The sequence below is a fragment of the Microtus pennsylvanicus genome, chromosome 9 (genome assembly GCF_037038515.1).
Source record: "Microtus pennsylvanicus isolate mMicPen1 chromosome 9, mMicPen1.hap1, whole genome shotgun sequence".
Taxonomy (NCBI): domain Eukaryota; kingdom Metazoa; phylum Chordata; class Mammalia; order Rodentia; family Cricetidae; genus Microtus; species Microtus pennsylvanicus.
Window position 1 is genome coordinate 37,807,891 of NC_134587.1, and position 144,179 is coordinate 37,952,069.

A 144,179-nucleotide genomic window follows, 5' to 3' on the forward strand; every position below is an offset into this window, starting at 1 on the left:
AAAGTCACCAAAAGTCAATCATGGCCATACCACCCTAATTAGTGAAGAAGAGGTCTTGTTGCTCAAAACCTTCACATTGCTCCCTGAATAGAAAGAAAAGCAATATAATGCAAGACTGGAAGCAGAAACAACAACTTCTTTCAAACCGTAGTCTACTTTCATTTTACTCCCTAGATAGAATAAAGATAGGACAGAATAAAGGCACATCAATCTGGCTGTTAGAGTATTTTGGAAGCAATAAAAGGTACTTGGAGAGTAAATAGAAAATACAGGATAAGGTCATTCTGGTAGAAAAAGTCTCAAGGACTGGGCAAAACATGATTGTGGTATTTGGCATATTGTTTTCTTAGGGATAATGTAAGCATGCAGTGCAAACTGGATGGCTTAAAATAACAGAAATTTGCTTGTTTTGTGTTCTGGAATCTAAAAGTGGAAGATTGACTAAGTATTGTTCCTCTAGAGTCTGTAAAGAAAACTCTTTTCCTATTCTCCAACTTTTGGCAATCCCTAATATTCTTTTGCCAGGAGCAGCATAATTCCCATCTCTCTCTCTCTCCATCTTCACATGTTCTTTTTCCCATGTGCCCTTGTGTATGTGATAGTTTTCTTATAAGGGTGTCAATGGATAATTTTATACTTATCTTCATCTTAATTTAGTTCTACCTACAAATACCCTATTTCCAAATAAGCAATTTTGTCAAAGTGAATGAAAAATATTTTTACTTAGCCATTTGTGGGATAAAATAGAACTTTGAAATTATCAAACTCATACATTATGATCTCTCCTTGATTCTTATCCCAAGCCCTGAAAATGTAGGCTTATTTTGGATAGAATGTGGAGTAAGGGGAACATTACTTCATTACTGGTGGAAATACAAACTTGTTCAGCCACCTTGGAAATCATTATGGTGGTTTCTCAGAAAATTGAGAACCAATCTACCTCAAGACCCAGCTATACCACTCTTGGGCATATACACAAGGAATATACACTTGCTCATATAGTTCATAACAGCATTATTTGTTATAGTTAGAACCTGGAAACAACCCAGATGCACTTAAACCAAAGAATGAATGAAGAAAATGTGTTCCATTTACATAATGGAATATTATTCAGCTTTAAAAGAATAATGGCATCATGCAATTTGTAGGTAAATGAATGGAACTAGAAAAAAATCATCCAGAGTGATGTTACCCAAACCCAGAAAGACAAACACAGTATGTTCTCACTTATAAGTGAATATTAGATGTAAAGCAAAAGATAGCAAGGCTACAATCAACAGCTCCAAAAAAGATAGGTAACAAGGAGAACCCTAACAGAGACACATGGATCACCATAAGAAGGGGAAATGGATGAGATCTCCTGGGTAAACTAGGGGGCTGAGGGTATAGTAGAGGGGATGGAGGATGAGAACATGAGGGAATGGGATGTAAAGTTGTGGGAGGGATGGAGAGAGAGAGCAATGAAGGAGTTATCTTGATAGAGGGGGCCATTAAGGAGTAGGGAGAAAACTGGTGCTAGAGAAATTACCAGGGATGACACCAGCTCAGACTCCTAGCAATATTGTAGAGGTTGTGTGAACTGGCCTTTTCCTGGAATCAGATTGGTTAGTACCCTAATTGCCATCATAGAACCTCCATCCTGTAATTAATAGAAGCAGATGCAGAGATCCATAGACAAGCACTAGGCCAACCAACAGGAGTCCAGTCAAAGAGAGAGAGGAGGGACTACATGACCAAATGAGGTCAAGATCATGATGAAGAAACCTACAGAGAAAGCTGACCGGAGCTTTTAGGACCTCGTAGACTCTGAACCTATAGCTGGGGAGCCAGCATGGGACCCAAATAGGTATTCTGCATATGGATGACAGTTATGGGACATGGGACCCTTGTACATTAACTGTCCTTTTGGAGCCTATTCTCTGTGGTGGGAAGCCTTGCTCAGCCTTGATGTGTGTGTGGGGAGCTTGGTCCTTCCTCAACTTGACTTTGTTGACCTTCTATGGGAGGCCTTACCCTTTATGTGGAGTCTATGGGGTTGGGGTAAGGGGAGATGGGGTGATCAAGTTAACAGAAGGAAAAGGAAACTGGGGTTGATATATAAAATGAATAAAAAATTAAACAAAAACATATAGCATCTGCAAATAATGAAAGTTTAATTTCTTCCTTTCCGATTCGAATCCTCTTGATCCCCTTATGCTGTCTTATTGCTAAAACTTCAAGCACTATATTGAAGAGGTATGGAAAGAGTGGACAGCCTTGTCGTGTTCCTGATTTTAGTGGGATGGCGTTGAGTTTCTCTCCGTTTAATTTGATGTTAGCTGTCGGCTTGCTGTAAATAGCTTTAATTATATTTAGGTATGACCCTTGTATCCCTAATCTCTCCAAGACTTTTATCATAAAGGGATGTTGAATTTTGTCAAAAGCTTTTTCAGCATCTAATGAAATGATCATATGGTTTTTTTTCTTTCAGTTTATTTATATGATGGATTACATTGATAGATTTTAGTATGTTGAACTAGCCCTGCATCTCTGGGATGAAGCCTACTTGATCATAATGGATAATTTTTCTAATGTGTTCTTGGATTCGGTTTGCCAGTATTTTGTTGAGGATTTTTGCCTATCCTATAGCCATACTGATGAATATCTTGCATATCACCATAGAACCTTCATCTGGCGATGGGTGAGAATAGAGACAGAGACCCACACTGGAGCATCAGACTAAGCTCCCAAAGTCCCAGTGAGGAGCAGAAGGAGGGAGAACATGAGCATGGAAGTCAGGACCACGAGAGGTGCACCCACCCACGGAGACAGTGGGGCTGATCTATTGGGAGCTCACCAAGGCCAGCTGGACTGTGACTGAAAAAGCATGGGATAAAACCGTACTCTCTGAACATGGAGAACAATGAGGGCTGATGAGAAGCCAAGGACAATGGCATGGGTTTTTTTTCCTACTTCATGTTCTGGCTTGGTGGGAGCCTAGCCAGTTTGGATGTTCACCTTCCTAGACCTGGATGGAGGGGGGAGGACCTTGGACTTTCCACAGGGCAGGGAACCCTGACTGCTCTTTGGACTGGAGAGGGAGGGAGAGAGGAGTGGAGGGAGGGGGAGAGGGGGGCGGGAGGAGGGGGAGGGAAATGGGAGGCTGGGAGGAGGCAGAATTTTTTTTTCAATAAAAAAAAAGAAAACAAAACAAAAAAACAAAAAAAAAACATATAGCAATGAAAACTCCAGGGAATGCATTAGGTTGATCATAGCTAAGATTCTTAGGAATTGGGGGATAAGGATATAGAACCAGCCATTTTCTGTAACCAAGAAAGATATCCAGTGTAAGTTCTGGGACCCAATGTTGTCTATAAGATGTGTTGGGCAAAAGATGGTGCAGAAATTGTGGGAGTGATCATCTGAAGAGTGGCACAACTGGAAACCCATACCCTGAGAGGAATCAAGGACAATGTAATCATCAGCATAAATGATGGTCATGGAAAAAATAGAAAAATAATAAAAAACAAATACATAAAAATTTTAATAAGCGGAATATTTTATGGCCTATTGATCACATAATATAGTTTAAACTGTTACAGATTCCTTTCCTAGTGACAAACTTGAATCCCATTATCCTTCATTTAGTTATTATTCATTTTTCCTGAGTATAGTTAGTCTGTACATTCTACCTTCTCCTGTTTAGTAATCACTATTTTTCCATAAATCCTCATACCACTTTCTTTTTCTAGTGTGGGTCCCTTCCTTATTCCATTCCACTTGATGACCTTTGTATTATATGTTAGGGAAGAAGTAAGGGCATAAAAGTAAAAATTGGTATTTAAAATATTTTATTAGGGCTGGAGAGGTGGCTCAGGAGTTAAAAGTTGTTTTTGTATGAACCTAGGTTTGGTTCCCAGCGTACACATGGAAACTCTTATGTCATTCTTGACATTTACAAACAGAAAAAAATGTAGCATCACATTACAGTTAGAAGACGTAGAAAATACCACCTAAATGAAACAGAGTGAATATGATGCCAAGGAGAGTGAGCTTTAGCAAATAGGATACAGGACATACACTCATGTCTCATGTTCTTGCCCAGTCAATCCTATGTATAGCTTAGTCACGGGGCAGGGGTTCTGGGATTTAGATCTAACCATGCTGAAAAACTTTTTACAAAGTATTTGGTAATCATTCTTCAAAGTATTAAGGTCATAAAGTCTAAGAAAAAGAAACCAAATAAACATTAGAACAAAGTATAACACATGAAGGCAAACTAATTCTTTCCCATAAATAACAGTAAGGCAATTTTTGAATTGTGAATGGTGGCCCAGATTATATAGTGTGATAGTTTATGTGTCAAATCAACTGGGCAAAGGAATGTCCACAATCTGGTCAAACATTTTTTTGGGTTTTTTGATTTCTGATAGTTTGTTCACACCAAATTCGTGTGTTGGGAGCTTAGTGCCAAGGGCTGTACCAGTGGGAACTGGTGAGAGAAAATTAAATAGAGAGGGCCTAGTAAAAGGTTGTCAGGCAACTAGGGGCATGCACTCAAAAAGAATTCAGTTCTTTCTTATGGGATCCTGGTCCTTTCCCAGTGGATTGTTACAAAGGCCTCAATATGTCTTCACTAAGTCTGTCTGGTGATGTGATCATATGCTGCCCCAAGTGTTCCTGCCTGTGCCCTGTGCCATAATGTGTATGCCACAGTGAGACCTCACCAGACATGAGATTACCCCAAACCTTGCCTCGTATTTTGTTAGGATAATGAAACCCTGTTTTATTCACTTTGTGTATCTAGGAGGGTGCTTTCCGAACTGGAGAACTGAAGGAAGCAGATGGGCTCTCCCAAATAGGTAGGATTACCAATCTGTTGAGGACTTAAATGGAACAGAGAGAAGATAGAATTTATTTTACATCTGACTGCTTGAACTAGAATCTTCTCCTTTTTGTTCTCTTGGTTCTCAGACCTTACAACTAAACGAAGAAACAGGAGAGCAAATTAACAGCTCTGTAGCTCCAACAATCAGGAATCTGAATGATGCCACTCAGTTTCCAGCTTGCAGATGATTGACCATAATAATCTTAGATGATATTTTTCAAAAAACTTCATGTTTGTGTATAAAATACTTATCATATTGCTATGACCTAATACAGATAACCTTAGTAATTGAATTTGATTACCCGATTTAGATGATTCTATTGGATGATATGTCTAAAGGTAGAAAGATCACAATGTCATAGAGTTCTATTGCTGAGAAGAAATGCCAAGACCATGGAAACTCTTATAAAAGAAACCATATAATTAGAACTAATTTACAGTTCAGGGGTTTAGTCCGTTGTCCTCATGGCAGAAGGCACAGTGGTGCACAGGCATACATGGTGTTGAAGAGAAGCTGAGAGTTCTACCTCCAGATCGGCAGGCAGCAGGTGGAGAGGCACAATGGGCCTAGTGTGAACATTTGAAACCCCAAAGTTCACCCCAGTAATTTACTTCCTCCAGTATGGCCATATCTGCTCCAATAAGCCCACACCTCCTAATCTCTGTTAAGTAATACCATTCCCTAATGACCAAATCCATGGGCCTATTGGAGGCATCCCTATGCAAACCACAGTACTCACTAAAGTACTCGGGATTAAAGAATAATAGGTTACTAAGTTATTCTCAAACAGTTCAGGAAATAAGGTGTTTTGCGGCACAAACTTCTCAAAGCTTGAGGCTTTCAAAATGTTCTAATGACAACTATGTAAAATTATTTATAGAATATTCCAATATAAATTTAGAAAACATTTTGAATTTTCATATATGCATAAGAAAACATGAGAATTTAACTTTAAATATACTTCAGTGTTACTTCTTAAATTGACAAAGGTGCAAAATTATATATTTTAATGGCTCATCATATATCTTAACACAGACAAATACACATATATACATTTATATATGTATAATGTTTATATTGAGCACAAAGTATTTTATACATATAATGTTTTCCAGAAGGGTAAACACCATGTGTTCTCTCTCATATGCATGTCTTAACTTTGAAGTTTTAATTTTGTATGCTTAAGAATTTCAGTGGAGTCCAGGAACCTAGAAAAGGGCCATGGGGGTTAAGCCATTAACATGGGTCTGGAGGATAGTGGAACACATGTGAAATGAAAGTATACGGAGAGAATACTGGGGAAGCCTTTTAAGTGGGGACAAGAGAAAGGACAGGAGGAGTATAAGGTCAAGCAAAATACATTGTATGGAAAACTAATCCTTTGAGAGTAAATCATATAAAATTTAAAAAAGAAATAAGAGCATCTGAATGAAAGTTAACATGCTGGCTAGTTTTTATGTCAGCTTGACATTTGGGAAGAGAACCTCAACTGAGAAAATGTTCAACCAGACTGTGGGTAAGCCCATAGGATATTTTCTTAATCAGCAATTGATATGGAAGGGTGCAGGTACCTATGAGTGATGTGACCTCTGGGCAGGTAGTCCTGGATTGTAAATGAAAGCAGACTGAACAAACCATAGAAAGCACACAAATAATAGCACTCCTCCATGGCCTCTTTATCAGTTCCTGGCTCCAGGCTCCTGCCTTGAATTTCTCCAGACTTCCTTCATCAATGAAGTAGGACCTTAAGTGTAAGCTGAAATAAGCTTTTTGTTATGGTGTTTTGTCACAGCAACAAAAACTTGAACTATGGAAATTATCTTTGATGTCTGGGTAATACTCTCTCAAAAGTAAGAGCATTTATTTATTTATTTATTTTATTTATTTATTTATTTTTAAGGAGAATAGGTGAGTCTTGGGCTCGGGCACATTTTAATTTATTTATTTATTTATGACATATACAACATTCTGCTTCCATGTATCCCTGTAGGCCAGAAGAGGGCACCAGATCTCGTTATAGATGGCTATGAAACTCCATCATGTGGGTGCTGGGAATTGAACTCAGGAACTCTGGAAGAGCAGTGAGTGGTCTTAACCTCTGAGCCATCCCTCCCGCCTGCAAGAGCTTTTTAAATGAAAACCCAAGCGCCATATGTGGGTAACTTTGAGTTATTTATCAGAGAGGACTCAGAATCTCCCAAAACAACAGAAGCTGATGCTGTTGCTCTTGAAAATACAGAGTTTCAGATAATCAGTGGTTCCTTTTTGGAAAAATGAGCAATGAAATTGGGAGTACTTATGATTCAAAATATGTCTCTATTGTTAGAAATTTCTAAATGCTGACAATATATTCATATATGCCATACATAAAAAGGAGATAAAACTAGTATATTCTCAAATGATAAACTTTAACACCAAGAAAAATAATAAAAAATCAAGTCATTCTTTTTAAAGATGTACTTATTGAGTAAATTTTTAAAGGAATTTAAATGTAATATATTTCTTTATGCATTACATAATATTAATATTTAATATATCTTCACTGTCATGGTGTACTTCCATTTTTTTATGTTTTGGTTGTAAGCCTAGCCTTGAAGGGTAGGCTTTCCATCCCCCATTTTTAGTTTTTAGTCTCAGAAATAAAATAGGGGTCGGGGTGAGGTTGGGGGAAGGAGAGAGGGGGAGAGGGAAGGGAGAAGGGAAAGACTGGCAAGAGCTTGGGAGAGTGGGAGGGTGGAGATGGAGGAAGGGCGGATATAGGAGCAGGGAAGAAGATATCTACATTAAGGGAGCCATTTTAGGGTTGGCAAGAGAATTGGCTCTAGAGAGGATCCCAGGTGTCCACGAGGATGTCCCCAGCTAGGTCCTTGGGAAACAGAGAGGGTGCCTGAACTGTCCTTGCCCCACTATTACACTGATGATTATCTCAAATATCACCATAGAATCTTCGTCTGGCGATGGATGGAGATAGAGACAGAGACCCTCATCAGAGCGATGGACTGTGCTCCCAAGGTCCAGTTGAAGGACAGAAGGAGGGAGAAGACTAACAAGGAAGTCAGGACCGCGAGGGGTTGGTCCACCAACTGAGGCAGTGTGCCTGTTCTAATGGGCGCTCACAAAATCCAGCTGGACCGGGTCTGAACAAGCATGTGATCAAACCGGACTCTCTGATTGTGGCTGACAATGGGGGCTGACTGAGAACCCATTGATAAAGGCACTGGGACTTGGTTTTTACGGCATGTTCTGGCTTTTTGGGACCCTAGTCTATATGGATACACAGTTTCCTAGGCCTGGATGTAGCAGGGAGGGCATTGGACTTCCCACAGGGCAGGGTTCCCTTCCCTCTCTCAAGCAGGGAGGGGAGGAAGAAGGGAGAGTGGGGGAGCGGGAGGGGATTGGGAGGAGCGGAGGAAGTTAAAATTTTGAATGAAAAACTAAGAAAATAAATAACAAAATAATAAATAAATAAATAAATCCAAGTTCCTACTCCCTTCCCTTTTCCCATTCCCTCCACATACCCTCCCACCCCACCCCCATCCACGCCTCAGAGACGGTAAGGCACATTGCTTTGTGGAAGGTCCAAGGCTCTCCCTATTATATATAGACTGAGCAAGATATACATCCAAAGAGAACAGGATCCCCAAAAGCCAGTACATGCAGTAGGGATGAATCCTGGTGTCACTGCCAGTGGTCCCTTGGTCTGCCCCAGCCATGGAACTGCCAACTACATACAGAGGAACTAGTTTGGTCCTATGCTTATTCCTTCCCAGTACAGCTATAGTTGGTGAATTCAGGTAAACTGTTTCAGTAGGTAAACCCATCATGGTCTTGACCTCTTTGATCATATTCTTATTTCTTCCACTTGTCAACTGGACTTCGGGAGCACAGTCCAGTGCTCCGATGTGGGTCTCTGCCTTTGCTTCCATCACTTGCTGAAAGAAGGTTCTATAATGATACTTAAGATATTCATCAGTCTGATTACAGGGCAAGTCAAGATCAGGCCCCATCTTCCCTATTGCTTAGGGTCTTAGTTGGGTCATCCTTGTGGATTCCTAAGAATTTCTCTAGAGAGGTTTCTGCAAACTCTATAATGGCTCCCTCAATCAAAATATCTCTTTCTTTGCTCTTGTCTCTGTCCTTCCTCCATCTTGACTATCCCATTCCCTCAAGTTCTCCTCAATCCTCCCTTTTTCCTATCATCTTCACCTTCTACCCTCCCTTTCACCCCCACCCCCACCCCCATGCTTCCAATTTTATCAGGTGACCTTGTCTGTTTCCAATTTCCAGGTGGATCTCTATATGTTTTTCTTTGGGTTAACCTTATTACTTAGCTTCTCTAGGATCATGAACTATAGGCTCAATGTCCTTTTTTATATCTAATATCCATTTGTGAGTAGTCCATACCATATTCATCTTTTTGGGTCTGGGTTACCTCACTCAGGATCTATAGAACATTCCACCCAAACACAAAGACTATACCTTCTTTTCAGCACCTCATGGAACCTTCTCTAAAATTGATCACATACCCAGTAACAAAGCAGACCTCCTGTGTCTTATTAAATCACCATAGTTTAAAGTTAGAATTTAACAACAATACTACTCTCAGGAAGCCTACAAGCTCATGGAAATTGAAGAGTGAAATACTGAACCATCCCTGGGTCAAGGAAGAAATTAAGAAAGACAATAGACTTCCTTGAGTTCAGTGAAAATGAAGGCACAACATATCTAAACCTATGGGACACAATGAAAGCAAGGCTAAGAGGAAATTTTATAGCACTAAGTGCCCACATAAAGAAAATGGAGAAAGTTCACACTAGTAACTTAACAACACACCTGAAAGCTCTAGAACAAAAAGAAGCAGACTCACCCAGAAGGAGCAGAAGACAGGATTTTCTACAGATCCTGTTATAAAGTTGATTTAGGCTTTATAAAGAACAGAAGGAGAGCACATCTTTGAAAGTCTACAAATATCTTTTCAGGGGGTAAATGAGACTGCAGAAAGAAAACATGAAAGGAATTTCAGATATAAATATAAATGAAATATAAAACATTAAGTATTGACTGAAGTTTCTGTCCTTTCCAGTCTCATAGTTGTCCAGCCCCAAAGAAACACACAAAGGTCTACATTAATTATAAACTGATTGGCCTATTAGCTCAGGCTTCACACTAACTCTTATAACTTATATTAGCCCATAATTCTTTAGCCATGTGGCTTGGTCACATTTTTCTTGCTCTGTGTCTGGCTTCCTCTGTGCCTGGGTGATGACTGCAGACTGAATCTTTCTCTTCCTAGAATTCTCTTGTTCTCATTGTCCCACCTCTACTTCTTGCCTGGTCACCATGCCTATACTTCCCGCCTGGCTACTGGCCAATCACCATTTATTTAAAATACAAGTGAGAGGGTACAGACCATTGTCCCACAGCACTTTCCAACAAATTGGTGCCCATGTTGCCAACTAAAATCCACTTAAAACCTTAGAGAGGTTGGGAAGGAATTTTAGACACTAAGAAACAAAGTTTAGCCACATTTTTTTTTCCCCGAATGGGCTTTGCTTGCTGGCAGCATGCTGCAGTTCCTTTAAGAGAGGTTTTCCTGATTCATTAGCAGCAGAAAAAAAGCCACAGTTTTAAAATGCCTGCTTTCTGGGCCATGGTGCTAACTCTGACTCTTTGTGGAGGTCTGGCTATGAAGCATTTAAATTGGGTTTGTGAACAGAGTGCTACAACTTGCTTAATGGCAACATAGACTGGCTATGTGCCTAAAAATGGGGATATGAGCATGGCTCTCAGAGGCAGTGAACAGGTCCATCATGTCAGACTGGGCAGGGCAAGCAGGTATTGCCATATTTCCCTTAGCAATGGCACCACTTAAATTCACAAGAAGAGCTTAGCTTTTTAAGAAGCACTTCTGGTCAGAAAATAATTACAGATACAAAATAAAGACAAATTCAGATAAAAAAGACCTCTAAATGGGTCACAGTGATGGATAAATGTACGTAGACTTGAGAGAGAAAAGAAAATGAATATAGACAGTTAAAAAAGAAGTAAATGATTTTAAAACATAAAACAAAGTCTTAAAGAGACAGAGTATAATCATATATTAAAAGAAATAAAAAATAATAAGCCATGTAAAGATGGAATATATACAGAGAGTCTGTATTATTATGAATTATTATTGTATTTTCTTTGAATTTTTGACTATGAAGAAGCTAAGTAACTAACATATATACTTTAAAGGTATCTTGTCTTTAGAATTTGAGTTTAAGGATATGTAATGTTGGGGGAAAAAAAAAGGTTCTTCTTTTGTTTCCACAAAGGATAAGAACCTGTGGAAATTTTCCAGACGAAAGTGGTTTGATGGACCAAGATCCCCTGAAAAGTTGTCTTGCACATCCCTCAAAAAATTACTTTGCCCAATAAACAGAAAGAAGTTTGGAGAGAATTACGCCCATCCTCCCAAATATTTTTTATAAATATTTGCATACATATAAAGGGGATATGCTATACAGAATTGCATTGGTATGGATCTTGGTCTATTAATATAAATTTATGGTCAATTCTGTTATATTTTATATATGAATTTCTGATCTTGATTAAGGTATTTGTGATTGTACAGCTCATTTAAACATATAATGGATAATTAAAATATAGGTAGAGAATCATCTATAATAGTCAAGCTTCTATTTTAGTTAGATAAGTATTATTCAAATCTTTCAGAGACCTTCAGAATAAGGCCTTTAAAATGTTTTTATAACTTGGGACTTTCCATGACAATGAGACACATCTGCTCTTGGTGGCACCAATTACTTCAAGAGGAAGATGGGCATCAAAAAGGCTGCTATGGAGTTGTTAGCAATTTGGGCAAGAAACTGCTTTTTCCTGGACTGCTTAATGAACTGGACATGCAGGATCCACAGAGAAATGACTGCTGAACTTGCCTAAAGGTGAGACAATCCTTCAGGGTTCCTGCTTCATGAAAGAGTCTGCTAGACGTGCTGCTCTCCCGTCTGGTCCTGGGCTTTTTTTTTTGGGGGGGGGGGTAGGGAGGTTTTTGATTACAGCTTCTAATTCCTCGCGACTTATAGGTCTATTTAAATTGTTCACCTGGTCTTGATTTAATTTTGGTATATGGTACTTATCTAAAAAAATGTCCATTTCTTTCACATTTTCTAATTTTGTGGCATACAGGCTTTTATAGTAAGAACCAATGATTCTCCAGATTTCCTCTGAGTCTGTGGTTATGTCCCCCTTTTCATTTCTGATCTTGTTAATTTGTGTGTTCTCTCTCTGCCATTTGATTAGTTTGGATAGGAGTTTGTCAATCTTGTTGATTTTCTCCAAGAACCTGCTTTTTGTTTCATTGATTCTTTGGATTGTTTTCTGTGTTTCTATTTTGTTGGTTTCAGCCCTCAGTTTGATTATTTCCAGTCTTCTACTCCTCCTGAGTGAGTCTTCTTCTTCTTCTTCTTCTTCTTCTTCTTCTTCTTCTTCTTCTTCTTCTTCTTCTTCTTCTTCTTCTTCTTCTTCTTCTTCTTCTTCTTCTTTTTCTAGAGCTTTCAGGCGTGCTGCTAAGTCTTTAATGTGATTATTTTCCCTCATCCACACTAATATCTAGTTTGGTCTTTTCATGGTATCTCACATTCCACCCCCAGAAAGCCTACAAACTCATGGAAACTGAACAGTCAACTACTGAACTGCTTCTGGTCACAGCATCAGAAAGATGGAAAATTACTAGCCAAAAGTCAGGGTTATTATGGGAATGGAAGTCAATCTTTATGAACAATCATTAGCAGAAGCTTTTCCTCATCTTCAGTTATGGTACATTTTTTTCTCCTTTACATTTGAACAAGCTTGGTTAATATACTACTTATCTTCCCGTCATACTGGAGGCGGTGCTCCTTTCTGTAACTTAGTATACCTTAAGCAAGTTTGTAGCATGGGTTCTAATTGTTCTTAATAATAAAAACTTGGAGTCAGATATTAAGAAGGTGAAAGCTGAGAGATCAGAATGCAACTAGAAAGACCTATACCAAATCCTTAGACTGAAGGGGCAATCCTGTCTCTACAAATTCTCAAGACTGCATGCTCAAACTGAATCCTGACTGCATCTGAGCTCCTGTCTTCTCCCACCTTATATTCTTCTCTCTGTCCAGCCATATCACTTCCTGTCTCCACCTCCCTGGTGCTGGGATTAAAGTTGTGAGCCACCACCACTTTCTCTTTGAGACTGGATTAATCTTTCATAGCCAAAGGTATCCTTGAATTCAGAGATTCATCCGCCTTTGTCTCCTGAGTGCTGGGATTAAAGGTATGCTACCACTGTCTGGCCATCATGGCTATCTAGTGGCTTAGCTCTGCACTTTGATCTTCAGACAAGCTATGTTTGTTAGATTGTAAACAAAGTATTACTGCACATGTTTATTACTAAATCCTTTATAGCAGCACATTTATTACTTCATTTCCCTCTCCATCACTATTTCAATTACTTCTTTGGAAACAGAAGATCTCATCATCTGCAAACTCTTAGCCTCCAAATTCAATGAGTCCACTCACATTTTATTCTCCACTATCAGTTACTTCAAAGTTGACTAAAATCTTCCAACTTAGCAAAATGTGGTAGAGTCAATCTTTTCCACTATCAGCTTTTATTAATATTGTTATGGAACATGATGGCCAAAGTCAATTGTTCATGTATTGGCTACAGCTGTACTCACACTACCATGACATGGTTAAGCATAAGAGTCATCAAGCTTTGAAATATTTACTGTCTTATCCTTTACAAAATAAATTTGTTAACTTCTGTTACAAACTAATCACCTGTCTTTTGTCCCTGAATATACATTAGCACAAGAGATATGTACATGATTCAGAGTCTAAATTCAACTTTGGTACAAAAAAAAAAAATAAAAACAACTCTGATGCTCCAGTTATTTATTTATTTTTTTCAAGACAGGGTTTCTCTGTATTTTTAGTCTGTCCTGGAATGGCTGGCCTCGAACTCTCAGAGATCTGCCTGCCTCTGTCTACCAAATGTTGGGATTAAAAGCATGCACTACCACTGCCCGGGGTTTTTGTGTTTGTTTTCGGTTTTTCATCTATTTCTTTTTTTTTTTTTAACATTCTACAGAGCAATTTTTTCTGAGACCTAACTCCATTCTTCTTTTCTGACCACAACCTCAGTAATCCCATCTGCATTTTGTTCTTTGATTCCCCTGAAGAATTCATTTTCCTGTCTCCATATGATTCTTTTCCTCCCCCTCTCCAAAAATGAAGTGGACAGAGAACAACGGGCGAACAAATGAAAAGAACTTTATTAACCCAGAATTAAGCATTCAAATGGGGAAACAGGTTGCCCCAGGTGAGTGCTTACTCAAATGAACAGTGGTATTTGAACTCTTTGTAGCAGGGGATGTTATCCAAGAGCTTATCAACAAGTGGGATACCAGAAGTGCAACAGTTCTGGCAGTATCTTGGAGAAGGTCTGAAAGGTGAAAGTTACAGGTCATAGGACCAGTGGATATGGAGAGCAGCAGGACCTAGTGCCCACGTGAAGGCAGAGTATGGAGACTTCTAGATTGTGGCAGGACCACAGGGGTCAAATCTTGTAGACTAGAATAGTAGGTATCTGTTTGGAGATTGCATATAAGAACATTCTGGTGGCATTTTGAAGGTAGTCTTTCTTTCTTCCCATCTCTGATGAGCTATGAAAAGAGTGTAACTATCTGAAAACCACATACCTTGTTATATGGATCCAGGGGGGCTCTGACTGGTCAGGTCTATGTGTATTTACATGCGGTATAAAATTCAAACGATCAAGAAAGAGCTGCCAAATCGAAGGGGTGAGGGTCGAGAAAAACTTCTCTTCTTGCCGTGGTGGTGGTGGTAGAGAAGCAGGGAAGCAGGCTGGCAGCTGTCAGATGGACACACGGGTCTGTGGGCGGTGCGTGCTGGTTACCAGCTGCTAACGTGATGTTCTTACCTCTTTCTCAACAGGAGCTATTATTACAAAGTGCTCTTTGATAGGAGCCGTCCCGCTGCTGCCATGGCCCATCCCAACGGACAATCTTTAATCATCATTGTAGCTGTTAAATGCAGCTTGTTTCTGCCCCAACTGTACTCAGAATCTGTGACATTGTCAGTTCACACTAGAGTTTTGTGGTTCATTCCAGGCTCTGTTGTGATGACCAGTGCCCCTCCTATCCCAATTAATGTCATCTGTATCTTCCTGACATTGTGTGCTATCATTCTCAAACTTCATTGAAATTTCCAAGCAGAATGCTCTACAGGAATATCAAATTGGGATGAGGGATCTTTCGAAACTGCTTTAACGTTTGTTTGTGATTCTGTCAACAGTGATATCCTCCATCTGATTATCTACTGCAAGCCTGAGAGTCACCCTCTTCTCTCCCACCTACCATACCCAACTAACCGTTATGCTTTATTACTGTATCTTCCCAAACCTCCTTCTCTGCTACAATGTTCCTAAGGCTTGCATTGACCACTAACATCATTTACATCTTAAGAGGGACTCTCTACTCTCAATTCCAGATCTCTCTCCTATGGCAAGGAAGGAAAAATTGCTGATCACCATAATGCTTCTGTTCTGCCTAATTTTAAACCACTCAGCACTCATGGGTGAAGTATAACTTCTAAAATGAAGTGTACAAAAAAATTAAACCCTGGGTTTGTACATTATTCTTCCCTCTATACTAGAAAAGTGACAGGTCAAGTTCTATGAATGTTCCCTATGGGCTTTGGTTAGCAATTCAACTTCACATGACAAATAAGAAGAAACCCCTATTAAGCAGCCTAATTTATATATAACCAATCTCAATTGAGAAGTCATTTCCGTAGGAAGGATGCATGGGTCTTCTACTTCCTGCACTAGTAAATACAACTATCAGCAATTTTCTCAGAAATAAAGTTGTATTTTCTTTAATAAGATTTCAGAAAACTTGAACCACGTCTACTTTATTACCATACACAAAGTAGCACAGTACTAGACAGTGCACTTAACGTACTGATAAATGAAGTCAAAGGGCATCATTGTTTCTTTCCACCCCCACTCTTGCTCTTGTAGTATGAGGCCGTATGCTTGTATCCTCTGTTGATTCATATACTTGTCCTTAAGTTTAATACATCTAACTTTATACTCTTGGCCAAGTGTACACCATTTTCCTTTTTTCATCTTGTCTGGTTAACTTTCAAGAACCTCATGCTTTTTAGCACGTTGAAAAGTATATACTCTCAAAACTCTGCTTAGGGAACTGGACCTTTTTGTGTATAGGCTGTAATTGCTCTTATATGACACAAGTTTTTCTCTTGGTTATATCTATTAAGTCCTGGCTTGAGTTTGAGGAAAAGGGTAAGATTGGGTAATATAAGGAATTGTTTGGGTGCTATAACACAGACTAGTACAAGACTACATCCGACTCCTTGGAAGAGAGGAAAAGAAATGAACAGAAATAGGTCTAGGAAGCCCCACAGAAACATAAATCTTATTATCCACGGCAAATGTGTAAAAACCTCCCTGGTGACGGGGATGTGAGGGTCACCCTTCTTGGCGCATCATCTCCCAAGGGCTTAGCTTCCCTTAGGGTAACTGGCCGCTGCCACGTTGCAAATGAGAAGGAAATGAATGAACCACCATTAGGAAACCATCCTCGGACCTTCCTCCTTTCTAGCTTGTGACTAACCTTCCCACTCCCTCTTGCCGGGTGGAGTCACCTCTATCCTGTAAGCCAGATTTGGCCGTTTTGGACGCCTGGTTACCAGGGCTGCCTTCACTTCTGGCAAAGTGGACGTTGTTGCCATCAATGACCCTTTCATCGACCTCAACTACATGGTCTACATGTTCCAGTATGACTCCACCCATGGCAAGTTCAAAGGCACAGTTAAGGCTGAGAATGGGAAGCTTGTCATCAATGGGAAGGCCATCACCATCTTCCAGGAGCGAGATCCCGCCAACATCAAATGGGGGGATGCCGGCGCCGAGTATGTTGTGGAGTCTACCGGTGTCTCCACCACCATGGAGAAGGCTGGGGCCCACTTGAAGGGTGGGGCCAAGAGGGTCATCATCTCCGCCCCTTCTGCCGATGCCCCCATGTTTGTGATGGGTGTGAACCATGACAAGTATGACAATTCCCTCAAGATTGTCAGCAACGCTTCCTGCACCACCAACTGCTTAGCCCCCTTGGCCAAGGTCATCCATGACAACTTTGGCATCATGGAAGGACTCATGACAACAGTCCATGCCATCACGGCCACCCAGAAGACTGTGGATGGCCCCTCTGGGAAGCTGTGGCGAGATGGCCATGGTGCTGCTCAGAACATCATCTCTGCGTCCACTGGCGCTGCCAAGGCTGTGGGCAAAGTCATCCCAGAGCTGAACGGGAAGCTCACGGGCATGGCCTTCCACGTTCCTACCCCCAATGTGTCCGTCGTCGATCTGACATGCTGCCTGGAGAAAGCTGCCAAGTATGATGACATCAAGAAGGTGGTGAAGCAGGCATCCGAGGGCTCACTAAAGGGCATCCTGGGCTACATTGAGGACCAGGTCGTCTCCTGTGACTTTAACAGTGACTCCCACTCTTCCCACCTTCGATGCTGGGGCTGGCATTGCTCTCAATGACAACTTTGTAAAGCTCATTTCCTGGTACGACAATGAATTCAGCTACAGCAACAGAGTGGTGGACCTCATGGCCTACATGGCCTCCAAGGAGTAAGAAGCCCGCCCTGGACCACCCATCCCAGCAAGGACACAGCAAGAGAGAGGTCCTCGGCTGCTGAGCAGTCCCTGTCCTAACTAACCCTTAACACTGAGCATCTCCCTCACAGTTTCCATCCCAGACCCCCAGAATAGCAGGAGGGGGCTTAGGGAGCCCTACTCTCTTGAATACCATCAATAAAGTTCATTGCACCCCTCTTAAACAAAACAAACAAAACAAAACAAAACAAAAACCTCCCTGGTGCCAAGAAAAGAGAAACTGTATGCTTTGTGAATGAGTTTTACTAATGTCTTTCATTTAAAAAGAATGATTAAACCTCTTCACTTATATACTACACGCCCTTCCTTAGAGGCACAGAGGTCTTTGTCCTTATCACAGATAAGCACTAGGGCAGTACTTCTCAACCTGTAGGTCATGACCTTTGGTGGCTAAATGGCCCTTTCACAGGGGTTGCCTAAGAACATCAAAAAACAAAGATATTTATATTACAATTCACAACAGAAGCAAAATTACAGTTATAAAGTAGCAATGAAAATAATTTTAAGGTTGGCGATCACCATAACATAAAGAATTGTATTAATGGCGTTGCAACATTAGGAAGTTGAGAGCCACTGCACTAGAGGAACCTGGAATGTTAAACACATAGGATTATTTCTTCAAAGGAAGGATGTGTAACCTTTTAGCAACACAGAAGGCTGGGAGAAAAGTAGGTAAGAGCCTCTGTGTGGTAGGAGACCATACCAGATCTACCTCCAGTAAGTAATCTTACCTTATTATAAGCTTCTTTTTCTCAATCTATATAGTCCATCTCTATGGAAGGTATAACAACTTTACATAGGGGTTTGATGTAATCATATCTGATCTTTATATAGCTTACTTTGTGCCTTATTGTGCATATGGGATTGAGTTGACTCTGACCAAAACAGTTTTTGCCAAGTTGCGCTATGCTTAAATAAACGACTTGGGGTCGGACTCACAGAGTTTGAATCAACTCCAGCTACTGAGTGGTGTTGAACTGAACTGCCTTCCAGCCTCCCACACTTCATTACTCTGCTGGCTGTGGTAGTGGCAGAGATGCCTGCACCCAGGATCTCTTCCTGAGGGTCATTCCATCCTCTGTCACACACACTCCTCAACCTGCCAGATCTAGCCCCAATCCCACATCCAGTATACCAGCAGTGCTTGGCCACCCCTGACTGTTTCACAAACAAAATCAACATTTCTACCAGGACCTCCCCTGTTTGCTCCCCAGCCTAAAGGGATCTAATGTGTCACAGCTAACCTCTCATCCCACAGAGATCCACCTCTACACTCAACATCTGGACTAGTAAAAATATCTTGCACACCAGCCTAGTCTCTTCTATCTACTTGACTTCACCCTACTTAAGACATTAACAACGCCTAGGCCAAACCAGCAGCACATCCTCTCTTCTGCTCCAGCATGTTCTGTACATATCAAAACCGACTAACAAAAGAAGTCCAAATGTCCACATCTTATCCTAAAAATATAAACACGATGAAAAGTCAAGCCAGTAGCTCCCCTCCAAAACCTACCAGACTTGTAGAAATGTTTGTTAACAGACTTACCTAGATGAATCCAAGTACACAGAATTAAAAGAAAAGCCATTAAATTCATCAAACAATTTAAAGAGTTTAAAGAAACAGCTCAATAAAACCAAGGAGAAAGAACTTAAGGAGAATTTAATGCCTGAGTAATGAACAAAAAAATTATCAACAGAGGACTGATCAAAATGATAAAGTTCAACCAGGACTTGAAAAATAAATTCAACAAAGAAAAACACTTTAGAGGACTCAACCTAAAATGAAGATAGAAGTGAAAAACCCAATAGCACAACTGAAAAATCAAAGAGCCTTACAACAGAAGACAGAGTGTCAGCACTTTAAGAAAATTAGAAGATCAAGGCCAAAGAGACAAAGAATATGAAAAATCAGATAAATCAAACCCAGGAAAGAAACATAAAGGAAATGTAGGACACTATGAAAAGCCGAAACCCATCAAATTATAAGCATAGATGAGGGATAAAAATCCCGTAAATGGCATATACAAAATCTTTACCAAGATCTTAAAAAAAAAAAAAACCCTGACTAAGGAAAGGCATTGGTACATTCATATGTAAGAAGCACATATAACACCAAATAAACAAAAACTAAAGAGAAAAATCTCCATGGCATATTATTGCTAAAATACTAAGTATACAAAACAGGGAAAAGGTATATCGAAAGCTTCAAAAAAACAAAACAACAAAACAAAACACAAGTCATGTGTAAAAGAAAACACATTAGATAACAGCTGATTTCTCAATGATAACTTTGAAGGAAGATTCTGCAGCAAAGCATTCCAAAGCTGTGAGATCGTGTCTTCTAGAAATATCATAAGCTAGGCCCTTCAAATCTCATCAACAAGATTGCTTAGGCAAAAGCTGAACAAGAACAAGAGACATGATAATATGACTGATGGTGGGTGGGGTAGGAGTAGAGCCCTGAAGCCCTCAACCCCAACACAAAATACTACGGAAACTACGGAATGTTGAGAGCAGAACTGTCTTCTACCAGCAAGAGTACTCCAATGGGTTATTTAATACCAAATAGCCCTAAAAGCGTATATAGTACATAGAAGTAACATCAAACAGATTAAGTAGGCTGTATTTATGTATTCATGAAACACCCCCACTCCAATCGCCCATACAAATATGCATAAACAATTCATGGCAAAGAAGGTTATGGATTTGAAAACCAGAAAGGAGAGCTCTGAGTGACTAAAGGGAAGGGATAAATGTATAATACTATAGTCTGAAAAATAAAAGAAACATTTTTTTTAAAAGTATGAATAAAGGAGATACAATTCCTGGCCTTTTAGGACTCCTCTGAGGTAGGAGAAAACAGAATATTCATCTCAACATTCATCAGCAGTGTATGATTGAAAGGCTCTTTTAAGTTCATTTTTGAGTCTGGATTCCAGCCTCGCTATCTTATTTGGTTAAACATGTATGGAAAAGGTTCTGTTTAATAATCCTAATAAGAGCTTGGTGTATGTGCATGTATCTACCCATGTGTTGGGTATATGAGAAGTCTCCCATGGTGTGCTTATAGATGATTCCGTGGATACAACTATTAAGCACTTTGTTACTCTTAGTGAGCTGGTTTAGGACTATGCTGTTTAAGCCTGCCTTTTAATAATAGCAAATATTTAAAATTATCAAAAATGCAAGTTTCCCTGTGTAGAAGTCACACAGTACGTGAAATTTAAATGCTAAAGCAGACCTTTTTGAGAAGACTCAAATAAACCCAAACAAGCAAATTAATTCTGAATAAGTAGTAACAATTTTATTTTAACTCAACGTGCTGAAACACAAAATCTATTTCCAACATCAAGACACAAATAGTATGTATCTCATCATAAAACACCAATTGATTAAATAAAGGCCAAAAAGTTAAATGTTTATATATCTGAATCTTGAAGGAAGTCAACTTCCTTCAGAACTAATAATTAAATAACTTTAGCAGAACTTTATTTCCATAAATGGGCTCAATTCATTTTTAAGCAATGCAAAATTGACCAGATTATAGTATACAATAAGCTTTACTAACAGGAAAATATTTAAATATAAGTATTCCTTCTCAGACACAAAGTTCACATACAACAACAGAAGATACAGTGTGATTTCATTCCTAGTAAAGATAAAGAGTCTTGCGTTTGAGGCACTCAGTATTTGTTCAGCTAGACCTAACATTTACATCATTCCATGAACACTTAAAACTGGGGCTCACAATCTATATATAAAAAGGTTTGCAAAATATTCTCATGTGTGCTGAAAGTGCTGTATTTATACTCTGAGAACACTGAAACAACTCACTCACTCACCCACTTAAGACCAGGCACGTCCACGTCAGGTTAGTTCACCTCTTAAATTATGTGGCTTTTAGTAAACTTGCTGAGCTGGATTTTCATGAAGCTTACACAAGTCTTCACTGCATTTTTCTAACAATGAATACTATCTTTGAATCCTCATTGTGTGTGTGTGTGTGTGTGTGTGTGTGTGTGTGTGTGTGTGTGTGTGTGTGTTGGTGGTGCTATGGATCCAACCTAGGGATCACAAATGTTGATCACTCTACCACTGAGCCACTCTCAAAGCCCTTATCTTTAATTTTATATAAAAAAAATTCTCCTTAGAGCTTATATACAAAATTTTAAACGGGCAAATTAAAGTTTTTGACAATTTAAAGTTTCAATTAGATCTTGTTAAAAAGTAAACCAGTAATGCTCATGACACTTTTAAGATATTTAAAGCCATTATTTTAAAACTTAATCACACTTGACATCCTAAACCAGCAGTTTTCCTATTTTATCATGCAGAATGCTGGTCACATTTTTGAGGATTACACTGTCTTCTGGAAATCCACTGTTTTCTCAAATAAAACACACTAAAATGAGATACATCAATTTATCTGAACTTTCAGCATATATAACTAAGTCCTATTTTTATGAAGTCAGTCTTAAACATATTACACACAGCCCAAGGGAATAGAGACACAAACACACACTGACCTCATACAAATGACCACATTTCATTCAAGGTTCTCCAATAGCTATTTGAAGACAGTGACACAGAAGTATTTAAGGAGGTAACATCAGCAAGCCATCTTATGGCACCTTCATATTTGTGCTCAAATATCAAAACACAATGAAAGTAAAAAATGAAAAAGGCACAAATAACAGTATTTTTAAATCTTAGTCTAAAGAACAGTTTTCCAATGGCTACATTTTTGAATTGCAATATTTAGAACCACTCCTTGAGTTCTGAGGAAAGCTTTGTTTAGGTGACTAGAGGTCTAACAGGAGCAAACTGGTAACTTGTAAGACAAAGATCGCATTAGACAGAATTCGTACCTATTTTGACCAAGTTTTATATAATTTAAAAATGAGGGAAGTATGTGGGTGAAATGCTATAATGCCTCTCCGATAAGAATATATTAACAGCCTTTTATCACTGACTCAAGAACCTATGCTACTGAAATATGCATATAAAAATAAAACACTGTATGATTCTGTGAGTATAATGGTAGGCATTGTATCATCACAAAAGTGGGCATTGCAGATAACATTGATATTTGTAGAGCACAGTGTTTGACATTTTTGGTACAAAGTATGTTAGCAAACTAAAAACAAAAATCTTTATAAAGAAATCCTTAAGATTATCAATAAACGTTTATAATGACCACTATACGGTATTACTACTGATTTCATTATGTTTAGAAAGTAGACCAAATTAATGAGAATCAGTTTACAATGTGCCAAATATAGAGCAGTATTTTTATGATATGTGACAATATATTTCACAGCTGAGTGGAATCTTTATTTTTCAGTAAGATGGGAAAATCTTGTGTTAAAAGTCTAATTATGTATATATGTATTTGTGTGTGTACAATGCTAATGTAACAGGCTTCATACTATGATGAAATTAAGGGAGTAAATTTTTGCTTGTCATGATTCTCTTATACAGGGTGAAGCCCACTATCAGCCGAAAAACTATCAAAATAATTCATTCCATTTTAACTTAACAAAGTTGCAAACTAAAATATCTAAAAATATGATCTTTGCTTGTTTGCTCTTGAGAACTATGCTTATTAGACATTTTCCTCAATGTAAGTATTATAGGAATACTTCCATTAACATCCAATAAAGCTATAGTAAAAAATAGAGTATATTTGAAAACCATAAGCTTAATTTCTTTGTTCTGAATTTTAAAACTAAATAAACTAATTACACACATTTTAATATGGGTAATAAAGCTATATATGCAAACATACAGGCATATGCACCTGTTTTTCTAGTAACACTCTCTGTCTTTGCGTAGGAAGCACATTATCATGCTTTAGTCATATATGATCTGACAGTGACCACTTCTTCTCTAGGACAATGCATCCAAACACATCTCCCAACTATCAATCTCCAAATGTCTGGGTATTTAAAGCTAAGCTCATAATAAAGAACTGGCTCAGAAAAAAAATTGATAGTTTTTCTGTTCACATTATGCAAAATTTTAGCAATCTGCAAGTTAGTAACTGAAGTGGCAAGGAGAAAACATTTTCTAGAGTGGCTGCATACACTTTCGGAGGCTTCCCTATTTTCCCACGCATCTCCCACAGGCAAACATTATCCACTCATTGTTTAAAAGGAAACACATTGTACAGGACTCATTTATTGTTAGGTGCCTTTTCCAAAGTGTGGTAAAACAGTCATAAATTCAATAATGACTATTTGAAACCCAAATCAATTTATCTATAATCAAGCATATTTTTATGCATTATCATAAACATCCAAGTGGGCTCCATGTGTCATATAAACTTTCAAATGTTAAAATGTAATTATATCTTATTAATCCTGTCAAAAGGAAGAAAATATATATGTACCATTCATCATAGAAAAATTACACATTAAAAGTGCATATATATATATGTATATATATGTATCTTTCTTAATTGGCCCACTCATGAAATGTACATTTGGTCATCCTCACTTTAACATCTACTGAATTATTCTTTCAGCTATAAGTTAATAGAAATGTAAAACATTAGCAAAAACCATGCTTTCTTCTTACTGAAATCTTAACTTCAAATCATTTCTTAATCATTGAAAATGCACATAAAGCCAGTTTGAGTAATTGATATATAGATAAACACCAAAAATTTAATTAAAAGTTTAGGTCAACTCATGGCTTATCTGCCCATTGAAATGACAAATAAATTAACCGGAGGAGTGTATGGCCATCACTTACCTCAACAATAACAGGTTCTTTAGTGTCAACAGAACTGAGACTGGAGGCGCCTTTGGCAATCTCCAAATCAAGGAGAACCTAGTTTTAAACTTGGAGATTGCATAGAACAAAACCTATGAAATTCTTTTGTTTCTAAAATAATGGAAGATCATTTTCAAACTCAGTGTCTTCAGTTATCAATACTACTGCATTGTGGAGCTAGTGCAATCCTGCAAAGCCTTGGCAAACTGACAAGGCACAATAAAAAAATTAAACTACTATATGAACAAGAGAAGTCTGAAGATAATTTAAGGCCTTGAAGTGAATTAATCAGTCTGATTTAAAGCTGAAGTAGAAACCATAAATTATCCACGTGAAAGCAAGTAATAAGCTTTTCCAGCTTCTATTCTGTAGACAAGAGACAGGAACAACTGTGGCTTATGGTTTCTATTGGACTCCTTCTGGACCTGCGGAGTAAAGGCAATCCATTTTCCTACTGTCCATGGAAGACTCAAGACTGCTTTAGCCGCTTGCGTGGAATACCAAACTGTGGACACTGTGCAGATGCTAGTGCTCGGAAGGCTTCTGCCACTAAATGAGGATGAGATTGAATCATGGACTTCCACCCTGGTGTTTCCATAATGTCAGTTGCTTGGCTGAAATAAAAGATTAAGTGATGTTTACTAAAAGAATACTTCTCAAATGCATTTTTGAGTTTTCACTTTTGCTTGTTTGCCTTTTTTTAATTTGTCGATTTTGAAATTTGAGATAATGTTCTACCTCTTTCCAAACATTCATCTGAATTCTTAAAAACATTACCTTGATCTTATTAGCATTTCTGTCAAAACTGAAAAGATTTGTTTGAACCCTGGGAATGTGCACTTGTTCTCATAGCTCTCCAATCACTGTTAACAATTTCTATTCCAAGTACTTGATGATCTATTTTCTTCTTACCTCCTCCAGGTCTTCTCTAGAGTTCCAGTTTTTCACTTACACTCTTTCCCTCTTACTACACTATGTATTTTCCCTCATCTATTAGTCACATTTTTAATGATCGCACCCAGTCGTTAGAGACTGACAAGTTAAATCCTAGTGCTTCCCCACAAGATTCATCATTAATCGTCTGCTCTTTTTATCTGAATGAGCCTCCAGTCTCGCAGATTCAGCACTGTCACACAAGAACTCATCATCTTTCTCCTTTTGTTTACCCTTCCTTTTGGCTGAAGCTTTCACCATTGCCCGGTGATTTAATTTAAATACCTGAGAGGCATCCTAGAACCAGTCCTCTAATTAAGCATCGAAGTAACATTTCAATTCCAAAAGTCATCAAGAGTCATAAATTAATCCTCATAATCTCACAACTGGATCATTATCACATTCTCCTAATTTTTGTCTTTAATCTCATGTCTCTTACTGCAGCTTCTATAACGTTGCTATAGCAACAGGAATAGGACTGTATTATACCATACCCCACCATCCCCTTTCCCTATATTTAAGGTTTAAAAATGAGAAATGTCAGCCGGGCGGTGGTAGCGCACACCTTTAATCCCAGCACTCGGGAGGCAGAGGCAGGCGGATCTCTGTGAGTTCGAGGCCAGCCTGGTCTACAAGAGCTAGTTCCAGGACAGGAACCAAAAGCTAAGGAGAAACCCTGTCTCGAAAAATTAAAAAAAAAAAAATGAGAAATGTCTAGGGAGGTGGTAGGGCACACCTTTAATCCTCGGGAGGCAGAGGCAAGTGGATATCTGTGAGTTTGAGGCCAATCTTGTCTACTGAACGAGTTCCAGGAAAGGCTTCAAAGCTACAGAGAAACCCTGTCTCGAACCCCCCCCCCCACACACACACACAAAATGTGGTTCCATCCTCCTTATTGCTTTCCATTCCACTTTTATGCTCCAGTTACCGTTACTATTTTATTTACTGTGTCCTATATGTACAACATGTTCTCAATGAGTAACTGGAAAAGGAACACATTAGTTCTTTATCCTTTTCTTCTCTCTTATTACATTATTCCAATTTCCCTTTGCCCATCTGTCAATCTGCAGAAACAATGCTAAGAATGGAAGGGTTATCGTGTTCAATCAGAGTCAGTAACCGTTACTGGAGACTTATTATACTTCACGTCACTGTCAAAAGTCCTAATGTTGCACTGTTTTAAGGATCTGATCTGTGCTTGCTTTCTCTAGCTTTTATTCACTATCCACCTACTTCGCACACCCTTTATTCTGCTTTTCTATAATATAAATGGAGCTAAATTCCATAATTCATTGCAATTACTTGCTTAATCAATCTGCTATACACCATAAACTACGTGCATAGAGGGGAAACATTTGCTATGCTTGCCTCCATATTCTCTGTACTGAGCAACAGTGTTCTAGAAACTCAGTAAACAAATAATCATGCATCTCTACCCAGGGCTATATACTATGTTTCGTGCAACCCCTTTCAGTCCGTCATTTCTGCTATTTCTGTTTTATTCCTTCTGCAACCTTTTATTCATGTTTTGAAATGAAGTTCAGCCTGATCTTTGAAGCCATTCCTAACCCCCATGGCTTAGTCAAGTACCTTATACATATCTTCTTCTATCATTGCCATTTTAAAATACAAGGGTACATATGTGTGCATCTACCTCCATTAGATCAATTTCTTAAAAACAAAGACATTTCATCAAATGTCATTTTATATGCAGTTCCTTAGAGAAGTGCTCAAAATATAATGAATGCTAAGTATATTGAATAGTAGCTGATATCAACAAACTACTATTCTTTGCCCAGCATTTACTACTATGGCATCATTGTTTAAAATTTTAACTAGTTGTTTAGGATCACAATGCTACTTATTAATTTACTTTAAACTTTTCTTTTAATGATTCAGTAAGTATTTACTAAAACTGCACATAATATGAAAATGTACAATCACCTCTTATTCTAATAGAAGAAAAGTTGTATGACTTATTTTCTTAACAGAGTAAATAAATCTTGAAAAACTAAAACTAAACCTATGCAATAAAAATCAAAGAGAGCCAATGCTGCTAATGCACCATGTTAACTTCATACCCTGATAACCCTATGGGGCCACACACTGGGCAGTAAACAGGACTCCCACGGACTTAAAAAACAGAACAATGCTTTACTTTCGGAAAACAAAATTTACAAACTAATATGAAACTAACAAATGCAATGGGAAAAAGCTAAGTGAATGACTGTCTTTAATACTGCCCCTTTCAAATTATCTTTTATCAACTATCCCCCACCCCTTGCAATAATGTATTTTGTTATAGATATCACACAGTGGCCTGTAACTCAGTATGTCAGCTTTTGATGATTTTCAAAAGTAGTAAAATTGAGGAGTTTATGGGTAAATAATTAAAACTTTACAAAGAAATCTTTATCAATACTTCCTTTTGCTATCTCAAATAATTAAAAAAAATAATAATAATTACAAAGAATACTCTAAAGTAAGAGAAGAAAAAAATTTGAAGATTATTTCTAATACTTTGCACATTTGATGTAGAATCAGCAGGATTCAGCAATCACCCACCTCTGAGCAATCAACCTGCTACTGATTTACAATATTAGGCAGATTATGTAAGGAGTTTGGTTGATCTAAACAGTAGCAAGTTAGCTCTTAAGCAGCAAGTCTCTGAGATAGATGACAGTCTAGAATACACAGCAAGACCTTGATTCAAAAATAAGCAAATGCGCCACAAACAAACAAACAAATAAATGAGTTTCGTGGACCTGTGAAGTCCTTCTAGTCTCACTATTTGAGACTAGAACAAGAAGAGTCAAATCTGAACCTATCCTAGAAAATTTACCAAGATCTTGCCACAAAAAGTGTTAAAATTCAGGTAGCTCTGTGGGAGTCCCTGTGTAGCATGTAAAATCTAGGGTTCCATCAATAAGCATTATCAAAATCAGCAAGAAAAATTAACAACTTCCAAGGAAAATCTTGAGGATGCAGTCTTCCTTAATGCTTTCTGAGAGAACAGATGCCAGATTTCTAGCAATGCTCATAACGCCTGTACTCAGCTGTACACTGTGACATTTGTACATGTATTCAAGAAATTAAGAGCACCCATTCCAGTTTGTCTGAAAAGTCAGACTACCAGAAATTCACCAAAAGCAGTCAAATTATTATTATTATTATTTTTACATAACTGGCAGTTAGTTTCATCAGGAGTCACACTTATTGGTCATGAACAAAAGACTATACAAATACTTCATTGAACTTATGCAGAATAAAACTGATGTCATCTTACTTGTTATTCCAGTTTTTCCCATCCTTACATCCAAGTTGTCGAAGTACACTGCACCTGCATTCAAAATTTAAACAGGGTTTAAGAAAAGCCCACTGAAGAAATGTTAAATGTGTCATAGGCACTGAAATTCAAGTATAGCTTACCTATTAATAAAGTCTATTGCCTGGGCTTTCAACTGTTCTGCACTGTGCAAATCTGCAAGGACAAGGGTATCAGCAACATTTTCTACTGAGAGGCTACTACACAAAGCTTCTTCACACATGACCTTCAGCCGTTCCAGTGCATACTACCCAAAAGAAAAACATAATCATTAAACATTTTTTCCAGTTATTTAGGGTGTAAGTACCTGTTGTAACTTAGCAGATAAAGCTCAAGAAAATTTGGTCTGGACTAATGTTATTTTTAAATAAACAAACTGCTGCTTTAGCTTATGAGGACAATGTAAATGAATACATTTAGGAGAAACACTAATTTGCTTTAGAAATCATAAGTGCAAAATACGGTGGATTGTAATGTAAGATTTTCGTAAGACAGCTATCTTAGTACCCAGTTATCCTAAAGAGTGCATGGTCAAGTAAACATTTCTTGTCTTCTCAAAGAAAAGAACTCAGCTGAGAGAAGATTTAAGCTGTATTTTACTTAATAAAAGAAAGCAAAGTAGTAAGCATATTTCAAAGAGACCTGAGTGGGCCTGTCCTCAGGAAGGAGAAGCAAAACAGCAGTCTGCAAGATTTTATGCTGTGGATTTGTGATGTCTTATGACATCATTTTAACTTTCTTCTAGGTAGCACCTTCATTTCATCTCACCATACTGTGCAAGGTCTAGAGCCGAGATGACCTTGTTTTAAATTCCCTGTGTATTAGATCTCCACTGGTGAGTATATGCAACATTGTAAAAAGTGCCCTAAAATCTCAATTTCTCATTTCGTGGAAAGAACCCAAGCCCCGCTTCAGACCACAGAAGGGCATCCTGACTACCAGGAGACAATAGTTACTATGGCTTAGCTAGCTATCTGCCTATTCAGTGTGAAAATTCTTAACTACAGAAGTAGTGGTTGTCCAGAATGCTCTCCTGCTTCCTGCTCATATGTGCCACCAGTTAACTGCTGTAACACTTCATTCTCCTTTCTACTACTTCAGACTCCGCATGTATCACGTATTTATTATCACTATTCAATCTTGAGTGATTTAGTTGAAAGCTAAGTAAATATTAATAACCACTAATTTTTGCAGTTATTAATATAAAGCTGTATTAGTAGCTGTATTGAGGTTTATTGACATAAAATAAACAGTATCCAGTTAAAGATTTTACTTTGATAATTTAATATCCACTGTAAACCCATCACCCACCGAAAAGAGTAAATATACCCTTTAAAGTCTTTCTTCCCCATACCATTCCAAGCAATATTTGTGATGTGCTACTGAGAAATTAGCTTGCATTTTCTGAAGTTATTTGAACACATATAATCACACAGTATGTACTCGTCATCTAGCACTGCAATTCAGTGTGACTATTTGCAGATTCATGCACATCACTGCTTATAGTTCAGCCCTAATATGAGTATCTCTCTTCCACCTCCTCCTACCAATGGACACAAAGGTGTGTGTGCGTGCGTGTGCGTGCGTGTGTGTACTTACTGTAAAAACTCATTTTCTTTTCTAGTACTTCACACTCGGCATTTATCACATACTATTTACTTTGCCAAGACTGAGCCTTGAAGAATGACCACTGAAAGTTAAGTGAATGTTAATAATATAGTATGGACTCATTTCTAGGCCCCGCATACTTTCCTCTCATGTAGATCTTTCAGACAATTTTATTTCCATAGCATCCTACTTTATGTTATGTCATAAAACTCTTAAGTTATTTACAAACAGCACAAACTAATGTGTTATGTCAAAAGTTTTTATAGTTTTTTTTATGTATGACAGCCTCTCTAAGTGTAAAGTTTTCGGGGCTGCTTTTTGGTCTTTAAAATCCCATTACTTACTTTGTCTGCAGCTGCCAACAAGTTGTCAGCCATTTTATCAAGATTTGGTGCTTTTCCTGTGTAAATGAATCTCATCATTTCTTTAAAAACTTCAGGGTCTAAATCATTTATTTCCAAGCGATTCTATTATTGAAAATAACACATAAAAAATTAGGAACAGGTACATATATGTGAATCCACATGGTTTATTTATTTTCACTAGACTCTAGTATTGAAAACAACAACAAAAACACACACACATACACAAACTAGGAATGGGAACATATGTGAATCCACACGAATCTTTGACAGTAATCAAAAAACATATATTAACATTTTCAAATTCTATTTTTAAATCAAAGTTAAGTAATCTGTAGTAACTTAATCATCCAAGCCACAGTATAGGTAATTCTAACAATGAAAGCATACACTTATTTTATAACAGCTATGATAAGTCAGAAAGTAAATACATGGATAGAGAGACCATGTTAAGTATTACCTTGTGGGAAGCTTTCCAGTTTTCATAATTAAAAGAGACAAAATATTGCAGCCCAAATAAAGTTCATCTGTGTTTAGGTTCTGATCACATTTCAAAGGACAGTTACTGACTTTTCCCTGGTTGACTTTTAGGACCTAAATAGAATACTTACTAAACCTTATAACCACAAACTGTATTCACAATTAGTAAGTGAAACAAGAGTCTGTACATAATTTGATGAGAGCTCACCACCTGAGAACACTTGCTTTTGCAAAATGCCATGTAATGTTATTTACTGGTACTTCTGTACTTATTTGAGATAAACTTCCATTCAAGCAAGACCAGTTGTTTTTATACTTTGTAGCCTTATTTCCCATTCTCTGCTAAGATAAAGGAAGCAGAAAGTGTCATCACTTCAGAAACCATCTTGGGTGATTTTGGTGAAGTCAAGGTGTTAGAAATATAAGTAAAATCATTTTGTGTAACTTACAAACAATTTAACGTGCTGCCTAAGCTTGCAACCAGGGAGCTTTGATAGAGCTAGACCTCAGAAGGAAGCCCTAAGCAGTTGTGATTAGTGCATAGCTCAGGACAGACTTTGATATGCTAACGAACTAACCCCAAAGTGGTATTGATCTGCTGGTGAACCAATCCCAGCTGTGAGCCTTGTCAGAGAAAGCTACCATCCAGTGAAATGATACAAAAATTGAACCTTTGGAAATGGTCCCTAGGATCACACTACTGTGCTCCAAACAAAGGTTTCTCTAGCATAGGTTGATATTCACTTGCAAGAAGACATGAGACTATGTGGCCTGACTTCAGTGAACACTGAACTTTAGTACTGTCTAACATTAGGGGTTATTACTGGGCTCACTTATGCCCACCTGTCAGTTATATAGCCATTTGCCTATGCTCTCAAGGACCTCCTGGGACCTCCACCAGCGCCATCCTCCCAGCCTCTTCACAACGGACATGAGTTGAGCCTACAAGCTTCTGAAGCATCCTCAATGGAGAAGATTACCCAGTGGAATCACTGCAACAGCATTTTATTCCTAGTCAACTGTTCCCCACTTGGAGATATGTCTGCTTGACTTTTAAATTAGTATGCTATTATAAGAAATGTTTGTGTGAATAAAATAGGCATATTCGAAAGACAAATCTTGTGTGAGTATCCAAATTGCTGAGCAGTTCACAGCCTACATGAAACATAGCTCACCATCAAAGAGACAATACAGTGCTCCACGTAAATGGAATCAGAAAACAATCAGGTGATGCTTGTCAAACATCTGAGAAAATATACCTCAAACCAAATCTAGTAAGGAGAAATAAAGACCACTTCATACTGACAAGGTAAACAGTCCATCAAAAGGACTCATAAAACATCTTTAACACAGGTACAATTTCAAAAAAAAAAAAACTACATACAACTAGAGATAAAATTAACACAAGCATGGGAAAAGTGAGGGATTTTAAAAATACCACTCTTACTATATGACAGATCATCCAGACTAAAATCGAGAAGTATATAATTGAATGACCTCAAAAGATCCAACAGACCTAATAGACTAATTGACAACTTTTCCAAGCAAAAACTACAGAATACAATTTCTTGTCATAAGCCCATGGAAATTTACCCCAAATAAGTTACAAACATTAACATAAAGCAAATCCCAACCAAATATAGGGAATCTGAAATAACTGCTTGTAACCTCTTTGACTACAAGGGAGAAAGCATAAAAACAACAGCAAAAGCAAGTACAGAAAACACACAAACTTAGGGAGATCAAACAAGATACCATTGAATGATAAGTCAGTGAATCAATCAATAAAATATAAAAATTTCTAAAATGAGTTAAAATAGAAAGATAATATACCAAAGCCTATGGGATACAATGAAAGAAGTCCCCAGAAGGAAGTTCATAGCTCGAAATGTCTATGGGGCTTAAACATGTAGGAAATCTGCAACCTGAATGCCAGATGGCCCCCACAGCCTAACTCCTGCTTATCCTAGTGAATCCACCGGACTTTAGCTAATGTGCACCCTCCCCAATCTTCAAACTTTGATAGGGTTCCACATCGAGTGCCCACTAAATCTAGGGAGCCATGCTGCATGATTCCCAAACTCCAGACTTGACTCTGTTTACAACTGTGTGCCAGTCTACCCTGCTGAATCTCTCTGAACCTAGTCAGCCTATGGCCTTGCCACCTCCCAGACCAAGCTAGGAACACCACCAAATGTTGGCCTAAATATGTTGAGTCCCACCTGTACTACCATTTCCAACAACCAGGTTTACTCCAGGTTACACATCATGTAGCCTTGTTCAGTTTGGTGAGAGCCCTGGGCCTTCGCCAACCTGCAACACATCCATCCTCCAGGGCTAGCCTAGAACACATCTGTGTGCCAGAAGACCTTGTTGAGTCCTAGAAATCATGTCTGCCCAAACCATCTCCAACCTTTAGGCCTAGAATCAGTCACTGAACCTGTGTGCTGACATAGTCCAGTGAGTAATCAAAAACTTGATCCACTTAAACTAATCAGTCTAAAAGAGAAACAGAGCCAAGCAGTGGTAGCTCACGCCTTTAATCAAAGCACTAGGAGGTGGGAAGAGATATGGCTGGATGACATGGGAGATGAATATAATGCAAGAGGGGACAGTATTCAGTCTAAGGTTTTGTAGAGAAAGCATTCAGTCTGAGAATTCATAAGATAAATACCCTAGTTACTGAAATTGTAACAAAATCTACACATCTATAGAAAAAAGTTGACTTCCAAACATCAGATGCATTTAGAACTCCAAACAGACATGACCAGAAAAGAACTTCTCCATGAAGCATCACAATAAAGAGGTCAAAAATACAAAGTACAGGGGCTGTAGACCTTGCTGAGAATTATAAAATCACTGGCTGCTCTCCCAGAACATCTGGGCCCAATTTCCAATGTCCACACTATGCCTCACACCTATAATATAATGCTAGGTCCATTCTTAACAGACATAGAGGAAAACAAAAACAAACAAACAAAAATCCAACGAACAACTAGCCCCCAAAAGACTGTCTTAAAATTTATATGGAAGTGCAAAATACTATGGATAGAGGAAACAATTTTGAATAAAAAATATACTTGATTTCAAGTTATTCTACAGAGCCATAGTAATAAGAATAGCATGCTGGTGGCACAGAAACAAGACACACAGATCAACGGAACATAAAAAGATAGTGGAAATATAAGTCTATGATGTGAGATTCCCCTCTCTGTAAGCTATGAATAAGTTTTATTACCTTGGCTAATAAAGAAGCAAACTGCTTTGGCCTATGGCAGGGCAGAATATAGGTAAGCAGGAAAACCACACTGAGTGCAGGAAGAAAAACGTGGAGTCAGGCAGAGGCCATGTGGCTAACAAGAAGCTCCAATTGACTCCCACTTTTGTGGGTCTAGAAGCCTCCCTTTTGTAAAGCTTTCTCAGGCTTTGTGTGGAAATCATTGCCAAACTTTGGGTACCATTTGTAAAAGAAAGCTTCTGTCCCACCTGGTCCTGCAGCTCTTCAGTCCCAAAGAAATACACAGAGGCTTATATTGATTATAAACTGTATGGTCGGTGGCTCAGGTATATTTCTAGCTAGCTCTTACATTTTACATTAACTTGTAATTCTCCTCAGTTTCCTGTGAGTTCCACATCCATAATAGTTTCAAGACTGTTGGCTGAGATGATCCAGACACATAAAACACTCCAGTCAGGACATGATCATAATCCTAAATTGTCTTTGGGTCCCCGTAAGATTATCAATGACCCCAAGCAACAGGAAGTAGCCTAGAAAACTATGCCCACATTCCCAAAAAATGGATTATGCATGTTTGTCTTTGTTTAGCATGTTGGTTACAAGTTGTTACAGATAATGGTCAGGAAAAAAGCTAAACAAAGGAGCTTAGATTCAAAGTTATTGTTTAGAAAAGAGAAAAAGGGGGAAGTGCTGTGGGATAATGTCCGTGCACTTTGTAAAGATCTGTCACTCATATTGGTTTAATAAAATGCTGATTCGCCAGTAGCCAGGTATAAAGTACAGGCGGGGCAACCAAACTAAGAGAATTCTGAGAACTTTCCACTTTCTGATGTCTTCTTCATTTTTTTTCTTCAAAGATTTAAAGTTCTTGTCACTCAACTCTTCCATTTGTTTGGTTAGAGTTACTCTGAGATATTTTATGTTATTTTGGCAATTGTGAAGAGTGATGTTTCTCTGATTTCTTTCTCAGCCCATTTATCATCAGTGTACAGGAAGGCTACTGATTTCTTTGAGTTAATCTTGTATCCTGCGACATCACTGAAAGTGTTTATGAGTTGTAGAAGTTTCTTAGTAGAATTTTTGGGGTCACTTATGTAAACTATCATATCACCAGCAAACAGTGAAAGTTTGACTTCTTTTCCAATTTGTATTCCCTTGATCTCCTTTTGTTGTCTTATTGCTCTAGGTAGGACCTCAAGAACTATATTGAATAGATATGGAGAGAGTGGACAACCTTGTCTTGTTCCTGATTTCAGTGGGATCCCTGTAAGTTCATCTCCATTTAGTTTGATGTTGGCTGTTAGCTTGCTGTATACTGCCTTTATTATATTTAAGTATGTTCTATCATATCCCTGTTTTCTCCAAAACCTTTATCATGAAGGGATATTGCATTTTGTCGAAAGATTTTTTGGCATCTAATGAGATGATCATGTGGTTTTTAGTTTGCTTATATGGCGGATTATGCTGACAGATTTTTGTTTGTTTAACTATCCCTGCATCTCTGGGATGAAGCCGACTTGTTCATGGTGAATGATGGGTCTGATGTGTTCTTGGATTCAATTTGCCAGTTTTATATTGAGTATTATTCATCAATGTTCATAAGTGAAATTGGCCTGTAATTCTCTTTCTTAGTAATATCTTTATGTGGTTTGGGTATCAGGGTAATTGTAGCCTGATAAAAAGAATTTGGCAATGTTCCTTCTGTTTCTATTGTGTGGAACAATTTGAGTAGTATTGGTAATAGTTCCTCTGCAGAGTAGAGGGTGCCTGAACTGGCTTTGTCCCACTATCACACTGATGATTATCTCAAATATCACCATAGAATCTTTGTCCAGCGATGGATGGAGATAGAGACAAAGTCCCTCATCAGAGCAAAGGACTGAGCCCCCAAGGTCCAGGAGCAGAAGGTCAAGGGCAGAAGGAGGTGGTGTGGGAGAATTGTCTGTATTCTGTTAATTATATTTTAAATAAACACTGATTGGCCAGGCAGGAAATATAGGCCGGAAAACCAGACAGGAAGTAGAAATGATGTAATGAGAACAGGAGAATTCTGGGAAGGAGGAAGCTGATTCCTCCCACTCCTGCCCAGACCACTGAAGCAACAGGATGTGATCTGCCCCACTGAAAAAAGGTACTGAGCCACATGGCTAACATAGATCAGAAAAATGGGTTAATCAAGATGTGAGAGTTAGCCAGTGAGAGGCTAGAGCTAATGGGCCAATCAGCTTATAATTTATGGAGACCTATGTGTGATTTTCTTTGGGGCTAAACAGTTGTGGGATATAGGCAGGACAAAAACCCCAACAACAAACAGGACCCCATTCATGTACAAGGAGGGAGAAAATGAGCAAGGAAGTCGGGACCATGAGAGGTTGGTCCACCAACTGAGGCAGTGTGCCTGTACTAATGGGAGCTCACCAAATCCAGCTGGACAGGGACTGAATCAGCATGTGATCAAACTGGACTCTCTGAATGCGGCTTTTCTGAAAATAGGGGCTGAGAAGCCATTGATAAAGGCATCAGGACTTGTTTCTACTGCAGTTATAGGTCTGTTTAATTTGCTTATCTGGTCTTGATTTAATTTTGGTAAGTGATATTTATCCAGAAAGTTGTCCATTTCCTTTAAGTTTTTAAAGTTTTGAGGAATACAGGTTTTTAAATTATGACCTGATGATTCTCTAGATTTCCTCTGTGTCTGTTGTTATGTCCCCCTTTTCATTTCTGATTTTGTTAATTTGGATATTTTTTTTCTGCCTTTTGGTTAATTTGGATAAAAGTTTGTCTATTTTGTTGATTTTCTTTATGAACCAACTCTTTGTCTCATTGATTTTTAGTGTCGTTTTTCTTGTTTCTATTTTGTTGATTTTAGCTCTCAATTTGATTATTTCCTCCTGTCTAGTTCTCTTGGATTAGTTTGCTTCTTTTTGTTCTAAAGTTTTCGAATGTTGTTTTGGCAGATACACTGTTATCAGCCAGATGCAGAGGTAGCAAGCTAAGAGTGCCTCACTGATAAAAGGTACCAAGCCATGTAGCTACACATGGACAAGAATTATAGATTAATTTAAGATGTAAGAGCTAGCAAGAAATATGCCTGAGCTATTAGTCAAACAGCGCTGTAATTAATATAGCTTTTGTGTGATTATTTGGGTCTGGGTGGCTGGAAAACAAATAGCGCAGTCCCCTTTTACAGGTCTATGTTCTACAGATATCTGATATTTGATAAAGTTGCCAAAAACATATTGGAAAGAAAATGTATAAGTGATGTTGGGAAAATTGGTATCTACATGCAGAAGACTGAAACTAGACCCTGCTTTATAACCTTGTTTGAGGGAGGAAGGAAAAGGGATGTAGGAAGCATACAGGACATACTTCAGGGAATCAAGGATCTCAACATAAAATGTGAATTTATGAAATGTCTAGATGAAGAAGTAGGAAATATATTACTATGTGTAGATGCAAGAAAAAAAACTGTATAAATAGGACCCTGGTTACTCAGGAAATAATGCTATCGATCAACAAGTAATTGCACCTCATATAACCAAACGTTTCTATACCTGGAAGGAAAAGTATCGAGCGGAGACAGTCTACAGAATTGGAGAAAATCTTTAACAGCTATGCATCTGATTTAGAATTACAATGTAAAAAAAAAAAGTAAAAGAAAACTAAAAATAAAAACAAAGAACCCAATTAAAATGTGCCATGCTTTAGAGCAGAGCACTCTTAAAGGAAGAAACACAAATGACTAATGGAAGCAGTCGTCAACATCCTTAGCCATTGAGATGATAAAATGAAAACTCCTTTGAAATACCCTATTACGCCATTCATAATGGCTATTATGAAAACAAAAGAAAATATGCTAAAGATATGAGGAAAAAGGAACCATTTTTCACTTTTGGTGGGAGAGCAAACTGATACAACCACTATGAAAATCTGTGTGGATGCTTCCAAAAAACAAACAAACCAAAACAAAACCTAATAATTGGTCTGCCACATGACCCATCTATACCACTCCTGGGAATATATACAAAGGAATGAATACCTAGCTACAGAGAAACTTATACATCCATGTTCATTGCTCCTCTCTTCAAAATAGCCAGGCAATGTAAGCAACCTAGAGCGCCCATCAGCTGACAAGCAGATAATGAAAATGTGGTAAACATACAATTTAGAATTTTAATCAGGTGCAAGAAAAATGAAATTATAAACAGATGGATCTGGAAAATACCATATATTAAATGAAGTAAGCAAGTCTTGGACAGAAAAATTACACATGGTCTCCCTTAGGATTCTGGCTTTGAATTCTTAGACTGAGATATTATGTTTAACTTAGAGAGACTATAGAAAGGGTCCATTAGTGGAAGTGGAACAAAATACAGGCCTAAGTGGAAGGGGAGGGCAGCAGAAAGCATGTGCTATGAAAGTAGAGAGAGGGAATACTAAGGATGAAAAAATTTACTTTCATGGAGAACAAGTTAGAGAACACAGAGAAGTAGGTGAAAAGATAATCAAAAACAATGACATAAAGAAAAAAAGCCCCACAAAGTTTATGATTGGCTATAAAATGTGTGAATATAGGTACCCCAAATGGGTGGCTAAAGTATGTCACAGAAGCCAGAGATTACTCAACAATATTCCAGTACGGTTCCTCCTCCTCCCTCTCTTTCCTTAGGGATGAAACACAAGGCATGGAGGCAAGTGCTCTAGCAATGAGAACATCAAAACAGCTGTTACTTAGAATGTTCAGTGAGCATTAATATTGATAGGTACCTACTGTTTTATTTCAGAACACATTTCCCCCAGTTCTGTGGTTTCTAAAGTTCTTCCCTGATATAACTTGAGAACAAGAACATACACAGATATTTTTAATATGTGCACTCTATCATTATACATATATACAAATTAATAACATTTTAACAACATTTACCTTTTTGCATTCTTCCATTTCATGTTCAAACATTGCACTGAAAACTGGAGATCGAGCTGTAACAATAATAAGCACCATTACTTAATGCACAAATTTATTTTTAAAATATTTTATTATCCAAAGGAGAAGATACCTGCAAGCACAGACTTATGAGCTTTGAATTCTTTTCCTCTCACAAAAAAGCAGCAATCTGTAAATCTTGTGTTTTCCCAGAGATTACCTAAGTCTTCTGCTAGCCGACATTCTGGTACCTTCAAAGTGTTTGTATTAGTATATCCTGATACATTTACTGAATCCTGAACCACACTCACCTAATAAAGAAGAAAACAAGGAAAACATTTTATACAGTATTTTAAATAATCAGTTACTATGTGTACATTTAATATTTTCAACTTAAAGTATCGTGGTTAATTCAATATATTATTGATCAAAAATCCTAGTACCCTCTTAAATAAATTTAATATAAGTGAGTGAAATAGCATAGAAGCTTAAAAATAACCTAAATATTTTTTCAATAGTGACAGTGTATATAAAAGTAAATGTCTTACCAATTGATTAAAAAGTTAAATTATTACAATCACAAAATTATTTCCTAATAGAAACTCTGCAATATCATCATCAAACTTGGCAAGCTTACATTTTTGTAGAGTAAATTCTGTTGTTGCTTTTCACTTATAGCTCATTGTATTAACAACTCACGGTATTATACATACAACTTGTATAGTTTTCAGAGACATACAACTATTATTATACAGAAATTGGAAATTTGGGGCTGGAGAATTGGCTCAAGAGTTAAGAGCACTGCCTTTCCCAAATGACCTAGCTTTGATTTCCAGCACTGACATGGACATTTTCAACCACTTGCAACCCCGTGGAATACAACACTGTTTCTGTCCTCTCTGGGCCAAAGGCACTCTGTTGGTAGACAGAGATGCACCCCCCACCACATTAATAAAATAAAAGAGATATAAAAATAAAAATGGGGAACTTAATTTCAAGTTTCAAGATCAGTAGAATTGATTGAAATATTTATTAAAATTGATTTGAAACTTTTAGTTACAAGAATTCCCACAAAAGTGACTGCAATTATCAAAGTTCACGATATTTTATGGAAAGACAAAAATGAGTAAAGTACAAATGTACTTTATGTGAAATCATAAGAGCTGGGATAACTGTGACACTGCTTTTATGTAGTTCCCATTAAAGATCACTGTTTACTGAATCAAATCTTTCAACTTTCACATCATCTTTAAAAGAAAGCAATCTATAACATTATGTTGAAAATTTCATATTACAATAAATGACAACAAAAAAGAAGTACTTCAACTAGCAAAGCAAATAATTCAGAGCAAATGAACAATTTTTAAAAATTAACTTACATATGCTATTTTAGTTATGCTTTTGAGTGCTAAATATTGGGAACATTTGTCATAAAGCAATAGATAATTTAATTCGTTTCTTGGAAGTATAATTTAAAGATACACATATTAGGCTTTGGGATGGTTTAGGTGGTAAACTGCCTGCTGCTATACAAACATTAGGACCAGAATATGATCTCTAGCCCCCATGTGAAAAAAACAATTACAGTATCAAGTGTAATCTCAACACTGAGCAGGCAGGGAAGAGATATCCAGGTGCTTATCTTTCCTTATAACAATTCTGATCAAAGGCATTTACTACAATCTTATGAGAAGGTACTATGAAAATATGGGGGCCAAGCTATTATGTATACAAAGTCAATAATAAAGGTTCTATTTTAAGACTTCCATCATTCAAATTTCAGTACCTTCAAAGAGAAAAAAAATACTTCCCTGATCTTTACTTGATTGTCCCATTTTATTATATATCACTATACCAGAAGTTAATGATGCACGTGGAATGTAATAAATACTGATATAAATAAGTACTCAGGGTTTATTTAGGATTTTTTTAGTATATAATGTATTTAATTGCTTATATTAAGCATTACTCTTAAAATTTTTAGGTAGAGAACTATATCTGTTTATTAACCTACATAAATTACATAGCACATATAAAACAGTATGGTAACATTTGATTTAGGAAAAGATTTCTTAAATCATATGTGTTGTCTCTAATTCACGGTAACATAATTGTGTGTGTGTGTGTGTGTACATGTGATGCGAATGCACAAGTGTCATACCACCAATGTGGCAGTCAGAGGAAAACTTTGAGAAGTAAACTCTTTCCTTCTACCTGTTTCTGAGATTGAGTCGGTCTTGTTGTCAAGTTATTTCAAGCTAGACCACAGTTTTGGACTGATTCTCCTATCTCAGACTTTCATTTGTTACAGAAGTGCTAGACCACAAGTACATGCCACCACATCTGGCTTTTTACATGGGTTCTAGGAATCAGGCATGCGCGTGGCAAGTGATTTTACCCACTGAATCATTTCTTTGGGCCCCAAGATAATATGTTTAATGTAAAAACTTGACGGAAAACACACAATAAATAGATGACAGAGATAGACAGACATAACTAAGAATGAAAGAAAACAGACGTTATCATCACAGATGTGAAGCACAGCTGCATTCTGTGTAAACAATCATAATTAAAAAACTTGTATTCCTCACATACCTCCCTAGTGCTAGCAAGGCAATGACACATTTCAATTCGGATGGAAATTAATGACCTAATTAAAACTGAGAAGTGATGGGTTCATTATTCTGATATCTAAAATTTGAAATGATAAAAATATTGAGAACAGGTAATGAATAACTTTATTTATGGAACCTAGAGAGAAAAATTCAGGAAGAAGGCTGAGATTTTCAATGACTTAATGAACAGGACAGTTCCCTTACTAAACTTGCCACTGATTCACCCTAAGGATATAGCATAAAACAAAGAAGAATATTTGAGCAGTATAACTGAATGTGCATGTAGCTAACAAATCTGGTTCTTCTCTTCTGTGGGACTGAAGACAATACTGGTTCTACCTTTTAAAAACTTGAACCCTCTAAAACCATCCTAAAAGCAAAATGCTACTAAAGCCACAAAGGACTACAATGCTGTGTCTCTAATCAATGACTTGCTTACTCTATACTCACTACAGAGGAGGAAATTTTAAAAGTCCAGTTTAATGTACCTCCTAGAAGAGGTAGATGGTAAGAGTGTGTGCCTTTCAATAACCATTTTACAAGTTCTGGTGATGGCAAGAGGGTAGTCACATTTTCATTTCTCACAGCTAAGAGTTCAGAAAACAAAACACATCTTCCACTTATTACCGTGTTTTAAACAGTCAAGTCAATTTGATACCTCATAAAAAGGAAAAGGTTTTATTGTTTTCTTTAAATATGTCCTTAAGAAAGAATGAAGTTAGCTTTATGAAAAGCTTCTCATTTATTTTAGCTATACATATATTTCTCTGTTTATCAAGGAATGCCATAGATCTGTAGACTATCAAGAAAATTTAAAATTTTTAAGGTTTCAAAAGATGAATGAGTCTGACCCATGTTCCCTTTCTCTAACTCATTCTCAAGTCTCACTTGTTGCATCACTTGGGGAAAGGAAGTATGGCTGTTTACACTGTTGGAAATTCTCATCTAACTCTTGCCACGTGAGCCACTACACAGACTGCAAGACTAAGCTATGTCTTGCATAAAAACGGGTAGCACCCAGCTGCCTTACCTGTCTACAGCACCACTTGCAGTGGAGGGGGAGGTGCCAGTTCTCTAGGGAGGGCAGTGCAAGCTTCCTCCTCTTCTGCAAGCAGTGTGGAGATGCTGTAGAAGGAAGGGCATCCATGAGAGGAATGGAAGGAATGATGGAGGGCACAAAGAATGTTGCTTAAAGGTGATTTTTGCCCACCTATGCCCTAGTGTCCAAGAGATCATGTCTGGGCTGGTGAAAAGCGCATTTCAAGATCTAAAAATGGGATCTGATCATTACCAACTTAAAACCATGTGTCATAATACATTCTATGGGTCACCAGAATTATTATTTAGCATAAAAATAACAAAATTCAAAATGCATACTTGAATAATCCTAAAATTAATTTCAGCCTTAATTCTGAATTTATTGATTGTCTAGGTTCCAGTACATACACTCGAAAAATACCTATTATCACACACTACTTCAGGTCTATAATACAGATTACTTAGATTCTTTTCTAAAGAAGGTTCATTCACTTACTCAAGATTCTCAGGTTGTTGCTTGGTTTTTCCTTAATACATTACCCAAATAATCTTTAAAGATCATTAAATTCTAAGATAACAGTTTAAAAAAACAAACATTTTTAAATTAAGGTAAACTCTAAAAATTCTGGAAGAGGCTATATTAAACGCAAAAAAAGTATAACTTCTTTTATTTTATAAATAAAATCTGTTATTTTATTATAACAGTATAAACTTTTATTTAAAATACTACTTAAATACCTTCTTATTGCAAACAAATGTTACCGTTTTTTTCCCTTGAAATCATGAGAAACTACCCAAGTAATTGTATTTATAACAAATAAATTGTATAGTTCATATATGCAAGTATTTCTCTATGGTCTTATTTCAACTCCAAAACATCTTCAGTATGATACAATACAATGACATGCAGATGGTAATCTTGAAAATATAATCTTTGGGTTTACTCTACAAAAATAAATCTCATGATTTCATATGAATAAGTCTACCCAATGATAAAAATGACAGAAGCAAACCCAAACCAAAAATGAAAATCAAGAGTAAATTCCAGGTACAGGAAATGCTCATAATTTTCAAAATATGATGTGTTATGAATATAAATTAAGCATTTATGTTTGTCAAAATATGTGGGCATATCATTAACATCTCAGATTTGTTTTTTAGAATATTAACACCTATTTGACGATGTTAATCCAACAGCTTGAAAGACAATGTTTTCCATATGCTTTTTATTCAATCAAACTATGAGTACTAAAGTTGAATCAGATTAACCTAAAAACTGGTTTCTTATATCACAGTTATTCAGAATGAAGAAGATATTAAATAAACACAACAAAGATAGACATATCCAGCTCATTCAATAAGAAGGATTTAGTATATGGTAGGCATAGCTATACAAACAACTAGAGACAGGATAAAAAATACAGAACATCAAATTAATTTGTAAGATAACTTTAGTCAGCTTTTTATGCTGAATTTGCAAAAGAATTTATGAAACATATCAATCACTTTAATTTCAAAAGTATTAACCTAGTTCGTACTTTTGCCACATCACTAAGTAAACCATGGAATTCTTTATTAATAAAAACATACCCACCTCACAGAATAACGTAAGCTTGTCATCTGGTAAGAGACCATTGGCTTCATCAAGCAAAAAATCCCTTCTAATGAATTTTTTAAATCCCCAGTCTTTCCCCTGCACAAATCGATAAGCTCTTTGGCTTTCTGGTGGAAAACAGAAGTTTAAATAAAACAAGTATCAAAGATATATTTTTTCCTTAATGGTAAAGAAATATAGATGTACAGGACATAAATAGAATATTCATTGTGATTCATTAACCATGTGTATAAATAAAGTATCTGAAAAAACGTGTCAAGGAGAATAAAACCACTTCATTGTTGCTCAAAAGTTTGGCGAGTCAATGAACTTAAATGAAGATTTCTGACTCTCTTAAGCAAAGACATCATATCTGATAGAAGGAAAAAACATATACAGACACACAGACACTCATTTTCTCTTTGTCTGTCTCTCTCTCTATCCATCTTTCTCTGTCTCTCACACTGTTTCTCTGTCTCTGTCACTCTCTGTCTCTCTGTCCCTCCCCCCCCTCTCTCTCTCTCACACACACACACACACATAGTGCTTGCCTAAATGAAATAAAATCAAAACACACTAACACAGGCGTAAGTAGTCATCATCTAATTTCAAAACTCTGTTAGAATGTATCTTTTCCTGTTTCTCCCCTTAAAACTAGGCGCTCTGATTCATTAAGAATTTTATTCATTCGTTTGTTTGTTTGTTTGTATGCATGTTTTTCAAGGCAGAGTTTCCCTGTAGCTTTGGAGCCTGTCCTGAAACTAGCTCTTGTAGACCAGGTTGGCACAGAGATCTATCTGCCTCTGCCTCTGCCTCCCGAGTGCTGGGATTAAAGACATGTGCCACCATCACCCGGCCCTCATTAAGAAATCTTTCAAGTTCTCCTGGTGAACCCATCCTATTGATTTAAATTTTCTGAATTATAGAAAACTTCAAATTGGTGAGAATGTTAAAAAGCCGCTTGCCATTCCCAAGATTTTAGAAAAATCTCATGGAATATAGTTTCATACATAAAAGGGCAAAAGATGCTTTTAGTATAATCTGTAAAAGATTTTGATATCTAAGACATTTCAAACATCTTAGGTACTGCTCAACTGTACACTACAAAATACATAAGATTCTCATCAGAAAGTATTCATTATATAGTATTATCCATACAATCAGGCTATGACTTAAGTAAAACACTCTATTTTAAACATCACATAATATGTAAACATAAATATTAAAAAGTTTATGTGTAATGAAGTTATTTGGTTCTTTGATTCACAATTATTTACAACTCAGTGTGGCAGTTTACAGCCCTCCACCTCCTTTATATTGCTGTGTAGCAAGAAGGCAAGGGAGGAGAAATTTTCTAATGACATTGACCAAGAATCCTGTTTCAGCAGCAACTATTTTTCCAAGAGACAGTGAAATGTCATTTTAAGATAATAAGTAGTTAAAATTTAACATTATTTTAAGTACTTCTGTATGTCTACAGAAGCTAAAACTTTACAATGTGAAATGCACAATGAAATAATGGCTACAGATAAATTTTTAGACTAAGGAAATTTGAGGGAGGAAAATAATCCAAAACTTTTCTAGGTAAAGTCACTGTATGTAGATAAAGAGACTCTTTCCCCCAATTTGCCAATCACTTACCCATTGCTTTTGTTTCTTCCCTTTTAGCATTCAGAAGGGAAAATTTGAATTTTGCTCGAACCTCACTTTTTGGGCAGCTGACTAAGAGCAAATATAAGGACAAGTAGTCTTTACTTTCATCATCTAACCCCTTTGGGTTTACCCTCAGGCACCTAAAATAAAACAAGAGGTCACTTAGAGGAATTTAGTATTTGATATTAACAAAAGGACAGGAAATGCTGAAATCACCTGCAAATTAATATCTCAACAGCACTCCTGTAATAAGTCCATGTTTTTTCAATTTCTCCATTTGAATAGAAATTAATGACTAATTTAATGTAAAAATTATACTAATACCCATAGGACCAACAACAACAATGAACCAAAGTAAGATAAATACAGTTAAAAATATAATAATAATGCTTACCATTTCATTTTATCATTTGGGCCAGAAGAAAATGTTGAACTCTTTAACACTTCACCCATTTCTTCTCGACAAAAACTGAAGTTATTAATAGTCCACATGTAGGAAAATTTCACTACTTTAACCTATAAGATTAGAAAGCCACTTTTATATGCATGACAATCTCTTGTCACAATCCAAATATGCATTCTAATCTTCTAGTGATGATGTCACACTGTTTGACATTTTACATCAACTTGTCATGACCAGAAAATTTATGCAACAAACATCAAATGCATTTTAAAAGGCAGGTACCTGTGTGTAACACCAGCTTTCTGCAACAGGGCTAGGAGACATATCTCCAGACAGAGATGGAGTAGGTTCCATAGACATTGCCACTTTAGAAGAAGCTTAAGATTCATATATTATCCCACAAACTGGAGTAATTTAGCTACAAGGAAAAAAAATAAATTTATTGATCAACCTTTGAGAAAATTAAGAGAGAGAATATATTTAAGGTTGAGAAAAATTATTATTAAAATTAGATTTGAAGGGACACATGAAGTGTTAAAATAATTTTAGAAATTTTTAATAAATTAAAACAAACATCTGTCAACCAAAACAACTGAAATCTAAACAAGATTAATATTTATATATGACACTATTTTTCAAAATATCACAAATCAAAAATATCCATGTAACATAACATGTTATAGAAACTTAATGACATCAATGTCTGCTTCATCTTCTGCCATTAACTTCCTGAAGTCCAAAGGGCCATGAGCAAGTTATCGCAGTAAGTACTTGTCATCCCCATTCTTACCAAAGAACAGACTCTGCAACAGCCTACAGAGAATTCCAACAACCTGGCTGTGTGCTAAGACTGTATCTCTCTCACAGTGTTTCCTTCAGAGGTGTACTGAATCATGTACTTCCCTTCTAGTTATCTGTTCCTGTACCAAATCAGTTTGGATGCACAATCATCCATCTATCTGAATGTAGTTGAACAGCATTTGTTTGACATGCTCTTCTTTCTCCAATGTGTACTTTTGAAATCTGTGCCAAAATTCAGTTGGTTGTAGTAGTATAAGAGAACTTTAATACCCTAAAGCAATATATTTCATTATTGTTGGACTGTGTTCTCATCTTCAGTATTCTAACTTTCCATTCTCCTCCTCTCCTCTGATTGTCATTGTTGATGTTGTTGAATATACTGTGTAAGAGCAATAACAACCTACTTTTGATTTAAGAACTGATAAAGAAACCACATTAATCCTATGGAGGGATATACCTTCAAGGAGACAAATCCTTCAATAAAAAGAGACATAATTTTCTCTAAAACTATTGAACACTAATGCGAGAAGAGAAAATGAAGATTGAAGTAAGTCACTTGAAAGACTGAGAAAGAAATAAAGCTATAAAAGATAAACTAGCAAATAAAACTGGGAATGAAGAAGCCCTTTAAAACTCTGCAACAGAGATATGAAGCAGAAGCCAGGAATCAATGTGCAGACCTGGAGACCTAGGCAGAGAGCAGTACAGAAACACAGCCTGCTTTACATGGCAAATTCCAATCTCCTGTTTCAAAACTAAAACAAAGAAAACAGAAGGAAGAAAAGGAGAAAAGGGAGAAGCAGTGAGAGGGTAGAGCACGAGGCAAGAAAACTGCAGAAAAGGAAAGAACAATAGAAGGAATGGAGGAGAACGGAAGAAGAACCCAGTCAACAATAACAAAGAATATAATTTTAAAATATTCAACTTCTGCCATGCAACTACAACCAACTGGCTTTTGATAAAGACTTCAAAAGCAGACACTAGAGAAAAGAGAACATCTCAAACAAATGCTGCAAGAAAACCTAATATCTATCCGCAGAAAAATGAAACCTCACCATCATTTTTTGTCCTACCAATACAAATAAATAAATTCTAAATGGACCAAAAGACCAGAAACTGATACTGCTGCACAGAAAAGTCAACCTGTAAGTACTTTCCGACCAAGGTTGAACCCATCCATTCATGAATGGAGTGCTTTCCACAGCAGGCGTGGACTCTTCACAGGGAAGCAGCATTGGGGAAGGGAGTCACTGTCTTCAGTGGTGTACCACTGCTGAGTTATACAGACTTGACTGAGATAATGAATGAGGTTAACAATAACCAACCAAAATAAGAATTCAAATTTAGGCCAGTGAGATGGCTCAGATGACAAAGGCTCTTTCCATCAACCCTAACAAACAGATTCCCTTTACTTGAATGAGGAAAAAAAATGATAAAAAGAGAGAACTGACCACAAGGCAAAAAGAAAGAATTGACGCCTGAGACTGTCATCTAATCTCTACATGTGGGTCATGCAAGTGCCCACTCACCCTTTCTACAAACACATTAAAACAAAACAATCAACCACACACAGAGAAATCACCAATGAAATATATTTCTATGAAATTCAAAATGAGGAAATAAAAGCAAGTTAGTGTGGCCTCATTTTTCTACTTTCTGGTCAAAACTTAGGGAAAACAGAATGATTACTAATTTCATGGACTTTTTTCAGGCTTAAAAAGCAAAATGATAGTATTTCTAGATATGTAAGACATATACACCATACTCACCTACTTCTTGAATGGATAAATTCGCTGAAATTACCTCCCAGTCAGAAAGAGGAAAAGAACGCAACAACCTCCATATAAAGCAGTTTTGATTTTTACTCCACTTAAATATGAACAAGAAACTCATGTCCTAAAAGAGATGATGGCACACACCCATAACCTTCATAACCTCAGCACTTGGAAGCAAAAGAAAGAAGACTGTGATTGTGAGGGCAACTTGGGCTACATGGCAAGACCTTGTCTCAAAAACAATAATAAAAAGAAACTCTTAAAAGACTATGACAAAGCTAGGCAGTGGTGGTGCACGCCTTTCATCCCAGCCCTCAGGAGGCAGAGGCAGGCAGATCTCTGAGTTGGCAGCCTCACTGGTCTATAGGAGCTAGTTCCAGGACAGGCTCCAAAGCTGCAGAGAAACCTTTTCTCAAAAAAAACAAAAAGAAAAAAAAAGAAAATATAATCACTTATTTTTAAAGGTTAATGTAAACAATAAGTGAGATTTGATAAGGTCTGGTATACAGCAAGGAAATCTGACAAATTATAATTCATTCATCTATAAATATTTTTATTTGCTGGCATTAATATATGCTCTTCAGGCTTGGAAAACATTACTTTTTATATGTTGAAATTTTAAAATAAAATATGTAAAATTAAAAGCAAATAAAAGAAATAAGATGAAGAAATTCATATGCAATAGATAAGAAATCTTCAGTTAGACGGGAAAGAGGCTAGTGCAGAATGGAGTAATCCCTAAGGTGTACCAAAGAGAACATGTCAACTTTATTCTAAAACAACTGTGATTCTATCCTGAACTGGCTTGGTAACTCTCTGAAAGTCTGGCTCAAGGGTTTGCCTCTGTTTCACCTCTTTATCTTCCTCAAGACCCAGATAAACCACTGCTGGATATAGACACAGAAGATGGTTCCTCCTAACACAAAGACATCTACTCAAGTATGCGCGCTGCTGTTTTATTCACAATAGCCAAAAACTAGAAACAACCTACATGTCCTTAACAGGATAATGGATAAAGAAAATGTGGTTCGTTTTCACAATAAAGTATCACTCAGCCATTAAAAAAAAATTACATTCTGAAATTTGCAGACAAATTGATGAAATTAATTAGAAAAATCATTCTGAATGAGGTATCCCAGGCCCAGAAGGACAAATATGGTATGTAATTGCTTAAAGGTGGATATTAGCTTTTAAGGTCAGTGATAAACAAACAACAATCCTTAGAACAACAGAGGTCAGGTACAGAACAAGGGACTAAAGGGTACAAATAGAACTTGTGAGGAATGGGAAATCAAATAGATCATTATAGAAGGATGGGGTGATGGCTGAACTAGGAGGATCAAGTGGGGAGGGGGAAGTGGAGAAGGAAGAACAGGGGGGAAGGAGTTGAGGGAGGGACTATGAAGAGAAAGAGCTTAACTTAAGGGCTATTTGAGGGGTAGTATGAAAATCACATAAAGTAGAATCTTCCTAAAATACATATATAAAGGCAATCTAAATGAAATTGCCAAATGATGGGAAAACAAGAGTCCCAACAGGCAATCTCATTATCAAACAAATCTTCCAGGACTAGAATTGGGTTACATCTAATTAAGTTGTTGGCCAAAGGAAATCTCCAACAACTCAGGCAGTTGCCAAGACTATAGGCTTCTCTTTACAAACTGTCAGTAAGGCCTCACTGCTGAAGACAACATCTACAGAATGCATTGAGCAGAAGGAAGCTGAGCTGGTATATACATAGAGCCTTCTCCCCATGTTCTAGTGGCTTTGGTACAGAAAACACTCTGCACACTACCAAAAGAGAAACATAAGCACCAAACCAGCCACAAACCCTGTGCTCAACAATGTCTTCACAGATGGAACCTATAGGTGACACCTGCTTGGGTAAACAAAAGCCAGAGGTAGACTAGGAACCTAGGGTAAAACAAAATACTGCTGGATTAAAAAAAGGGGGGGGGGCTTCTAATAATATTCTGCTGTATTCATAGATCACCGCCTTGTTCAGTTGACATCAGAGAAGCTTCCTTCTACAGCAGATGAGAACGAATACAAAGGCCACCCTTCCCCATCACACACACACACTCCTGCAGCAAGACATTACACACAGAATGAAAGACCTTGGAACATTCAGCCTTCCAAAAAAAGGAGGTATTCATCAAATCCCTCCCCTCAGAGCTCAGGGAACCCCTCAGAAGAGGAGGCAGAAAGAGTGTTAGAGCCAGAGGGGATGATGGATGCTAAGAAAACAAGGTCCTGTAAATCAACATAAGCAAAGCTCATATGAACTCACAGAAACTGAAACAGTATACACAGGGCCTGCACAGGCCTGTACCAGATCTGCAGCATACACATTATGGATCCAGTTTAGTGCTTTCACATGATTCCTGACTGTGCAAACGAGTAGGTCTCAGACTCTTGTGCTCCCTTTTTTTCTGCTGGTTTGTCCTGTCCAATTCAAATATGATGTTTTTATCTTATCTTTGTTATTCTGCTGGCTGGTTTTATGTCACCTTGACACAAATTAGAATTACTGGAGAGGAGGTAGCCTCAACTGAGGAAATGTGCCAAAAACATCAGCCTGTAGGCAGGCCTGGAGGGTAGTGACAGAGGGCCTAGCCCATCATAGCTGGTACTTCCTTGCATTGGTGGTCCTGGGTGTGTAAGAAACCCAGCTAAGCAATTCAGTGGAAGCGAGACAGTAAGCAGCACACCACCTCCATGGCCTCTGCATCAGGTCCTGCCTCCAGGATCCTTCCCAGTTTGAGTTCTTGTCCTAATTTCCTTCAGTGATCAACAGCAGTGGTGAAGTGCAAATCAAATAAACCCTTTCATCCCCAACTTGCTTTTTGGTCATAGTGTTCCATCACAGCAATAGAAATAGAAACTTAGATGGTTATATTTTATCATTTTCTCTTAGAAGCCTGTTCTTTCCTGAGGAATGAAGGTGGGAAATAACTAGGAAAAGGGGGGAGGGGTAAATTGTAATCAAGATATACTGTGTAAAAAAATCTATTTTCAATAAAATGGAAAAAATTAAGGAAAAAAATTAGTAAGTGTCCCCAAAGTAACAGGCAATCTGCAGAGACTAAAAGTTAATTGAGAACTTAATACACAGGCACTGCATGTGCATCTTTCCTGCTCCTCCAGATCGATGATCACAGAAATCAAAGTCTAAAGTTTCTCTCTCCTCTCTCTCTCTCTCTCTCTCTCTCTCTCTCTCTCTCTCTCTCTCTCTCTCACACACACACACACACACACACACACACACACACACACATAGAACCATTTAATTCTATCATGCAAAAATTAACCGAATAGAAACAAGAAGAGAACATTCTCTACTAATAGATGAACATATCATTACGCAGAAGAACAAGTCATAAGAAGATGCCTTTAACAGGAGTATAAAAGAATCTGATCTAGCAGTCATTTCAGTCGTTAACAGCTGAAATCCACAAAACAACTCAAAAGATTTTAAGACTACAGTCATATAAAGCATTCCCTCTTATTAAGAGTCAAACTAGAAATTTATATCAAGTGAAATCCATAAATATGTGAAATTAAACAATAAATGGAAAAAATTCACAAGACATACATTGAGACAAGGGAAAAAAAGAGCAACATAAATATACCATAGCTTAGGCCATGAGGTGACAGCTGTGCTCAGTTAAGAAAGCAGCTGAACACATGCATTTAAAAAGTCTTAAGACCACTCCGCACCAGGGACACTCCACCTTGCCCATATATCATAAAGACACATAGAGGCTGCCTGAATGCCCCTTGCCAGCCCTCTTCCATTCAGGTTACCCCTAATCCCCATAATAACTTGCCAGGAACATCCCTTCCAACTACTCTCCTTTCCTTTGGGACTCCCCATTTCTCAGCCTGCCCCCAGAAGGAACTCTCCAGGCAAGGCTGAAGAAACCCAGTCAACTCTCTCACAACTTAACAGAGCCTAGGCAGCTGCCTGAGATCCTCAGTTGCCGTATCCACAGCCTTCAGTTCAGGAACACTTGTTCCAAGTGACTTGATCATTTCAGAGAGCACCAGACTAAAGCTGACAAACAGATGAGCCATAGCCTGAAATATCAGGTCAATGGGGAACATAGACATCTCAACCCCGCTATGAATCTTCCCATGAACACTAGAAACACCCGTGTTGAAAGTGATCTGCAAAAAAAAAGAAAAATTTAACAACAAATGCACAATCTAAATACATAAAAAATATGAAAAACAAAATATCTAATTCAAAAAGGGAAATCCCATAACAGTCCATATCGAAAATAACCTGGGAAAACTCCCAGGCACAGAATTCAAAGGAATGATTGTAAATATTGTTAAACACCTCAAAGAACACAAAGACAGAAGAGTGAAATAAGGAGGTCAATCCAAAATAGGATAACAGACTTTGAGTCTATGAAGAAAACCCAAGCTTTAATAAAACTTGAAATGAAAAATTCAGTAAGTCAATTAAAAAACCCCAGTGGAAAGCCTCACCAATAGAATTGATCACATTAAAAATAGAAAGTCAGGGATGGTAGAGAAGCAGAGGAATTGGAACACCTGGTAAACTTCAAGGGAAAGTTTGAAAACAAACACATGAACAAAACATGGAAATGTAATAATAACCATGAATAAACCTACCGCTGACTTATGGTGAAGAACACCATAGGGAAAGCACACAGAATATCTTCAGAAAAACATAAGAGAAAAATTTCTAAACTAATAGAAAAGAGTGCCCAACCAAAGAGACCTACAGAATAGCAAACAGACAAAAAAATAATAATACTCCACCATGTATTACAGTAAAAATATTACCAATACATAATAGAGAAGGGATATTGCAAGCTACAAATGAAAAATATCCAAGTCTCATTACAAAGGGCATACCTATAAAGTCACATACAATTCGAATACTACAATATCTAACAGAAATCTTCAAAGCCAAAAGAGCCTGGAAAGATGTTTTCCAAGTTCCAAAAGACTACAACTGTCAAACAGAATTTTAGACCAAGAAAAACTATTATCACAGCACTTGGGAGGAAGAAGCAGGCAGATGTCTGTGAATTCAAGGCCAGCCTCATCTACAAGAGCTAGTTCCAAGACAGGCCAGGCGACAGGCCCCAAAGCTACAGAGAAACGCTGTCTCGAAAAACAAAAAACAGAACAAAACAAACAAACAAAAAAACTCTTAAAACTGAAGAAGTAAATTTTTTTATGATAAAAACAGATGACAAATAGTTAACTATTAAGACTATTCCACTGTGGATACTAGTAAGAACAGTTCAATCTGAAGAAAAAATAAATAAAAACACCTAAGTCAGAGGGATCAAACAAACAAAAAAATCAATACCAGGACAGGTGTTTATAAAAAGAAACCTGAAAAACAAAACAAGTAAAAACTACCAAAAAAAAAATCAACAAACTGACATGAATTAACACATGTTATATAAATAACTCTGAATACAAGTGTTCTAAACTTATCAATGAAAAGACAGATTCACAGACTGGGTTATAAATCCACCTTTTTGCTTCCTCCATGAAGCATATCAGACCATCAGTGATAGCTACCACCTGAGGGTAAAGGATGGGAAAAGGCATTCCCAGCACATAGAACTAAGAACATAAGATAGCTATTCTAGTATCTAACAAAACAGATTTCAAACAAAAATTAGCAAAGATAAGGACATTTTACACTCATTAAAGGGAAAATGCACCAACATGATGGTGCAAACCTAAGCATATGGCACCAAACACAGAGGCACCAAATTCAATATCAGAAATACCATTCAATATAAAATTCAAAGACTGACCCCAATAGAGTGATAGTGGGTATTTCCAATACCCCACTTTCACAGATAGAAAGGTCATCTAGAAACAACAATAAAAAGCCTAGAGTTAGTAACACCACGAGTCAAATGGACCTAACAAATATCTATAGAACACTCCTCCCAAACACTAAAGAATACACATTCTTCTTTTCAGTAGCCCATGGAGCTTTCTCCAACATCAACCACAGATGAGGGCATAAAACAAGTCAACACTCACACAAAAACTGAAATAACAATTTGCATTCTATCTGAACACAATGGAGTAACACTGGCTATCAACAGCAATGGAAATAACAGAAATTACACAAATTCATGAAAATAAATAATATACTTTTGAATAAGAATTTGACAAAGGCAGAAATGAAATTAATTTTTAAATCCCTAGAATTGAACAAAAATAGAAACAAAACATGCCACAATGTGAAACAAGGTGAAGGCAGTTCTAAGAAGAGACTCACAGAATTAAGCGCCTAAACCACTTAAAAAAAAAAAAAGATAGGGACACTAACCATTTTGGGGATCAAATGACCCTTTCACAGGGGTCACCTAAGACCACTGGAAACCACAGATATTTACAATACAATTCATAGCAATAGCAAAATTGAATTAGCAAAGAAAATAATTTTATGGTTGTCTGTCACCAAAACATGTGGAAATGTATGAAAGGGTAGCAGCATGAGAAGGCTGCGAACTGCTGAATTAAGAGTTGAATAAGGGAGTATGTTCCTAGTTTTATGTCAACTTAACATAAGCTAGAATTATCTGAGCAAAGAAAACAGTAATTGAGAAAGTGCCTCATTAAGATCAACCTGTAGGTAAGGCTGTGGGGTATTGTCTTGACTAGTGATAGATGTGGGTAGTAAGCTCAGCTCACATCCTTGTGGAAAATTATTTTAAGGTGTGTTGCTTTTATTTATACTGCATTTGTTTAAATCTGTGAAGCTGTGACTCTTTCCCTAAAACACCTGATGGTCCAATAAAGAGATGAATGGTTAATGGTGAGGCAGGAGAAAGGATAGGTGGGGCTGGCCTGCAGAGAGAAGATATAGGAGGAGAAATCTAAGGAAGAAGGAGCAAGAGAATAAGGGAGGAGGGAGCAAGATAGAACAAGGAGTAAGGATATCAGGAGCCAGTCATCCAGCCAGCCTCGAAATAAGAGTGAAAGTAAGATTTACAGAAATAAGAAAAGGAAAAGTCCAGAGGCAAAAGGTAGTCAGGATAACTTAAGTTTAGAAAAGCTGGCAAGAAACAAGTCAAGCTAAGGCCAGGTGTTTATAATTAAGAATAAGCCTCTCTGTGTGATTTATTTGGGAGCTGACCAAATAAATGTGGCGAGCCCCCCAAAAAGTCAAAAGAGTAAAAAGAATAAAAAGAAACAACATCATTTTGGTGTTCCAATATTGGGCTAGAATAAAAAACCAACAACACATCCTTGGGCAAGGGATCCTGTATACAGTCAGAAAGCAGGCTGAGCAAATCATAAGGATAAGCAGTGTTCCTCCAACACCTCTGCTTCAGTTTCTGCTTTGAGTTCCTGTCCTGACTTGTTCCAGTGATTAAAGTGCAGCCTGAGAGTTGGAAGATGAAATAAACCTTTACCTCCCCAAATTGCTTTGGCCATGGTTTTCTTATCACCATTAATAGAAACCCTAAATAAGACAGAGGGGGAATATGATCAAAGCACAATATATGAAATTCTCATGAACTAATAAGAAAAAAGGGTCAAGTCAATGTGCTACCATTATACCATAAGGAATGAAAAAAAAAAAAAGAAGGGCACATAAAATAAAATTTGTGTAATTAAATAAGATTAGAGAAAGACAAATACCATAGACAACCAAAGAACAATAAAGAAAATCAAAACCCAGGTTTTGACTTAATAAAACTGATACACATTAACTATATTGTGTAAAAAGGAAAAAAGGAAAGACTATAAATTTATTTTAGTATTTCACAAATTCGTAATTAAATGATTCATTCTTTAAGCCTCATTCTTAGCATCTCATTGATTTTTTTTTAATTCCTTAAGGATATTCATTTAAGGATAGCACCCTTTGTTTTGTGTGTATCTGAAATGTAAGCACTGGTCCGGCTGTACAGTGGTGCACAATAAAAAGTAACTGAATGATTATCATTAAAAACTATTATTGTAATTTATGACATTAATCAAAAAAATAAAGTAAAAAGCTCAGTTTGATAGTTGAAGAAAAATATTTGACAATGACTAGCAGTGGTGGTGCACACCTGTAATCCGAAATAATCAAAAGACTGAGGCAGTAGCTTTCCAGGTACACGGAATTCCTTCCCTACACACTGAGTTCCAGGTCAAGGCTAGGCAGCTGAGTGAGATCCTGTCACAGAATAACTTGTGCTTACCTGTTCTGAGCAAAGGCTTACACTAGATGCTTGAAGAAGAATTTTGAGCATGTTAGTAGCACAAAATACTGTTTAGTTAAAAACACAAAGCAGTGGAAATGGATTTCGTGATTTCAATTCACAAAAAAGGCCTTCTCTCAAATTTCAAGAGACAATACTAATGATGGAACTTTTAAACAGCACAGTTAAAGACAGTAACATGCATACTGTTTATCTGTCATGTTTATCCCCCAATATACCTATGAGATAACATATTTTCATGAGGAAAATGATAAGCAAGCTCTAATAGGGCTAAAAATGAAAAGTGGGGATACTGGTGGAAAAACAAATTTTGAGGTATTCAAGGTAGATAAATATAAACAAGTTATCAAAGAAATAGGAGAAATATTACAATTGAAGGAACTAGACATAATTCCTCTGGGGAAGTACAAAAAAAAACGAAAACCAAAACAAAACAAAAAAAAAAACCCTAAGGTGGTCTGGGCTGGCTAAGACAGCTGGCTTTTCACAAAGATGAGTCGTGGTTTTATCATCTTCACAAATTCTAAGAACTGTACACAAAAAGACGTGGAATACGTGACTACATATATTTTTTTTCTAAGCATGTCAGCTCATGAGAAGCAAAAAGGACACACAGTACTTATCTGAGTATCCTAAGGCATATTAGGAAAAGGAGAGAAGATAACAGAAAATAAAATTAAGGTCTTTTCTATAAAAAAAATAAATTCTTTTATTTTGACATGTGTAAAAGATTCCAATATACAAGGAAGTGATCACACTGAGACACCCTGACCTCTTACAGTGAAGTGTCCACAACGTTTCTACTCAGAAGAGCATTGCTGAGGAAACAGACCTGCACAACTTGAGAGAAAACCATGCCAGCCATACAGTATTACTTTACAAAGTTGTTGTATACCTTAAAATGTAAGCAGATCATGGAGGAGGAACTACAGCTACTGATTTACTAGACCAGCAGAATCCCTAAAGATTAGTCCTTATACCCACAGAAGAGAAAAACAGGAAGCTTGCTGTGAGATTGTATCTCCCAGAAATGTCAAAAAAGCTATGACCACGAAGTCTCATTAAAATGGCTGCCTAAAGAAGACCTGAACAAGGGCAACATCAATAGACATGCTATCATGGAAGGGTGAAAGCTCATGAGGCCTCAACTTTGGTCAAAGAACTAGGGACAACTAAGGAACGCTGAGAGCAAGAGAAATAACCTTTCCCAGGAGGAACTACACCAACTGGTTATTCAATGGCCAGCACTGAAAAACATATACATGCAATATATACAAGTAACAGTATATGGACTGAACAGGTTGTGTGTGTGTATGTAAATATATATTTTATGTACAAACACATGTATGTAACAACAATTAAAGATAAATGGTCACGAGTTTGAAAGAGAACAAGGAGGGCACATGGAAGGGCTAGGAGGTAAGAAAAGAAAAGAGGAAATAATATATTACCATCTCAAATAATTTTTAAAAACATATTTAAGCAAAAATATGAGCAGATCAATAAGGCTAACTAACATTCAATTGGGAAGAAAAAGACATTCAAAAGAAGAACTAAAACAGAAGAAAAACGGAAACAAGCACCTTATATAGTCAATTCAGGAGACATAACTGTAGACTTAAATTTTCTTATGAAATAGGAAAAGACAGGTGGAGCACTGCGAGTTTGAGGTCAGCTTAGTTTACACAGCAGATTCTACGCAGCCAGGGCCACATGGAGACTGTCTCAAAGATGGGGAAAAAGTAAAAGTCTTCTCATAGAGTTTATTTGAATAAAACAAGAGTAAACTGTTTTGAAAATGTGTTCATAAAAGTAAGTATTAGAAAAAGAATAATTCAATTGGTAAGGTAAGTAAAATGGTTACAACTCACTCATAATTGGAAAACAAAAAAAGATTATTTTTGAAGACCCAAATATAGGAAATGATGAGTCACTGTGAACCAGATTTAGCAACATGTACTAACAAACAAAATTAAAACAAGAATAGTGATATGTGTGTGTGTGTATGAATTTCTTTAAAAAACAGGTTTATTGTCAAGAGATAAAGGAGGGAGGCACAAGGTTATCAAATCAAGCCTCATAAAATGTCAAGAATGGTTACTGAGAGACCTAAACACAGACACTTCTGGTAAAACTTCAGAATTCTATTTCTTAAAAATATAAAGAAAATCCTAAAATTCATCATGTTATCTACAAAAGACCAAACCACACTGAAATCTAAATGCTACCAACACAAATCATAAGTATTGTTAAGATTTTCTGAGAAAAAAAATGAGCTTGGAATTCCATAATCAAATTTGCTCACAACTGAGTGTCAAATAAAGAGTAGTTTCAAACTACAAACACTTAAACAGTTCACTCACCTCCATGACCAATTACTCAATATTGTATTCTGAACTCAATGAAATCTGAGAAAGAGAAAACACAAGTCAAAAACACAAGAAAGCTATAGTCTCAGAGGACAAGGAAGAATTAGAAAGAGTTAAGAGAAGAATCTATAAGAATTTGTTCTTTGTAATTTTTTTCAGTGGGTAATAGTATAGAAAGGAATATAGCTATTTTATGAGACCAACTTTTTTTCTGCTGTGTGCATGTATTCACATATTTCTAGGATTAAATATTTTAACACTGACTCAGAAAATACTGAAGAAAATATAGAGCATTATATAAATATTTTGATGATATAAATTAGCAGGAGGACTGGGTAATTGAGTTGTAAGGAAGGAAACAAGACTGTTACTCACAGAGATGGTAACACTGACCAGAGCCAATGAAGAGAACTTTCATAGAAACCTACTAACACAACTACAGGCAGGCACAGTTCAGGAACAGAACTTAGTGTTGGTCAGCAATTTCCCTCTGTAACTGAAAGACTTGTATGACTGGAACTTCCATTTTAAAAAGTATATTTTAATCAGGGGGGAAGAAGTACATATCCAGTATGCCAATTTTAAAAACAGAAACTATATTTGATTGTCAGGCAGCTCATAAACAGTCCTATCATCCCATAAACCCTGGAGTGTGCAGGGTGTGTGTGTGTGTGTGTGTGTGTTGTGAGGGTCTACTGTTGTTTTGCTAAATCCTGTTGCCAAACAGCCTTCCAAACATTTATATTTATACATATAAACCTGTGCTAATCCCAACAGTCAGAAGAGCCTCTTTCTGTAGTAGATAGTATTTAATGAGATTCATAACTTGTCAAAGTGCTGAGAAGAAGTGATCATGTGTGCTCAATAAGACATATCTATCAGCCTCTCTCTCCCTCCCTATTCCTACATAGCTCAGGGAATAGTTCAAAAAAGGGGGCCGAGAGAATGAAAGCGCCTAAGAACAGGAAGAAGTGCTACGAAATGTTATCTTCTAGACATAATGTGGTCCTTATAGCTGAACCAAATCAAAGCAGCCACAATTGCAGTCTAGAAGTGAGAGATGGCAGTCCTGAGGCCTTATATCCAGCTAAGGAACCATACTGGCAATTGATCGCTACTGTGAAGAAAGAGTAATTTTTCACTGGGGTATTACAATAGACTATTTGCTCATGCACCAATGGCCTCACCCCCACATGCACTACCTGGACTCACTGGGTAACTAAGGGAGTGGAGAGGATGCGATGGGTAAGCCATCAAGCTGATGACCTGAGTTTGATCCCTAGAACCAAGACAGAGCAGAGGAAACTGATTTCCCAAAGAAGTCCTCTCACCTCCACTTGTGCGCCACAGCACACATGTCCACACACACAAACAATGTAATAGAAAACTAAAATTTTTAAAAGGACATGAAGTTGGGTGGGGCTTCTTAGGAGTTACCTAAGAAGAGTCAGACAAGTGGATATGATGAGAATATATTTTATAAACTTATGAAAATTTCAAAAACAAAAATACTTTTAAAAGCACTAGGTCCTATTCAGCTCTACATAAATTAACAGAAATATCCCAACTCTATATTCTTTCTAAAAATCAGCTACAGGCCATCCAGAACATGTGTATGCCTGGTACCATGATACATTCATGCCACGAGATCTTCGGGTATCATTTTTAACATCATCCTTTGTAATGTAATAATATCTGTGTCAAGTTAGGAACAAAAAAACGTCCAAATGTTTTATTACTTGTATAACTACACAGATACAGGGCATACTGTATATGCTTTGTATAGAAGCCCACGGCATTTGTGTTTATAGATATGTATTTTTAAGATAAATAAAGCAAGATGTTTCACCTTTAAAGATCATTTCCAAAATACAGTTAACAACAATTTTTAAAATCAGCTTTACTTAGCAGTCTATGTGGTGGCTAGTTTTGATTGAACTTGCCACAAGGTAGTTATCTGAAAGAAGCGACCCTCAATTGAGAAAATGCTTCCATAAACTCCATCTGTAAGGCATTTTTTTAATTGTTAGTGATTGAACCAGCCCACTGTGGGTGGCTCCCTCCCTGGGCTGGTGGTCCTAAGTTCTATGGGAAAGCAGGCTCAGCAAGCCATAGGGAGCAAACCAGAAGCAGCACTCCTCCATGCCTCCCTATCAGCTTCTGCCTCTGAGTTCCTACCCTGTCTGAATTTCTGTCCTTCGATGATGAACAGTGATATGGAAGGAAGTCATATAAACCCTTTCCTCCCCAACTTGATGTTTGGCCACGGTGTTTCATCACAGCAACAGAAACCCTCAGACAGTCTGAGTGACAGTCTTTTAAACACCTGCAGAATGCAAACAGCACATTGAATCGGAGCAGTAGGCAGACTACTCACATGCCAACCTCATAATCTCTGAATTATTTTCAAATCATTCATTCATGTATTCATACACTTTCTCTTAATCATTAACTCTGTGAGTATCTGTAAGGCGCCTACACTAATTTGGATCCTACAGAAAGAAGCAGACAGTCCTTACTTTCAATTTAATATGCACTCAGGTGTTTTAGGTATAATTTTTTACACTTCAATTCTGTTTAAGAGAATAAGCAAGACAGCAGAAATCTGACCCTCTTTTTTTATAAAACGTTTAAATTGACTAAAATTTGTTCTTACTCAAATATATGTACACATGTGTGGGTGACGATGTATGTAAGTAACACAAGCATAATAAAAAGGACAGGGTCACTGAAGGATGCTCTTAACTCTAAACCATCATCTTCAAGTTCATGAAGTCAATAAGAACACATTTACTTTAGTATCTACTTACAACATTTTGAAAATTTTAACCAATGGTTTAAAGCTATGACAAGTCAAAAATTACCCAAATTGTAGCTATCTTAGCAAACCATGTATGAAGTTGATACAAGTTCGCAAAATGAATAATACATTTATGGAATTTTAAGTTTTTAAAGATATTTCAATTAAAGAAACAAATTGCAAATTACAATTTAATCTTATATCTTCATGTAGCAACAATCTGAGTGTGTGAGAGAGAATTTTTTAGATCTACTGTCACAAGATATTAGTTCTAATACAGAGGTTGGCAAGGAATGGCTGTTCCAGAGGGCCAGAACTTAGTCCAAAATAATTAGCCTCTGGACCTAGAACATTCTATCTTCACAGTACTGAAACTGTAACCAGCCAGTCTCTATAGACTCCTTTCAGAAGTTTTTGTTCACAGCCAAACAGCTTATTTTCATAAGTTTTCATTCAGAGTTCATCCTGTTGGCCAAACATCACATTTTGTGCATTCGAGAGTCATGTGTTGCTTATTAACTATCATAAGGTCTCTCACAGCTGGGAATCTTATTCCCATCACTGAATGTAGATAAGTCTGAGTAGTGGGCAAGACAGCACTCTTAGAAGAGAGAAGCAGCTCACAACGGCCATTAAGAAGGAAACTGCTGGATCATATAAAACCTATTAGCCATTAGGATTCAGGTCTGAATTTTTTTCACCCTTTCTATCTGACATAATATTTACATGTGACATAGATTATTGTGTCTAAAATTAAATAATAATGAACACAATTTGGCCTAATGGAGTGAAGATTATGGATGAAACAAATGTCTAAAACAAAATTTACTGTATTGACTATACAGCTCCCTCTATTTACAGTTACTTGCATTTGATGAACTATCTCATTTATATCTAAGCGGATAGAAATGGTACTTTAAAAAGGAGTTACTGTAGTGTTGTCTCTCCTTTACATAACTAAAACATTAATTAATGTTTAATCTCAACAGACTGTACTATGGGACATTTTGGATAACGACTAAATTAAGAAAAGCAGTACTTAAAATATAAAACATCATTAATATTATTATTAGTCACTGATCTCTTTAGTACAATTTGGATAAGAAGAATTAAACAAAATCTTTGTGGAGTTGAAGTTTAATCTATAGACTAGACGCTTGTTTTTTCTTGTGCCCTTGCCAGGCCTTTAGCCTGCTATCTTTATCATCAGGCCCTCATAAAATTCCTAAGTTAAAGGCCTGACACGTTCACAGGAGAAGCAGCAGGAAAATGCAGAATTGTGCATTTAAGGAATGTCAGGAGACAAAAGACAAATGATAAGAAATAAGAAATCAAAACCTTTCAAAGATAAGAAAAACCAAGACAACACAAAAACCAAAATGTTTTCAAAATTTCAAAACTGAACAATACTGGAAATGAGCTAAGAAACCAGAATTCAAAATGCCTTTAGGGATCCAAAAGCAAGTAAGCAAATCAAACCAAATATCAAGATCAAAATGCTTACTCACAAAGCAACCAAATCAGATACTGTAAACCAAATACCTTGAAAGCAGGCAAAAATGGTACCTAATAAAATAGGACCCTTCTTAACCAGCTCAGAGTGCAAAAAATGGATCCTCGACCAAACTAACAGGAATCCAGAGCCCTGAAAAACTCACTAATAATCCACCTGAGGACAAAACACCAGATACACTGTATTCAATGAGTCCATTCAGGTACTCGGCTTCCATTCATGAGAGTCATCCCATGAAAAGTGGGTCATTCTCAGGACCTGAGGTCAGGCACCATAACTGTCAATGTAAAAACATAGTTCTCATCTTAAAGGGAATAAGCAACAGTCCACAGTGGCCAGTCTTTTCCTGGTGGTGGTGGGGGTGCTCCAGGGCCTTGCCTGGACAACTGCCCCTAGATGGAGCCCTGCAGGCAATACAGAGTGTCATATATCTGCCCCTTCAGACATGGCCATTCCTGTCAAGACCCTGCATGCAGGTAGACCTTCTTTAGGGGCAGAGAAGAGCTGACATACTGTGTGTTCCCAGTCTGGTGTTGTAGTTATGGATCCCTGGGCTGTCATACCTACCTGGCTAGAGGACTTGTTGGTCCCCATCTAAATTGATGTAGTTCTTGTGACTGTAGAAGTATCACTTGGAACCACAGGCCACCATCCTGGATTGGTTTGCACATCTGCAGGCCAAGGAGGCACTAGCACACCTTCTTAGCTATCATTATCCAAGTTCAGCTGTTGCTCCTCCATTTGATGACATGTGCAGTGGCTCTATGACATACCCTTCCCTGTCAGCTGCATGATGTTCCCACTCTCTGACAGGTACACACATAGAGGACCATGGCCTTGAAGTTGGAGAGGTTTTCTAGCAGGTGTCAGTTATGCGTGAAGCAGCTGATTCTGAAGGCATGGCCTGGATGAAGCTTGCTGATGAGCGTACATAGGCTAGCCACACCTATGGATCCTTAATCTACCTGAAGCTACACTTCATTCTGGAGGTTATGTTAACAGAAGCTGGTTCATGACTTCAACTCCCCCTTGGTCAACTGCCTAAGCTCACTGTGTGTGGGACACTGGTACCATATGGAACTGGACATGACTGAAAGGCAATGTGCATAAAAACAGGGCTAGTCTGCTTTTCTTCAATATCAGTTCTGTGATAAAACTCAGCTGTTTTCTTAGTAAAATAATTTGCTCACAAGCTACCTGACCATTTCCTTAATGCTTCTTCATGAATTACAAACTATACTGCAGTTAATCATACAATGATCAGTAAGGTTTTGCTCCATGCCTTAAACTTTATGTCTATAGATATTATTTCACTTGATCTTCTAAAAAAGTACTGTGAATGGGGGGGGGGGGGGTGAGAGATGATTCAGTGGGTAAGAGCATTTGTTGCTCTGTCAGATAAAGTGGATTAGATTTCCAGCACCCCACAACTGTCTTTAATACCTCCTAGAGCAGCAGGTTGCATGTGGTTTCAAGAGATTCATATATACAAAACACCCAAACACATAAAATGAAATATTAAAATATTAATGTAATCAATAAAAATTTGAATAAAGATATTTAAAAAGCCATGTGAAGAGCCAACTTCAGATAAGAAAAATTTAAATGCAAAAAATACCTGACATAATCTTACAGTATAGATTTTTTTTCTAAAACGTCAGGAAATCAGAAAATAAACTCATAATTTCTAGTTGAAAATATGACTACTTTTTCAATTTGAAGTTCCTTTTGATTACTATATTTTCATCTATATGCTTGGCATAATAAGTCAAATTTATTATTAACTAGACTTTAAATTAGGCCACTGCTAAAGAGTGACATACTTCGAAAAGCTATACATAATTTACTGCCTTCAAAAACAAAGCACAAAGTTAAACTACTCTTAAAAGAATAATTCAGAGAATATTATCAAAGATGAGATATTAGATTTAGTTTCAAAAGCAGTGTGGACTCTCTAAGCCTCACTTTCCTATTCATAAAAGGAGAATAATAAATTCAAAATTCTAGTGTGTTCAAGAGGAACACACACAAGATATTTACTAGAGTCTGGTACAGAGAAAGCACTTCTAGTCTTATTTGTGTATTAATATAAAACTCAAAAATAGAATTAACTTAGAAAACAGCATTATCAGGAACAATGAAAGAAAGAATTTTACTCAAATAAGGTTTTTAGGCTCATCCCTGCTTTTTTACTCTTTATCATTGGGCCCCCGTCTGTTTTTCTATTGGCTATTAACTTAGATGCTCTCATGGTGCTTATCTCTAACAGCTTTATCTACTTTTTAATCCATGAAGTGAAGGTCCTTGATACCAAAGCATTCTCCCAGGAATTACATAACCTGAGGGAACTTCATGGAACTATGGGATTGATTTATATCTCTATTGAGTTGTTGAATACCTCTATCAAAGCTCACTAAAGTGACTCTTATAAATCTATGTATATAACTTTGTTAACTTAAAATAACAAAGGGCTAGAGACTGTAGGGGAGATGCAACAGAGGAGGGTGAGTCTGCTGAGCATAAATAAATAAATAAGGCAGGTCCTAGGGGAAGATGCATTTAAAAAGTGGCCTCATGATATTGGGAGAAAAGACAGTGGAGCAGAGCGGTGCAGCGAGAGGAGGCTGGAGACTGGGCAGCAACCCAATGGGAGTGCAGCTGCAGCACACAAAGGAACATGTCATTGCAGTCTGATTGGTCCTCAGTCTGCCTGCAGGATCAGGCAAGCATGCCAGGCCTGCAGCATGGAGCCACCTTTTCTGCAGCTCATGGGGTTGCAAGCGCAATGGTTGTATCCAGTAAGTGTGTGGGGTGGCCAGTACCAAGGGCAAAGAGGTATGCAGCAAACCCGGAGTTCTCACAGATCTACTACTCCTCACACCTGCTGATTTTCAACCTACTAGCAACAAATTCCTTGGCCTTCTAAATCTCATCTACTTAACATGGTATCAATCTTTCTCATGTAAACTTGTTGGATAGCTTTACTAGCTCTGAAAATAAATCCTGCTTTACTGTTTTATAGCAGATTTAATCCTTTAATACCTTTCTACTAATACATCCCTGCTCTGTCACCAGTTTTTCTTACAATTATCTTCCTTATCAAACATGAAATCCACATGGTATCACTTCCAACTCTTTCTAGAGGGCATGCTTAACAATACATTCTTCTGTTCCATTACCATCACCTCCAGGTAAATCCTCTATTCCTCAAGATCACCACCTTTATTTGAACTGATGAATAAAGCACAAAAAGGCTCCAAAAAAAAAAAAGCCAGAAAAACAGATTTCAAGGAGTATAGATTTCATTAATTAGTGCTTTTTTAAACTCACAGCTGTCAAACGATCTGCTTCAAAGTAAAAGTATTACCAAATGATGAAATAACTAGTTGAAGAGATTATATTTAAATATCACAAGAGCTTTCAGACTATTCATAATGGTAGGTCCTAGACGAACATACCTATTGCAACTTAAATTGTAAAATTATTAATCCAATTCCAAGGCTGTTCTAGAGTCACTTTAACTGTTCACAGACCTATAAAGTAATAGCTCCATCATGCCACACAGATTTATTAAACAGAGCCAGTAAGCGCGCTCTAAGATGAATTGACCAGTTTTTCGATTCATATACCCTTCCACACTTGTGATGGCTGATCTCAGCTTTCAACTTCACAATATCTGGAATCAACTAAAAGTCAAGCAGCTGGATACATTTTTGAGAGTGTCTTCACTGAATTATTTGAGATGGGAAGACCTACCGAATCTGGATCATTTGAGATTAGAGTTCCACCTTAAATCTGGGCTACACATTCTAGTGGCAACACATGTAAAAGAACAAGTGAGAAGCTAAGTTTTGCTTCTAGCCTGCTTGGCCTCAATCTCACAGGTAAATTCATTCCTTAACTGGCATTAGAGCCTTCTTTGGGACTCCAATATAGTCTAGAGACCAGCTAAAACATTCAGCCTTGTGGACTAAGCAGCTAATCCTAGTCTTTATGTCAAGAGATGGCCACTGCTGGGCTAGCCAGACTAAAACCTGTAAGTCCCCTTTAAATATATATATTTATGCTATCCGTTCTGTTCCACTAGAGATGCCTGGATAATATCCGTAGTTGTCACTTACTCCTACCTGGCAATTAAAGAATAACACAAGCTACAAAAATATACTTTTTGTTAGAACTCAAAGAATCCAATAAAGGAAGCAGCATCAAATATATCTCCAATACCACTCATGGCAGGAATGAATTTGTGGCTCTTAATCCTCAGTGTTTGTCCAGGTTAGGTTTGCTGTTATTGCTGGTATTGACACATGCTACGGTCATCTGGCAAGAGGAACCTCGATTGAAAAAAATGCCTCCACTGAATTAGCTGTAGCCACATTTGTAAACATTTCCTTGATTACTGATTAATGTGGGAGGATCTAATATAGCCTATATTCAATAAGAGTTTAGACCTCCCACATCCAAAAATAAATACAAATATTACAGGCTATACCACTGCTCTTGGATGCCCACCAGACCCTCCTGGGAAGATACCGCACATTTTGATCTCAGGGCACACAGAGAATTCCAGTGGATACTGACTGGGAAGCGTCCTTCCTGATGGCTAACTTTCACAGTACAACAGGGTGCTACGTGCTGTGGGATGATCTTTCTGTATGCTGTGAATATGGATTGTTCCCACTGGTTAATGATAAAAGTTAACTGACCAATAGTCAACCAGGAGAAGTTTGGCAGAACAATCAAACTGAGAACTCAGATGAGAAGGGGTGGAATCAAGAGAGATGCCAGTCAGTCACCAAACAAGCAGGACGTGTTGAAAATGAGGTAAAAAGCCTTGAGTCACATGACAAAACATAAAAATATGGGTTAACTTAAATGTAAGAGTTAGCTAGTACTATGTCTGAGCTATTGGTGAAGCATTACTAATTAATTTAAACCTCTAAATGATTATTTGGAAGCGTCTATGGGACAAAGAGAGCAGAGAAACTGCCATTTACAGCTATGCATGCTGTTGGAAGAGAAATATCAACAGTCTTACCTATCTGTGAAGCCTAGAAGCTAAAATAACTACCTGCCTGGCATGATATGTACATGATACAATAGTGACATAAATATGTTAAGGTAAGCTTATAATATTCAATTGTTTTCTGATTCAATTTATGAACAGCTACCCAGGAGAAAATGCATACCTGGTACTGTAAATCTGGTCAAGAGCTCATGGCAAGAGAGCTCATGGGCCCTAGGAATGAACTTATGTGCTGGCTAGTATTATGTCAACTTGACACAAGCTATAGTCTTCTGAAAGGAGAGAACCTTAATTAAGAAAATTCTTCCAGAAGATCAGGCTCTAAACAGACAGACAGTCCTGTAGGGCACTGTGGGTAGGGACACCCCTGAGATGGTTTCCTGAGTTCTGTTAAAAAAAAAAAAAAGCAAGTTAAGCAAGTCATGAAGAGCAAGCCATTTAACAGCAACAACTTATGACCCCTTGCAATAGCTCCTGCCTCCATGTTTCTGCCCTCCCAGTCTGAGTTCCTGTCCTGGCTTCCCTCAATGGACTGTGATATGTAAGTCAAATAAACACTTTCATCCCCAAGCTGCTTTGATCATTGTGTTTCATCACAGCAATGATAACCCTAATTGAGACAACTTTCTTTCAAAATGGGCACAGCACCAAATTGCCCTCTGAATATATACCTCTAGAGCAACAGATCAATACAGCTCCCAGACCTCCTCAGAAAAGCTTAAGCAGGGAACCACTGAGCAAAGTGGGGTGAATATGAGCAAACTACACTGCATGAATGTATGAAATTATCAAAGAATAAAATATTAAATCAGTAAGAGTTTAACTATAATAGTCACAATCAAAAGATACATTGTAATATTTTGTGACTTTAATTCCATAACTCAATTAGAAAAGTTGTAGATGTACCAAAACAACCTTTAAAAAGAAAGCTATCGGCCAGGCAGTGGTGGTGCACGCCTTTAATCCCAGCACTCGAGAGGCAAAGGCAGGCAGATTTCTGTGAGTTCGAGGCCAGCCTGATCTACAAGAGCTAGTTCCAGGATAGGCTCCAAAGCTACAGACAAAACCTGTCCTGAAAAACCAAAAAAAAAAAAAAAAAGAAAGAAAGAGAAAAAGGAAAAAAATTTAAAAGTTATTAACAATGAATGAATATATAGTTGACCTCATATATTTGTGAAGTCAAAAAGTACAGACTAAAATGATATTTTTTAAGAAACAAACTGCATGTATACTGAACACACAAGGCTCAGAAACATTGTAAAAGATGAAGCAGAAAGATTATAAAAGCTAGCAAACTCAGAGAGTTTGATGTGAAATTCTCTCCCACAAGGTCAGCAGCTGTGCTCATGAAGTCTAAACACGAGCTGTGCAGGCACAACAACAGCCATGGTTAAGCATAAAGTGAAAAGACCACAAGGCCTCAGTCTGTACACACAACTGTAGATAACAAAGGAAAATAGGAGAAAAGTCTTCCAGAGGGAGACCAACTGACTATTCACTATCAAATGGCCAGCCCCGAAACATACATACAAGTAACATTATACACAGATGGGCAGATTATATTTAAGAGAGAAAGAGCGTGTGTGTGTGTGTGTGTGTGTGTGTGTGTGTGTGTGTGTGTGTGTATTCATGTAACAACAAAGAAAAGAGGGGTTTAAAGGGAGGAGAAAGAAATGATGTAATTATATTATAATCCTAAAAATAAAAGAAATAATAAAAAATAAATTAGAACAATTCTTTACAAACTCTTGGAAGATCCAACCTATCATAACCTTAATACTAAACCAAATCAGAACACTACATGAAAAGTACAAGTAAGTATTTGTCATAAACAGAAAATTCCCCAAAACAAAGTAGAAAAATCATAACCAACAGTAAATTGTCAGGTTCAAAAAAACTCCATTTCCTGGTGGCAAGACAAAAGCCAGCATTCCTCAGGAACTTGTGAAGCCAGTTCCCTCTACCAAAGGACCCATTAAAGTAATCACTGCCAAAAGGGGCACATAGCTATGGCATACCACACCTCTGTTGCCCTCCAGGTTCCCTCAGTATCACAAGTACCTGTTACACATTTCAAAGTCCATGCTAGCATCCCAGCTCTTCCCATAATCTCCCCTACCCCAAACTCCCCAGTTCACAGGCTTCCTTCCCCTCAGCTACTTATTCTCCCAAAGGTGGGGGAACATGCTTTCTAAATATGTTATTGTTCTACAGGTGTTATTAAAGGTGCTATTACCAGCACACTTTCAAGGTAGGGATGTATGCAACCTATGACAAGCAGAATTTGAGACAATGCTGAGGACAATATTGCTTTATGTATTTAGAGAAACTGCTTCACTGCCTCGTCCCTGAGTCCCTGGGACTGACAGTCTTCCCACCTCAGCCTCTTGGATGATGGAATTACAAGTGGGTGCCACCACATCTAGTCCTTTAAGTTTTAAATTTCGAGTTTTAGCTATGGAAAGTTCGGTTGCATATAATTATGTTACACAATTCAGATATTATTCCAGTAATTAAGAAATAATGACGACAACAACTCCAGAACATATGAAAAGCCCAATTGTTACTTACTTTGACCTACAGAACTAAAAAGCAGGAAGAACACAGGAACAGCAGATATTAAAAGTGATAATAAATTGCAAAAGGAAATTTCAAAAGTCACAACTTTATAACAAAATTTATGGAGACTACCTTAGATTAGAATAACACAGCGTTCCAGTAGCACATTATATAGAGCCTCTCTCTCGTTTTAAAGACAGTACTTCCATGTTTCTGTGAGCGGGCTCAGCAGTTTAGCGTACCTACAACCAAGCCTAACGACCTGAGTTCAATCCCTGGAACCTATGTGGAAGGAAGGAAATCACTCCCTCAATGTCCTCTGACCTCTACATATGCACCGTGGCAAGTACGTATGTATACACACACATACACACACACACACACACACACACACACACACAGTGGGGGTGAGGGCTGTAACAACAATTTAAAACCCATTTTACCGGGCATGCAATGATTGAACATATTCATTCACTGCATGAGAGACTAAAGTCCAAGGCGGGCCGGACCTACCAAAAGAGATTACCTCAAAACAATGTACATCTTAAGTACTTTTTCCTTCACATCACTGTTTTCCTTAACTGGGACCCTACTCAACCAAGGCTTTGCCAGCTACAGCGTTAATAACCTCTGCCTAGACATGCTGTCAAAACACCTGAAGGATTTCTTTACCCTTCTCAGCTCCTATGCTACCAACTCCACCTAAGCCCAATGGCTGATAAACACTCTGACCCAACACCACTCTTTTTCCAAGGCAACTCTAACAAAACTGCTCTGACAGCACTAGTCACATCAGAGTAACAAACATGCTTCTACCTCTCCACTGTTACCTGCCCTCCAAATTCTTAACTGCACACCTGATGTAGCTGATGGTGAGTCTTCTAAAAATGACTTTAAATTACTAAGGGGTAGGGAGTGCAGATATGTATATAATCCAAGTGTCACTTAAAAAAAATGGGCCTAAGCTCAGGAAGGAAAATATGGTTATAGATTCCCCCCCCCATGTGGTAACTTTGGCAATTAAAACAGAATTTAATCATCAAAATTTAGGGGCGGACTGACTGAAAATGTCAAAATTGTCTGCATGTTGCTAAAGCCAAAGTGTATTCTGTAGTTTTAACTGACTGCTCAGCTGCATTCTATTTGTTTCCTGGGGTCTGCAGAGATGGCTGAGGTTAGGCACATGTGCTGCTCTTGCAGAGGAGCTAGGTTCAGTTTCCAGCACTGACATGGTGGCTCACAACCATGTGTAACTCCACTGCCAGGAAAGCCAAGACCATCTTCTGTCCTCTGCAGGCACTGCATAGAGGCAATCATGCTACTAGTCATGGATACTTGCCTCTCAGGCTACACCCTTCTGGAGCCAGCCTTCTCCTCTCGAAGATCCCAAATCTAGTCTATAACCAAGTCCTCTCAATTTTGTCTTTCAAATATTTGAAAAATAAAAGCTACTTCAACTCTACTGTTGCCACCCTAAATCATTTCTTGTTCAAATTACTTTATCTTACTATATGGACTAGAAAGCAGCATCTTAGACATGCGCGATTCTAACAATGAGCTGCATCAAAAAACGATTACAGCTATATTCAAAGCCATTCCAAACATGTTCTTTGAACTACCAATACAACTACTCCACAAACTTTTAAAAACTTTAACAGCCATCTGACATACAAAAACATTGGTTCTATTGTGTTGCTGAAACAAGACAAAGAGCAAGAGAATCAAACACAAATGCCTTCCATATCTGGTCACACATACGGCCTCAGATAAACTGTCCCAGGTGCTCTCTACACAGCACTGCTCTATTTCCCTAACAACCTAAAGGAAACCTCAGCATCTAGATCCAATTTTTAAAACTAAGTGAGATATTCAGAAAGGTGAGACGCTTACCTACGGTAGCCAGCCCAAAGGGCTGCTAGCAAAGGATAACAGACTTCAAGTCATTCGTTGTCACTGCATAGCTTCCTCAACTACAGAAACAGTATTGTTTCAAGTTCCTATTTTGCAAAAAGGGAATGGTAGTCCCAGTCTAAATAATATGAGTTTGTGTATGACACAGTGCTCTATAAACATTAGTCACTGATCATTATCTTTAACATGACTACCAGTCCTCATTTCGATGGATCTGCTTACTTACTGCCACCTGTCAGTGCCACCCTAGAGGGTGGTGGCAGAGAGGTGGTCATCATCATCATCATCATTATTCTCTAACAGAGCATTCCTTATCCAATTCTCTACAGAAATTAAATCCCCAAAATTTGACTGCAATAACTATTTTGTTCTCAGAAGTAAACGTTCTCAGGAGTGGTATACAGCTAGTACCATGAAAGGTGCTTCGGAGATGAGTAATTCACTATATACTCTGCAAGACATTATAGTATTAAATTTTTGATTTTTGCTGGGACCATGGCCAAGGGCTTCAGTGTTTTCCAATGAGTGGCACACAACTGACGCTCATTAGACATTTTTAAAGGACTGAACCTTTAGAAAATAAATAGTGCTAAGCAAGAGATAGACACTGCATGCCAATATTCTCCATTCTCTCTGTTTAAAGCTTTAAAAGTCAGATTCTATATCAGTTATTTTCCTTCCAGTTGTGCTGCCTACATTATCTTAAAGCCAAAAATCAAATGCAAATGTGAGCAAACCAGGAAACTAATACTAGCAACAACTAAAGAGAAGGTAGGAGACAGAATCTGCATGTGCAAAACTTAGGACTGTTCTAGGCCAAGGCATAACTTTAGCAAAGCAGTGTCACCCAAAGCATAATGCACATTCCACAGGTAATACTAAACCATTTCAGGCACTACCTGGGAGAATATTGTTATTTCAAGTTATGTACTGTGCTGATTTGAATGAGAATCATGTGTTTGATGCTGGGTCCAGCTGGTAGTAGTGTTTTGGGAACTATGGAACCAACTATATATAGGTGGTTCAAGTGTTGCTGGAGGAAGCACATCATTGGGAAATGGCTTTGGGAGTTTCTAGCCTTGCCCCACTTCCAACCTGTTGCAAGATATTTGACTACACTGTAAATCAATGTGTTATTGTGATTATTTAATAAAAACCTAAACAACCAATATAGCTAGGCAGGGTGGATAAGCCAGATGTCCAGGCAAAGAGAGGAACTGGGGATGAACCTAGGAACACAGAGTACACGCTAGGAGACTAAGGACAAGTCGAAGGTACAAAATGAAAGGTAAAAAGCCACATGGTAGGACGCAGATTTAAAAATATGGGTTACGCTGAGCTGTAAGAGCTAGTTAGGAACAAGCCTAAGCTACAGGTTGAGCTGGCTGGCGGGACAAAGAAAGACTTGTTACGCCTACTCTTGCTCTCTCTGGTTTCTGTGTGAGGTAGATATGCATTATCTTGCCTTCTTGCTCACACTGCCTCCAATGATACCTTCCCCACCAGTATGGACTCTCCCTCAGACTATACACTAAAATAAATTCATTATGTTGCTTTTGGTAATGGCATTTTATCCCAGAAACACAAAAGAAACTAATACAAGTTCATATATATTTTTGTGTAATTAAAAGGGCAAATAGTTCAAATTTTTATTACTTAGGATAAAGAAGTGAATCAAAAATATCTTACATGATAGTTCACAGAAAGTAAACAAATACAGAAAAAAAATGCCACAACTTCGAGGTGAGTAAATTTGAGTAGTCAGGCAAGAGTCCGGGAACATGAATGCATGGAACAGGTGCAATGACAAGAGCTGCCATTCTTCTAAATGAAGGCAGAGCTTTACCGCGTGCAAAGCCATGAAGAAGACTACCAACCCTGCTCTGAGTGTTTAACCTGCGGCACTCAAGTCATCATGTAATTCTCCCATTGTGAAAAATCTGGTAGGTCACTTCGTTTGTTCTTGAAACACTAAAATTTTACACATTCCAAACAGATACGTAAAACAGGCACCCCAATTTTCCTATGCAAAAATAGGAAATGTAATGTTAAAACCATGCGTTTTTAAAGAAATATTAATTCACATAATAATGCAGTACAAATCATACACACATCAAAAAAATCTTAAGTAAAAACAATTAAGCAACTCTCTCTTTTTTGTTTGTTTGTTTGTTTGTTTTCGAGACAGGGATTCTCTGTGTAGCTGCTGCGGCTGTTAAGGAACTCAACCTCTAGACCAGGCTGGCCTTGAACTCACAGAGATCCGCCTGCCTCTGCCTCTCTGGGTGCTGGAAATATTACACCACCACCTGGGGCAACTCGCAATCAATTCTTACCTTCCTTTCCTACCATCAACTTAGCAACAATCCCATCAAGTGGGGCTAAGAAGTGATGATACAAGTACCATTTCCCAGGCACTTCCAAGTACTTTAGGTGCAGTAACTTCCGCAAGCACTACTACCACCGAAGAGTTTTATCACCATCTCCTTTACATTAAAGACTGGAGGAGTTAAATGCCTTTCTCTAACCCAGAACAGGGGTAGGGAGTTTGGCAATTCAACTACACTCTCTGAGCGCCTAACCACGAAGCAACACTTCTCTTAAGAATGATGGTAATAATAATCTAAAATATTCTGCCACTCTTATTATCCGGGGGGCGGGGTGATTTTCGGAGTATAAGCCTTTTGCCACTTCAGTTTCCAGCACAATAAACAGTGGATTCCAATTGCAGAGGAAAATAAGAAAAGCCTCCTAACGGGGCAAACTAAGCCCAGAATTATTCAGATGTAGATGAAATGTCAGAAACGTGGGAAGAATGGGCAGACAGCTTAACCATAGTAATCAGTCGTGGAAATAGTGGAGACGGCTTTTATTTCTACAGGGACCTTTAATTTCTTCGAGGGAGAAAATTCTAACATCCCTTTCCCTTGAGTTAGCACACAAACATACATTATACTTAAGAAGAGGGAGAATTAGGGGGAAGACAGCAGCCAAAGAAAAAAAAAAGGGGAAGACAAACTGTCGATATTTAAAACTTAGACCCTGAATCACGGGATTAGCCTGTCACGTCCTGGTAAATAAGAGCAGTTAGGGGCAAGTGTGGTTGGAGACGCACACTCCTGTGGTCTGGAGAACTGAAAAGACGCCCTAAAATGAGCTAACAGGGACGACAGTTTTCAGTACCCCTGCTAGAGGTGAGGGGGACAGGGGAAGACGACAGAGGGGCGCACCCGCTTGCTTCGGGAAGGGAAAGGATGCAGGTGAGGAGGGAGTTAGACGCGAGCAAAGGAGGACTTGCGGCACAGCAGCGGGCTCCGGGACGGCCAGGGACGTCCCGAGGAAGCAGAAGCGCCAGAGGGAGGGCCCCGGGGACAGGGCCGGAGGGCACCGGCCGCAGCGGCGGCGGCTGGCGCGGCGAGCGGAGCCGGCCAGGGATCGGGCAGCGGCAGCAGTACCTACCCGGACACGCGGGGCGGCGGGCGGACCCTCGCCGGGGGCCGAGGCTGAGGCGGCGGCGAGCTCCTGCAGCGGGCGCCCCGGCCAAGCCGCATCCTCCTCCCGGCCGCCCTCCTCGCTCTCACAGGCTGCGAAACTTCTAACCCACCGTAAACACGCTCGGCCACCGCCAGAGGCTGCGCTTAGCCCGAGCCCCCGCCCGGCCTTCGGGCTCGGGCGTCCAGTTTCCGGCCCGCTAGTCACCGGGGCGCCTGCGCCAAAGAGCCCTTCCTGCTCTGAGGCTGAGAACTTCCGGCGGCGGGTGTGTCTGCTTGCTGGGCTGCAGGCTTGAAACTGTTAGGCAGTTTGCTGCTACCCTCGCCCTCGCACCCCCTAGTAGAAAGCTTCCCCGGATGCCTCCTAACTCAGGAAGCGCCACCTAATAGGAAAACAGGAGGGCCCAGTGCCCTTTAGGATACACTGGGGTGTAACGTTTGCTTACCTCCCATTCTGAGCCCCAAACTCAGTCAGTACTAATAACTGAAAACTAAATCAGTGTGGGTAAATCTTTGAAGATAAATCCCTCTTTAGGTTGGAGGGATTGAAGGGAACTTTTCCATACAAGAGAGAAGTCTCTTTCTTCGAGACCAGTCAACAACTGGAGATTGAACCAAAATGAATTAAAATTGAGCAAATGTGTGCTTCATCTATTTAGCCATTTAGAGTTTAGAGAAATGGATGACACCAGGACATTTTAATGGGCAAACTTACATTGGTTACTCGTCTTGTTCCTACAACAAAATACCAGAAGAAAACAATGTAAAAACAAGGTAGCGGTGGGGGGTAATTTTACTTGCTCATGGTGAGATGATACAGTAAATCACGGCAATGAAGACATGGTGATGGAAGCTTGGGACAGCTGATCATATTGCAACCGCTGTGCAGAAGCAGAATGATGAATGTTGACTGTCAGGTCCCTTCTTTGTAGTCAGTCTCAGATCTACCAGAATGACAAATTTAACTATCACAGACCTACCCCTTGTTAACAGAATACCCAAGTGACAACAGCAATCTCATGCACCACAACAATCAGCAGTTATGGGAAGATAGTTATTGAGAGGTGAGGAAACAGGGATGTACAAAGAAAAAGACCTTTTGAAAAACCGGAGAGGCTTGGAAAGCCAAAATTCAGTCTTTTCTCGAGGGCTGGGTATTTTTAAGACTTCCTTACTTTGGTGGTTGGTTAGTTTGAAGACAAATAGGCTGGTTGATTGGTTCACAACTGTAGTATGACATGCCCTGAACTTGTTGACAATCCATCAACAGGGGGCTTACTGGTGGGAGACAAAAGCTTCAAGACTTATGTCTCAAGTCAAGATAATGAGGAAGAAATTGGCCAATTTGGAAATTTGGCATGTTTATGATCTAGTCAAGGCCTCTATGCCTATCTTTCTGCCTACCAGGAAGGCTGTCTAACCTCTGGTCTCTCATTACCGTCTCTCAGAGATGACCCTAGCTGTGTCTAACAGTTTGGGAGGCAATGATTGCTTAGCTGCTTTGAACTGACAAAGGGTTGACAATGTGGGGGCAGCAGTCAGAGTGACTCAGAGGAGGATCTATCTAAGGGAGCAGGATAAAACTTAACTGATGGTTGGGATCCAGAGTATAAGACAGCCATTTGGTGATGATGTGTCTATTTGGAACTTGCCCTAGGAGTGGGACACCATCTGTAACATACAAAAATGGAGACTTTGTAGTACTATATATCTACTGAGAGCACAGTTAGAAAAATAGCTGGGACAGTTTTGCCCTTAGGAGGGGAAGAGAACAAGCAAGAAAATCATCCCAAGAATTCTTAGAAGAATGTGTCATAGGTAACAATGACGATGAAGATTTCGCTGCCACCATTACCTACTGAATGATGTGTATACCTTGGAGGAGGCCTTTTGGCTAGTTAAGAAGTTCAAGAAGCCTTCCATCAACCATTTTAAATTTAGAAGTCAGCCTTTGAGTTTTCTCTATTATATACCTCAGGGAAACATTAAGAGGCAAGATTAGTGGAAAAAGTTCCTTGATATCATGATTAACATAAACTTTGTTTAGTGAGGTAAACTGTAACTGTATGACCAGCAAGGTAGTGCACCAGAGATCCCTCTAGGACTGATGGAGTGGATCCCAGTTGCCACTCTTCCTCAGGGTAAGTGCCTTGTCTCTATGTACATGGGGAATGCAGGAGTCTGTTTGAAAACTTTCTTTTTTTACACATTTCACACCTTATATTACCTATTAAACTGCCTCTCTTAAGTCTTGTCCTGTAAACATTTTCTTTGCCCAAATAAGTGTGTTTTCTTATTCCAGGTGATACATATGATATAAAGACTTTAAGATTTTTCAATTGTAGGGCCTTTGTCAACAATAGTTGGCCCTTGGATGTTATCCACCATACCTTGGCAGAGGGTAGGGTTCTAGACAACACCCTGTTTTAAGGGCAAAGGTCATCTCCTCAGAGTAATACTTGGATTTTTTTAAAGGCAGCAGGAGCTCTTTGCAGAGGATGGGATATTCAAGGTGTCCCAGTGCATATCACTTGGCCTCAGAGTTCTCATCCTATTTCCCCTTGTCACCAGGTCATTCTCTCCCTGATACCCAGAAAGTGGACCACAGACACTTGGATGAGTAAAAGGCCTGCATCCAGGAGCCTTAGAATGTCTTGATAATATTTTACACGGATCCCAGCAGCAGTTAGGAGGACTTCCTAATGTCCTTTCCAGACAGGGGCATAAGCATAAAGGATGAAGAAGACATATTTAGAGTCAATACTCTGTGTCTATGGGACAATTCTAGAGCTCCAGTGAGGGCTATTGTCTCAGCTAATTTGTCCTTGAGTTTCTGCTGCCAGAGTGGCTTCTGCTCCTTCAGCCAACAGACTTTAAAATACCAGCCCACTTGGGCGTGGTCTGATTTGCTTTTAAAAAAATAGCAGCAACCCTGTGTTAGCTCTCTTGGTTCTGGCTTCTGGCTCCTAGACTCCTTTCCTGATCATGCAGAGGGCTGTTGTCTGGGATGGTGATCTGTAAATTTTTCCCCTTTAAATAAAAAACCATTCTATTAATCATAATTCCAAACTGGTGTGGGATTGTTTGTGACTTACGACTTCAAGTTTCTAGGAATAGTCTTGAGTACCTCAAAGTCAGTGACTGTTGCATATCCTGCATTCCATATTCCTTCTTTTACAAAAGATCTTCCATGTGTATAGAGAACTAAGGCAGGGGTTTCTTTTTTTTTTTTTTGGTTTTTTTCAGTACAGGGTTTCTCTGTGGCTTTGGAACCTGTCCTGGAACTAGCTCTGTAGACCAGGCTGGTCTCGAGCTCACAGAGATCTGCCTGCCTCTGCCTCCCGAATGCTGGAATTAAAGGCGTGCACCACCATCGCCCGGCAAGGCAAGGGTTTCTAATGATTGATATGAGCGAGCAGGGTGAACTATATAGCTATCCATCAGGATATCCTCCCAAGAGTGGATAAGCTTTCCTTTCTATTCTGGTAAATAAGTGGCTGAGTTTAGGTTTTGACAGATCTTGAGGGTGATTTTGGGTGCTTCCAACATGAGGTCTAATGTTTAAGAAGTCTGGTATTAGTCAGCCAGAGATTTCCCTTTAGAAATTAGAATAGTTCCTATGTTAGAAGGCATATGGACTATAAAGGGATGGCTGAGAGTAAAATCTTGAGCTTCGGGAGTGTTGTTAAGTATTATGCTGGTTTAGCAATTGTAGGTTCTCTTCCAAGATCCATGATTACAACTATCCTTTGGTAGTTGACTAGATTTCTAGTACCAGTAATGATTTCCATCTTGTTGATTGTACCTTTGGTTACTACCAAGGTATACATTCCAGTATCATACACTTAAGATTGTAGTGCTATGGTAGCTGTGGTGAGTCCTTGAGGAAGAGGGATGTATCCCAATCCTTCCTTCTTTTATATTTATTGCTCGACTTTCTACTTCAAGTTCCTGCACATTGTTTTCCATTTAACCATTCAAAAACACTGTACACAGCTATCCCATCTCTATTTACCCTCCATGGTATCCATCTACTATCATGGTTTCTGCAGTTACTCCAAGTTATGCACTCAGATCTAAAAATCTGCTGCTAGAAACCACATGTGAGAGTGAATACATAGTCAGTTACTCCCACAATACAGAACTGAACTGAATCTATAGATTGCTTTTGGTAGGATGGCTGTTTTCACAGCCTTTGTCCTACTAATTCATGAGCATGAAATTCCTCTCCATCTGATATCTTCTTCAATATCTTGAAGTTTTTGTTATTAATGTCTTTCACTTACTTGGCTAGCATTATCTAGAGATATTTTAACTTTTAGACTATTGTGAAAAGTACTGTTTTTCTGAATTCCTTCTCAGGAAGAGTGTCATCTGTATACATGAAGGCTACTAATTTGGATATGTTAAACTTTTATCCTGCTACTTTGCTTAAAGTTATATCAGCTGTAGAAGTTTCTTGGTGGTGTCTTTAGGGCCTTTTCATATAAAGTCACATTATCTGCAATTAAAGACACTATAACTTCCCCTTTCCCTATTTGTATACCTTTTATCTCCTGCAAATGCCTTTTTACTCTTGCCAAGACTTTGAGTTCTATACTTAATAAGTGTGGATAAAAAGGACATCCTGATGATTTCTGTGGAAATAAATTCATTTCTCTCTGTTGAGGATCATATTGGCTCTGGATTTTTATACCTCAGTTTCACAAGGTGTAACTTCTCTGTATTTCAAGCATACACAAGAAAGCCAAAATGTCCTAACTAATTAATTTAAAATATACCATTTTGTAACTCAGAAGTATTACTTACAGGAAATAGCCATTCACATTTGACATTGCAATATTTCTATGACTTTTGAAGTAATGATTTCTGCATTTTCAGAATACTACTTAAGACTGAACTGTACATATTCTGCATGTACAATAAGAGAGCTAAATGAGAAAACTTTTTAACAATTTATGATGTCTCAATATTTTGTTCCAGAAAAATAATTAGGCAATCCATTTATGTGGGGGAAAAGTTCATACTAACTTGAGAGCTTTAGAATGGTCAGTCTATGATCCACTGGCTCATGGATCTGTAGTACCATAATAGATCATGGTTGAAATGTATGGTAGAAAAGGCCCATTAGGCTCAGTGGATTAGGTAATTAATTTTTCCTCATCTTTTATCAGTTTGTGAGAATTTCATACAATGAACTTTACCTCCTCTCCCAGCTCCTCCCAGATCTGCTCCCCTTGCATACCCAGCCCACATTGTGCTCTCTTTTAAAAAATATTCCATTAGTACTGATCATACATTTTTTGGATGTGTAGCTTTCACTGGAGGGTGGTCAATCCACCAGAGAATCCTTAAAGAAAACTGACTCTCTTTCTTTTAACAGTTACCAGCTATTTACTAATAGATTTGTATCTATGTGTGGGACCTCATACCATTTCCCATCTCAGTGCTAATATTCTGTCTTCCCTGAACCTGTGCAGGTCTTGTGCATGTTGTTTTTACTCCTGTTAATTCACACGTACAGCTGCTCTACTAATGTGGGATTCCCCTCTGTAAGCTATGAATATGTTTTATTACCATTGGTTATTAAAGAAGATGTTTCAGCCAATGGCTTAGAAGAGTAAAGCCAGGTGGGAAATCTGAACAGAAATATAGAGAGAAAGTAGGCAGAGTCAGAGAGATGCCATGTAGCTGCTGAAGGAAAAAGATACCAGCCACCAGCCAGCACCTTACTGGTAGGCCACAACCTCATGGCAATACACAAATTAATAGAAATTGGTTAATTTAAGATGTAATAGTTATCTAGAAATATGCTTAGGCTATTGGTCAAACAGTTTTGTAATTGATATGGTTTCTGTGTTGTCATTCAGGTCTGAGAAACCAGGAAACGAATGAGTAGTCTCTGTCTACAAAATGGTGCACCAACATGAGTCAACTACATTCACATAAATCCCGAGAGAGCTTGGGAAGGAATTCTAGACACAAAAGAATAGAGTTAAGGATGACCTCTTGGTGGCCATACTATTTTTTTCCAGAATTGCCATTTGCTAGAAGTAAGCAGAGGTGCAGTACAGTTCCTTTAGGAGAAGGCTTCCTGACTCAACAGTAGCAGCAAAAACTACACAGTTCCTTTGAGAAGGCTTCCTGGTTTGTGCTAATTGCATGAATAGCTCTGGCTGTTTCAGGAGGCTGAACACTTGAATGGAGTTTGTGGGCAGTATGGTCCAAGTTACTTGGTGGCAGCATGGCCCAACTATTTCCCAGAGATGAGGTGGTAAGCATAACTCCTTCCCTGTGGTCCCAGAGCTGGTAATGAACTATTTCTGCCATGTTAGGTCTAGAGAGGTGGAACCAGCTTCCAGGCTGCCCCAACCACACTGCTTACCATTTAAAGTGCTTCTGGTGAGAAAATGGTTACAGATACACAATAAAGACAGATTAAGACAGAAAAAAAAATCTCTAAACAGATAACAGTGTGCTTAAAAATGTACATATGCTTGAGGGAGAGAAGAAAGAGTATAGACAGTTATAAATAAATAAGTATTTTTAAAAAAATAAAATGAAGTCTTCAAAGAGACAGAGTATGGATAGTCATAGATTAAAAGAGTAAAGAAAAATAAGCCACATAAAAATGGAAAATACACAGAGAGTCTGAATTATGTATATTATTGTGTTTTCTTTAAATTTTTTGACTGTGAATGAGCTAAGTACTGAGATATTTCATGGTATGGGCTGCTAAGCTAACCCAACATATATATTTTAAAGGTACCTTGACTTCAAAATTTGGGTCCAAGGATATGTTGCTTTGGAACAAAAGGTTCTGCTTTTGTTTCCACAAAGGATAGAAAACTATGGATTCCTTACTGACTAATATGATTTGATCAAACAAGACCCCCTGAAGCAATGGCCCAAATGGTTCAACATCCAGCTTCAGGACTGCTGGTTGAGATGGACCTACAATACAATATACCCCATAGAAGACCTGATTAATAACACCCCCAATCAGGAGGAAGTAGTCCAGAGAACAATGTCCAAATTCCCTAAATGATTGTTTGTAAATATTTGTTTACATTTAAATGGGGATATGCTATAGAGATGAATACTTTGCATTGGTATGGATCTTGGTTTATTGATACAAATTTGCAGTCAATTTTGTTTTATATATATTTCTGCTCTTAATTAAGGTATTGTGTTTGTGCAGCTCATTTAAAATGTATAATTAAGAAATATAGGTTAATAGATAGTTGTCTATAATAGTAAAGCTTATAGTAATGTTAGTAAGGTTTTCTAGATGTACAGAGATATATTTCAGATGGATAGGTATTCTTCAAACCTTCCAAAGACTTGCAGAATATGACATTTAAATGTTTTAAGAACTTAAACTTTTCTCAACAATGAGACACACCCACTTCAGGCAGCATCAATTTACTTCAACAGGATGATAGGCATCAAAGAGGCTCCTTATAGAGTTGGTTAACCATTTGGGCAAGAAACTGCTCTGGTCCGGACTGCTTGATGATATGGTGTATGAACTGGACATGTAGTTCCCACAGAAAAATGACTACTGAACTTGCCTAAAGGTGAGACAGTCTTTCACAATTCCTGTTTCATGAAAGAGTCTACCAGGCATTTTTTCAGATTACAGAAGAAAGTGACTGACAAACTGACAATAAAGGTAAAATAGTCTTTCAAATTTCCTGCACCATAGAAAAGTCTACTGAGTAATATGGGCCTGTAGGCTGAAGATGAATGCCCCAATCTTACAAAAGAACTTTGGGTGACTGTCCAGACAGTGAGATGTCTCTGTCAATTCTAGAGTTTTAAATGTTGCTTACAATATACTTCGTGTTAACTTACATAATTTTATATCCTTCTGGGGTCTTTGACGGAGTTGAATAATAAATAGTTATGATTATAGTTTTCCTTAGTTATGATAAAAGATAAAATAAATATAAATATTGTAACTGTAATTCTTACTTAATACTGCTTTTGTTGTATGTAATTTTTCTATTTAAAGTTAAAACCTTTCTTTTTATTTATATAGAAAAAGAAATATGATGTGGGTTTCTTCTCTGTATGCTATGAATATGTTTTATTACCATTGGTTATTAAAGAAACTGTTTCAGCCAATGGCTTTGTAGAATAAAGCCAGGCAGGAAATATGAACAGAGATATAGAGAGAAAGTAGATGGAGTCAGAGAGATGCCATGTAGCTGCTCGAACGTGAAGGACGCCAGCTGCCAGCCAGCACCTTGCAGTGGGCCACAGCCTTGTGGAAATACACAGATTAAGAGAAATGGTTTAATTTAAGATGTAAGAGGTAGCTAGAAATATACCTATGCTATTGGCCAAATGGTGTTGTAATTAATATAGTTTCTGTGTTATTAATCAGGTCTGGGTGGCAAGGAAATGAATGAGCAGTCTCCACATACACTCTACTATGTCCGTAAAACATCATTTCCTTAGTCATCCACTGCCTATGGCTCTTAGAATCCTTCTGCTCCTCTTTTGCAGTGATCACCAAGCCTTGGGAAAGAGGAGTGTGATACCGATATTCCATTCAGAACTAAGTAGTCCATAGTCTTTTCTCCTCTGCACTTCGATCAGTTCCATCTGTGTCATCATCTGCAGCAAAAGAAAGTTTCTCTAATGAAATTGACAAATTCCTGTATCTATGTATATAATATTTGTTTAATATGGTGTCCAGCTACCATAGTAATAGTAGTAGGTTTCCCCCTAAGATCTATGGATAAGACTGATGATTGTTTTTTCTCCTTAGGTAGCAAGCATAACGCATTCTGATACTATGAAAGCTAACAACTAGGGATGATTTCTCTGACTTTATTTTCTGTGACTCAAGTATGTGATGCCTTCAGCAATAGGGCCTTACTGTCAAGTTCTTGGGAGTAACCAAGAACATTGGCAATAATTGTTAATATTTGATGGTCTATGGGAAATCACTTGCCAACAACTCCAAATGAAGTGGCATGCTCCTGTTACTGAGCTTATTATTTGCTAGGTTCTAGTATCTAAAAGTGTTGGGAGGCCCTGTTGGTCAGAGGGTGAAATCTACCATGGCTTGACAGCTCCCTCTGAGCTTGGCAACATGGAGGACTGCTTTCCTCTGGCAGAGGGCTTCTGGCTCTCTAATCAACCTTGACACAGTTCCCTACAAGCGCTCTTCCTCTGCTGCCAATATGGTAATTAGGTGAAATGCTCTAGCTATTTTGATAGGGCCATGCATCCACCAACCAAGTTATATGATAGGAGCATACCACTTAATGCAAACTAGGTGATTCCCCAACTATAATCCCCAATCCCATATATCCCCTATAACCTGGAATAAAACTGAGCTGCCTCACTGAGGATGTCTCCTCGAAGGCTATTCATGTTCACAGGATCATTCAAAACTACCTGTACCACTTTGTCTTCATGGGCTGGTGGCCAATGGACCATAAGGAAAAAAGGGACCCCACAGAGAAGGTGTTGTTGCCCTGTTATAGGAAAACTCCATTTAAACTATTTTTATAAGTATATTTGTATAATTTTAAGAAGCTTCAACAGTAGGTTTCCACATGAAGGTATTTTTCAGAATATCTTTAGTGTTAGCCATGCCTGCCTATAGTCCCTCATCCATACTTCCCTCCCATTGTCTTTTCTCATTTGTGGATGTTAGCCTTGAATCTTCAGTAATGTGTGCTCCATTTGCAATACCTACAAAGGCCAGGGAATTACTAAGGGACCATAGGGGAAAAGATTCTAGGAAAAGAAAATAGAATGAAATGGTATGAAGCTTTAAAGGGGAATGGCGGTATATAATAACCTTTTTGAAATTCTTTTCTGATGTAGTCTATAATTCAAACTGGAAAGGGATTAAGTTATTTCATTTTCATTGTGAAATATGGTAATTAATTATTATATTGGTAATTTTCATTGTGAAGTATTCAAAAACATTGCCTCTATTTTGACTTTGGGGTTTACTATGTGAAAACAGATACAATAAAAATCTCATAGTTTCTAGAAAGTTATTTTCTCTGTATAATCCTCCCCCCCCCTTTTTGAGACAATATCACTCAATAGTCCATTCTGGCTTCAAAATGTAGTAAACATTCTATTTTACCACTCCCAGCTTCTTAAAAAGTATATGCAAGTGTACATATGTACACACATATACATATGCACATATAGTACTTATTTTCATTCTAGCCACTTATCACTAAAAAAACCTGCATGTTTACATAAAGTCTTATTGTACTTCATTTCCAAATGTCTTTTATTTTCTGTTTGATTTTTATTTTTCTTTATTTATTTGTTTGATCTAGGACAGACAAAAGATATACACTTACTTTGGAAGAAAACATGACTATATTCCTAAATATTTACTTAATGCTTTAAGCCAATTTGGAAAACAAAGAGATATTTACAAAACAGGACAGGAGACAAAACACTCATTTTGATTCTTTGTCCTGCGGCAGGTACACTCTTTAAAGCACGTATATGACTGGAAATGTATCTTTCCAATGTCAGTCTTCAGAAGCAAGTAAGATGTGAATACATTTCGTACTTCCGTGCTCTGTTGGTGTGCGTTACTCTGGACAATTGGTACCTAAAAGTGCTAACCTCATTGAATTTACGAACTTCTCATTGAGCTAAATTTCTACAATGCAGAAAAGACAGGATGAAATGGTTGCAACATGGAGAAATCCCCACAGGTAAGAGGACAGGGGAGCCTGTGTGCTGCTGGTGGGTTTCTTCCAGAAATAAACTTTCCAGTTGACTCATAAGCTAGCATAGCATGGTATTTTTATGGGACTGCTGAGTATGTAAATGAGTGGGCATCTGATTCTTGTGCTTGATCTTGGGCTTTTTTCCTCTGTTGGATTGTCTTGTGTAGCCTTAATGTTACAGTTTTCGTTTTATTTTGTTTTCTAAAAAAAAAAGATACAATTATGCAAATCCTTGTAGCTGATGATAAAAAATAAGAATCGTAATCACATCTTATCTACTTCTATAGTATCTTCTTAATCAGTATTTTTGAAAAAAGTAATACATTTATGTTCTATACACTGTTATAAGATGATAGAAACATGCAGGCTAGATTTGTTGATTCTCTAAATGAACAGTATTTGCCTGAAGACTAACTTTCACCCACAACAGGCCTAGAGTATAAAACATCAATGTTTTGTGTGTTAAACTAGTAAGATTTGGTTCTGTTTCTTATGTATAACCCATATCATCAAATCTATAACATGTTTTAACTAATCTAAAAATCTAAATATGAATTACTGAGCTTCTAAGATGAGGCATACACCTATAATTTTCAAACTCAGGATGATAAATCAAAATATCTCAAGTTCAAAACTTGTGTGGGATATATGACAAGACAATTCAATAGAAAAGAAAAACATTAAAACATGGTGGATTCTTATGTTTTTTTGGTTGTGGTTTTTCAAGACAGAATTTCTCTGTAGTTTGGAGCCTGTCCTGAAACGACTTCCTGTAGACCAGACTTGCTTCAAACTCACAAAGATCTGCCTGCCTTTGCCTCCAGAGTGCTACCATCACCCAGGGAATTCTTATTATTTTAATATTGGTAATACTCTGTATTTTCCTATAGGAAAAAAGCAGCAAAATAATAAATTAATTATTTTTGTTACTGTTACTAAATTTCTTATAAGAATTTTTGTCTTGTGTGTGTGTATATTTATACATACACACACTTATGTATATATGTATGTATGTATGTACAAATGTGAGTATACATAATTGTGTGCATACAAATATCAGGGGATAACCTCAGCATCCTTATATGCTACCCACTTTTTGTAGGAGCATCAAGGTTTCTTATTGGCCTGTAACTTTCCTAGTAGACTCAGCTGGTGAGTAAGTCATTTATCTCAGGTCTGAGATTACCAGCATAGACCACTACACTTGATGATGAGTTCTGGGCTTCAATTTCATGACTTGGTCACTGCAAGGTAAATTGTCTCCTCGGCCTGCAAGAAGCAACTGAGAGGTAAAAACTTTATATGGGCTCATTTTTGACAGACACTGTCCATTGTGTTTAGGGAGGCACAATTCATGAGAAAGTGGCAGGAGCAGCTCACAGTTGTGCATGGAGGAATTTGCTCACATCTAGGCAAATCAAGAAGCAGAGAGTGAACATGTCAGCACTCAGCTGGCTTTTTCTTTCTTTTTATTCAATCTATGAGTCTACAGTATATAGAATAGTGCCATCCACATATGGGGTACCTCTTCTCTTCTCATTTGCATCTCTCATAGACACACCCAAGGTATACATCATTGAGTAATTCTTTAATCAGGTTGTTGATGGAAATTAACTGTGATGAATGTTTGCATAAATAAAGAAATATGAATATCAGCTCCAAGGATATTTAATCTAGAGATGTTTAAAGTTTTTTATCTCTTTTAAAAATAAAAATAAGCTAGTGTTTTTCTTTTGTTATTTTTGTGATTGTGGGGATTGAAACTAGGTCATAATTATACTAGGCAAATATTTGCTATGCCTTTGAGCTATTTTCCAGCCAAATGAGATTTTAATGTAACAAATCATATGGAAATTATAGGAATGTGCTGTTAAAATATTATCACCAGCACTTTTGAAATTTTTATTTTAAGACATTAATTTCAAGATATCTACATTTCCTAAAAACTTTAAAGACTAAATTACCTTGTTCAAAAATAAGGATGATACACAAACCTACAAGTGGAGTCAGAAATTTAACTCGTAAGTATCTTTGCCCATGGCTGTTATTGTGAAGAGTCAAATGTTTAATATCATAAAATAATAAAGTGTACCCAAGTGTTGTGAGATCTTTTTGAAATGAACACTCTGACAACAAAGAGAATAGAAGAAAGGAGATGTCACTGGTAGCCTGAATCCAGGATAGCTCCTGAAAGGCTTCAACCCCAGGCTCAATTTGTATTCTCATACTCTAAAACCACAAGGTAAAGCAGGAAAGCAGGGAAGATCTTAGAGAAGTGTGAGTGGCCGCTAGCAGGTTGTCACAGGCAATCCCCCTTTGTTTCAGATGTTTCTTCAAGTCATCCTGTTTTGTTTAGCAAGTTGTGGTGGTTCAGGAAGAATGGCCCCCATAGGGTCATATATTTGACTGTTTAGTCACGAAGGAGTGAAACTGATAGAAGGATTAGGAGGTGTGGCCTTCTTGGAGGAAGTGTCACCGGGAGGAGGCTTTAAAGTTTCAAAATGTCCAAGACATGGCCAGGTGGTGTGGGAAGTCCTTCTGTCTATGTGTTGCTTTTATTGGTTAATGAATAAAGCTGTTTCAGCCAGTGGCTTAGCGGAATAAAGAAAGGTGGGAGTTCTTAGGAGATAGAGGAGGAGAGAGTAGGCAGAGGCAGGGAGATGCCATGTAGCCGCCAGAGGAGAAAGATGTGAGCCACCAGCCAGAGCCTTGCCAATAGGCCATGTGCTTCATGGTAAAACATAAAATAGAAATGGGTTAATTTATGGTGTAAGAGATAGCCAATAAGAAGCTAGCACCAATAATCGAAGCAATGATTTAATTAATACAGTTTCTGTGTGATTATTTTGGGAGTCATAGCGGCCTGGAAATAAATGAGCAGTCTCCAATAACAGGTAATAATTGTCAGGAAGGTTGGTATAAGCTTAGAAAAGTTCATTGAGCTCTTTGATCTATGTCACAGATTTCAAATGCTCTTCCTCTTTATGTAGGTATGCGTATGCTCTTGTTGTCCTTAGAGAACTCATTTTCTACTTTGTCTTCCCCAAACCCATACTACTGTCCTTCTCATGCCGGACAAGGCTTACTATAGGTCTCTAACAGAACCTGAAAAGGTAAGGGATAAATAGTTTTATTACCATTACATACAGAATATAGAATTGATTTTCCTGACTTATAATTGGCATTGTATGCCAAGCTCTTAGACCATGTAAGTCTGTTTTCTGACATACTTATCTATATAAGGCACGATCTCTCTTTTCTGGACTGAAATATTCCTCAGGTGCAATTCATTGGGCTGTATTTCTAGTTCCATTTGGCTTATACCAACCTTCCTGTGGACTTTTGAGGATCTAGCAGGAAACTTATTGTGTAGATAGTTGTAATCAGTGTCATAAAGATTCATGATGCTATTCTCTTCCAGCCATTGCCCTTGAGCTGCTACATATTTTAACTTTGAACAATGGACTTCCTGCTTGAGTTAGTTGCTTAATTTCCTGATATAATCGTGCTCTTTACAGTATGATAGCTTCTCTTTCTTACTAATGCAATTTGCTATGATATAGCATGTTTCAGGTGTTGGACTGCCTAACTGGTACAATGTTTTTTTCCCCCTTGAAGTAAATACCCATGCATTTCTTTCATTGTTTTAATGAAAACACACCAAAATAATATATTTATTATTATTTGACCATGCCCCTCAAATTTCATGTGTTATAAGCTTAATCTCTAAAGTCGTGTGTTTATGGTATTTGGCAGTGAATCCTTCGAAGATAATTAGATTGAGATAAGTTCATCCCATTATTAGACTAGTGACTTTATAAGACAAGAGCGAGACCTGACCTGTAATACTCTGTCACATTGTATGGAGTGGAGCGTTTAGCCTGGTCATGATGCAGCAGAAATTCCATCACCAGAGTAAGTTGGGCCTTTGTATTTGAAATTATTAGTTTTTAGAACTGTACAAAGAAATCCTTAGATATTATAGCTACCCCTATTCTGTGATATTTGCTTTAAGGAATAACAAACAGGCTAAGATAGTACTGAGTCTCTAGTTTATCCTAAAAGTTTCAAGTGTGATGGGAATGAAGATATTCATAAATCCCCTTGAAATTATTATTCAGTTGCTCTATGAAATTGTTTTTTCCATTTAAATAACTTGTCTTTCCAGCTCTAGAATATGACTTTTTCATTAAACCTCAAATATCTTCCTGAGCTAAGAAAGAATTTGTTGTCTCCATACCTGGGGCACTTTGCACACCCTAGACCTTCAGAAGGTTTTCTTTCCACAAGGTCCAATTCAGAGGCTACATTTTAAAAATGTTTTTGAACCAGCTTTTGACCCAGTTGATCAAAAACTATGATGCTGACATCTCAATACTTTGATTTAATAGATTCTGAAGGCTATATCAAAATTGTCATGACTGACTGGCATCTTATATCACTTTTATAGTGCCTTTCCAGTTCCCGGTAGATGTTTCTAACCACAAGTTTGGATCTTCTTTAGCCTGTGAGAATTCGTTTTCAAGCTTGCTTTAATCATTCACACCTATAATCCAAGCACTTGAGAAGTGGAGAACTAGGGTCCACAGCTAGCCTAGGGTACATGAGACCTTGTCTCAACTTAAAAAAAATCAGAAAAAAGGAGGAGGAAGATGAATAAAGGTGGAGGAGGAGAAAGAAAAAATTAAAAAGAAGAAGAGAATATTTTCCTTTCTGTTATGCCTGGTTGCGTCCCTAGAGGACAGGCCTTTGCACCCCCACTTGATCTGTTCTGCACTCTTGTGCTTGGTTGTTCCAAAAACAAGAGCAAAAAGAAGAACAAAACAATCTGTTGTTTTCAGTAATGTTTCTAAAGATGCTTACCGCTATGGTGATGAGCTTCTTGTTTTTGCTGGCTCAGCCTCCCCTGCTGAGGGCTATATATACTGTGTGAGAAAGTGGAATAAAGGCTTGTCCGCAGAACCTGAAGTTGTGTTGTGTGTTAATCCTGATGTCCCTTGCTCAGAAGAACTACAATTGCCATGCTGGCGTGGCAATGCCTTTTCTTCATTTGTGTTCAGAAATTTGTTTTCTATAATATACCAAAAAAAAAAAACCCCACAGAGAGGCATTTGTGGTTCAGACTTCCAGTAGCTTGTCCTTTGTAAGGAGGAAAATATTCATCTTGAGGACTTGATTATGGCATGTGCAGGTGTAGGCAGTGAGGGGACTGCACAGCTCCATAATGTCCCTTTCAGCAGTCTGAGAATTCACCTAATCATATAGGGACAAGGACTCAGAACAAAGCAGAACCATGACGTTAGCATAGAAAAGAACTGCAAGCCAATCCCTGTAGTGATACTTCATTTGTATTTTAATAAATAAATCTTGTTTTAAAATCAGAGAGTAAAACAACCCCACTGATCAACCTTATAGACCAGGCAGTGGTGACACACGCCTTTAACGCCAGTAGCCACACTAGTTTGCCATAGAAACCAGGTGGTAGTGGTGTACACCTTTAATCCCAGCTCTAAAGAGGAATATAAGAGAGGAGAAGATAGTTTTCAGATACAGTCTCCTTCTGAGATTCCTGGAGGCAGGATTGTCATTTCAGACTGAGGTAGAGGTAAGAGTCAGTGGCTGACAGTTATGCTTTTTTGACCTTGAGGTTAAATCCCAATATTTGCCTCTGCATCATGTAATCATGTTACATTCTCTCATTGAAGCAGAGTTGAAGATTTTATTAAGGGTACTTTAATACAGACTTAAGTATAAGAGCTAAGAGGAAAAATAGATGATTAAGGAGAACACAGTATGTACTGCGATCATGGATGTGAATTTTTCTGAGACAAAGTAATGGAAAGTAAGTGAACACATGTGGACAGAGGCTCCTCAAAGCTGTCATTTTAGTACTAGCCATATATACCACTTTGGTGGCTCTCAGGTTATATCTTGTAAGACTTTAAGACAATCCTGAAGCCATTTTTGACAATTCTGAATCCTCTCAGCCTCTGTGCCATAGTGCTTCCCCTCCTCCCCTGGGAACCAAGGACCTAACAGCTACACTCACACGTACTCAGTTCCTGAACAATTACCCATATACGCATGCTTTGGTTCGGTCCCCTGGGAAATGGGGTCAAAATGACCTCTTACCTCATCTGATCTGGCAACAGCTCTCCAGTCAATTATTGGTAATAGTCCTTTCAAATAAGCCAATCAGAATAGTCAAAGAACAACCCCCCTTGCTTCTGTGGCCCCTTTAAAAGTAGACTGTACCCGCTATTCGGGGTCCCTTGGCTTCTCGAATGCTGGGGGACCCTGTCATGACAGAATTAATAAAATCCTCATGCTTTTGCATCGGCTGTGGTGTGTGAGATGGTCTCTGGGGGCGATTCCTTCTCGGTGTTTGGACGCTAGAGTCCAACAATCTCACAAGGTTATAAACACCCCCTCTTTTCACCTTCTTTGGATTATTGATATTATTATCTCTCTGTGGCTCTGGCAATGCCTTGGGTGGAGTTATACTTTAATAAAGTTAAACCAGAGACAATTAAAGTTGTGAAAGAGGCAAGATGTTTCTGCTGAGATTCTTAGAAAACTGCAGGTTTAAACTGGAAAGGGAACAAAGTCCTTAAACAATTGTTAATTATACTAAATTCTTTCTTCTTTATCGTACAGTCTTCAGCAAGATTCCTGGTTGAGGGTTTTCCTCTCCCTTTTCATACCGCTAAGATTTTCCCTATCTTTCTATTATGCTTCATAAGAACCTGGAGTAGGGTCATTGGTATTCCTGCTTCCTGGACTACGGAAAAAACATCTTTGTCCATTAAACTGCTTGTAAGCTTTGTGTGAGGCATTGAGTACTTCTGTCAATACTGTTCTTTTGTTTTGTTTTGTTTTGTTTTTCGAGACAGGGTTTCTCCGTAGCTTTGGTGCCCGTCCCTGAACTAGCTCTTGTAGACCAGGCTGGCCTCGAACTCCCATAGATCCGCCTGCCTCTGCCTCCCGAGTGCTGGGATTAAAGGCGTGCGCCACCACCGCCCGGCTCAATAATGTTCTTAAAGTGGTCTTGCTTTTGTCATTTTCTCAAGCTACTAACTTATACTAATCCGATGCATAGTAACATTCATCATTCAATTAGTTTTTCTCCACAAATATTAGGTATCCTGTTGAACATGATCCATGATTGCTCTCTCAGGCATTCAGTTGTAATTCTCAACTTCACTTTCTCTTTTCAGTTGAATTGCTTGTTTCTTGTTTTATTTTATTTTTTTAAATTTATTTATTTATTAAAGATTTCTGCCTCCTCCCCACCACCGCCTCCCATTCCCCCCCCCCATCAAGTCCCTCTCCCTCATCAGCTCGAAGAGCAATCAGGGTTCCCTGACCTGTCTAGTTGATGAAGTATACGGCATGCATTAGTTGCCTGAGAAAGGTTGCACAGAAAAATAAATGAAAATAACTGGAAAGAGAGAGAGAGAGAAGATACCTAACAAATTCTTGACATATTTATTTTACTGGCTCACTTGGCTTTGGAAACTGGGTAGGCCAGTCCAGAATCTGTAGAGTGGGGGAGAACTCTCAATTCTGATGAAGTTATAGACCACAGTTTCTCCATTTTTCTGGAAAGCTCACTTCCCTGCAAAGGCCTTTCAGTGAATGGAAACAGGGTCCATCAGATCATTTGGGGTTATTCCTTTTAATTAAAGCCAAATGATGGCAGATGGCTATTTCTCCACAACCCTTTAACCTTTCTCTCTTGGAATCCTAAAGATAGAAAAGAAAAAAAAAACTTAGAAAAAGCTTGCTGATTGGCCCCCATTGATAGCTATAATACTCCTCAAGTGACCTGGACATAGTCTCTTCTCTTCTAATGTTGAATAAACTTTTATTAATTTATTTTGGAAACCCCCTTAGTTTAAATTGCTTTAGTGTGAACAGTTATGTTTTTATAAAAATACCACATTCTTCCTACAAACGAAAAATGGATCTAATTGGTTAATTTATTGTTTTTCTTATTTACACGTGATTTCTTGCTTCAATTTGAACGTCCTGGGGGAAATCCAGCTGTTCACCACGGAATGTCAGCTCATCCCCCTCCTCCACTGTGTTCTAACTCTTGTTGGTTTTATTCTCAGTCTGGCCTTTTTTTTTTCTCTCTTTTGCCAGAAACTCATGGGAGTTTTACTCTGTAACCATACAAATAATGGAAGTTCTAGTAAATTTGAACAGTTAATATGACAGTTCCAAGTTTCTGGATATTATGTCCCTTAGTCACTAGAAAGCAACTTCTAAAGTTTAGCAACCAATTTTCTACTATGTCAAGCTCTACCCTAAACAGCTTGGGAAGAATGAGGTCCAGCTTTATTCATGTTAGCAGTTAGCTTTAGAAATATACGCATTCCCTGCTCGCACTCTTATCTAAAGCTGCAGCCTCCAGCCCAGTCCCAGAGACATATGGCTCTGTATTTCTTGGAAGATTTGCAGCTGCTCCTGACTGCTCCGCATCCCTTGAGTCCAGCTGCAATGCTAGCTAATTACTCCAGTCTGAAGAGTTGAGCTACATGCATATGTGCTTCTCTAATACTGGAATGCAAATCTTTGTTAATGACAAGTATTTTTGTGTGTGCTTAACAGCAGAGCTACAAAGAAAAATCTGAGTTAACTGTTTTTGCTATATTGCACCATAAGTATTGAGAGTACGTGGCTTTAATCACTGTGGAGCACTAAATATTTAAAAATATTTTTGCCCCAAAGTACTTTTACTCATCAACATCACCGGTACTGGCGCATAGTTTGTCAACAAGAAAGAAGAATGAATCAAAGTGAAATATTAACTTTCTCTTAGTGCCGAGGGGGCAACGTTACTAATTCTTAAGCTACTCCTATTTATTTTACAAACAACCTTATGTAGAATACTAATAGAGAAAACTAAGACATAAGTTGAGGTATTGGGGATGCAAAACTATGTTGTTTAAAGAACCATTTTTGTTGCTTCCTAAATAAAATATCAGTCATTTTGCCATATTTATGTCCATTAAAGCTGGAGAAAAGACAATTTTGGAGGACTTGCTGAGCCCAGCCTTAAAATAAACATTAAGGGGAAAAAATTGTTAAGGAAATGGGTAACTTAAAATTTGGAGAAAAATCTCAAATGAAAGCACAAGAGAGAGAGAGAGAGAGAGAGAGAGAGAGAGAGAGAGAGAGAGAGAGAGAGAGAGAGAGAATGTTGGAAGAAATACAAAACATAAATAAATATATATACAGGCAGATATTTTTAAAGCATTTGTTTGTTCTAGAAAACCATTTATAGGTGCTCTTGATGAGTAGTTCAATAAAAAAAAAAGTAGCTTAGGGCTACTGAAAGCTGTTTCACACCGAATAGTTTGGGGGCAAAAATGCTATTGCACGTACCAGGAATCTATTAAATAACTGAGACACTGAGACACAGTATCACCCTAAAGTACATTATGAGACATTAAAATTTGAGTGTACTAACAAGTGCAAGGTAATTAAGCATATAATTGTGAATTATTGTTGGAAAATTGTCATTATGGAAAACCTTGTATAGAATTCCCGAACAATACTTTTACAGTTACAAGAATAGTGTAGGACCTGGTTATTATGCATCCTAACTATATCATGTAAAAGAAAATCCTTCATATATGAGTTAAACATCTTTCAGTCATTGGCAGGGTCAGAATCAGGGGCATAGATGAGAGTGATCTGATGAATCTAAGGTTGAAGGAGATCTAATGGATAATTTAGCAGAGGTCATTCCTCATTTCTGTTAAAGAATCTCTCTGGGCTTACATAACCTTATAACCACTTTGCTTTTTCTTTCTTTAAACTGTTACTGTATTCAGAAGATACTTATCTTCCAAGAATAGACTTGTGTTTCAAAGACAAATTATGCTTACCTTCCAAGAACAGGTCTGCATTTCAAATACAAATTATGATTCCTTTGTAGGATGCATTGATGAGCCCTTGACTAAATGAGACTGGGCATTATATAGAGTATGAATTTGCTTCATTTCTGTGTCTGTGCCACATGGACAGAGTAAGACATAGTATCTATATCATTATCCGTGTTGATCAGGTCCCAAATCTGAGTTCTCTAATCCTACAACAAAATGAACCAACTTTTACAGACTCATATGACTTTCATTAGGCTTCCTGCCTTTCATGAACTAATGTGTGTACCTATTTTTATACACTTACTTACGTATGTATACCTATTGTAGGAATGTAAATTTAATCCAACATGGTTTTTCAATAGTAATCTTATGATGGTTATTCTTATATCTTTCCTTCCACCCATTAATGAACATCTGTGGCTTCCCTTCTTGGAATACCATAAAGCCATTAGATTTACTAGCTTAGAAAAATGATCCAGTCTCTTGTTTGTTAGAATCTCTGTACAGACTCTGCCCTGACTAATTTACTAACAAAGTGAATGTGTGTTTTATTTGATCAGCAGTGATTCCTGAGTCCTAAGTTGTGGAAAAAGAAAATATGAATGTTGTCAATGTGAATGGAGCCAAAGGAGAAAAAGTGTCTTAATTGTAATCTATCCCAGTACTTGCTAGGACCAAGTATCGTACTGAGAACATTTCCTGTGCACTCGTTACAACTCACTCCCCACATGCCACAAATGCTAGGCCTGAAAAGGTGAACTGGATATCTTGTAAAACTCCCAGTTCCTAAGTTTACAGTGAATTTGTCTTTGGTAACTTCAAATTCCTGAAGGAAATTCTCTGCTCCATCCACTCAGAATGTCCCCATGATGAACCATAAATGCCTACTGGAAACTCATGAGAGTAATTGGATTCAACACCAGATGGGGTAGGCCTGGACTTTTCTACTCTGTCAACAGCCTTTTTCCTTGAGTGTTTCCTTATTTCATGTCATGTCTCGTTAGGCAAACTAATTTACAAAGACAACATTTAATTTGTTGTCACTTTCTGCATCTAACACATTATTAATTAATGACTTAAAAGGATTGTAGCTACAAATATTCTCCATTTTGCTGGGTCCCCTGGACCAGTTTCTCTCCACACACCAGTCCCACTGACTAGCTCCTATAGCCACTTCTGAAATAATCATTCTGAGGCTTAATATTAATTACATATTCTTTGACCTATTAGCTCAGGCTTCTTATTAACTAACTCTTACATTTTAAATTAACCCACTTCTATTATTTTATATTTTATCATGAGGGTCATGGTTTGTTACCTCTTGTTTCTTGGGCGGCTACATGGTGTCTGCCTGACTCTGCCTTCTTTCTCCCTGCATTCAGTTTAGTTTTCCCACCTGCCTATGTTCTGCCCTGCCATCAGCCGAAACAGCTTTTTTATTAACCAATGGTAATAAAGCATATTCATATCATGCAGAGGGCAATCTTACATCAAAGGATGAATTTTTGCATATGAGTATCCAACTAGGAATAACTGGGATACATGGAAAATAGAAAGGACCACGGGGAATGGGAAGAAAAAAACTCTGCTGAGAGGATGGCAAGACCTAGGTGCGATGAAGTGGGAGAGGGCAAAATGGTGAAAGAATTTAACTGGAGAGGGGAGAGAGAGGATAATTCTATGGGAAAGGAAGAGAAGAGAAGGACATATTACTAAAGATGGATGAAAAACAAGCATTATTTTCTAAGATTACTTTAAAATGCATATGGAATATATGGAATATATAGTTTAAATGGAGTTATACCTCATGAAGAGATAATGCTCTCCCTATAGCTATCTATGTCTCACAAAACGGCAGTGCCAGGCAAGGGAAATTTCTCTTTGAGTTCTTAGGTAGGGCCAAGAGTACCCCCAACATATAAATAAGCCATTGCCATTGCCCTTCAATGCCTCCAAGAACTTGAAGGTTCTGCCTTTTCCTTTGTTTGTTTGCTTTTTGCTGAGGACACTACAATACCAGGAGGAATGGAGTTGGTACTGATCTGAAAGCCTCCTCCCTGAGGGATAGCTCTTGTCATATCAAAAGGTGCTGTGAAATATGTCAAAAGAGAAAATCGACCAATAACCAAACCATCTGTAAAGCCAGTGAACTATAGCAATTACTAGCCCTTATATACGTTCCAAATAGGACAATACTGGCATTGGATCTAAGACTCTTCATTGTAAGGGAACTATTGCCTGGTCTTGTAAACGTCACTAGCCATGATTAAAGAGGTCGTAGCCATGAGGGGAGAGCCTACTATTATTATTTTTTAACCAAATACATTTCTAATAATTTAAGTACTTATCTTTATACATACAGATAATTGTAGCTCTTCTCAACAAATAAACTTCCTTTTGCTGCAAATGGAGCCTACTACAGAGATTCATAATAAGAGAAAATTCAGAGAAGAAGTGATCCAGGGATGCCTAGCCCTCATTGATATATCTAAAATCCACCCTCTACACCTAAGCATCAAACATCATCAAGGAAGAAGAAGCGTAAAGATTATAAGAACCAAATAATCATGATGCCTGTAAGAGATAGTTTCTTTTAGATATAACAGGGATGCTGAAATTATGAAAAATCAACAATATGATAACCTAACAATACCTGTATAATTGCACCAGTCAACATGCCAAAATGGATGGTGGAAATTTTATAAGGTCACCCAAGAGCTATAGATAATCAATGGCTGCTGATAAAGGGATATTCAGTCTTTTTAGAGATGAACCCCCTACCGGTGGTCAGCCCTAAACACATATACACATGAAAAACACTAAATGGTTATACATGCACATATGCTTGTATATATTATAATTATAGAGCAAGAGGGCTGGGGGACATAAGGAAAGTTGAAGGTGGGAGGGAGGGTGGGAAAGATGTCAGTAGAGAACTTATATGTGAAATTTTAAAAATTAAAAAGTAAAATGAAATGAATGCACAAGTATACTTTTAAAAAGATGATACATGTGTAGGGTATTTGCAAATTGAAAAGTACATCTTTTGCCTTATGAAATCTTCACAATCATTCAGTTAGGAATGGTAAATCTCTACTTGGCAAATAAGATAACTAAGGACCTGAGGCATAAAGATTAAGCGACTTCTTTGAAGTCATACTTTAGAAGTCTGACAAAACCAGATTTAGGTAAATTGCTTAGATCCTTAAATACTTTTGTTAAAATTGTCAAGTCATACTATCATCCCTGGAAGATAAACCTCAACAGAAATCTTAAATTTTAACATCCCTTTAAGGAGTGCAGTTTGCAAAATGCATAATCCTAAATGCACATAGTTAGCACTGCTTGACTTGCCCAAAGTAGCAAAAAGACATGAGGATGAAACTAACAGAGAAATTCTCTGTATCACGCTGACATGAGCTAGTATGATCTCAGCTCCGCCTTCACAGTGGTTTCATACTAAAACTCGGCGTTTATCACAGATAACAGGGAGTGTGCCTGTAACAGCCACCGCAGTTCAGTTTCTAACAATGTACAAAGACAATGCCTCCGAGCACCATTGTGTGTCTGTGCATCTATGATCAAGTCTTTAATTTCAGATCATGAAAGAGATCTGAAAAAGTATCGTGAATCACATTTTACAAGAGATGAAAAGGCAAATGGTCAAATCTACTGGGATATGGCAACAACTGTGCTTCTTTTTTCACTAGCTGATTAATTTGAAAAATGTTTATTGAAAAGATTTTTTGTTTGTTTGTTCTAGGTACTGGAAGAGAGCAGTAGAATAGTAAAAAAAAGCAACACAAATAAAAGAAGGGAAGGAGAAGAACAAAAATTATTGCTCTACTGAGTTTATATTCTGTGGCAATGGGCAAAACAAAAGGGTAAATTGTAGAATATGTGAAAAGTAATGGCACATATGAGAAAAAGTAAGCAAGAAGGACAGGGAAGCAACTCTTTGGGGACTAGACAGTGATTGGACAGCTAATTTCTTAGTAGGTGACCCTTTAAACAATAATTTGAAGAAAATGAAAGAGTATATGAGAATATTTGGAGAAAGTCTATGCAAAGATCTTCAATCTGCACTCTAATGATACCTTTGAGAGTCCAGAGCCAGCGTGTTTGGGACAGAAAGACAAGAGTAGATTGCAAAGCCTTACAATCAGGTCTATACAGATCCTTGCATAATCCTTGATTCCTACTCGAACTGAAGTGATTGGGGAATTTAGAGCCAGAGTGCTACCTTTGGGCTTAGTTTTTATTGATTTTTGATTTTAAAGAACATTTATTTATTGAATGTTTGTGTGTAGACCTGAGTGTATGTGTACCACAAGTGTGCAGGAGCCTGCTGAGCCCAGAAAATGGCCCTGGATCCCCTAAAGCTGGAGTAATAGGAATTTGCAAGCTGATGTGTGGGTGTCAGGAAATGAACATGGGTCTTCTGAAAGAGTTATAAGTCTCTTTAACCACTGAATCACCTCTCTAGTCCCTGGGCTTAGTCGTCAGTGTTAGTTTTAAAGTTAATTTTAACATTTTAGGTTACTCCCTGGGTTTGGGGAAGAATGGATTAGACTGAGGCAGGATGGATGGAACCAGGGAAACCAGGTGGAAGGTCATCCCAACCAATATTTCGTGGGAGAGGATATGGTGCTTCGGATTAGTTGATAGTTACAGAAATGGTTTGAAGTGGGGTGAATGCTGGCTGTATTTTGAAGATGGATTCTGAAGATGGATTTAAGAACCCTTGAGGTATTACAATTGGGATGAAAAACAAACTACAACAGTTTCAAAGTTTTTAGCTTGAGCAATTCAAAAGAAAGCTTTTCCGTTAATGAGAAGTATATTTGCAAGAGTAAGAGCTTATTTGGAGAAAGATGAAAACTTAGGATCAGACGTATTTCTCCTGAGATGTCTGCCTGAAACACAAGCAGTGTTGTCATAGGCATTGAATATAAATCTACACATTAGGTAAAAATAATCAAACTAGAAAATATAGTGAACACCAGGGTTTAGGTGATATTTTAAATTTATAGTAAAATTAGCGGAAGGGGGAAAAGATGCAGGAACAAGGAGAAATCCAGAGACTTGAGTCCTAGTATAAATTCTATCTTGAATTCTTAAAACATAAAATAGAGTATTGATTGAAGGCCATTGAAGTTAAATCTACATTAGGATACTAGACATAGAATTCCCAAATCCTCTCAAAAATTAGTCATCTATTATAGAGTAAGCTTGATTTTAACTGTTAGTAGAATTGAAGCATTCTTTACATTCTTGGGATAAGATGAAGGTAACATTTTGCAGAGCTTGCCTCCACACATAACAGCTTGAGTTCTGACGCTGGCTCTTTGCTACTGAGCACTTCCTCAACATATACCATTGCTCCCTGAGCAGTCAACCTCCCTCATATGATGTAGTATCACAGTACTAGGTGTGTGTGTGTGTGTGTGTGTGTGTGTGTGTGTGCAATGCTTTGTAACTTTCAGATAGCTGTGGGATTGTTATAGTTTTTGATAAATGAGATTTTATGCTAGTGTGTTTAAAGGTAGATCAGTCCACAAAAGCCTTTTATTCTCTTCTCTTAAGGAATGGTTCAAGGATTCAAATAAATCATTGGGTGCTTATGTACAATGTGAATTTTCTAGGAATTCTGATTCACTCTGTCTGGAAGGGAGCCTAAGAATTTGCACAGCAAATGACTGTGAAGCTGACTCAGAACTAAAATCAGAAGCCACTTGTGACAAAGTGTGAGTGATTCAGCCCGACAAAAAAAAAATGTATGGCCTTGAAAGGAGCTTAAAGTGGATTGTGTTAAGGTAAACAAAACATCCCTTGAAGAATAGACTAGATGAATCTTTTGTAAGCAGTTTTTCTAATCTTTGGCTTTATCACATCCCTAGGAAGCCACCTGTGAAGTGTGTTTTGTTATTGAAGAAAATGAAATAGCCCTTTGAGAAGGCAAGTGTGGCATTCTTCTCTAGGAAGCAGAATTTTACTAGTTGACTTTTAAAGACTCGGCAAGTTATGTTTTTAAAACCAAACAAGAAATACACAAAGAAATAGAGCCTTCCGTTGCTATAAATTCTCAGACTCTGAGTATTTTTAAAGTAAAGAAAAATCAAAGAATTAGCTCAGATTTTTAAATTTTCTCCTGCTTTAATCCTGGGTCATCTGCTATAATAAAACATTTTTTAAAAACTCTTTTCACACTTTCTTTTGATAAATGTTTCCACTCAATTTTGAGTACCAAGTCATTAACCTGAACTCTAAACCACTGAACAGCTGCATGAGAAATACTATATAGAGGCTGGACTGGAAGAACTCTCTAAGTTCTGTAAGTCTAAACTTAACTAAGTTTATAGAGGACTAACTGTTACGATAAATTGCACATGTTTGCCAGTGAGTTCCAATTTCACCTCTGTGTTTCCTTCCTGGAATAAAGGCAGAGACAAACAGTAACACTACAGCGTTATTCCATTTTAAAATCACTTATAGATTCCAAATACTTATCAAATGCCTGCATGGCAATTGCAGAAAGCAGTATGACATTTGAAACAAATGGCTATAATTTCTGTCTATATACTTTCCAAACACCTACTGTTTTGTCTTGAATTTTTAGTGTGAACTTGTCTGAGAATTGCTATGTAATGATTTAAAAATGGCATTCCTAAGTGTACATCTTTGTCAGGATTGCAAAAATCCATCAGTCATGGTAAAACAAAGTTCTGAGGTAGGCATATTTTACTGCAAGATAATATCCCCCATTCAGGCATTGCTTCCTAAGAACTACATTATCTAACTATAGCAGAAGGCATAGCGTTTTCTAATGCAAATAATGAAAGGAACTGTAGTTTATAATAAACTATATTGTGTTGCTCATGTCATTTTTAAATAACAAGGTTAATAAGAAAAGAAGTAATTATAAGTAATATTACAGCAATAACAAAATCATATCTAACATTGTATACCGATAAGTCTCTAAAATTAGTGTCTGTAATAAATAACTGCAATAATCTCAAAGCTTATGTCAGTGAATGCTTTCTAAGTTTATCTGAAGGAAGTCTTTTCCCCTATAAAAACCTACTGAATCATTCACCTGTAAGATTAATTTTTTATCAGTCCCAGGATATATTTCCTTTCTCCTAGTTAGAGCATCATTATTCCCTTTGGGGAATTACTTTTTCCCCATGGGTTGAAGCTTTATAAGAGGCAATCAAATATTTCCTGTCCCTTGGGTGCTTGTGTAAGTGGTAAATGCATGAACTAACAGTAGTTCTTGTCCAAATTTAGACTCTCAGAGGAAGTTGTATAAAGGTAGGGAAGAAAAAACCTCATGGCATAGGACTGGCCTGATAAAGCCTGTGTCTGCTTCTTTCTACCAAGTTCTTGCACCTGCCTCTCTGTGTCTTTTCCGAGTATACCTCTGAAATTATTTGTTTGGGGTTTTTGTTGTTGTTGTTTTGGTTTGGTTTGGTTTTTAATTTTTTGAGACAGGGTTTCTCTGTGTAACCATCCTGGCTGACCTGGAACATGCTTGGTAGACCAAGCTGCCTTCAGACTCACTGAGTTCCTCCTGCCTGTGCCTTCCAAGTGCTTGGATTAAAAGCATGCACTTCCACAGCTTGGCTATTTGTTCATTTCTATAAATTGCCAATATGCTTACAATAAGTGACTTTTATTTTTTAAAAATTTTTAGTACTAGCCCTTTTTGCTGACTTTTAATTGACACGCAAGATCTTTTACTTTTTAATATGTATTAGTATTTAGTATTTTTAACTGTTATCAGTCATTATTCCACTGATGTATCTATCTGATTGCATCGTTGTGTCATATAAAAGGCACATATAAATAATAAGTTTCTGCCAACACTTTTATGAGGCCCTGATCTTTCCCTGATAAGGAATAATACTGATTTATATTAGAGAACATATGCATTATAAGTAGATTCCCTTAAATATGTTCAATTCATTGTGAGCTTATAAATCCCACTTTAGTTGAATGAAAGGGAAAAGAAACTTTCACAGACATAACACAAAGCTAAAGACATACTGACCTTATTACAGATTTGTATATATTAATGTCATTCTTAGTACTAGGTAGAAATCAACATATAAAAGACTGTAAAAATATACAAAGACAACATTTTGAGAATGTACATATTTTTTCAGTAGACTTAGTAAGATTTTTTAAATGTATATCTATCATTTTGAAGCTCAAAGAATGGGATTTTGAACTAGCTTTGTCTCTACCATTGTATAACCTAACATATTCATTTAATACTTCATGGACTTAATTTTCATGAGTGTGAATATTTCCTGGGAGGATAGGCATAAATGTCTACTTATCCCCAAAAGGGTACCAATGACAGAACAAAGAAATAATTTCACCTAAGTCTAGTTTGGTGAACCACTGAGTTTGTTGGGGTGACTTACAAGAGCCTGGACAGCTTAAGGAAAGTACTTAAGTACAAAGTCTCTCTTCCTACGTAAGGTGTGATTGCTTGTTTGAAGACAGGCAGAGCTGTGTGAACTGGATGAACAGTCTCCATTTCTATTGTACTTTCTTATGGGAGAAAAATGTACACAAGTCACTCAGGAGCTTAGGTAATGGGGAAAAGTTTGATCTTTCCCTTGAACCATTTTATTATTTATATCTTCCATGAACTGCAGTTTAGAGCTTTAATGTTTCCCAGAGACTCACAAGCACTGAATTTCCCATTCCATTCATTTCTTCCATAGGAACTGTGTTTTAATACAAATCTTGTCATATTTGCTATTGAATAGGTCCCCTTACCTACTTCTTTTCTTTTTCCCATTCTCTATTGATTTAGTTTGTGTTGGGGGCACAGAGGTTCTTGTTCTCACAGAGAAGCACTAAGAGAACCAGGAATGTTAATCATGCAGGCGTGTCTCCTCAATGGAGGAGATAGAAATCAAAAGCCTGCATTCCATCCAGAAAGCTGAGGGTGGATTTTGTGAACCTTTTGCTATCTGTGAAGGCAGACCTCACCTGCCTGTGCTATAAAGGCAGACCTCACCCAAATTCCCTGGAATGATTATCGCCGACTTTTCCTTCCCTAGGCCATTATCCATCATTAACAGGGTTGTCACAGGTACCTTTTGGCCTGATGACCTCTACGCTATCAGTCAGAAACATCAGTAAATTCTAGGTCTTTTAGCTACATAGAACCCACTCTCCTGGTCACACGTACTCTGTAATAGAGTTTCTGTGTAGCTTTATTGTGCACCTGGAATTGGACTGACTGTTGCCTGGAAACTTTTTCTCAAAATTTACTGCGTTTTAAAATATACTGACAATGAATCACCTGACATTAGACTCCCTAAAGTCTGATCCAGGCTGACAAAGTTGGTGTCCACCAGGTTTTCATTCTCATCTCTTCCCTCTATGACACCTACAGGGACACCCACAAGTTTACATTTTGTAAGCATCATTTACATAGTGGTCTATGTGTTGAGATCTGTTAGTGTTTCTCTTATTTTGTGTAGATCATATCACCGTGGGCCTCAGCAAAGTCTCTAAAGCCCTGGAACAATCCCAGGATCTTTACTGAATCAGCTTGTTTCTTAATGTATCTGGGAACATTCCATCAGTCAAATGACCTTGTAAGAAATGCCCACAGGTACAATACTAGCACGGTAGTTATGGGGGCAACCAACAACTTTCTGATTGGATATGAGGGATTTTCTACCTAGTATCGTAAATTGGTCAAAAGTCCATGACTTATGATGAGATCATAAGCCCTGTGGTATAGTAAGAGGAGCAGGGAGCAGTGGGCTGCATCCCCCCGCCCGGCTAGCTTAACCCCCTGAAATAATCACATAGAAATTGTATTAATTAAATTACTGCCTGGCTCATTATATCTAGCCACTTTTTGGCTAACTCTCACATCCTGACCTAACCCATTTTTACCAATCTGTGTAACACCACGAGGTCGTGACTTACTGGGAAAGATTCTAACCAGCATCAGTCTCAGACAGGAGTTTCATAGCATCTGCCACATTGCCCTTCTTCCCAGAATTCTGTTCTGTCTTCCCTACCTATCTAAGTTCTGCCCTATCAAAAGGCCAAGGCCATGGCATTTCAACCAATGAAAGCAACACAAATACAGAAAGACCTCCTACACCACTAGGGAATAATCTACTATGTGGTTTTCTGCTTATTTGTTTGTTTTTGCTAAAAAAATTATGCCGTTAAGCTTACTTCTAAATATTTAAGCATTTAATGTTTAATGTTTAAGTTTTTAATTGAGTGTTTAATATAAAGCATCTAAATATTTAATTCATATAGATTTTCTCCTATTCTCAAGATTGGTTCAAGATATATGTTTTTTGCTGTGGGTCAGTGCTTAATAAAGAGGCTCATAATTGATCATTATACTAAGTATAAGTAGCTGTAATTGTTATGAATGGGTCATTTAGATCAATCTTCCCCTACCCAAGGAAGAGGAAAGAATGTAAGAGCTGGAAAATGGGAAAGGGTGCTGTGGAATGCTTACTGGTGGACAGATCATGTTAGCAGAATTCATCAGTTCTTAGCAGCTGTGCTTTCCTGTACAAGATTGAACCAGTCAGAATGTAAGCACCACTGAGGAAGGATCCCTAAGGCTTCCTAAGGGATCACTAAGGTAGAAGCACTATTGGCAGTTGATGAGTGTTGGTAGAGGAGAATCACTCTCATTTAGGAAAATGACCATTGAGAGTTTGTCCATATCCCAGTGGATGACATTAAACCCATGAATATGGACTCAGAGAGTATAAATAACAAAAAAGACATGAAGTTGTTGAGGATATGATGTGGCAGGAAATGAAAGTAGTTGCGTGGAGGTATTGGTAGATAGACTTGAATAAAATACATTTAATGAATTTGTGAAAATATTAGATAGTTAATTAAGATATTATTTAAAACAACTGGTATAGAAACTAATAAAATTGAAACAAAAATATAGGGAGCAATAGAGAGGAAGATAGCATAGTAAGAGTGATCTGAAGGGGTAAATAAGAAAAATAGGGGCTCCTAATTAGATAGGACAGAAGGAGATAAATTTAGAAAAAGTATAGAGAAGGGCAAAATAACAGCAAGGACATCTTAAAGGTCATAAGGAGTCATACTATTTACTACTACTAAAATGTCTAGATTACACATTAAGCTGGCATATAAATAAATATACATATACAATTTAGTTAAAATGTTCTCATTTTGACTAACAATGAGAATGGAGTATAGTCATGCACTATCTAACAAAAACCCAGTGCCAGCTACAAAAAGCCTTTTTATTTTTTGAGCTGTTCATTAGAGGTGTCCTAGAGATGCCCAAAACATTAGGCTACTGCTATTGCAACCTTGGTTCCCTCCTAGAGGTTGTTGTAGATATTATAGGTTTCAGACACGGGAGGAGGTTCCTCAGTTGGCACAGATTTAAAAAGCTCTTCCATGAGTACTGGTTTCACGGTACCAGAAGGAGCACTATTTAAACTTCCAAATGAGGGAAGCAACCAACAGTACTACCCAACTATGGTGCCTCTGAACCATAACAACGTCAGCTTGGCACAGTAATCCTAAGTGTGCTGTAGTGGAATACATACCTTTTTGGGAACCAACAGCTCTCTAATTGGATTTACAACCCATTCAAACAGAAGGAAATCATGCTAGTGCTGGAACCTTGCCAACTATCCGGGGCAATTGTGTCATGGATCCTGAAACAGATTCCACAAGTCCTATTTACTAAGCCAGCATAATGTCTAACTACATTTTATATATCTGACTTTATATCCACAGACATGATCCTCACTCTTCATTAAGAAAACTTCTCTGAATGATGTGTATTTCAGAAAACCATAACCAACACAAGTACAGAGTTGTGAAACTCAGTCTCAATGGATAGATCTAAAATAGAACTCTTGCACCTAAGACTTAGGGAATGTTTCAAATTTCAGACAGAAAGATAGAAAGAGCCAGAGGAAAGGGGAGTTGATTTTCAGATTATATCTCCTAAATATATCAAAAGCAATACCCATAAATTTTACCAATATGAGCAAAAAAGGAGAGAAATTAACTTGGGTGGGGTAAAGAACATGAGACCTCAACATAACACAGATAACTACTGTGAGCTGAGAAATGCAGAGAGAGGGATAAAAAGTCTTCCCCAGGAACAAAGACTCCAATTGATTGTTCATGATCAAATGGTCAGCTCTGAAAACATATACATAAAAGTCTTATTACACAGACTGGGAGATTGGTTCTATTTATTTATGAAGATATATATTTTATACATACTATAAATCTATCATTATTGATTTAAATGTTTGTATATTCGAACAATTAAAGAAAAATGAGGGAGTTGGAGAGATGGCTCTGAGGTTAGGAACACTGGCTGCTCTTCCAGAAGTCCTGAATTCAATTCCCAGAAACCACATGTTGGCTTACAACCATCTATAATGAGATCTGGTGCCCTCTTCTGTTATGCAGGCAGAACACTATATACATAAAAACAAATGCCAGGTGGTGGTGGTGCACGCCTTTATTCAGGCCACAGCTCAATAATTCAACGTCTTCCATACACTTCCCAGTAGTTCTATGTGATTCCCTCCCTGCTCAAGGTCCCCCCTTCCTCACTCTTGCATGGCTTGCTAAATGCATCTATAATTCAGGAAGCTGACAGAGAGTGGAAAAGGTGGAAAGGCAGCAGATGGGTGGAGGAAGTGGGGAATCTGAAAGCAGCCAAGAAGCAGTTACAACCCGAGCCCACAGACACATTGCCTGGTTTTGAAGATGGCTATGCATAAGCTCTCATGAATATTCTCATGTGATGGTAATATCATACAGAGGTGTATCATTTGCCACCAGCCTATGAAACAGGTCCAGTGGGGAAAGGAACAACTGACTGTGTGCATTGGGTTGTTAATTGGAATAATTTGCTGTAAAATTATCTGCAAATCTTCAGCAAATCTATTTAACCTCTATGAAGCACAACTTCTTTATCTAAAAAATGGATTAGACTCTACAATTTTTTCAGGTGCCTTGAGGCAATAAGTTTGAATACTCAACATGGTTTGTTGGTTCTGACTTACAATTAAATGAAGTTTGGCATGTTGTTGTAAAAATGTTTTAAGTCATTTTTATTTCTTTTTTGACATTATGATGTGTCACTTCCCTTTCCTCCCTCCAAATCTTTCCATATACCTTTCTTGTCGCCACGCTATATAGGTAGTGGGACCTAGAAGAATAGAGCCAATAAATGAAGTGGACTAAATTTCAATGCAATAGCCAACATTATTCAGAACATCAATTTGTATTCAGAGGGTTAAGAAGAGTCACATGGGTAAAGTGTCCAATCACAAGGATAAGTCATATGTGGCAGGCAAGCTGCATGTGAAAAAAATGGTTTTTCATAGAGGCATATAAATAAATAACAATATCTAGTTGTAATAAATACTCTGAAGTAAACTCACTCTTATCTGCTACACCTGGGAAGAGCACAAAAACACATTCTAAGAACAATTTTTGTTTTGAAGAAACTGAGATCACGAGACTTTTGTCTTGATTTCTCATAAGCACTCAGAATTTTTTTCATATAACTTCATTCTTGATTTTCAGAGTGATCATTATAATGGAGCAGATTGCAAGGTGCTGGGACAATGTAGAGTACAAAATTCCAAAGCTAGTCACAGTAGAGATGTTGCCACAGATAGATCTGATAGAAAGGGCATGGATTTGGAAGCCAGAAGAGAAATGAATTAATTTAGAGAAGGCTGATTGCATCTGACAGCAGGAGAAAGAATGCTATTGGTGTGGTTTGTTTAATCCCAACTTCATGACTGAATGTTTGATGAAAATGAGTTTAGTAAAGATTTGGAGTGAATTATTAGAAGACATTTTTGAAGCATTTCTCCAACCTTGTGGCACAGTATGAACCTCTATAACATTGGTATAATCCTGCTAGTAGAAGGATGGTGGGCACAAACTGATTAACATGGAATTTTTTATCACTGCAGCAGAAAGAGGACTTAAAAAGGAAAGTATGCTCAGTTACAAAAAAAAGACATATGCTATACTTCTTGCAAAATGTAAGTTATGGACTGAGAATTATATCCAGATACATCCACATCATATAATATGTTAATTTTATGGGCCATGACAAGGATCTGTATATACAATCTTATGTATTGCACATACATAGATATGCACAATACCAATGGGCTCCACCATAAAAATGACAATGTGATATAACATAGCTCAAGAAGAGATAGTGAGGACGGAGGAAGAATGAGATGATTAAGAAACCTGTAGGAATGCCTTAAATTGGACCTGTCAAACAAGGAATGGGGATCTGTGATTTGTGAATGGCAGGAACCACTGTTTCTGCGAGATGGTCTTCTTGAATAACACTATATTTTTGCAAACAGCAGTGAACATACGCTTGTCTACTGCTGTCTAGGACAAAGGCGGCAGAAAGAGCAGTAAATAGTCACTGACTGAAGAGAAGAAAAACAAGAAATTTATGGTCTTTTGAAGCTCTGTGAAGATGCCTGTGTTCATGTCTAGGTTAAAACACTTGACTCTTCCCCAGTCACCTAGCTTGAAAGACGCTTACTGTCACAGGTGTCTACTGTATTTCTAGGATTATAGTATAAGGTGAATTTAAATTTGTGAAGCTCAAGTTAAGTTCTTTATGACAGAAAATGAACTCTATATGATTGTTGTTAGAGTCTCCAGTAATCTCAGATGCTGAGGCATGAGGGCAGTGAGTTTAACATTAACCTGGACAATATAGTAAGATCCCTATATCAAAAACATAAAAGAAAGAAATCCAAAACTTAGTTTTTACAATTATTCAGTCTTTTTTTCTTTCTTTTCATTTTTTCTTTCAGCATTTTTGAGCCATAGTAAGGGAAGCCAAAACTGTACACTTTATTTTCTATGAGATTCGGTATAAATGGGTTTATATTGAGGCCCTTGATTCACTTGGACTTCATATTTGTGTATGGTGATAAATATGAATTTATTTGCACTCTTCTACATGTTGACATCCAGTTAAGCCAGTATCATTTTTTGAAGATGCTTTCTTTTTTGTTTTTGTTGTACAGTTTTGGCTTTTTTTTCAAAAACCAGGTGTTCATAGGTGTGTAGATTAATGTCAGGGTCTTTGATTCAATTCCATTGGTCCACCTGTCTGTTCTTGAGGTCATTAACAGATGTTTTTAGTACCATAACTCTATAGTAGAGTTTGAATACAGGGATGGCGATGCCTCCAGAAGTTCCTTTATTGTACAGGACTGTTTTATCTATTCTGTGATTTTTGTTTATTTGTTTGTTTTCTTTTTCCATATGAACTTGAGTATTGTTCTTACAAGGTAGGTGAAGAATTGTGCTGGGATTTTTATGGGGATCACATTGAATCTGTAGATTGCTTTTGGTAAGATTGTCATTTTTATTATGTTGATCCTATGTATCCAAGAGCATGGGAGCTCTTTTCATTTTCTGATATCTTCTTCAATTTCTTTCTTCAAAGACTTAAAGTTCTTGTTACATAGGTCTTTCACTTGTTTGGTTAGAGTTATCACAAGATATTTTATATTATTTGTGACTATTGTAAATGGTTTTGTATCTCTGATTTCTTTCCTGGCCCATTTATCATTTGTATATAGGAGGGCCACAGATGTTTTTAGTTAATCTTGTATTCTGGCACATTACTAAAGGAGTTTATCAGCTTTAGGAGTTGCCTGATAGAATTTTTGGGGCCACTTAAATATATTGTTATAGCATCTACAAATAACAAAAGTTTGACTTCTTTCCTTCCAATTTGTATCCCCTGATCTCCTTTTGTTGTCTTATTGCTCTAGCTAGTTCTTTGTGTACTATATTAAATAAATATGGAAAGAGTGGACAGTCTTGTCTTGTTCCTGATTTTTGTAAAATTGCTTTGAATTTATCTCCATTTAATTTGGTGTTGGCTATCATCTTGGTGTAAATTGCTTTTATTATGTTTAACTATATTACTTGTATTTCTGATCTCTCCAAGACCTTTATCATGAAGGGGTGTCAGATGATTACATAGTTTTACTTTTTCAGTTTGTTTATATGGCAGATTACATTGGTAGATTTTCCTGTTTTGAATGATCCCTGCTCTACTGGAACAAAACCTAACTGATCATGGTGTATGATTTTTTGATGTGCTCTTGGATTCAGTTTGTCAGTATTTTATTGACTATTTTTGCATCAGTGTTCATGAGGAAGATTGAACTGTAATCTTTTTTCTTTGTTGTATCTTTGCGTGGTTTGGGTATCTGGTTATGTAGCCTCATAAAAGGAGTTTGACAATGTTCCTTCTGTTTTAATTGTGCAGAACAATTTGAGGAGGTGTTTTTTTTTTTTCTTGTAGCTCTTCTGGTAGAATTCTGCCCTGAAACCATCTGATTCTGGGCTTTTTTTTTTTTTTTTTGTGGGGAGACCATTAATGACTGCCTCTATTTCCTTGGGGTTTATAGGTCTATTTAAATTTTTTATCTGGTCTTGATCTAATTTTGGTATATGATACCTATCCACAAAATTGTTTATTTCTTTTAAATTTTCCAATTTTTTGGAGTTCAGGTTTTTTAAGTATGACCTGATGAATCTCTGGATTTCCTCAGTGTCTGTTGTTATGGTCCTTTTCATTTCTGATTTTATTAATTTGGATACTCTTTCTCTGCCTTTTAATTAGCTTGGATAAGAATTTTTTTACTTTGTAGATTTTCTAAAAAGCCAATTCTTTGTTTCATTGATTTTTATACTGTTCTCTTTGTTTCTATTTTATTGATTTCAGCCCTCAGTTTGATTATTTCTTGGCATCTCCTTCTCCTGAGTGGTTCTGATTCTTTTTGTTCTAGGACTTTCAGTGCTGTTAAGTCACTGGTGTGAGATATCTCCAAATTCTTTATATAGGCATTTAGTGCTAGAAACCTTCCTCTTAATGCTGCTTTCATAGTGCCCCATCTATTTGGGTATGTTATGCATTTATTTTCATTGAATTCTATGAAGTCTTCAATTTTTTTCTTTATTTCTTCCTTGACCCAGCAAAGTTTCAGTTGAGAATTATTCAGTTCCCATGAGTTTGTAGGCTTTCTGTAATTCGTGTTGTTTTAGTTGAATTCTAACTTTAAACCAAAGAGGTTAGACAAGATACAGGGGTTTATTCCACTTTTTATCTGTTGAGATTTGCTTTGTGACCAAGTATGTGGTCAAGTTTAGAAAAGGATCCATGAAGGTATACTCTTTTGTATATGTATATGTGTGTGTGTGTGTGTGTGTGTGTGTGTGTGTGTGTGTGTTTGGGTGGAATGTTCTATAGATGTCTGTTAAGCCCATTTGAGTCATATTATCTGTTCCTTTATTTCTCTGTTAAGTTTCTCTCTGGCACACCTGCCAATTGGTGAGAGTGGAGTATTGAAGTCTCCTACTATTATTGTGTATGATTTAATGTGTGATTTAAGTTTTAGTACTGTTTCTTCTACAAATTTGGGTACCCTTTTATTAGGGGCATACTTGTTCAGAATTGAGACTTCATCTTGGTGGAATTTTCCTGTGATGAATATGAAATGCTCTTCTCCCTCTCTTTAGTTTGAAGTCTAGTTTGTTAGATAGGATAGCTACACCAGCTTGCTTCTTAGGTTCATTTGATTGGAAAGTCTTTTCTCAACCCTTTACTTTGAGGCAATGTCTGTCTTTGAAGTTGAGATGTGTTTCTTCTTTTGCAGCAGCAGAATTTTTGAATTTATGGATTTTTCATATTCATCTATCAGCCTGTATCTCGTTATAGGTAAATTGAGTCCCATTGGTATTAAGGGATATTAATGACCAGTGATTGTTAATTCTTGTTATGTTTTTGGGTGTGTTTCTCTTTAGGGATTTACTGGTGTGGGATTATCTATTGCCTGTGTTTTCATTGGTGTAGCTAATTTCCTTGGGTTGAAATTTATGAAAAAGCATCTCTCCAAGTTAGGATTTCTATTGCTCAGAAAGACCATCATGACCAAAAGCAACTTGGGGAGGAAAGGGATTATCTCATCTGATAGTTCTACATCACAGAACATCACTGGAAGAAGTCTGGGCAAGGAACTCAAGTCAGGAACCTAGAGATAGGAACTGAAGCACAACCATGAAGGAACACAGCTTACTGGCAAGCTCTAACTGCTTTGCTATTGTCCTACCTGTTCAGGGGTAGGACCTACAATGGTCTGGGCCCTCCCATATCAGTCATTACTTACGAAAATATACCATAGACTTGTCCAAGAGCCATCATATGGGAGCATTTTTTAAAGTAAAGTTTCGTCTTCCCAAAGGACTTTAATTTGTGTCAAGTTGAAATAAAACCATCCAGAACTATACTCTATAATAAAAGAACTTATTGTAACAATAATTAAAGCTCAATCACTTGTTTAACATATGACAGAGTTTATTGAAATTATGAAATTAATGCTACCCAACTCTGAATGAGCTGTTGAGACTTTAAATTTCATCTCCGTTTAAACCTACTCACACTGATAGGTCTTGAAATGAGTTTTCTACAACACAATAAGGACAAAAGCAATGGTTTTATATGTATTCCTATTTCACAGTACAATCCTCTTAGTTCTATAATTAGCATTGTTGAAATGGTTTGATTAGGAGCAGTTTGTGGGATTATTAGCCACTTTTGGTTCCTTCTCACCTCATTAGAAAAGGAACTCAGCACAGACTATTGATGGTGCTTTTTCGAAGCCTTTTGCTCAATATTACCGAGTCTTTCAGTGTGTTCAAGCGATTTTCACGGGAAAGTGAACAGTTTTTCTATTGATTTCCATTTAAACAAGTCATGCTCACATGAAAATATACTCTGCATTACTTAGATTCCAATTGTCTTTTCCTAAGAAGAAACAGTGTCAGGTTAAAAATTGTTTTGTGGGTTATTTTTGTAAACAATTTAAAATTATCTGAGTTAAAATGGAACCACTCAATTTATTTGATAGCTTGCTAGCACAGATAAATAAATTGGGATTTGGAAAACAATCATTATAGGCTTGCTTTTATTACTGAAGACCAGGGAATTTACTTTTGATTTACATGTTGGCTAGAGTGTGTGGAAACTTATCAAATCCAACATAGTTGAAGTCTTTTTGCTTTCAAATGACTGTTAAAGGTTGGCATGCATACCTTTTTTCTCTAAGAAAGAAAATAGAGTCTTGGTCAACAGCTCAGTGGTAGAGTCATTGATTAGCATGAGCCTCAAGTACACACACACACACACACACACACACACACACACACACACACACTGATTTTAAAATAAATACATACAATTGATGCTTATCTCGTATGAATAAGCATCTTTGAATAATTCTCTTTTTATTAATTTAATGGTGTCTTTTATTTTTTGTTTGTGGAAGCTTTGTATACAATGCAGCTGTTAATTTTTTAAATTCTTTTAAGAATTTTAAAAATTCTTTTCATCTTTTGTTTATTTGGGTTGGATATACATATATATTTATATGCATGTATGTATATATGCTTGCACACATACATAAATGTACATATATGTGTATATGAATGTATAAGTATATATTGTGTGGATATATACACCTATATGTGTGTGTATAATAACATTTTGAAAAAAGTGTATTTAATGGAATGGCTGAAATAAACTAATTAACATACTTCTATACTTACTTTTTGGGTGATAACTCTTTTTTAAGTATATACAAAGGTTTATTGACTATTTTGATTACAGAAAAGCTCAAGCTGTCTTTATTTATACATCAAAAACAAACATTTTTTCATAATAATAAACAAGATTTTTGCATCCTCCAATGTTAATTTCCCACAAAAACAAATATGTCAAATATGTTTTCTCCAAAATTTTAGATCAAAACATCTTAAAGTCAAAAATAACCCATAATTTTGTTAGCTTGACCAAATATTGAGCCAGGCACATCCTGTCTTTACCAAACTAAAAAGTGATTGGCATAGGCGCACATTGTGAAGAACAACAATCCCATTCAAAACATATTTACAGAAATAGGGATGATTTGCCTCCAATCATGTCAGTATTGAATTAGTTCAGTTCTAAGGATCTGAAGTGATAGCTGGCATCCCCTGAGAAGCATCAGCTCCCAAAGAATTTTAGGGGAAGATATTTGAGAAAAAAAATGTGGTTTCCAAGAATGATCATATCTTTCCCAAGCATGATTGACAGAATGCCACTAAAACCACCAACAAAATCTTCAATCATTATAAGAGAGAAGACAGTGTGGTGTGGGAGAATGGTTTGTATTCTGTCAATTATATTTTAAATAAATGCTGATTGGCCAGTAGCCAGTCAGGAAGTATAGGCAGGACAACCAGACAGGAAATGGAGGTGGGTCAATGAGAACAGGAGAAGTCTTGGAAGAAGGAAGCTCATTCCTTTGCAGTCCTCACCAGCCACAGAAGAAGCAAGATGTGACTGCCTCTCTGAAAAAAGATACCAAACCATGTGGCTAGCATAGACAAAAGTAATGGGTTAATATAAGTTATAAGAGTTAATAAGGAGCCTGAGCTAATGGAACAATCTGTTTATAGTTAATGTAAACCTCTGTGTGATTTCTTTGGGACTAAATGACTGTGGGAACTGGGCAGGACAGAAACCCCAACAACAGTGTGGAGGCTGCACAGTCCCAACAGTATTCTATGCTGTCCTAAAGTGCACTGGTCCTTCTTTGCCCAGTGAGATAGTTCCCCATAGCCTCTGCCTCATCTGGAGACTTGTTGGACATACTGGTCCAAAAGTAGGCTACATGGCTTCAAACACGTCTGAAACATGATTCATATTCCTCAAAGCATTCAACGACTGTTTGTCTATATTTGAAAATCCCCTTCCATTTTGAGTTTCAGTCTTTCTCTGATAAAAAATTGGCATTCTTCTCTGAAGCACTGGAAGTAGAAGGACCAGAGAAGCTGTGCTTAGATGGAAGAGCTGAAGGCTGCACTGTTCTTCCAGCAGGACAAGAGCTAAAGGAAGCAATGTCTACTCTGCCCAGACCTTCTATTATCTCTGTTTTGGATGGAATGTGGAGAAGAGGCATGTGGAAAAAGAGGTTCTGTGTGGCCTCAAGTTGCCAAGAATGCTTTGGACACATTAAACTTTTCTTCCTTCATCATGCCCACAAAGAGGCTGCCAAGGGACAACCGTGTCCTTTGCAGAAAAATGTCTATCCATGGAACTGGAGACCATGCATCGGAGAACTCTAGTGATTAAACTGATGATGGATTCTGTGGACTACAGATTCATAGCAGTGATTTCTTAACACCTTTCCCGACCATTCTGCCTCTGGCTATAGCCTTGGTGCTGGCTGCAAACTCAAGACTACAGAGCTAGCCTCTGTCAATGCATTTACACAAGCTGGGACCCTTGACTCGACTCCACCTGCCATAACTTTGTTCTGTTCAAAGGCTGCATTAAAGAAACATCCACTGGTATTGGGATTATGAGACACCATCTTGCCACTTAACAGGCCACTCAGAGAATGATGTCAGACTGCTTTGGTTTGCTTCTCCACGGCTCTTTGAGTTTGTTTTAGTTGTGTTTTATACCACAAACCAGAATAGTTAACCTTTTATCACAAGATCATATCCTAATACCTGGGCCTTTAGCTGTGTAAAGAGTTCAGTTTCACTCTGCAGCTCTTTTCTACCACGCTTGCCTATGAATTTCAAGTGCCTTGTGCTTAAAGCCTTATAGCATTTTCTTCTTTTGGTAATTCTTCCTGGGGAAATAAAAGCACAGGAGGTGGCTGAGTTATATAATCTAGGACTTTTTATCCCATTCTCCCCCAGTTGTTGTTGGAGGAGTTTACTTTGTGTCTGAAGTTCCCATCTTCTCTCTTTCATCTTTTCATTTGGCAAAAGGTTTTGTTTTGAATTGAATGAAGTTGGGAGAGGGCTTTGACAGACAAGCTGTAGTTCAATTTTTTGCATATGTTTTCAGCTTTCCTGAGTGTTTCCATTTTTGAATAAATAACTACGAGGTTCTCTTGCAGATGAAGTGTTTTCTTTATTCTTCTGTTTCTCTTCCAGCAGGTTATTAGTTCCAGTGATGTACTCATCCCTTACTTCTTGCTGGAAGTTCAGTTTTGAGTTTTTGATCGCAGATCTCTCTCTTCATGTTCTTTAGATTCTGTTCTTGATTCCTCAGCTTCATTTTTAGCTTTTGCTTCTTGTAGCTTCTGAATCAATTTCAAAACTTCAGTACTTTTTTTTTTTGAGCTTTGCTTTGTTTCTTGAACAAATATCCATTATTTAGTAGAAGCTGTCTTTGAGTATAAATTTCTTTTGTTTCAAACTCTCAGTGCTTTTTCTTTCTTTACAGAGTGCTCTTGTCCTGAGAAATGAGGTAACCCAGCCAATTCCTTTACATACTTCCTTTCCTCTGCCATTTTAACATTTGTTATTTCAACTTATCTGAAATACTTCATATTTTGATGGCTTTTCTACCTGAGGCTTTGGTATTGTATTGGCTTAACTTTGTCTCTAAAGATTCTGGGACAGTAAGGATAAACTTTACAAGCTGATCATCAATAAGCTGAAACATCTCAGCAAGAGACACTTGGCTAGCAAAGGAAGAGCTGGCCTGTTTCCATGTCTCAACTCTCTGTAGCTTGATGATATGCAACCAATTCTTTTAAGAAATTCCTAAGGAAATCTTTCTTTTTTTTTTTAAATGAAATCCTAAAATCAGTGATTTAAAGAGACTGGATGAGGGTTGATCTGAATGAAAGATAGTAGATCCTTCATAGTAAGTACATTTTCTTTTGCCAAACCACTCACTAGAAATAAAAGAGAAAACAGATATCTTAATCATGTCTTTGGAATTGATCTGCTGTAACTGGAGGCCTCTCTCCCACCTTCTAGGTCCCAAATAACCACTTTGAGGCTCAATATTGTTTATAAACTGTTTGGAAAATGGCCCAAGCTTCTTACTGAACAGCTCTACATATAAATTGACCCATTTCTAATAATCTATATTTACCAGAAGGCTCATGGTTTGTTACCTCACATCTTGCTTCCACAGTGGCTGCTTGTGTCTCTCTCACTCCACCTTCTTTCTCCCTGTATCTTTGTTTGGATTTCCTACCTAGCTCTATTCTTCCTGGCTATTGGTCAAATCAGCTTCTTTATTAACCAATCGTAATAAAACGTATTCACTGCATATGGAGAGGGGACATCCCACATCAGTCTACCACCAGCTAGTTAGAAGCACCTACTAGGAGGGCACTGCCCTCGACTGAGATGGGTGGAGCCTTCATTTTCCCACTTAATATGTGGTGCATCTATTCATGAATTAGGTGGCTTTGGAGATGCTCAGATGTTCGCTTTCTGACAACAAGCCTGGTCTACAAGAGCTAGTTCCAGGACAGGCTCCAAAACCACAGAGAAACCCTGTCTCAAAAAACCACAAAAAAAAATTATGGCTCATGCTGAGATCATGTTTTCTTATCTTTCATTACTTGGCATATGTTCTACTGCCTCCTATTGTTGTGATGCCCTCATATTTAGGCAATTTAGCAATTTAGGGAAGAAATGGTTCATTTTAGCCCATAGTTTAAGGTACAGTCTAGCATAGCAGGAAAGTCAAAGCAGAAGCAGCTTGAAGCAGCCTGGTCACTTTATGTCCTCAGTTAGAAGAAAAGAACAAAAAAAAAATGCCAATGCTTAGCTCACTGTCTCCATTTTAGATAGCACATGATCTTTGTCCAGCGAATGGCCTCACCTATAGTGTCTGTGTCTTTGACATCAAATACTACAATCATGATAATCCCTCATAGTTATTCACTGAGACCCATCTCCCAGGTGATTTTAGATTCTATCAAGTTAACACGTAATGCTAATAATAACATGTGGTACTCTAGTACCATTTATGTTGTTATTAATGGAAGACTTTCCTTCCTAAGACATAAAAGTTTTCCATCATGCAAATATACTACATTTTCCTGACTGTTTTAGACGCTTATAGATATTCAAGTTTTTCACATCTTAACTATTGTGATAATCTTTCATTGAAAATGAGACTGCATATTTCTAGACTGCAAAATATACAAATGAATTCCTTGGATCTTTATCTGAAGATTAAGATGATAAGATTACTGTATCATTTGATAGTTTTATTTTTTATTATTTGAGGACCTCTACATTTTCCATACATATTTTCTATATACTGTTACCATATAGATATTTTTCATTGTATTTTCTGTAATTTTTGTAACTAAACTAGTGGAAGGGAAATAAAGCCTGGGACTTTCAAAACATTTAACCTGTAGAAGGCATGCAACTAACTTGATTTTGTAATATTTAGAATCCATTGGTAATTGATAGCAAGCCCATGTCTACCTGCCTGTTGTTGGCACCAGTGTGGAACACAGAAATGATGATATTTAAGTACAATAACAGCCCCCAGAGAAAGAGTCCATTAAGCATAGCTGGAGTCTGGAACTGCAGAACCCCTCCTAATTCTGCAAGGTGCCTTGAAGATCAATTTCAGCAAACTGCCCAAGAGCCTAGGACCAGACAACTAGCTTGGTGTTTGCTGAAGTTGGAGTCTATATTTGCAAAGTTCGTCTTAGAGGATCAGTCCAAGATGAGAGACCGGGTGACCAAGGCTTACCCCTTCATCTTGGTGCTTAAATAAGGATAGAAATCTGAGTTTTCTGGGATCAGTCTGGCATTGAGGTTAATCTGGATCAGAGGGGTTCAGAAGTTGTTGAGTGATAGCTAAATTGTCTGGAGTATAGGCCTGTAGGTCACACCTTATTGTGGGTGGACTTAAACAAGTGTGTTGATTAACCAAGACGAACTTTGGTGGAATTCTTATTTTGGTTTGTCATAGGTGTCTCTATCTGGGGTAAACAGGTGCTTATTTTCTTCTCCTTAGGAAAAGTTCATACAAAAAGTTCAAAGAAATTGACTAGTTTTCCCCCTAATTTTATACCCCTTAAAAGCTTAATCACATAAATAAAAATACACAAAATGGTTTAGTGGTCAAATTTCGTTTAGCTTAAGAAAGGATTCATCTTATAAACTCTTGGTGATTAACAATGCATACTGTAAGTCAAAGGCCCAGAAATGGACCTGTGTTATAAAGTGATCTACTGACTTAATATACTAAATTCACTTTACCACATAGTTTCTAATGTGTTGTTTTGTGTTTTTCTTCATTTTATTTACCTTATGTTTTATATTTCCTTCTTGAGTTAAGCACTTCATTATTTTCAGTGTTCATTTTTTTTACATAAATATCTTCTTTAAATACTTTTTAAGAGGTAGTCACCAGGTTCTAGTGTGAAGCAATTCTTTGCTACATGACAGTGAATGTTTCAGTATTGATTTTGGATCATTACTGAAGCAACAAGAAAAATGAGGAGCTATTTTTTAAAATTTTTTTTATTGAAAATTTCCACCTCCTCCCCTCCTCCTATTCCCCTCCCCTCCCCTCACTTTCCCTTCCCCTCCCTCTCCAGTCCAAGGAGCAGTCAGGGTTCCCTACCCTATGGGAAGTCCAAGGTCCTCCCCACTCCCCCCAGGTCCAGGAAGATGAGCATCCAAACAGACTAGGCTCCCACAAAGCCGGTCCATGAAGTAGAATCAAAACCCAGAGCTATTGCCCTTGGCTTCTCAGTCAGCTTCCACCATCAGCCACATTCATAGAGTCTGGTTTGATCACATGCTCCATCAGTTCCAGTCCAACTGGCCTTGGTGATCTCCCATTAGATCAGTCCCACCATCTCAGTGGGTGGACGCACCTTTCGCGGTCCTGACTTCCTTGCTCATGTTCTCCCTCCTTCTGCTCTTCATATGTACCTTGGGAGCTCACAAAATAAATATATAATATAATTAAGGTATATAATACACCTTATATGAATTATCTAGTAAATTTTTCTCTCAAATTTATTTCTAGCTCATGAAACTAAGCTAAATATTATTATGTCCAAATGAAACGCCAATTCCCCAAACTCCAAAAGGCAGTCCATACTACATCTGGACTATAAGAAAATTTCTGGTAGTTAGATAAAAGCCAGGATTCTTCACAAACATGTGAAACTAGTTTCCCTCTACCCAAAGGATTTATTTTCCTTAAGTCTGCCAGAAGAAACAAAAGGCTACTGGTAGCCCCAGGCTCCTCCAGCATCACAGGGGCCTGTTACACAGTTTGAGGTCCACACCAGCATCCTCACCCCTCCCATCAGTTCCTCTACCTAAAATTCTCTCCAGCTCATGAGCTTCTCTCCCCTCTTTGTTTCCTGATATTCTCCCCCCAACTCTCATTCAGGCCCAGTGTGTGGTCCATATTCATCCAATCTACTTCTTTCTCACTATTTTCTAGACTCTTTCAGATGCCACTGGCTATTTTCTTTCTCATATCTGCAATAAAAACCTTTCCTGTCACCATACCATAAAGCAGTCCTGTCAAAAGTTTCTATAAATACAACAGTACTACATGACAGTACATTTGACATTTTAAACAAAAGTCCTAAAATTTCCAAGCAAGTTAGCTCTTGTGGTTGTGTTGGCGTCGTTGAATTTTTTGACTAAATTATACTAGATGTTGAAGCATAAACCTAAATAGCAATCTTATTTGAAAAACAGTACTGTCTTAATTTAATAACATTTAATTTCCTCGTTTAAAAATTAAATGGGAAACGGGAAATAAATGAAATAGGAAAGACCACAGTGCCTTATAGAGTTACAAAGATTGAAAGCGATATTGGCACCTGTTTGTGATTCAAGACAAAAGGGGAGTTTGTTGATGCAGCTATGAATAACTGTGAACAGAAGTGGCCGTGAGATTGTTTTTTATGGGAATTATAAAGCATTTCAGCAGCACTGTGGTGATTCTGCATTAGAACAACTTTGTGGCTTATTAACGTTAAGGATTTATCACGGCTGTTAAGTGTCTATGTTACACATACAGAATGTACTGCATACAGTATTTTGAATCTACAGAGTTAAAGCTACTTTTATGATAAATTATCATTATTTTATATTTTCATATCTTCAAAAAACTATGACATTTTGTTTTGTTATCTTACCATTTCATTCTCCTCAATTTCTTTCTTTCCACTTCTTTTTTTAGTAATAAATTTTCCTGAGTACTTGCTATATTTAAGATCTGAAACTAAATTATTAAGTTTTACAGGTAAATTTCAGACATTCCTTCCCTTTTACATATGGCAAGCATGGGTGCTCTTTCATTGTTTTAGATACATTCAGGGCGAACAGAAATGCGTTCACAACACACTATCTTCAATACTATAATGTTCCTGTGGTGGAAAGCCCACTCCTTGTCTGGAACATCCCTGTGACTGAAAAGGATTTTAGATTATCTTTCCCCTAAGAACCAGTAGGGGGAGCATAGGTTTCTCCATATCTAAATAATAAAAGCTTTTACGCATATTGTGGGGCTTTTGTGATTAGAACTTAGAGATGGGACTTAAATAAAGATAAAAATTTCAAACTGTAAGTGCTCATTAATTATCGTTATAATGCTGTCAAATTGTACTTGTCTCAAAGAAGAATATGCGGCTTCAAGATATTGACCTGTTTGGAGTAAACTAAGACACATTAAATAGCTAGAACGCACCACAGTTAAAAAAAGGTACGTTGTTAGAAGCAGGCAATAATGAAACGTTGAAAGTAATCGGACTGATTAGGTAAATATTTCCTGAGTACTTGCTATATTTAAGATCTGGACCTAAATTATTAAGTTTTACAGGTAATTTAAATTTAATCTGAGGAAGTAGACAGGATAAAATAGAAGCCATTTGGAAAGAAAAGGTCATATTATTAAATAAGAATTTTAAATATTTATTGCATGCATGCAAGCAAATGATGTCTGCACTAATAATAAAAACTAGTATTTTCTGTGTGCTTTGGCATATTGCTCACTCATTTCCCGAGGAAAGATGTAAAGTCTCAGAGAGAGTGAATTACAAGGCAGGGCTTGGCTGCTTTGTCATTCAGCTTTGCCTTTACCATGAAAGATGTTTATAGTTGATCTTTTCCAACAGCAACATTTTCTTACAAATGAATTCTTATGAAATGAACATAATTACTTAGTAACAGGCAATCTTCTTAAGACAACTCCAGATGATTAAGTATCTATATTTAGGAAATGAAGGTTTGCTTAAGAATATGCATATTCTTCCTAAGAAAACCTTAATGGTAACTGAAGCAAATTCAGTATATATACACTGATATACATTACATATACAGACATACACATATTTGTCTGTGTATGTATAAATACACACACACATACACATATGCAATTCCAAGAAGCTTTTCTTGAGATCACTAGACAATTCTTAATTAAGGCATTGCAAGTCTTTTCTCAAATCATAAAATTAATACATTGACAATAAAAGAGCCAAGAAATTTTTGTAGTAGGCCTTAAAAAATGCAGTTTTTGAACTGATAATATCTAAAATTTTAGATTAAATGCTAGCAGTGATTTAATTAACACAGTTTCTGTGTGATTATTTCGAGTCTAAGGTAGCCAGGCAGCCAGGAACCAACAAGCAATCTCTTCCAACATAACTTTGAATTCATTAACCATTTTGCAGCCACAGTAAGATTTTCTACATTAGAAAGTAAAGAATACTGCTATCGTATTGCCTTTTACAGACTCTAAATAGGTACTTAGACTTCTTAACATCAGATTAATAAATTCTTAATAAGAATATTAATATAAATAATAAATAATAAATCTTAATAAGAATTTATTAATCTGATAATAAATTTGATAAGAATACTTATCAAAGATGGACAAGAATCTAAAATAAGTCAAATGTAAATTCAGCTTATGAAGTTATTAAAATTTTAATTCAGAATAAAATAACTACATCTAATGAAGTTTTACGCTAAATATAGACAATTTACACTAATTCAAGATTAGATGGAGAGTTCTGTCTTAACCATCCTGAATTAAAAATAAAAGTTTTTTGAAGTGACATGAATACTAACACCCATTTTATTGATGTAAACTACATTAATATTTTTCATGACTATGATACATGTTAAATAAGAAAACAAGTTACTTGTATTTTGAAATATGTTGAAAAATGCTATGAGTAAACCCATGAGTGATTATTACCAGAAGCATAGACCTGTAGACCTTTTGGTTTTGGTGGTAGTATCTCAATGGTTTCTTGACACTGTATATTCAACAAAGAGAACCTTTAACGTGCAGGAATGGTTATCTACTGTGCACAGTTCTCAGAATTTATTTCAATTATATGGATAATTTTTCTTAAGCAGAAAAAAAGGCACCATTGTGCTTATATACACATTATTAAAAAGATGATGAGGGATGATAACTTTCCCAACCATTGTAGTAAGTCAGCCATGGGAAGTTTCATTATTGTAATGTTAGATAAAGTGAGAACTCATTGGTGTAAATGGGAGTGTTCTTTCACATGTATTTCTTCACAAAAATTTTATTTGACAGATTAGCCTGATGGCATAAACTCACTTACAGGAAGTAAAAACTTCCTAATTCAGAAGAAGGCTAATGAAAATGAGGCAGAACATATGCAGAAGAGGAGGAATGTACTATGGAGTTGTGGTGAAGGAGAATTGTCTGTATTCTGTCAATCATGTTTTAAATAAACGCTGATTGGCCAGGCAGGAAGTATAGATGGGACAACCAGACAGGAAGTAAAGGTGGGGTAATGAGAACAGGAGTATTCTGGAAAGAAGGAAGCTCTTCTCACAATCCTGCCCAGATCACCGAAGAAGCAGGATGTGACCTGCCCTGCTGAAAAAGGTACTGAGCCATGTAGCAAACATATACTAGAAAATGGGCTAATGTAAGTTATAAGAGCTAATACAAAGCCTGAGCTAATGGGCCAATCAGTTTATAACTTATGGAAACCTCTATGTGATTTTCTTTGGGACTTGCCAGCTGTGGGGTACCAGGCAGGACAGAAACCCCAACAAGCAGGCCCACATGTTACAGAGTTGGAAGATCTCATGTCCATTATCTTCACTATTTGCATGATCCCACTTTACAGGATTCCCTATGTAAAATTTTCTGTTTACAACGTCCTGTGACGTTCTTATGACATTCACTTTATCCAATTCTCAATACCTTTAACTTCTTTTGCAGCAATTTTTAGTTCATTTTTTTCATACTTTTTATTTAAAAATTTGCTTTTTATTTTGCACACCAACCTCAGTTTCCCCTCCCTCCCATCCCATCTCCTATTCACTCCTCAGAGCAGGTCAGGTCTCTCTGGACAGTCAATAAAGTCTGGCATATCAACTTGAGGCAGCACCAAACCCCACTCCCCTGTATCAAGGCTGCACAAGGTATCCCACCATATGTAGTTGGCTCCAAAAAGCCAGTTCATGCACCTGAGGGCCACTGCCAGGGTACTGGTACCACTGCCAGCTGCCCCCACCCCAAATAGATCAAGCTACATAGCTTTCAGCCACATTCAGAGGGTCTAGTTTGGTCCCAAGCAAGTTCCCCAGCTGTCAGTCCATAGTCCCTAACCCCCCACTAGCTCAGGTCAGCTGTCTCTGTGGTTTTCTCCATTGTGCTCTTATCAACTGAAGAATGGATAAATAAAATGTGGTACATTTACACATGGAGTATTACTTAAAGGTAAAGAATAAATGACATCTCGAAATTTGTAGGCAAATGGTTGGAACTAGGAAAAAAAAACCATCCTGAGTGAGGTATCCCAGACTCAGAAAGACAAACATGGTATGAATTCACTCATAAGTCGATATGAAATGAAAAACAAAGAATAACAAAGCTACAATCCACAATCCCGGAGAAGCTAGGCAAAAAATGGGAAGCCTAAGAAGGACACACATGCAGGGCCCCAGGAAGAAAAATAGCTAAGATCTCCTGGGTAAACTAAAGTGGGGAGATAGAAGGGAGGGGAAGAAGGATGGGAACATGAGAGATCAAGAAGATCGTGTTGGGGGAGGGATGGAGTTGGAAAGCAATGAAGAAGATATCTCCATAGAGGAAGTCATTATGGGGTTAGGGAGAAACCTAGTGGTAGAGAAATTCTCAGGAATCTTCAAGAATAAGCCCAGCTAAGTGGCAACAATGGGGAGAATGTTGAAAGGGCCTTCACCTTTAGTCAGATAAGTGACTACCCTAATTATCATCATAGAACCTATATCAAGTAACTGATGGAACAAGATGCAGTGACTCATAGCCCAGCATTGGGCTGAGAACCTGAAGTTCAGTTGAAGAAAGAGGGGAGGGATCATATTTTTACTTAATTTTTTAAAAATTATATTGATGAGTAAGTACTATATTTATGCCATTTCCACTCCATCTACACTTTCAAATCTTCCCATGTCACCCTCAAATTCATGACATCTTCAGTTGATAACCTATCAGGAAGTCCATCGCGAAAGAACACTGATTTTCTTCCTATTAGAGGCTATTGATTGACTGGAGTTTTTCGTAGAGAGCCCTAGTGAAAGTTCCTCCTTTCATGGTGATATGTCAACTGGTGTTCTCATTATGCAGGTTTTGTTTAGGCAGATGTATTACTGAGATTTTATGGGTGTGTGTTTCCTGTCATCTCTAGAAGACATCATATTTCTGGCTCTTATATTATTTGAAATACTTTTATATTTTCAAAAGTTAGATATTTAACTTTATAGTACAAAATTTTCCTGTATTTCCTTTACTTTTACTCTTTCATAATCAACATGCAATATTACATGTATTGTGAGTCAAACTAAGACATTGACATTGGTACAATACTCCTAACCAAATTACTATTTGCTTCAGTCTTTTGATTAATTTAATTTTAATTTCAATCAAGGCCCAACTCATGAAAAACATTACAGTTATTCATTATGTCTCTATAATCTATAATATATGACAGTCTCTTAATATTTATTTCTCTTAATTTTAAAATTAGAGTATAATTTTACCATTTCCCCTCATCTTTTCTCTTTTACAATATCTCTTGTTGCTTCCTCTCAAAAATCATAATATTTATTTCTTTAATTGCTATTGTACACACACACATGCATGTGTGTGTGCACGCGCGAGCGCACACACACACTTCTGGCTTCATTTAACGTTACTTGCATGAATATGTTTTCAAGACTGACCTAACTGGTATTGGATATCCCATTAGGGGCCTTATTCCTAAACAAGACTATTTGTCCTGCTCTCAGTATTCCTTAGTTGCCATTAGTTCTTTGTCAGGAGGGGAGACCTATGATATTCTCTCTTTTTTGTTAGCTTGTCCATTAGTGTCGTACTTCTTCAAGTCTTGTTTAGGCGCCGATATTGTTGAAGTATCATGGAAGAACCTTTCCTGTCATTTCTAGGAGACCTGTTCTTATAGCAGCTTTCCTGGTTCTCTGGCTCTTAATGTACTTCTGCCACTCTTTCTGTAGTTTTCCCTGAGCTTTCCCCCCTTTTTCTAAATGTATTTTTTTAAAAAAGAAAACAAACTATCATTTTTTCATTTTACATACTAATCTAAGCTCCCACTCCCTCCCCTCCTCTCATTCCCTCCCATCTTACCCTCATCCAATCCTCAGAGAGGGTAAGGCACAGTGCTTATATCTAGCCTATATCTAGACTGAGCAAGGTATCATCCAAAGAGAATAGGTTCTCAAAAAGCCAGTACATGCAGTAGGGATAAATCCTGGTGCCACTGCCAGTTGCCCTACAGTCTGCTCCAGTCATGCAACTGCCAACCATATTCAGAGGGACTAGTTTGGTCCAATGCTTGTTCCTTCCCAGTCTGGCTAGTGTCGGTGAGCTCCCATTAGCTCAGGTAGACTGTTTCAGTGGGTGTACCCATCATGGTCTTGACATCTTTGCTCATATTCTCATTCCTCCCACTCTTCCAACTGAACTTTGGGAGCTCAGTCCAGTGCTCCTATGTGGGTCTCTGCCTCTATTTCCATCAGTTTCTGGATGAAGGTTCTGTAGTGGTATTTAAGATATTCATCAATCTTATTACAGGACAAGTCAAAATCAGGCCCCCTCTCCTCTATTGCTTAAGGTCTTAGCTGGGGTCATCCTTGTGGATTCCTGGGAATTTCTCTAGATCCAGGTTTCTTGCTAACCCTATAATGGCTTCTTTAATCAAGATATCCTTTTCCTTGCTCTCATCTCTGTCCTTTGTCCTTCTCAACTATCCCTTTCCCTCAAGTTCTCCTGACCTTTCTCCTTCTCCCTCCTCTTCTCCTTCCACCCTCCCATCTCCTCCATCTCCCATGCTCCCAATTTTCTCAGGCGATCTTGTCTGTTTCCACTTTCCAGTTGGATCTATATATGCTTTTCTTAGGATTAACCTTGTTACTTAGCTTCTCTAGAATCATGAACTAAAGGTTCAGTATTCTTTGTTTATAGCTAGTACTCACTTATGAATGAGTACATATCATATTCATCTTTTTGGGTCTGGGTTATCTCACTCAGGATTGTGTTTTCTAATTTCATCCATTTGCATGCAAAATTCAAGATGTCATTGCTTTTTACCACAGAGTAATGCTCTAATGTGTAAATGTGACACATTGTCTTTATCAATTCTTTGGTTGAGGGGCATCTAGGTTGTCTCCAGGTTCTGACTATTACAAATAATGCTGCTGCTATGAATTTTATGTGCAGGAATTGTGAGGCAGATGTAGAAATCAGTGGTATGTTCCCCACATACCAGTTACGGTTTTCTGTGATGCATTACTTTGTTGTAAAGAGAAGCCTCTTTAGTGAGGAGTGAGAGCTAAACTTATCTGTGGATTTAAAGATAAATATTTAGAATGAAGTTAGGAATTATGTTGGTTTAGTAAAATAATGGTTCTGCTTTAAGATCCATGACCTCACTTGCCTCAGGTAAATTAGCTAAATTTCCAGGACCAAGCATAATTTTCCTCCTGTTGAATAGGATTTTAAGTACAACTAGAAAATTGTTGTTTATTGCTAAGATAGGAGTGCACTATTATACCCTTAGGGTCATCGTGCTATCCTGGTTGTCACTGGCAACAGGGACCCAGATGGTTGCTCATTCTCTCACTAGGACAGCTGTTGTTGAGTGTCCTAGCCAGCAGATATCAGGGGGCACATCTCAAGGGAGCAATTGAGGGTATCCCTGGCGTTGGAAGCATTAGTTACCAGAAAGAAGAAGGGGTTCTGGACACAGACTGAGGTAGCCATCCAGTTAATTTGGTATTTTTTGTCACATTTGCAGTACTTCTTCTTGTCCATTGGCCAGTATATTTTTTATGGAAGTAGGTCCCATTAAAAAGATGACCACCCTAAACCAACAGGCTAAGAAAAACAAACAAACACCAAAAAAAATGACCACCCTTTAGCAGTGTCAAGGGGTGCAAATTAGGACAATTAGAGGGGCCAAATAAACCTCAGTTGCCCATGATAAGGTCAGATCAAGATTGCATGGGATCCCTGAGTGAGGTAGAAGATATTACATGCAATGAGATTCCACATGCCAAGTTTGAGATTAATAGGCTGGCTATATTGGATAATCTTCTGCATATCTAGAGGATATAGCAGGTTGGCAATGTTCCCAAGGAATGGGGAGCCCTACGAAAGTGGGCAGTCTGGACACTGTTGGATACTGATGCAAAGATGGTCAAGATATTGCTGGGGAATCCAACTGGGATTTGAAGTCAGTGAGGGGAGCAATAAGCACCATGCTCAGCTTGATTCTATTAGTGACATTGCCATGAAAGTCTCCTGTGGTCATATTATACAATTGCACACAGGGACTGGTGGAGAAAACATTTGTAGTGAAGTAGAGAACATTATTCATGAAGCAGGTGCCTCCTAGTTTTATGTTGTGGTGACTAGATCCAGAAAGGACAATCCCAAATTTACATTAGAAGAGAATAGAACTGGGTATGCCTGGAAGTCAGCAGCTATGGGTAAGAGAACAGGGACAGTGGGACAAGGGCCCACAAATTCTTCACTAAGGTGGGATGAATTATGAGAAGGGAGTAGACTATATACATTACACCTCTTGGGCCTCCACTTCCTTCTTTTTCAGAGCTGCCTGGTCCGTGGAAGGTCAAACATCTCTCAAAGGTACCTATATCAGCATCGTGGCATCCTGTGGAAAGAGACAAGCATACCCTCACCCTCGAGTCAGTGGTGGGGCTGGGGGTTGCCATTGAAAAATGATGGGGTCCCTCCATCTCACAAATGGCAGGGGTGTGTCCCAATGGTGAGTAAGCTCAATATTTGTGTGCCAGGCTCTACCCTGCTTCATTAAAATTGAGGAATTTTATACGGAAGAATACTTCCACCAAAGCTGAATTGGGGTCCTGTTTTGCTTCAGGAGAGATTAAGTGGGCCAGGAGCGGTTTAATTGTGCAGTTTGCATGCTTGTCAACAGCTAGGCCGTGGGGATTGTAGTGAATACCTATAGTGTGAGTGATCTTCCATGAACCCACAAAGTCATTAAATTGCTGTGATGTGTACGCAGGGCCATTATCTCTTTTTATGGCCCATGGCACTCCCATTATCAACACTACTGATTTCAAAGCTTTAATGGCATTGGCTGCTATCTTCCCTGGTAATGCAAATGCATAGGTAAAGCCAGAGCAAGTACCAATCATAACATGAGCATATTGGGGGTTGCCAAAGGGCGCACAGTGAGTGACATCCATCTGCCAAATGGTGTTAGGCAGCAGGTCATGGAAGTTAACCCCGCCCTCTGAAAGGGACCCAGAGGCGTGAGCAGTGCACAGGTTGCACGAGACCTGGACAGGCATTTGCACTGAAAGACTGGTAATTCAGGAAAGGGCTTATGGTAGCTTGTTCTAGCAAGTCAATAGATGCTGTCATTATTATAGCATCTGTCTTTTCATTCCCTTTGGCCAAGATTCCTGGCAATTTGGTATGCAACTGAATGTGAGACAAATACCATAATATTCTTATAAGGATAAGGATGTTTAAATTATTTATAATGCAGTTAGAAATTATTATGTTTAGTAACGAAGAGGTAATAGGTCCTCTTCTAAGACTTACGACCTCACTAGTGCTAGGTTTTCTGTACAAGGTATTATTTCTCTTTATTGCATGCTTGTTCTTTGTGTACAAAAAATGTATTGAGTTTTGTAAGTTAATTATGCGTCTCATGACTCCTCAAAACTTTTGATTATTCCTAGAAGTTTTATTACAAGGTTTTTGGAATTTCTTCTATATAATACTATAACATTTGCAAATACTGGTAATTAAAGTTCTGTTTCTATTTATTCTCCTTTAATTTCTTCTTCTTGTTTTGTTGTTGTTGCTATGCCTTGAGCACTATATTGAGGACAACCCAGTCTCATTCCCAATTTCATGAAATTGCTTCAAATGTTTGTCTACTTAGGATGATGTTGGCTCTGGGTTTCTCATATACAGCCTTTCATTATTTCGAGGTATGTTACCTCCAGTGCTACTCTTACTAGAATTTTTATCATGAAGGCATTATAGATTTTGCCAATGATATTTCTTAGGTCATAGAGATAATCATGTGATTTTGTTTTTTAAGCCCATTTATGTGATTTCTTACACGTCCAAACCTGAAAATGTTGAACTATGCCTGCACTTCCAGGAAAAGTCAACTTGGTTATGGTATATAATGTTTTCTTCTTTATCTGTGGTAGGTTTGTAAGTATTTTAAAGATATTAGAGTCTGTTCATCAGACATATTGTCATGCACTATTTTGGTTTTGTTGTTTTTGTTGTTGTTGTCATTGTATCTAAACATGGTTTTGGTATTAAAACAATGATAGCTTCTTAGAAGGTTGTGGAAGTGCTCCTTCTCTCTCTGTTTCAAAGACTGGCTGTAGGTCATCTTTGAATATTGAATAGAATTTTGCTGTTTGAGTCTGGGCTTGCAATTCTTTCATTCCTTCCTTCCTTCTTTCCTTCCTTCTTTCCTTCCTTCCTTCCTTCCTTCCTTCTTTCCTTCCTTCCTTCCTTCTTTCCTTCCTTCTTTTCTTCTTTTTCTGTCAGAATGCTTTTACTACACTCCATATTCAATCTCCATATTTGTTATGGGTCTGTTTAGGTTCTTGGTCTCTTCTTGGTTTAACTTTGGTGGTTTGGGTTATTTTACAATTTCATATATTTCTTTCAGGTTTTCCCATTTACAGAGTATTAATTTTTAAAGCATTCTCATAATATTCTGAATATTTATTTATTTGTTTAGGGATTTCAAGGCAGGGTTTTTCTTCTATATCTGTTTTAGGTTTGTAAGTATTTTAAAGATATTAGAGTCTGTTCATCAAGAATGACCTGGAATTCATTCTTTAGACCAGGCTGGTCTCAAATTCACAGAGATCTTCTGTCTCCCTAGTACTGGGATTAAAGGTGTGTAGCATTACCACCTGGCCAATACTCTCAAAGTTTAGTGTATATTATAAAATTTCCTTGCTCATTTGTGATTCTGTGATTTTGGCTCTTTCTTTTGGTATATTGATACAAGAATCTGTCCATCTTCTTTTTCTTCTCAATGACCCAATTTTTCAACAAATTTATTCTGTTTCTATTTTATTAATTTTTATCTTTTTGCTATTTCCTATTGGATTTCTTATTTTTTACTTGTTTTTTATTTTTCAAAATTTTTGAGTTGCCTTAATAAGCTATTTGTTGTCTTGTTTTTTATTTTCTTAGTTCAACACTTAGAGCTATGAATATCCCTAGTAAAACTGATTTAATGTATCCCAATGTTTTTTGTTGTATTGTGTTTTTATTTTCACTTTGTTTCAGAAAACTTTTATTTCTTTATTTTTCTTTGATCCATTCATTGTTTAGCAATAAGTTGTTTATTCTCTGTGAGTTTGTGTACTTACTAGACACTTGTTTGCTGTTATGTTAAGATTTATTATATCATCATCAGAATGGATATGTGGAATTATTTCATTTTTTAAAAAATATATTAAGTTTTTTAATGCCTTAGGATTCTATTCTAGAGAATCTTCCATTGTCTGCTGAGTAGAATGTATATTCTGTGGGTTTAGGGTGGAATATTCTTTTAAGTTCATTTGATGTGTGATGTCATTTAATTCTGATGTTTCCCTATATTTTGTTCAAGTGACCTCTGTATTAAAGAAAGTGGTGTGCTAAAATCACTGTTATTAGGCTGATATTAATCTGTTCTTTAATTTTAGTAGTATGATATTCATTAAATGCTGTTTACTAGAATTTGGCTCATATTTATTTAGTATTATAATGGATTCTTAGTTATTATTTTGCATTGATTAGAATGAAATGTTTTTTGTCTTTTACATTTAGTTTTAGTTTGAAGTTTGTATTTCCATATACTAGGAAAACTAAGCATGCTTGCTTCCTGGCCTCATTTGAATGGAGTACTTTTCCCTCATTCTTTTATGTTAAGGTGATGTCTATCTTTATTTTATCTATTTACTTAATTAATTTATTAATTTTATATCTCAATCACAATTTCCCCTTCTGCCTAAAGCTAAACTGAATTTTTTATAGACAACAAACAGATAAGTATTTTTTTTCTTGATACGTTCTGTCTACATGTTTTGATTAGAGAATTGACACAATTAATATTCAAAGTTATTATTAAAAGTCTATGTTGATTGTAGCTATTTTGTTGATCTTTTGGGTGTGTACATATGTGAGTATGTGTGTACATGTATCCTTAATTGTGGTTTGGCTTTTACTAATTATAGTTTCATTGATTTTGTTTCTAAAGTGCCTTTGCTGGACTTATTTCTCTCTTTAGTTTCACGTATTGCTTCTAAGATTCTCTTTAGTAGTGTTTTGGTGACCATGAATTTTAAAAAATTGCTTATCTTATAGAAGTTATTTTTCTCTGTCAATTATGACAGGTAATTTGGCTAGATATACTTATCTAGTTTGGCAGTCCTAGTCTTTTAGAATTTGGAGCACATTGATTCAGGTTCTCTGTCTTTCAAAGTTCCCATTGAATTTTATTGTAATTCTTATGACCTGTACTTTATATGTGAGTTTTCTTTCTTTCTCACAGCTTTCAAAACACTTTTCTTGTTATACATACTGAATGTTTTAACTAGGGCACTTAATTTCTCATTTTGTCTGTTTGTTATCTTTTCTTCTAGTTTCTGTGTGGATGTATATTTCCTTAATTTGGGTAAGTTTTGATCCCCATCATTGATCTGGATTTTTCTCCCTCATCTATGCCTATAATTTGAAGATTTGATCTTTACATAGTGTCTCAAAGCTTATGAAAATTCTTTGTCTTTCTCTGTGCCTTTTTCCTATTTGCTTTTGTTGTCTAAATCCTCTGCTTTATATTTAAGACTCAACATTCTATCTTCTGCTCCATTCATTCTACTTGTAAGAATTTCCCTTGAATTTTCTAGTGTTTTTATTGAGTTTTTCAATTCCATCTTCATTTCAGCTTGAGTTTCCATTTTTTTTTATTGAATCCAAGGTTTTAAATCCTAAATTGTCTCCATTATTTTATTCACCCTTCTGTTTTTCTCTTTTTATTATTTTTTATATTTTGACATATAATATAATTACATAATTTCCTCATTCCCCTTTGTCTCTCCAAAATCTTTCATAAACATCTCCTTGTTCTCTTTCAAATCTATGCCCTCTATTTCTTTCTTTAATTTCACATGCACATACGTATATATTATAATATATATTAAAGTGAATATATCTAATATCATGCCTTCTTTTTCTTTGGCTCATAGAGTATTTCTGCCTGCTCTTTTGCAATGATCCCTGAGGCTTAGGTATATAATTTTCTTATGTATCAGTTGTGACTGGGTTCCACAACTCTGCCATTTTACTGGACGTGATTTTCTATAATGTTCTGCATTTGTTGGAAAGAGAAATTTCCTTGATAAAGGATGAGAACTACATTTATCTGTGGACTAATATTTAAGATATAGTTAGGGATTATAATGCTGGTTAAATAAAATGGTAATTTTAGGGTCTCCTCCAAGGTCCATATCTTCATTAGCATTGGGTAGTTGGGTTGGTTTTCAGTACCATTGATGGCTTCGCTCTCCTGTTGAATGGGTCTTAAGTCCAAATAAAGTTGGAAGTTATCCCCAAGGTATGTGTTCCATGTCTTTCCTGTGAAAGTTATTGTGTTATTTCTGCTTGTTGTTGTGGTTTATAGGCTTCATAGCTATGTAGGGTTATTGATTGCTTTCCTCCTTTGGACGTTTGCATGACACCTTCTAGTACCATAAAACCTAGTTTTCTGGAAGGGGGGTGTCTTCAGTATTGGGAACTTATCTTTTTATCTCTTGGATGCAGCCAAGGGTGAGAGCTTGCATAACTCTGGCCAGCAGCCCAAAAGTGGGGTTTTTTTTTATGGCTAATACTGGGAGTTTTATTAGATAGTTTATGACTCTTGAGGGAAGCATCAAGCTGATTTTCAGAGGAGAAAACCTTTATTAAACTGTGTGCATATTATTATATAGTTTATGACCCTTGAGGGAAGCATTGAGCTGATGTTCAGATAAGAAAACCTCTATTAAACTATATGTGTGTGTTTATACATCTACTTACATATACCATAGATGGTTTTAGCTAGTTGGTATTATGATTCTTTGTGACCTTTCAAATATCTCTATTGTTATTTTGCCCTTTTCCTCCTTCTGTAGTTCTTTCTTTCCCCCTCCTTAACTAGACTTCCCTCTCCCTTGTCCCCTTTCCTATCACTCATACCCTGTTATTCCTCTTTTTTGCCTTTTATCCCCAGAGCAACCCCTTTTTGCTTCCTGAATTCTATTGTTACTCCAGATTATATATTTACATCTGTAGAGTTGGAGCTAAAACCTCAGCTGAGAAAGAACATGTGATGTTTGTGTTTTCTTGGGTACCCTAAGTGACCTTTATTCCCTTTTTGCTAATTCCCCTTAAATTACTTGACCAGGCTCTGTGTGTGTGTGTTCTATGAATTCCTTCAATTCTTTCATGAAGTTTTTGATCTTTTCAATTCTTTGTCTTGTGATCCATGTTCATAATTCTCATTAGAGAACATTTCTGTAAGATTGGTGATTTTTTGAGGGAAAATACAATCTTGGTATTTCACATCGTTTCTATTTTTGCATTGAGATCTGGGAATGTGGGTTTCTTCTGTTAGTTCTATGTATGATATGGACACAGCATACTGGGACAGAGTACAGGATGCCGTGTGGGCCAGGTTGGGCCTCAAGTAGTGTTGAAATAATAGGGGCGTCGGGCCACTTCCTGCCACTCAGCCGCCCGCACGGCTAGCTTTACACCCAAAATAATTACGTGGAAACTGTATTCTTTTAAACACTGCCTGGCCCATTAGTTCCAGCTTCTTATTGGCTAGCTCTTACATAGTGACCTAACCCATTTCTAATAATCTGTGTAGCCCACGAGGTGGCTTACTAGGGAAGATCTTAACCTGCGGCTGTGTCGGGAGTGAAAATCATGGCGACTGCCTGACTCAGCTTCTTTCTCCCAGCATTCTGTTCTGTTTACTCCACCCACCTAAGGGTTGGCCTATCAAATGGGCCTAGGCAGTTTCTTTATTAATTAACCAATGAAAGCAACAGATTAGAAAGAAATCACTCCCACATCAAAGTAGGATATAACATTGGTGTAATGAAATCAGGTGGACATGGTGAGCCTGTCTAATGTGAAGGATGTGACTCAGTGTCACAACCTATAGGTTGTAGAATGTAGAAGTTATGTCAGAAGCCTGGAGAATGATGATTGTGTGAATACAGACTAGGCTGTGGCACTGGATATGGTGGGAGCATTGACTAGGTTCGAGCATTGGGTGTCGACCTGAGCTTGATCTCTGGGTTGGTGGTAGTTCAAGGATGAAAGGATCTAGAAAACCTGATTAGCCTAATTATAAATATGACAAATATAGATGACTATTGATCTATAATTTTTAATACCTATCTAACTTAAAGACTAAGACAATAAACAACTGTGCAATACATAAGAACAATGACCTTCAAATGTAAACAATGTATAAGTATCTTGATCAGAGGTAGTAGTGTACACTGTAATATGGTAAATATATGTCAATACATAAACAATGTTTTAAACAGAGGTAGAAGCATACATGCATACAATATTCAATATAATTTAACTTTGTATCAATATACAAGAATTGATACCAATAAAATTGTCTAAAAACAATAACTCACAAATACCAATCTTATCCAGGTGTTGACGATAAATAACCAGACCAGCTCAAGAACAACAGATACAATTTAATAATTGAAAAAGGGGGGAACTCACACTACAAAGAGTGGAAGGTCCGAAATCCAAAATGGTCCGGCAAGCACCTCGTAGAGAGAGCATGCCCCTATCTACCCTTGTTTTTGTACCCGGGCTCCAGGCGGCCACACCCTAGCCAGATGTGATTGGCTGAGCTTCCCCATCAACTGAGTTCTTCTGGGTGGTATCCATAACTGTTGCATCTCAAATCTTACTTTTCAGTTTTTTATTTTACCAAAACTTATTTTTTATGAGCAACTGGCCTGTCGTTTTCATATTGTAAACTAAAGCAAGTGATTACGAGTTTAACTGAGCAGATAAAATGAACACCAGTTTAGCTTTAGTCGCATTGGTGATATGCATAAAAAAACCAAAGTAAGAAGAATAAAGCGAAACCAGATTACATACACAAAGGAGCTACTGAAATTATTCAACAAGAGATACAGATCCAAGACATTGGAGATGGGATTTGAAAGGGTACCCAAATACATAGGCAATATAAAATGCATGCAGGAGTTTCCATATCAGTACACATGATGAGTATGTAGGCAAAAGAACAGTTCAAATGGTGTGAGCCCACACTCTTTTATTTACTAATGATAGTATTGGATGCCCAGTTATTAGGTTTCTCCACTAATGTAATAAACTAAATCAAACCGAATTAATAAATCCAGATTTAATAAACACAGCAGAGCAAAGCAACTCCCCGGTGACTCTCAGGAAGGCAGGAGGGAGAACACATGGCAGATCTATGGGTCCTGTCTTAAACAGCAAGTAGTCAGTCTTAAGCAGTTCCAGGGGAGGAGCTGCAGATGGTGGGCCGAGCAGAGTTGGAATGGGAAAAGCAGAGCTGGGTGTGGCTTCTCAACAATTAGCCTTATAGCCAAGGCAAACTCTTAAAACTTCACCTTGAATCTTTTCATTCAGTCATCAAACAGAAATAATTGCACTTTTTACTTTACAAGTATTTGTAGAGGATTAAACTAGATAATGCAAACTCATTAATGTGTCTTTAATAAATACAGTAGGTTCCCAACAGTGAATTACACGGCAGGCTTTACACAGATAGGGAGGAAGAGGAAATCCTCTAATCCACAACAAGTGGGTGGAGAAGAAAGCCCTTTGAAAGCCCAGCCTGAATCTGGAGACTAATAGACAGGGTATAGTATATCTTGAGGGAAATCCACTGACTTCTTACCTAAATGGAATGCTTAAATTTTAAATTCTGTTTTTGAGAATTCTGTTCCACTAGTATGTAGAGAAGTCCTTCACCCCTTTACTTCCTCATCCATCAAACAGACACTGTAATTCTCTGTGAAGTGAAATAATCTGTCTCAGAGCATTCTGCAATGTTGTATATAAAGAAACTTCAAGATAAAAAGATAAACTACCTATGAAAGTTGGCAGTATGAACTGGCTGATGAAACCAGTTGACTGTTGCGTACTTTATAAAACTTAAGGATAAATTGCAGGATCCTGGATCTTAGGGACTTGGACTAAGTATTACAAACTCCAGAATACCTGTTTTCTCTTCAACAGAATTACTTTGCGGCATAACTCTTTAGCATAGTTGTTCTAAGAAAAAAGCGCATGATGAAGCAGGGTGAACAGCTCTTCTTGAAGGTAGACTTTGTTCTGTTTTGCCTCTCTAGGGCAACAAGTTCTTTTACATAGAATAGTTCTCCCCCTAAGCCTTCAGACATGTTTACATTCACAAGGAGCTGTAGCTCATAATTCCTAGCACTTTTACAAAGAAAACAAAGAAACAAACAAACTTTCCTTTATCGAATTAAAGATTATCAAAAAATAAAAGCTCCATTGGTCTGAATGGAATCACGTGTTTATTAATGAACCACTATTGCCCTTCCACTGGATGAGCCTGGGTCATATGCTCCTAATATGTAATGTGACCCAATACTGGAAGGCCCTTCAATCACTATAAGAAAAGTAGAGTTCTGTTGTTTAAGAAAAAATTATGAAAGACAAGTGCTACTGTAGTATATCTTAAATTTTACTACTTCCTAATGCATGAAATTACTCGTCTCCAACATTAATAGGAAGTGTGTGGTGCAGTGGCTATAGTTACAACCCCGTGTGATACAGATTATGCCTAGATTTCCCTACTAGGAATGGACATGCAAAACTAGCTATTTCAGCATAACTGTACTTTCTCTTCACCACTAAGATTATAGCACTCTGGCCCTGATGTTACAGGTGTGGGAGAGCTGACCCTTGAGGGCATGAAAGCAGTAGAACCAGCCTCACTACTCACACTTTACTGAATGAGGTGAATTAGCTGGGGGCAATGTTTAAGAGTCTTAGTGGTGAGGACAGAAGAGAATTTGTGGGTGGACCAACCAAACAGATGCCTAGGCTCAGAACCAGCACTGAATTGGCCGGCCCCAAAATCTACCCAATCTGTGATCTACTGGAGCATATGAAAGAACTTGACCCACAGACCCAGAGCTACAGGATCTCCACATCACAGGGCATCAACAGAATATCCAAGAAGGGTCCCAGTAAAAGCCAGCATCAATATTGTGATAGAAACCAGAGACCTCAAACCAGACCAATAACCCTTTTAAAGATACATGGGCAAAAGGTTTACTGTGTGACTCACTGTGTCACACTGAAATCCCCCCTTCTTCCTTTGTTTCTTTTAAATTTTGTTTAATTTTGGTGTGTGTGTGTGTGTGTGTGTGTGTGTGTGTGTGTGTGTGTGTGTGGCACAGGGCCTGAAGGCAAATGAGGGGGTGGGGAAATGAATGGGATCAAGATATATCATGTAAAAGACTCATAGAATAAATAAAAAGAAAGAGAAGAAAACATTTACAGCCCTCTAATAAAACAGTAAATAAGATGTTTTACTCCCACATCTCCTTATGCACAGGCTTTAAACATCTCAAAAAGAAATGTCAAAAATCCATTTCGAAAAGGAAACAGGTAACAGTGTATTTTTTTTTTTTTGGTCAGAAACAATTTCCTGGATAGAAAAGTCAACATATTGAAATAGTTTCCAAAAGTATATATTAGATTGAGTGCCAGAGCCACTTTCAAAATTCATTCTTATTTTTACATCAGTACAAGTAGGGAATTTGAAATCCCTACTTGAATATACTTGACTTTTATTAATGAAGATAGCTATACAAAGTAGATATGCCCTTAGTCTCCCATACACATTTTTAAATAACTGTTGAAAAATAAGCAAAAATTAAAGTGTGTTTCCCCTTCTATTTCTAGAGGGCAAAGATAAGAGCAAGATATGGTATCTGAGTTATGGAAATTTTATTTGTGTTTTTATTGTGGGGGTGGAATGTATAAGTGTACATGCCCTTTCATGCACATGTAGAGGCCAAATGTAAATACTAAATGTTGTGTTTGTTAGTATTTTGTCAACCTGATGCAAACTTGGGCCATTTGGGAAGAAGAACACTCAGTTGAGAAAATGCCTTTATCAGAAGGAAAGTCTGTGGGGGCCCAAGTCACTGAAGTTAGTAAAACCCCTATGTTTTTATGTTTCATGATCATGGCAGGTATTACAAAGATAACTAAGCTTAAGCCTTGAGAGCAAGCAAGTAAGATTTCTTCCAAAGATTCTGCTTCTGCTAGTTCTTTGAGATACTGATTTGACTTCCCACAATGATATAATGTAATTGGGACATAGAAACCAAATAAACTCTTTCAAATATCATGCATATGGACTATTTAAGCCCCCCCCTTTCAGAGCAGTGGTGTGATTTCTCTCCTTCTTTTTTTCCTTGAGAATCACCTGGAGATGATTTGTTTATTAAACCTGGACTTTTCATTTGTCAAAAATCAGGTGTTTGAAGGTATAAGAATTAATATCCGGGTCTTCAATTTAGTTCCATTGGTCCTCATATCTGTTTTTATGCCAATACCAGGCTATTTTCAGGACTGTAATTCTGTATTAGAGTTTGAAGTCAGGGATTGTGATGCCTCCAGAAGTTCTTTTATTGTAAAGGATTTTTTGCTATTCTGTTTTTTTTTTTTTTTTTTTTTTGCTTTTCCACATAAAGTTGAGTAGGGTTCTTTTTTTTTTTTTTGAGTAGGGTTTTTTTGAGGTCTGTGAAGAATTTTCCCGGGATTTTGATCGACATTGAAATTCTATATACTCAAGAGCATGGGAGATCTTTTCATTTTCTAGAGTCTTCTTCAATTTCTTTGTTCAAAGATTTAAAGTTTTTGTTATACAAGTCTTCTAATAATTTGGTTAGAGTTACCTCAAAATATT

The 144,179-nt window shown here is 37.5% G+C and overlaps 1 protein-coding gene, 1 long non-coding RNA gene and 1 pseudogene across 3 annotated transcripts; 2 read left to right on the top strand and 1 right to left on the bottom strand.

The window, feature by feature from the left end:
- The first annotated feature begins 16,594 nt into the window (after positions 1 to 16,594).
- On the top strand, positions 16,595 to 17,777 carry LOC142857295 (glyceraldehyde-3-phosphate dehydrogenase pseudogene; annotated as a pseudogene).
- A 3,138-nt stretch (positions 17,778 to 20,915) lies between these two features.
- Positions 20,916 to 77,264, bottom strand: Spopl (speckle type BTB/POZ protein like). 2 transcript variants are annotated; one of them, XM_075985311.1, is made up of 12 exons: positions 77,029 to 77,264; positions 59,755 to 59,799; positions 46,870 to 47,005; positions 46,579 to 46,700; positions 46,173 to 46,324; positions 44,532 to 44,659; positions 39,418 to 39,595; positions 39,285 to 39,340; positions 30,625 to 30,747; positions 28,777 to 28,919; positions 28,634 to 28,687; positions 20,916 to 25,028 (listed from the first exon to the last, which is right to left on the bottom strand). In XM_075985311.1, exons 3-12 carry the CDS (start codon positions 46,945 to 46,947, stop codon positions 24,884 to 24,886), a joined length of 1,179 nt encoding a protein of 392 aa, XP_075841426.1. In that variant the 5' UTR covers positions 46,948 to 47,005; positions 59,755 to 59,799; positions 77,029 to 77,264; the 3' UTR covers positions 20,916 to 24,883. The 2 variants fall into 2 exon arrangements, with proteins under 2 accessions (XP_075841426.1, XP_075841425.1); XM_075985310.1 differs by lacking the exon at positions 59,755 to 59,799.
- Positions 77,265 to 89,190: 11,926 nt separating this feature from the next.
- Positions 89,191 to 103,459, top strand: LOC142856883 (uncharacterized). Its single transcript, XR_012911737.1, has 3 exons — positions 89,191 to 89,226; positions 98,541 to 98,611; positions 103,329 to 103,459. It is a non-coding gene; the product is annotated as an uncharacterized LOC142856883 (long non-coding RNA).
- The last annotated feature ends 40,720 nt before the right edge of the window (positions 103,460 to 144,179 follow it).

Bases quoted from the DNA above. Each gene is read 5' to 3' on its own strand.
- Spopl (XM_075985310.1), bottom strand. From the start codon at position 46,947: ATGTCTATGGAACCTACTCCATCTCTGTCTGGAGATATGTCTCCTAGC. The intron at 44,660-46,172 runs GTAAGTGATTGG...GTTTTCCACCAG, and splicing joins GGAAGAAACAAAAGCAATGG to AAAGCCAAAGAGCTTATCGA. The intron at 25,029-28,633 runs GTAAGATGACAT...CTTTTATTTCAG, and splicing joins GGGAAAAACTGGAATAACAA to CCAAGCAACTGACATTATGG.